Below are 144,179 nucleotides of genomic sequence, written 5' to 3' on the forward strand. Positions count from 1 at the left end.
ACAGATCTCAAGTCAGAGCTGAAGAGCTGTAGCTTTATGGATCATATCAACCAGTAGGTATCTGATCCTATCTTCATGCATTAGTGTCATTCCTCTTATTAGACATATGCATCCTCACAGATCTGTTTAAACATTCACAGATTTCCTTCTGACAATGTGTCTTTGTCTTTTCCTCTTCACACTTGATTATAGAATTGGTGTTGATTAACATGCTCTGCACACTTTAGTTCCTGATACTTCAGTGTCTCTGTGATATCTGATGGATCATCTCTCTGTTAAACATCATATATACGTCCCTGCATTCTGCCGTCTGTACTGGGATCTGTTTAATGCTTCTCGGTTTAGAGTAAATAACACCCAGGCCCTGAGGAAGCACAAACCAGCGACAGCTTCGATGTGTTGCTTTGATTCACAGTTAGAACGATAATGAAATTCATCAACACAGACACGTCTCTTAAGCATCTGCTGTTCTTTTAGTTTGTAGGAGACACACGTTAAGATTTGTTCATTAGTGAGCTTTAGGGATTCTTGTAGGAAAAAGTCCATTTCCTCTGATTCATCTTCCACACACACTAAATATGTGTATTTCCCAAAGTGCCTAAATGCTACTGCTGCTAAAACTATCTGACATCTTACAGGAAGAAGTGAAATATAATCATGTAAAAATGCTGTGTTACAGTGAAAGCTTCTGTTTCCCTGCACGTCAGAGTTTAACAGCTCATTACAACAAGCTGCTGTTCTGTGATCAGATCAGAACTCTGATAAATCCTGCAGCTGCAACACGTGAACATTGTGAGGAAAGAAATCCAAGAAATGCCTCTGATCTGAGAACAGGTTAATCATCAACTCATCTTCCAAACTTCAAGTAGTTATTTACTCCACACACGAGAATCACTTTGAGTAGTTTCAGTATTTGGCTTCACGGGACATGGAGCACATTTTAATAGCTCATTAGGAGAAAAAAAAATGAAGAAAGAACCAAATATGACATTTCAACTCATTAGTTTTGTTTTTACAACGTGTTTAACCCACTGTGTGTTTCATTCTACACCCCCCCCCCCCCCCCCCCCCCCCCCCCGCTAACAGCAGCAGGGAGAACGGCTGATTAACCCGTTATCTGCTGCCTGGAGCCTGAAACTAAGGGAATAGCTTGCACCTACCTGACGCTGGTAATGGAGCATTTAGCAGATACATAGACAATTAGAGGGATGAATTTCATTTGATATATTCATTTCTTAAGGCTCATTGATGCTGCCTTTAAATGCAAAAAGAGAAAAACGTCCATTTCCAACGATTTAACCGTCACAAACTTGTCTGTAAAGTCTGTTTCCATAAATTTATGCAACCGGGAGCAAAATGAGCTTTTAGCCCCGTTAGATGTTTTTTAGTTTGAGTTCATAATTGAATTCAGCAAACTGCACTTTGGAGATATTTAATTCTTCCAGGGTCTCTGGCCTTGTCATCACATCTTGAAACAGAAACCACCGCAGCACATTCCCTCCATCTCCACACAATGGAAGAGCTGTATAATAGTGACCAGGCTCAGGTCACCACGCCGTGTTCCCTGACCCGACTTCACTCAGGGAGCCGGCCGCCCTTTGCTCGTTCCTCCATCAATAATTACTTTGCTTTAAAAGCTGCTTTTGGAAGGCAAAGAGTGAACTGCTGTTAATTCTCTCTCTCCTGCGTGAGAGGAGTGTCGGCGGGCGGCCGGTGGTGAGCTCCACCGCAATCAGCTGATTTCCAGACAAGACTAATACGGGGGGGGGGGGTCGGGCAGGTGAAGGTTCGGGAGAGGACTTCCATGACGCATCAGAAAGTGGATCAACTTTTCTCCCTGTGTGTGTGTGTGTGTGTGTGTGTGTGTGTGTGTGTGTGTGTGTGTGTGTGTGGATGCTGGACAGAGTCTGACTAAGCGGGGCCTCGGTCTAAGTAGCCAACAAAAGAGAAGGATAAGAACTTTCAAAGGTTGTCAGTGGAGTGAGGGGATCCCGTCTTCACGTCTGAATTTCACTGAGGCTCGGCTTTGTTGCTCCGCCAGTGAATCCACTCCCCCCCCGCTCATCCACTCTCTGCAGCCCACAGAAACACAGTGTATATGGAGAGTGCCTCCACGGCGTCTCATTGTTTCGGAGCGGAACACTTCTCCTCTGCCTGTCTTGTCTCTGAAATAGGGCAGCATTAGCCCGAGCTGCTTTGAACACGCTGACATGATTTCAGGAGGCATCTTGAGGGAGCAGCAACACGAGGAGTGATCTCTCAGAGGCGTCGGGAACAAAGGCAGGAATGAAAAAAGTTGAGGGGCTGTCGAAAAAGTTTGTTGCTCTGCAGCTCGACTATTTTGAGCTGCACGTCGGTTTGTTGAGTGTTGTCGATGTTTAACTGAGATTTACAGAACTGCCCAAAAGCATAAGCACAACATCTCAATCAATGATGTTCGCTGCCTCTGAGAGAGTCTCCAGCAAATCCACTGACTTCTGTTCTCGACTCGGTGAAATGAAGAGTTTTGTAGAAACATGTTCAAACTTTTGTTGTCGATTCATCTGTTAATTTTCAGATTGTTCAAGGTTTGAATCCAAAATAGTGTTTTTCACCAGAAGCACAATTTGATGGAGAAATTGGGCAACAAGGTAGTTTTATGCAATGAGTTGTTTCTGCTCCATGATGGTGGATGTCAGTAATAATTACGATCATGTATCATGTATTATATTCAATTGTCTTGAATTTGATGACATAAGAATCCACTAATACGCTGAATATGGAAATAACTTAAAGATAAAACATGGAAACAGTCCAGAAAGAAACAGATATCCACACACGGCACTGGACTGAGGTTCAAATCCACTTTCCACCGACTCAATGCTCCTCTTGTGATTTCCCCTGTTTGACTGTGAAATTGTTTCCCAGCTGTTGTCGGAGGTAAATTCTCTGTTTCCCTGTATATCTGCTAATGACTTGGGAAACGGTAATGCGTGTTTAATTCTGCCATATGCACCACATTAGTTTGACCTTTTCATTTCAATGCGGCAAACACATTGGCAGCACGTGACTGGAGCCTCTGGCGCTCGTGACTTTGAAAAACATTCACCAGTGAAAACATTGCGGCTGTGAGACGGTGAATGTAAACATGTTCTAATCGTGTGTGCGTAGACGGGTCTTAAATAAACCTAATTCCTCACGTGCTTCTTTGCAAAAAAGCTTGTCTCACTGGGATTTAAACCATAATTATAATCCTAAATGAGTCTCTCTCTTCATTAGGCAAATTACCATCTGTGTATGAACAAAATGCCAAACATGTGGATGCAGCCTTTTCTTAAATCCGGCCTTTAGATTGGAATTGGAAAAAAACAGGCGCGTGTGCAGAGGAGGAGACTGGCGGTCATGGATGACCAGGCTGATCTCCATATCTACCAAGCACAGCCTCCTTCTCTGGGGTCACCTTGTCTTACTGCTGTGCTGCGAGGGGCTTCACGCATAATCTGACGTTTACTCCCGTGCTCGGGAAACACGGAGACACCCGGGTGGCAGCCCGAGCGCACGGGGCACACGTGCACTCCGATAACGCTGCAGTTGCTTGTTATCGCACAATGAGACGATTTGCATGAAGCTTTGGAGAAGAAAGAAACCAACTCTGTGGAATATAATGGAGCTTTGTTCATCCACTGGTTTACAAAGTGGTTTTTTTGCACAGACAGAAGCAAATCCATGCAGGAGGAGATTTACTGGTGCAACTTGTTCTGCAGGTAAAACACACTCAGTTCACTGGTAGACAGGAAGTAGGAGGTGACTGGCTCTCAAGCTATTTAATCTAAACGAAGACATTTTACTGGGAATCGGTTTAATGAGCACAGAGGGTTTTATTATATACAAACAATTACCACATTAGCTTTGTTGTAGGAATGTTTCTGTGAGACGGAGAAACCTTTTGCATCCATGATTATAACAGGATATTTCTGTCGGTGCCCGGAGAGGACGTGGTGATTAGAAACTATTCTCAGGACCTCGTGTAACTCGTCGCTTGAAAGGAACAAACACGGAGATTAATTCTGTTTGGGTTCCCTGATACAAATTCATCTGTTTGTAATTAACATACAATATCTCCCCATGTCGGATGGGGTTCGACTCTACATATACAAACACTTATTTTTTAACCAAACCTTTAAACTAAGTGATTTCTGGTAAAAAGTTAGTAGCTTGGAGTTAAAGGGGGTTTTCTGACTGGTGTACTTCACATGAGAAATCATAGAATTCAAGCTGGTTGGTGATTTGAAAGCAGGTATTTTACTAAATATTTTCCAACTCAAGAAGGAAACCACAGTTATTTCCAGTCTGATTCTCTGTGATGACAGATTGTCTCAGGCAGTTTGACCCAGTCTGACCCTTCACAACAACCCACCAGTGCTTCACTGCGAGCGCCCCACTTTCCACAAAGTGTTTACAGACTTATGACAAAGTATTATAGAGGATGAAACCCATTTGGGGAATTAATAACAAACACTGTGGAAAGTAGAGCGTCCCTGTTCTTGTTTGCTTCTCCCTGGCTTCTCTGTGAAACGGGAGAATTCACCAAAGTGGAGCTGGCAGAATGAAAAATGGTGAACTCCTGATATAAAGGATTTATAGCTCACGCAGACAATACACACACCTGTGTGCAGCCAGACGGCGTCTAATGCAGGATCAAACATCACAGGGAGGTTTTTATCTCTCCCCGTCCGTCTTGGTGGAGTCGACGCTGGTTCACATCTCAACCAGGAAGGAGAAAGTCATGAAATCATAGGTTTCCTCTTCGCTGACTTTATATACGTGGCTGTCACTGCCTCAGTGGGGGGGGGGGGGGGGGGGGGGGTCCAAGGGGACGTGATGGCCGTGGCCGAGCTCCACTTCTCTAACAGTCTCTAATGTGAGAGTTAATTAATCTGAACGGTATCAGGACAGTAAGTGAGATTTAACAACCGAATGTAACATTAACCTGACACATCACAGAGCTTCAGATTAGATCCTGACGACTCTGCACACACTCTCAGGTTGAACTGGTCGACAGTGACTCAGTCCGTTTTATAACCACATGAACTGGTTGCACTGGGACGGAGGATCCAGTCAGTGCTCGTCTGGCTTCTTCTCCTCAGCAGAGGGACATCATTTCATATTTCATATTTAGTGTATATTTTCCGCCTCTATATTCTTTTTCTCAGAAGGGGAACTTCTCTACCACGACCGGCCATTTGACAAAACCGCTTCACGCAGCCACGCAGGAAACATCAGGTCATATTGCACCGAGTCAGAGTCGTAATACAACGCTCAATAAAGCTTTAATCACAGCTTCCTCCAGTTCCAGTGCGACTGCATGACGTCTTCACCACCAATTAGATCCCTCGATTTATCACAAGTTCACATTGTTGTGACCTTGCTCATTACTGCTCTCCCCCCCCCCTCCTCCCCCCTCCTCCTCCTCCTCCTCAGAATCACCGGGTCCAGACACCCAGTGTAATTTTAGTTGCTTGGAAACAGGGCTTGGCTGAATCTTACCTCCCGGCCTAACAACCCTCTTCTCCCCGAACAACCTTGGTCACATCAAAGAGAAGATCTGATTCTGAAATTGACGTTCAGGGGGTGGGGGGGGGGGGGCGGTGAAGCACTGAACAGATTTATGCACGTCGGTTCGTCTCCATCTTCTCTTTCAAAGGCACCTGGTTGTTCTCCTGCACATTACGAAGGAGTCAGGCGGCTTGTTTCCTCAGGAGTCTCCTCTGTGACGTGAAGGAGAGAAGGGAAGCTGTAAATCAGCTGTTTGCTGTGTGTTTTAATATCGTGGAGGTCGAGCTGTGCTCAGGTTATTCTGTGCACAACTGCTGGCAATTAAAACAGATGTTACAAATGTAGATGTGTACACACAAAGTACAGAATAACTAATTGTTTGATTCTAGAAGCAAACGTTTAAAAAAACCCACTTTAAAGTAAGGGAGTGCTGGTTTTAGTGGGATAAGTCACTTCCCTTCCCAGCACAAACATTTAGCTTTTCCCCTCCAGTGTCTCCAATGAGGTGGATTTGCAGAGGACGCTCTGTTTGCTCCTGGTTTTTAAAACCATCTTGGTTTCAGCATCAGGAATTAGTTTCCTCCCTATTAGCCGGAGCGCTAAGGAGAGTTTCCTGGTGCAGAACAGAATCACACTGTAAACCTCTGGATTAACACCTGAATGAAGAGGCCAGTTTTATGGTTACTAAATCATTTCTCCCATTACCTCCTCTTCTTCCTCTCTCCACCCCCCTGGCGGCTGTTGAGTGAGTGCAGGGAGCTTCTCATCAGTGAAGGAAACTGACACGGGTCATGAGTTTCCTCATTTTCTCTCAGCGAGTTTTTCTATTCCAGCGACGAAGCTGCTTTTGGCAAAGTCATTAGAGTTGATCTTCTGTCTGCTGCTGGTTTCTCACACAGTTTAAGGGAAAGTCTCTAAATTTCTTTCACCCCGACCTAAATACAAGATACATGTAAAACCAATGAGTTATAAAACCTGATTTTATAATGTGTCATAGATTCAGGTTCACAGCTTCCTCCTGCAGAATCTCATTTACTTTAACACACGAGGTTTAAACAAGATACTAATTAAGAGTGTGACACAGGAAACCAGAGACTTCAGGTGAACTGGGGAAGGAGGCAGGAAGGAATCAGGATGTGTGAGATGACACCTGAGTATCACAGTCAAGTTTGAAGAACTGATTAATGAGACAAATGATTTAAACTCGTAGAAAACAGAGGCATAACATTGCATCTGGGATTAAATTGATTTATTAACTTGTTTTATGTCGCCTGACAAATATCTTCACATCTGGTTCTAACATCTGAAGGTGGATGTGAAAGGGCCTTGAGGTTAAATCTTGTGACTTAATGGTGTCAAACTGATATTAAAAACCACCGACATAACTGGACCTCCATCAAGTTATTACAATAATTGACCTATAATAACTCTACTCTACACATCACTGAGTTAATCCACTGTCTCATGGGATCACTGGTTTCAGCTCCTGTGTGTGTGCTGGTGGAGTGGACGGATGAAATGTGAACCCAACACGTTGATCCTGTTTTAATGGGAACCAACCAGAGGAGCAGCCCAATCCACTGAAGCGGACACGTGGACCAGTGGAGCGCTCGGGGTTCGATACCTCTCATCCCCCCCCAGACGTTATCAGAGCATCGGCTCCGGTGCGGTCATCCATCACGAGGCCGGCTGCTTAGTTTCACCCGAGCGATCTAACCAGCTAACTTCGATTTCTCCCATCCAGTCCAGTGTGACACTAATACGCTGTGAGCCAAAATCAAAAGGGTTTTTCTTTCACTTCAGTTTGTTTAAAGGTCTGAAACGCCTTTTTAAAAATGAGATATGTTTAATTATGAGATGATCCAAGAGGGTGTTGGTGAAATTTCCATATAAATTTCAACTGTGATCGATTTCTCTGCTGACACGGACGAGAGGGAAAAGACAAAGGCGTCAGTCGCAGCTTTGAGGAGACGGGGGGGGGGGGGGGGGGAGCTCATCATAACCAGGATGTCATTTCATTAAGTGGCTTCACTGGTCCTGTTATCACTTGGATCACCTGAACTGGGAGGGAAGATATCACCTCCCTCTCTGCTCTCAGATTATTCATCTACAAACCACATGTGGTTATAGAAGAGACGGAGCTGTTAATAGAACCGAAGGTGACGCCTGCAGCTACATTTCATTAAGGTGATAATCAATTAGGTGAAATATAAACAATACAATCACACGCTTGAAATAATTAACAGTTGTTAATTCAAAAAGCTAAAAATAAAGTTTGGATAATTACACGAGTTCTGATTAAGTTTCTTACCGAGTGAGTATTTATACTTGTTCATGTGATGGAGAACAAACTCATGTGTGATGAGGTCAACACGACTGAAATGTTAATTTATAATCATATATATATATTTAAGAGCGTGTGTATGAATGTTTTATTAAAAGACATTTTATTTCCATCTGCTCGTGTTACTCTGAGCTGCAGCGATGGAACAACCGAGTGAGAACGGCGACGCTGTCAGGAGTCAAAGAGTCTTTAGTTCAATTAAAGTCAAAATAATTACTGTGCATTTATTTATTATTTATTGATTTGTTAGCACGAATCAGAGCCGACGCTGGAAGCTTGGAACAGTTCGACGGATCCGTGAGAGAAAAATCTATTATCTTTAGTATCGATGTGTTGATTGTGAACTCTTCTGTTCCTGTTTGGATCACACAGGGATTCCTACTGTGGTTATCCAGCGATCTGATTGGTCGTTAGTGGGGCTGTTAACGAGCTTGAGCTGATTGTACCACGGAAAAATGTGAAAATCCACAGGTTCCTCAAACGCACCTTAATCCAACACTGATAACAATAATAACAGTTATAAGAACAATTGCTAATATTATATTTAAATAAAAACACAAAAAATAAGACCAAGAGTAAAACCAAAGATTAAAAATCAAGAAGATGTTAATTGATAATAAATAAATAAGTTTAGTCACAGAGAAGTTGCCTCTGATTCTTACTTTGTTTGTGTTTAAATCAAACGTTTGTGTTCAGCGAAGAGTCGAGACAAAGATTCTTGTCACTGCTTCAGTCCCAGAAATGAAAAATGAAAACATAATTACTGTTATCAAATTGTCGGTGGACGTCACATGTCACATCTCCACTGTGAAAACAAACCTGTCACGTCTCTGGATGAGTCCTGGAGAAGTCTGCATCACAACACGTTCGTGAATTTACTTATTTTCAATTTCAGTCTGTATAAGTGCTATTTATCATGTATTGATGTTTATGATTACAGTGATATATATATGTGCGTAAAATTGATATTATTTTATAAAAACACCAGATCCTGTAGTCAGAGAGCACTTAACTCTTATTTGCAGCAATACATATAAAGACTGATCTAAGTTTTGACTTTATTATTTATTACTTTATCTACACATCATTCTTTTCTACACAATTTAACCATTCAGTCCATTTTCACATCATTTAGATTTTTGTTAATAACTGTCAAATATGATTTATCATAGATGAGGACGAATAAGATACATTTCAAGAGTCTAGTAACAAAATATTGCAGCTGCATTTATTTTCGGTGTCTAATTATGATCATGAATTTACTTTATACCAAAAGTTTTATTCTCAGTTCTTCTCACCCTGATTTAACTTTATTAACAAAGAACTTTAAACACAAAAACAACCGACTTTAGCTCCTTTATAATGAAGGAAAACATTTAATCAAAACCAACCACACAAACGTAATCTTTAATTTTGATTTGACACTTGAAAGTTTCCGTGAAAGTTAAATAAATGTGAAGCAGGAGGAAGAGAAATTCCAGAGAATTGAAGCAGCGGCTGAAGAAAGTTCCTCTTCACCTGGTCTGGGATCAGGGGGCAGACAACAGCCTCCGGCCAAACGACCCCGGGTCTCTCACCGTGGAATACGGAGCCGGGAGGTCAGAGATCTGAGAAGTGACTGAGACATTCCACATTTTGAAGACAAATAGGAATCTGGACGTGTTTGGACTCATGTTTAAAGGATTGTGAAGCAGAAGAAGAATAAATAAGTGGAATATTTATCACCCCTTGTTTGTTTATTCCTGCTGTATGACACGAGTCCCCTGGGGGAAGCCTTCCCTGCCTGTTTATATTCCCAGACTGGGCTGGAGCGTCCATTAGCTCGGGGCGTCTGAACGTTTCACCCGGAGCTGGATGGAGGTGTGCAAGGTGCCACTTCACAGGGATAATCACAGGCGTCATTACACACTATCATAATAGAAATGTTATTTTGGGTTGTTTGTCTATAGAGCTTGTGTTTGTTCAGTGGACGTGGACATCAGCAAATTCACAGCATGTTATTATTTGTATCTTTACACAAAGAATCGTGTATTATCACTTTCAAAACATCATTAGCATGATGATTATGATTGTGGTTCTTCATCCAGCCTTTAAAGAGACTGTATTTCAATAAATACAATCTGCCTCCGTTATGTTTTATTTCATCATCTCCATCATATTACATCAAATCTTCATTTCAATCTCTTGCAATTTTGAATATTGACGTGAACCAATATCACGTCTGCCTGGAGCAGGAGATGAAATTAAAACGTCCAGAAGACATGAAAATATGAACCTGCAGGAAACAAACAGAAGAGAATACACTTCTCTACCGAAGCAGGTGAATTCACTGTGAGAGCCGCACACGAGTTCTTCCTTCACCGGGGAGGTTTGTGTTCGCTCCTTTCAACTGGTTTGTTTGTTGTTCAGCAGAATGAGGCAACACTTACTTCACAGATTTACACAAAACCTGGTGGAAGGATTGAGACAAGGGCCCAGAGAGATCCAGACGAGGCAGCTTGAGTGAGTTCAAGGTTTGTTCTCTGCCAGGGGCCATTCCAGTTATTATTATTATTATTAGATGATCAGTTATTATAAAGACTCTGTGTCCACTTGAAACAAACTTTCAGGTGCAGGAAGTCAAAGTGAGGAGCAGAGGAGGATCGGAGAGATAAAGAAAAATGATGCATATGGAAAATAAATAATCTCAAGGCATGAAGCAAGAGAGGAGTTTCACATAATGAGATTTGATTGAGATCCTCTGCCTCACAGTGATCACAGGAATATGTTTTTTTCATTTGCAGAATGTGGTGAACAGGAAGTGATATTTTTTCCTCTCTAAGATACTTTATGTTTTTTCTTCTGATCCAGATTTCTATTTGGATCCTTCTCTTGAAGTTTAGTGTAAATGTTTGGTTAGATTTAGTTTCTGGTGTCTCGGCGAGGAGAAGATCTTTGTTTTGGTTCAAAATAATTACTCAGTTAAGATTAGAGAGTAATAATGTTGATGGTTTAAAGATAGTAACATTTAATGGAGGCTGGTCCCGTCGGTGTTTCGACTGGAATCAACAAATTCCAATATTCCCAGACAGCGTTATTAAAACAGCAGCGTTAAAGGCTCATGCAGCTTCAGCAGAGAAACCTTCTGTGTGTGGGAGCTTTTCCAGTGTTCATCAGAAATCTGCTCAATTTCACAGATCTGTGGTCAGATCTTTTTCGAGGGATCTGACTCGTCCACGCTGAATCATTCACTGTCTCAGGGCATCTGAGAGACGCTCTGCTGAATTCACTCAGCTCTCAGCAGATCCACGTCCGAACTGGGTTCCCACACAAACCTCCAGCACAGATAATGAGGCCGACTGGTGTTCACAGCAGTTGACGCTGTGGTTTGGCCTCGGTTAATTGTTCACACATGAGTAAGTTGTTTTACTGGATCTGAGCATCTGCCTCCTCGGAGCCACAGAACCTTCATTCTGGGTTTGTTTGCTGTGGTTTCTGCAGATTACTTTTTTCACTGATATGTCCATAAGCAGCGGTGCAGATGTTAGAGAGCTGCCCTGTGAATCCTCTTGGAGCTGAACGTGTTGGAATGAACCGATTCAGGCGTGTTGGATGTAGATCCTGAGCTCGATCCGGTTCTTTATCAGGACTTTTTAGGGTTTTACAGCAAGTCAACACATCGGAGTCACTCCAAACAGATAAATAAAAGAGGGGAAAAATGAGATGATGACTGCAGACAGAGAATCACATCTTCTTTATCTTATTTTTATATTAATTTAATTTGTATCTCACCAGACTTGACCCCAAAAGTTAATAATTCTTTCATCTGTGTGATAAAAACTACCTGAAATATCAGTTTTGTCCCGTCATCGCACATGGAGGTGGTGTTTTTCGACACAATGTTGTGGCCAGCCACCAGGGGGCGATGCAGAGAGTTTTTGGGGGAGAAAATATCATCAATTAACTCTTTAAGTCTGAGGAATAATAAGTAGATTCTCTTGAATTAATGGCAAATCATTATTTGAGGCTTTTCCTGTGTTACAGTCACATTTCCTCAATCGTTTCATGAACACATTAACAGAGTGGAAACCTTTCATTCCCCCGGTGGAAGTAAAGTGAACAACGAGCAAAGTGGCATCAATTTTCCCTTTTTGCTGTTGATGAGGAGAAACTGTTCTGTAATCACATCGAGTGGAAACCCGTCAAACTCACTTCTCCCCCTCGTCAGCAACACTTTTTAAACCCGAGGAGGCTCACAGGTTTCAGATCTGTGATTTATTCAGGTAAACAGGAGCAGACCTGTGAGGTAATTGTTTCCGAGCTGAGGTAAGAGGCAGATGTTACTGGAGGAATTCTGCTGATTCTGTTTTCACTTCATATTGTCGTCTTGTGTGTGAACGACTGGTGCAGAGAACCGAGCTGCTGAGGTGTTTAATGTTTAATCTGTTTCCAGTCCTGTTTGTCACCTGCGGGAGGCGGGGCTCACACTCTGACACACAACACTGTGTGTGTCTGTTCCTTAGTAAATCACAAAATATCGCTAAAGCAAACTTTTTTATCTGAGACGTTTTGTTTTGAGATCTTATTTACCTCTGTTTTGTTTTATTTTCCTCTGTCTCCACATTTCTTCATCCTGGCGAAAAAGCCACTTGTCTTGTCTTTGTGTTTGAAAGGTGCAAAACAAATAAACCTTCCTTGTCTTGTTTTGTCTGTGTAAATATTTGTTTCCCCCAGATATTGAAATAATAACTCATTGTGTACGTTTCAAGGAAAGAAAGCAATAAGTGCTGCGAGGGGAGGTGATACATTTTAAAATGACATAATCTGTCTTGTGTTCAGTTCTTTGACTCTGGAAGAAGCTTGTGAAGGTTGTGGAACAGCTTGTTTGGGTTTAAGCTTTAAAACTGTAACTTGAGGAATAAGTTATTGATGATTTAAAGTCTATGAATTAGTCATTATAAGAACTATATGTTTTTACAGGAGGATCTCTCTAAATGTCCTAAATGTCTTCTCAGCCATTGGATGAGCAGAAAATATAAGAATTTAAGAATCAATCATTTTCCATCACTGACGAGCAGCAACAAGCTGGAAAACAAAGACAAAACATCGGAGCAGATCGATAAATACAAGTTTCCAAACGTGAGCTTTAAAAAGTTTAAGGATGGATTTAAAGCTGAAGTTTGATGTAATTCCTTCAAAGGGAAAAACACGATGCTTCTTCTCCGCTCGCTGCCTCTTTCCCCCGGTTCCCTTCAGCCACAGATATCACTGTGTTCACGAGCTGCCACTTCTTAAAGTGATTTCCAAGTGAATGAGCTGCTCCTGTACCTCGGCTGAGAAGTGTCATCGCTGGGTTATGAATCACAAAGGGAATAAAGGGGGCCCTAAATCCCCCCCCACCCCCCCGGTCTTCACAAAAACAACAATGCATCAGGAAACACATTCAGCACCAACAATTTCCTTTCACATCACACGACACAAACACAAACAAAAACACAATTTCAAGCGCCATAAAAATTAGATTGACACCATCTACGTGTACCTGATAAACTGTCATCTGAGTGCAAACTGCTCATTATCATCACTGTACTTCTGTTACTCAGTAAACAAGTTCCTGGAGAGCTGCAGTGTCTCCTGGGAAGTCACCGCTGCTCCTGCATAATTAACGGGGTTAACAAAGGTCAGTGGCCACGAGATGTTTGCAGCTTTGCACCCGGAGATCAGCTCGCCGCCTCAGAGCGAGGCTGTCAGCTTAGAGAGCAGGCGGCAGCAGCGGTGACAGCTTTATTTTCACATGCATAAACACTGTGAGAAAAGAACCTTAGAAGCAGCGTAATACAAAGTGACTGGTTTTAATTAAAGCGCCCATATGTATCAGCGGCGTAATCCCTAACCGCGCTGCAGCACCGGGTTGCATCAGGCATGGAGGCACAGTTTCCTGAGAACCAATAACAAAGAGTTGTCTTTCTATGTTGTGTATTTGTTCATTTCCCTCTGAACAGATTGTGAAGTGAACAATAGGACGTTTGATTCCGAAGCTGCGGTGACAACTCGTCTTTGTCGGATTGTGACAGCGATTGTCGCTCAGACTCGTGTCAGTCAGACAAAAAAAAAAAAAAAAAACACACAATTCACAACCGGAAAACAATGACTCTTTGAAATCCTGACGTTACTGTGGATGGATACTGGAAGAAAAAAGCAGATTTCACTGGGAGTGTTTAGTTTTAGTGGAGCGGTAAACAGGCTGGAGAGCAAAGTGAACAATAAGAGTGGACAGGGCTGCTCACTGGAGCACGACGGGTTGAACCTGATCCAACACAAACAGCGGCTCTGCCACCACTTCTCTGCTTTAGCCCTGGTGTGTAGTAACGGTGGCTCCTCCCGCACACGCTGCCAGTTCACTCATGTTTATGCATTGGACGACTGCCCCCCCCACCCCCCACCCACCTCTTCCCCCCCTGTTGGTGCCCATGTCTCTGTTTTGTCTGTCGATGCAGCCAAGTGCCACTAGACTGGGTAAATCATAAAGTGCAGTGGAAACAGCAGTGTGGGGGGGGGGGGGGGGGGGATAGTGATCACATCCTCTTGTAAAAAGTGAAAGAATGTTTCCATCAAAATGAACCCTAACGACCACAAAGTGCAGCAAAGCATGATGGGACGTTGGTGAAATAAATTTGAAACAAAATGTAAATCAGGCATTTTCACATGTTCAAACATAATCTGTTTCCAATTCAACTTGTAGATGTTTGATTTATTTAATTTATTTGATTTAATGACTGTATGTTTGTCATTGTTGCTTTTTTTAGGATTGTCTGTTTGTCTGTCTTTCCACTTATAGTATGTTAGACTATAAGATTCTGCTCTTAACCTAACCCTCTCTCAAGGTAAACAACAGAATATGGTCTTAAAAGACTGAACAAGGTCATTGGACCTGTGGACAAGCGGCAGACACCAACTGCTTGAGGACCACTGCCAGGGGTTCAAGTGGAGAAGAACATTATGTTGATGAGAAGCTATAAGTATAAGTCAATCTTCAGGTTTTTGTGTAGTAAAAGTCTGTTTACTCGTTTATTTTATGGTTAAAATAAACATCATCCCCAAGAACTTGTTTTGTTGCACTGTCACATAATTCAGCTCCATTATTCTGTCATGTTTACGTCCTGTGCATCATCTGTTCGGTCCATATTTCTGCCGCCTCTCTGTCTCCAGGTCTGGACTCAGCTGCAGACTGAAGGTGTGGAGGTAAACTTATGTCACTTTTTTCCTGCTGCTGCACTGCAAGGGTCATAAATTACCTAATGTCCATTCCAACAGATCAGCGCACATTTACTGAAGCTCAGCCATGAGGTCCGCCTGTAAAAGGTGATAGAGAGAGACAGAGGGGGGGGGGGGGGGGGGGTCTCTGCTTTGTGTGTCTCTGGCTTCCATCCAGACCTTCCATTACGCTGTCAGCAGACCGGGGCCAGAGAGGTTTCAGCCACTCTATTCAACGACTGTGGAAATTGGGCACATTCCGGTTCCTTACCGGAGCCTCACTGCGACTCGGCAGAAACAATTTTGGCAAAATCTGGAAACACTTTCTCTCCGAGCCTTTTATTCACTGATTTGCTGAGGATTGACTCCACGTCCGGTGACTCGCACAGAGCATTTGGTCGGAAAGTGAGGTAAACAGTGTGGGATTGAATGGGAGAGAGTTTTATATGAATTCTTCTTCTTCTGCTTATTAACTTTTGTTGGTGTGGAGCTGTATGACCCAAATTAAAGCTGTAAAACTTTGAAGAAGACGATAATCGCACTCAGTAGATGGTTTAACTATGCCAAGGCCACAGGCTGCACCGAATTTCACAAACGTATAAACATCAGTCCTCTAAATACGCCTGGTTTTATTCAGTTTTTATCAAGAGTCATGATAAATAAGTAAATATGATTATGTAGAAAAATCGCTGAAACCAACCGACTTCTTCTTTGACTCATTCTGCATCCCTCCCTGATGTTTTGTGGAAATCCCCCGGTGCCTTTGTGTATTTGTGTTTAAATACAAACAAACAAACCAACAATTAAACGGGTGGGGCTGAAAACGAGGGAAGAAGTGTTAAAACTCAGAGGCTGCGTCCTTTAAAGATGACAAATGCTTTTTTCCATTCCAAGGATCCCACAGGTGGAATCTTCTCATACCAACATATCTCAGGGTTTATTGTTCACAGGTGACGAAGCATGAAACATGCTGGAGCTACAGAAAGTTAATGATGCAACAGTAAAGAAGAGCCAGTGACACAACTGGGACAATCCTCCAGAATCGTCAAAGTGAATCACGTGAATCCAGAACCGCATTTTGTCGTAGTGTTGTTTATTTAAGAAAACAGTGTTTTATTACACGACCGAACTGCAGTATTTAGCCCTAATTAGTCTTTTTACATCTCTAGTACAAGTCTATTCACATGACCCACCTATAACAGAAACATACACTTTCATGTGGGCCTTGATTAATTACAAAAATTACTCGAGTGTCTCCAAAAATAAAAAAAATTACAGATTGATGACTGAGAGATAAATAGATAAATATACACACGAAAAAGAAAAAAATCTAATCAAACTCAATCGGCCAATAAATAAATAGAACAATAAATAACATTCAAAACATCTTTGGCCAAACTTAGGCCACTTCATCGCCCCCCCACCCCCACAGGGTTGACATTGGTATTGGTCGATGCCCGGGCCAATCACAGCACAGAACTGTCTGCTGAGTCAATCAGCTTCATCACCTATGGGGTTCTAAGGAGCAACACTGGATATGTGGCATGAAATAGCAAGTGACAGAACAATTATATCGAGGCACTTATAAGGATGTTGTGTGTATGCGTCCCCCCCGCCCCCCCCCCCCCCCAAACAGGAAACCAGGTGTGAGACGAGACACAGCGAGAGAGAGAGAGAGAGAGAGATGATGGAGCGTTTGTTTTGCTCGTCCACATGTTCCCTCGTTTTTTTTGTTTTTTACAATTTTGGGACTGAGCATGTTAAATAAAAACAGAAATCAGTGAGCTGGAGAAAATATGAAAACAGATAACATGGGAGGAAAACAATGCTGAAACCTCTGTGTGTGTGTGGGGGTCTGTGTGTGTGTCTGTGTGTGTGATGTGTGTGTGTGTTCAACCAAAAGAACCGTCGTTACATATTTGCTCAAGTCAAGTCTGTGGATCACATCAGTGCGTGTTCTCTGTGGTCGTTGAGTCCGACTGAGTTTCCGACTGTTCCCCGAATATCCCCGCCAATGTCTTGAAGCGGGGCCCCCAGTCGTTGAGGTAGTCGTAGTCCTCCTCCAGGTCCACGGCCAGGGACTCGATGGAGCTGAGCGACTCGGCCACGGAGCCGCCGCCCTCGTAGGCGTACGTGGCCAGCGAGTCGTAGGGGGGGGGCCGAGCTGTCCCTGTCGTGCTCCGTGAGGCGCTGGTGGATGAAGTCCCGGATGTCGGCGCTGTCCTTGGAGGCTGGCGGCCGGGGGCCTCTCTTCAGCTCGGGCTTGACGTCCCTGCGGAACAGGTTCTCTTTGACCACCTTGGGGTTGCGGAGCGTCCCCATGTCGAAGGCGTGCGTGTCCTCCTCGCCGCCGCCCTCGTCGTCGTAGTGGATGACGTTGTCCCGGATGTCCTCTTTGGACGACATGAGAGTCTCCTTCTTCTTCTGCCGCCTCAGGCCCACGTACAGGACCACGATCACTGGGGGGGACACATCGAGAGAATTACACGTTAGACCAGTGAAACTCGATCCAGATGTTCCCGTCTCCCTCGGGCTGATGTGGAAACGCTCTGGTCATCCCTCAACATTTAATCACTGGGTCAGAATAAATTACCTTTCCAGTACGTTAGCGTCCAACGGCATAAACTAATCACATTCCCATCAGCCTCAGCTGCACCTTGTTAAAACCCAATTAGCTAACGTTAGCGACGATGTGTTGAATATCAGCTTGTTTACATTTTCAATGTGGTTGTTGGTAAGTGAGTTAGCACGCTGCTATTAGCAATTAGCTCAAAGCAACAACTGTGTCTGTACCTAAAGCCTCATATAGAACCTCCTCTTGACCACGACCTGATGAGGTCTGATACTGAGACACATTCAGGATGAGGTTGTGTGTTCAGCGCTCATCTGATCACTCAGGACAGATGTTGATACAAGGTCTGAGTCCTGTGTCCACCTCTAGGTTACATCCCACCTATGATTTAACACTAACACACAACTCAGTGACATAGAGCTTCTCTTTGATAAACACGGTCAAATAAAGTCCGTTGAAACAAAAGCTCTGCAGTTTGCAACCTAGATACCTGAAATAGAAAAGAAAAAAAACTGTGGGTTTAATTGCTTTGATGGCACAATGCAAATAATTCTGCAGTGGCAGCAATACACACACACACAGACACACACACACACACACAAACACACACAGCACAGGAGCTGTAACCACCGCTGGGGGGGTGAGTTCTTACCACTGAGAATATACCCAAAGCAACAGTTTACTGCTTTAGCACGCAGCCCTTCAGGGGTTGCGTGAGGTTCTGCATGTTTTTCGGGCACCGCGGCTCCACTGTGAGAAATCCAACACAACACGTAACAATAAATTTCCTCCTCTCCCTTTCTCCTGTCAGTGCAATCTGTCTCCCTCCGTCTATCTCCCCTGCGCCTCTCTCTCCCTGTCTCCTCGGTGAAGAATGCAGTAAAATATGTGTTTTCCCCCCTCTGGGTTTTTAATATACGGTTACACGGAGGAGGAAGAGCAATGGCCGAGGTAAAACTGGAGTCATTCAAATGAAAGAGTCCAATAAATACATTCAGACGGAGAAAAATAACTCTTGAGCAGGTCCCTCACTTTCATCCTCCCTTCTTCCCGTCACTCCATCCTTCACTGGGATGGTATCTACCTGTGTGGGGGGGATAGTGTGTGAGCTCCCCCCAGTGGCTTCCAGGCAGACTTCACCAGCACCGACTGGAGGTCACAGTGGCTGAGCAGCTCGTCAGCACCCAGGACACATCGGGATGAAAGGAACCCGCCGAGCAGATGAAAGTCTCGGTGACGCTCTGTTTCATTTACCTCAGCGTTTGTGTGTGTGTGCGCACAGGAGAACGACGACAACTGGGTCATCCTGACAAATCCTGCACAGGAGCTAAGTGGCTCTATGCAAATGTTCCCGGTGTGGGGCCCTGCTGCTCGGCGCCGCTCTCCTTCCCGGGGACGGTGTGTCGGCCTCGCCCTCGGGTGAGAGCCGACTCTGAGCTTTGAAAACATCTCTGTGTTTCTCAGATGAAGTGAGAACACAGATTGTGTGTTTTTCTGTCCCAGCTCGTGAAACACACAATGAAACCGAAGCTGATATTTCACATGAATGTGAACAGAAAGAGGATTAATGCTGAAGCCCAGTCTCATTGCATGGATGAGTCTTTTTGAGCCATATATTAGCGGCAGAGAGCAAAATAATTACAGCTCAATTCAAAGGTCACGGCCACCCTTGACTTCCACTGTAAAATGAGAACTTCTTTAACAACCCACCATCCCACATTCATAATTTAGGAAATGATGCCATAAACCTACATTTACTTCTTCCTCGCTATATGCAGATGAGCTTGGACATTAATGGCGGGGAGTTAAAGAGGAGTTTTACGACTATGACCTTGTGGGAAAGGCCCAGTAAAAGCCCGGGAAGTGGCCACAGAGCAGAAAAATTGGATTTAGTTTATGGAGCCAAGCGACCCTCCCTCCAATTTCAAATGTCTCACTGAATGACCAAAATCATATGGACTCAGTAATTAATTGTGGTCACTCCCAGGGAGAGGCCGGCCAACTCTGCTACTGAGCTCAGTGTGTGTGGATTCAGGTTCTGCCAGGAAGGGCAACACATTTGAAGCGTGACTAAATGAAAATACATCTGCAATTTAAATACTAACAGCTTTTGGAGGGAATTTGAGCTCAATAATTTTACAATAAAATTTAAATTTAACATTTTAAGCTAATCAACATTTAAAAGCTGCACCAAGGACTAATCTACTATTTCCAGAAATCTCTGTTAGTATATGGCTCTGATCATTTTATCAGCTTGACACTTGACATGTGTCTCAAATGTGGTGCGATTTGGGAACATGATAATATATAACAATATATACCTGGAAATTCAAAGATATGCTTTAAAGCCAGGAGCTGCAGGGTTCCCTGTGTGCTGTGATACTGAAAGGAGGATTGTTTAGAAGCCAGGAGGCGACAGCTCTCACCTAACAGGATGATGATACAAAGAAGGATGGCAATCAGAGCGCCGGTGCTGAGACCCACGGGCAGGAAGATGGCCTCCGCGCTGCAGGTCAACAGGGATCCATCGGACTCGCACCCACACACGCGGATGGTCAGGGTGCCTGTGCTGCTCTTGGGTGGGTAGCCATTATCTTCTATCACCACGGGAAGGACAAAGATCTCCTGTAAACGCCGTCTGAAGCCGTTCCGCTTCGTTACGATTCCAGCCGTGTTATCTGGAGGAAGGAAAAGGGGGGAGAAGGTTTTTTCTTAGAAACGAATGCAGTGTTAGATTAAAAGACTTTTGCAGATTTGTGAGCGGAGGCCTAAAGTGCTGCAGCGAGCGCTTAGTCCTTGATCTGTGCAGGTTAGAGGCTGATCGGACCAAAGCCTCAGAAACGTCTCCGCCCTGCTTCACCTCACATCAGTCGGAGAATCCCCTGAGCTACACTACAAGTCCGACGGTCCAAGAGCGAGAAGAGATACAACTTTTAAAATGTCTGATGACTCTTTATGTTTGATACCAGACGAGCTGCAACATATCAAAGCCTCGGCTTATCAAAGCTCTCTCCACTTTTACACTCATTCCAAACGCTGATGGAGCCGAATCACACGCAGAACATTATTCTCTGAAACACTGCAAAGCCCTTTTCCATCTGCGTGCACGGTGAGAACTACTTATGTTGTTATTCCGCTATCTGCTGGTGCAGGCGGCATCGCTCCGGAGAAACAGCAGTTTAGCAATGATAGATAAAAGATAAACACACACACAGACACACACACAGAGGGAGGAACTTGGGGAGACAGCCTCAGGTGAGTGGATGGCGAGTGGAATAGAGGTCGACAGTGCGTACGAGGGAGAGAGGGAACGTGTCGGGTTGAACCTGCCGGGTTCTGCCGGGTTACAGCGAGCCTGTCTGACCCTTGTCCAGCCGAGTTTGTTCCGCTGATGAAACCTGGCACATTTTCCTGACAGGAGGTCAGGCGTGTTGGCACACCTTGCATGTTGTGCACAACTGTGATTTTTTTTTTTGTGTGCTCGTGCTTCCCGCTCCCTCTCTTGCAGAAACCTGTCCACTGTGCCCGTGGAGTTTGTATTTCCTGTCCCTGCCGATCACATCTCGCTCTGTATCTGCAGAGTGTACTCACAGTCCCAGCCCCCCCCCCTCCCCCCGGCAGTCAGGGAACCGCAAGACACCGTGTCCAAGAGGGAAAAGTGGATCAGAGGGTCGGGCCGCGGCCTGTCAGGGGAGGTGAACGCATTCGATTCCCGAGCCTCATTCTGCCACGTCTCACTTTTCATTACCAATCTCCCTGGTTAGACTTCAAAGGGTTTGGCTGGTGCTCACCGCAGAGTTTAATAAAAACCATAAAAACCATAAAAAACGCTTCATGTGGTAAAGATATTTTTAGAAGTGAAGCGGTAACGTGCCACTCCTGCTGCTCAGGTAAGAAGTTGTTGATCATCATTACTGTCGGCTGATAGATAGTGAACACGTTTCACATATATATAATGAGCTCTAGCAAGAAACTTTTTATATAGTGATATTTCAATTTATGATAAATTATTTAAAAAATACACATCATAATCACACATTACACAAATTTTTCGACTTTTTCATGACATCACTTATCATTTTACATCATATGATGAGGAACAATTCCCTGATAAAGGACATCTGTATATTACACATTGATATTTGTGAACATATCTTGGAAAATGTGTTTTTTGGACCACATCCCTCTCGCCCTCGACCTTTTGAATCAGCTCCAACAGCTACAATGTTTGATTTCCCAGAATGCACTGCTCCACCAGCGTGCAGGTCCTGATTTATAATGATGACAGTCACCTTGTTTAAATTGTTTAAGTGATGAAGCTACATAAACTGTCAGAAGCTAAATCTTCAACTCTCTACTTCACTGTGTCACTCTTCACTGATTCTCCAACTCAGCTGTTGTCAGATTGAGAGAAAAACTTACTTCCAAAGTCTCGGATGGTGAAATTCTTGTTGCTTTTGAAATCTTCCTTTGGCGATTTGAAGGAGAAATGTTGTCCAGACATCGGGAGGTCCTGGTCTTTTGCACCAAAGGTTTGAATCACCTGTGGCAATAAGAATGAGACAAAAATGTGATATTATATTATTAATTTGCAGGTCAGTTTGTTCCTGAAGAAGAAGTGAAAACATTTTAACACGGACGTGGAGTTATAAGCTAGTCCTGACCCGACTGCCTGTCAGAGCTGTCGGAGTGGAAACGAGGCAGTGACCTGTTCTCTCTCAGTATCTCTGGATACAGTCTCTTGATTGATAACTCCTTGAAATCTCTGGATGAACCCGACTCCCTGTGTGATGGATTAAACTCATCTCGAGCTGATGGAGCTTGTTCAGGAGTCGAGAACAGAAAACAGTTGTTTCTATTTGACGTCTGCTCTGAGCCACAGAACGACCCACAATAACAGAAGAGAGCAGATTTGATTAATCCGACAACAAACTGGATCTCTGTGTGAAAATGGGTTTATTGAAACAACACCCGACTTCAGACCGACTTCCCTGCGCTCGGCACAGACTGCTGATTCAGCCGCCTCTGCACCAGACTGCTGACGGCCTTTTACACTTCCTTCCATTTCCCCAAAAGGTTCTTTGAGCTTTTTCTGGATCTGTCTCTCCGGCCCAGCTGTGACGCCCGTCTGCTCTTCACCTCTCGCTGGGCTTGACCTCCTGCAGACCTGATCCCCCTGCCCGCCCCCCCCCCCCCCCCCCCCCCCGCCCCCGGATCCCCCAGGTACAAGAGGGCAACTCATCAGCCCTCCTGCCCGGTTCCATTAACCCCACGATGTCGCTCCGTGCCTCGCTCACCTCTCTGTATTTGAATAAGATTCCCTGAAGGGGAGTGAACGTGACACCAGGTGAGATGAGTGTTTGTTGTTCCCCCCCCCCGGCGGCAGATGTACACTTCACACTATTGATTCCCTGCAACCAGATTAGCTTTGTGATGAATAAATCTAGAGCAACAATTAAACTTCCGTGTAATCTGTCAAACTTGTTTTTTTAGTGAATCAATTCTGTCAGAAATAAATAACTAAAGCCCGTCAGACTTCACAGCAGCCCATATATCCAAATTACATGTTTGCTGTGTGTCCCAATGGAAGAGCAGTTAAGTTGCATCCAATAAAACTGCAGAGTCTCAGTCGTCATAATCCTGTTTACCAACCCACATTCCATGTTTAATATATTCTACAATAAACACTGAACCGGTGAACATATCAAATCTCTATGTATGACACTGGCTCATATTGTAAAACATATTTGGCAGCTATTAAAACAACAATAATTTCTATATTAATTATCATCATCTTTTATGTTGAAATGTGTATTTTCCTTCCCTCTTAACGTGTTTCCCATCTCCTCCCATCACAAGTGGAGCTGCGCCGGCTGCAGCTGCTTATTATCTTCTTGCTATTGTGCACGTGAAACGGTTCGAAGCTTCTTCTTCTCTTGCACATTGTAAGTCAAGCCAGATAAGAGCGCCGGCTAAAAGGCCTCAATGTAAAATGCAATTATTCCAGCATAACAAGCTGACTCAGCTGGTTAGCATTCAAATGTGGCATTTTGAAAAAGGCAAAGGAAACACATTAAAGAGTGAAGAGCACATGATAGCACTGCTGCTCCTCAGTGTAGAACTCCACTGTGCTAAGTGCTGGGTTTTCTTTGTGGGACTTTTTTCTCATTTCACACTTGACTGGTTGACCTGCCGGGTCGCTAAATACAAAATAAAGTAAAATAAATTACAAAATAAGGAAATATTCTACTGTATCTCTGGCACGTTTTAAAAATCTTGCTTTTTATAAAAAAGTTTTTTCGTAGATCAGTTGAAATGACTTGAAAAACCAGATCTTATCTCCAATATTCAGAAAACATGAAGAATTCTGAACAGAGTTTGGTGGATTTGTTTCAGCTGCAGCTCTTCTGGTTCAGGAAGCAGAGGATCATGGGTATTCTCCATGTGTCACTGCAGAGGGCGCTGTTGCTCAGTAAAAGTTAGACCCACACTCTTTCCACAACAACAGTGAGTTCCATCTCAGTTCGTCCATGAGCTTGTGTCGCAGCGTGAGTCTCAGAAACTCTGTGGTTTGTGTGTTTTTCTGCAGCGGCAGTGCAGGAAACCATTACGGGGGAAAAGGTGAAGGATTTTTACAGGAGAGGATCTGCAATTCTTCAACATCCACCAGCTGTGCACAACACCTGGAGGCATCACGCTGTGGAAACACCACAGGAAAGTGTACACTCAGCACCGGAGGGCAAGAGAGGAGGGAGGAGATAGAAAGCTGGAGATTAGAGTGAGGGAGAAGGAAATAGGACAGAGGAGAGAGGAGGGAAGGCGGTGACTTATAAACACCAGACACATATTGTGTGTTAATGCAGCTGAACTCGATGTAGGGTGGTTGTTGTCTGTCAGTGTTTCTCCCTTGGTCTTTGTGTACTTTGTGTACTGCTGAGTGGATTCAAGACTTCAGCAGCTCATCGATGGAAAACTTATCTTTGTCCTTCAGCATCAATTAGCTTCTTCCCTTTCTTCTAAGAGTCGACCTTGACGGTGGGAAATACGGCAAATTCACAGGAAGACAGTGACGCCTTCAGACAGGAGGGCGCCGCCGTCACAGGCCGAGTGTGATGAGGACTCAACAGCGATATGATTGACTGCCAAAGGAGCTGTTCCCTCGAAACGCTAAGTGCATATAGATGCTAGTTTATGGGCTAATTTACAGGCACAGGTGGTTTACAATGCACACGGGCACATTCTCCGCTGCATCTCGAATACATCATGGGCAATGTGCTCCAGGTTGCTGATATGCAAAGTGCCGCGGCGCTGTGTGATTGCCTCTCCTGCAGAATCTGAGTATATGACACAATCAGTGGGAGATGTAGATTCGTGGCGAGTTGAACGGTTCTCAGCGGAAAAAACCCTTGAAAAACAAAAAAGGTTTTATTCAAGCGACCTCGTGTTAGAACGATGAGAACCGACCCTCTGTGAGGTGTCGATATCAAAACCTAATGGTTTGTGTTAACGTAGAAGAATCAGCTGTTTCCTGCCCAGGTGTAAACAACGGCTCTTTGCCAGCGTTTACATGAATCAACACCTCACAGATTCAATTTAACACCTTCCCGTGGTTTTCAACAGGCACCTTGAAGCCACATCAGCTCCACGAGAGGACAAACAACACTCCGTCAACTCGCTGAACACATCAACACGTGTAAATGAAAACGTTACCTGTCCCATTTTAGCATTTTCACACACGAAGGTCTCGTAAGGACTGGAGAGTTCAGGCGGGAACTCGTTGATGTCCAGGACGTGGACGGTGACGGCCACTCGACTGGTCAGGACGGGGCTGTCTGGAGGAGACACACAAAACAGATTCAGGTAATCATATTTTTACATATGGGGGCTGGACAGAGTTTTGTTTTCACAGCACTGACATCATGTGGATTTCTTAAGTACTAACGTCTCATGAGCCAAAGTATAAAGGGTTATGACAGACTGGTTAAAGCGGCCCTTGTGTCCTGGTGTCCAATCAGAGCGTCTCTCGGCCGTCCGGTGAGACACTCTGGTCAAACACCAGATCTGGATCCTGTTGCTCTGTACACTGCACCTGGACTCTGCTGTTTTTACGACGCTTTCGATTAATGATGAAAAGGAGAATTAAATAAAAACAAACACAAATGCATCCCATGTGTTGCCTACAAATAAAGCAAACCCCCCCACACCCACGTTATGGAATATGGCTCCACGGAGAGAATCACTTCTTTTTTAGTTTTTTTCTTTCTTCCTCTGCTTCTGTTATGGGTTTGAGCCATAAGATGTGCAGCCCATATTAATTATAGCGTGAAGGCCCCCTTGAGAGGGACTAGCTTGAATCCAGGGTTATTTTTTACAGTGTTTCCTCACTGCAGGGGCACAGTGGGGAAATGTTCTTTTTATGTGGGAAGCCCGAGTAAAGGTAAACTTTATGGATTCGATGTGGGAATAGGCTTTTCTCTGCAGCAGGGGGCTTTATGTGCACTTATTTGTGTGAGTGCACATGTGCGTGGGTGAGAAGGTTTGTGTGTAGTTGGCTGTTTGAATAGAATGCAGGGGTGGAGAGCCAGGGGGGGGCAGGTGGATCTTTGGAGTCGTCTCAAGGGGATTGGAGACGCAGCTCAGTTAGTAACCTGTCTCTGACCTTGATGGAGCAGGCAATCTTCCCACAGAGGTAAAAAATGACACTGAGCATGGGATTTGCTGCTTTGCACAGACTGAACCACTAACACCGATGCTTCGCCAGCGGAAAAACAGATATTTTCTGTCAGCGAGGTCCTGACGTCTTTTGCCCTTTAAAAAAAAAACCTGCAGCCACTTCAAATCTTCCAAATTAATGAAATCTGTAAAAAAATAAAGTCCAAGAAGTCCTTGAAACAGACATTCGTCATCTCCTCCTCGTCTCATCACTATCAACTGTTTCCTGACTCCCAGTGCATCATGGGTGATATGTGTTTCAGCCCACTAGAGGGAGCAATGGCATCGTGGTTGTATTCAGCTGTGGTGAGCGTCTCAGCCCAGGAACACATGCTCTGTTTATTTCACTAAAGCAGAATCCTGCATTGCTTACTCAAGCTGTCGGCCATAAAGTTCTCTAGCTTATACTGCTTTAATGCTGGATATACATGTTTTTTTTTGATTAAGATGATTTTTAATTAAAAAACCTCACTCCACTTTAAAGTCTGCTGCAAAACAGAGATAGACAGATTCCTCCTGGAAGATAATCCAGTGAAAATGCAGCTGCGGCCGCACTAAGTAAGAAATAAAAAACTCCCACAACGTAAATGTTAACTGTGAAATTAAATCAGCTGCTGCAAATAGATGTAAAGTGTGTTTCCTCATCGCCTCCTGCCAAGGTTATTATTGCATTAAATAGATCTTCCTCTTTCTTTGACTCCTAAAAAACTGCCGGTGGGTTTAAATGCCCCCCCCCCCCCCCCCCAAAAGGCTCTTATTTAACAAGCCTTCTGCTGTGCACCGCGTCCCAGGGGAGCAACACACACACACTGCTCTCATTTTGCTGCATGACTGCGGTGTCTAGCGATGACCGCACAAATCTCCGAAGGCTTTGTGTCGGTGAAGAGTCTCCAACTCAGGTGTTGTGCTAATCACGGCCGGGGGGGGGGGGGGCGTCATTCAAGGGAGAATGTCATCAGACGTCTGGTATTGTTGGATGTTTCCTTTCCCGGGTCTTTGTGACGGGGAATAAAAGGTGCGGGAGGATAAATGTTAAAACAGAAAAAAAGCATCAAGGACAAACAGCAGATGCAGACACAGGTCAAACACTGAGGTCTGCAGTAATTTGTTGTGTTTTGAAAACTGCTGCCAACTGAGGCTGCTCCAGACGACTGTGTGTGTGAGTGTGTGTGAGTGTGTGTGTGCATTATTTGTACGGGTATCTTTGTTTTTTAGCATATATTGATGTTCTTCATGGTTCAAAACCCGAATAACAGTCAGCGACGATAACACAATGTATCACAGAGGAGCCGTAACAACAATCCAATACTCGCAACACAAACTTCTGCCAAATCTCACTCAAGGTCACCAACACATTTTGAACTGAGTAGTTGCGACTCAAACCCTGGAGTCGGTTTTATCTGCACCAGTGCAACCATTACTTTTATTAAACACTGGCTATATGGATGGGACTTTTCTTTTCTTTTCTGTCGTGGAGGGGGGGGGGGGGTTGTTGTCTCTAGACAAACATCAGTCCTTGGTGAGGAGAAGCAGAAAGGTGGGTGTAGAGTCTGACTTTGGGAAAAGAAAGGCGATAGGAATGCGGTGAGGCGGAGGTGTAGGTGAGATTCCTGCGTGGGATGCCCTTGTGACACAACCTCCTTCTTCCTTTCAGTTTATCTCCTCCTCACATTCCATGACACTCGTACACATGAGGCACACAACAAAACAACACACACTAACACAGACACACACATTGAAAACAAAATTAGCATGTCACAGCCATGACCTTGAGGGGAAGTGAGTAACATCAGTTTCCAAGGCGACAATGACTGGAGTTTTAACGGGCTGTATTTCACAGTCGATCCTAATGAATATACAGCGTGGGTAATTTTGATTGAGCACCCGCCTGCCTCTGGGATAATGACTTTGACGGTTCTTAGCAGATTTGATGACTTGATGACGATGGATTTGCTTATTTATCCGGAAATTTGCTCCACTTCCTTCATAAAAACGTAATTAGCTTGATGGCATGTCTTAGAGCCACGGCTCCACATTAGCTCGCTCTGCTCACGACACGCTGCGACTCCATCGCGGCTGCATCTGCCGGCTGTAAAAACTCTGAAAGGTTCCCGTCTTTACTGCAGTGTAAGTAAAAGTTGACTCTGGCAAGGGGGGGAAGCTCCCATCCCGATGCCAATGTCATCAAACGTGTTGGAAAAAGGGGGCAGTTAAAAACGAAAACAGAGTTGGCGAGTGTGCTCGAGGAGAAAATGTCCTGAAGATACATTTCCTCCGGGGGAGTCATCATGGTTTATAGGCACCTATAAACCTTTCTGGAAAAAAATGGGATTGAGTATTGACTTGAGTAAAAGTGTGTTAAATCCTTCACACAGATTATGGCCGGGGACGGACACTGACACCTGCATGAATCACGATCCATCCCGATGTCATACTCACTGAGTTTGGTGGCCACGATGGAGATGTTGTGCTGGGCGATGGTCTCTCTGTCCAGTTGCTCGTTGGTGGAAATGGTCCCCTCCACTGGGTCGATGTCAAAGTAGCTGTCCATGTCGCTCTTCCAGTCGATGGAATACCTGGGGGAAAAGAAACCTGTTTGTTTAATGTCATTCATATCCAACGTAAACCAGTGGATTTAACCACCGTGATCCCCCCCCCTCACCCCCATCCCTCCCTGGGCTCATGAATTAGATGTAATATAATGTTGGCACAGCCTCCATTACTCATTCTGAATGGTCATTTCTAGAAAAATGTGCTGAGGATCGCATATACATTCCAATCTAGTAATGGGGGACACGTACTTTGGTCGATGCTGAGCAAACGCTTTTTTCTTGGGAGCATAAATGAATTTTAGGCACTTTTTGAAACCATATCAATCTCTCATGGACCCGACGCAGAACCAAAAGGCTTGAGATGCTCGGCTCGGTGTCTGAGAACAGAGGGGGAGACGTCCTCCTCTGTGAAAGACGTCTCTGGTCTTGTCCACAGTGGCTCTGAATGCAAACTGAGACACAGAAGAGATCTGAAACCAAGCGGCGTGCCACTGACAGCACCATTCATCACGCCATGCTATTTGAACTTAAAAGGCGATTTTTCATTAATAATTTTGTTGTCATCATCGGCGGCGTTTCCCGGAGGGGACAAGAATATGTTGTTGTCTTTTATGGATCTTCACAGGGACGGTCAGGGGTTGAGGGTTCGGTGCCTTGCTCCTGGACGGTACTTCATTTCTCATGGGCTTGAGGCTCGAGCCTTTCAAATCAAGAACAGACACCATTCTGCCATTTTTTGTTCTTTCACAAGGGCAAAGCTGTTTGATCTTAAAAAGGCTATTTCTGGTTAATATTTATCAAGCTTGTTTTTGAGCACTGTAGAATCTGGACTCGGGCGTCGGGAGGAAGATGCTCCTGGTATGTTCAGACTCCACTTCAGGAGGAAATACTTTACCAGCTTTCGTTCCGTCAAATTTTCTGTTTCAATTCAGATTTGTCCACGTCCGCTCTTTACCGCCGTGCAGCCTTCAAGCGAACATGATCGTGTCCAAAGAGTTTAGTGAGAGTCTCTTTGATAAATAGCACAGCCAAACTCCCCATCAAGAGTTCAAGAGATCAATGGCTTGCAATTTTACCTCGGGGCAAAACTCTTGCTTTTTTTTTGTTGTGTTATTTGAGTCAAGTTGCTTCTGATGTATACGTTCACAGTCGGTGTGGCCCGGCCTCTTAACCGGGATATTAAAGGCTGAGTCACAAACACTGTGTGGGTGAACGTTTTTGAAATTTCCCTCTAACAAGACAACAAACCCCAGCGGCTCACTCTGCTCTCAAGCTAAATGTCAAAGTGTTTTTACATCTACCGAATGATTCCACAAATGTCTGCATGTGTGTCTGTGTGGAATAAATATCTAACAAGCCAGTTATGTTGTCAGCTTCACACTCAATACCTTCAATTTAAATATTTCTACTAAACTGCAGCAATGGTCGACAAATCAACTCCAGGTCATTTTGATAATTTGATGTTTTTGTTGTTTTTGCTTTTTGTTTTGTTGGTGCTGATCTCATCCAAAGAATCACTTCCTCTATAGCACGTTGTCTTCAAAGTAAAAGCTCAGCGTTTGTTTGTTTCTATAATGCTTCATACCGAGCAGGACTACAAACCTTTTATTTGGAAATGTTTGAAGACTGTACCGGTTGTTAATCAGACCTGAAATACTTGAATGCAATGTTTGAAAAATATATAAACCACACAAATAAAGTATCATTTCATAAAAACATTGCGTTCAGTGCAGATAAACCAGGTAGGATGAACACAACATATTCTAACTTCACTCTGCACACAGACAATAGAAAGCGACTCTGTATTGTACAAGTGTCTGAGATCGACTCACTAATGACAAAGAGTAATTCTGCAGCAGCACAGGACAAGAGGACAGAACATTACAACCAGGTTTACAAAGGGACACTGCACTAGTTCAACTTTCCATTAAAGAGACCAGTGCTCACCAGCAGCCGTGAGAGAGACGTCACACATCTATAGGCTCTGGACTAAAGGCTGCACACATGTTAATTAGTGTTATCTCCTGCTCTGGACTACATTGATGTTAATTCAGTCCAGTGAGCCTAACGCACAATGCACGAGGTCATTTCAGAGAAAGAGACGACACATGTGAGTTTATTTGCCACAGTTATTGATTTTTCAGAGTTCAGGGTTCTGTCGCGGATCCTTCACGGCCCCGGGACATTGTGGCTCTTCAGGGTTTTTTTCCTTCTTCGCGTGATTTGTGATATTACCATTTTAGACAGAGGCCAAAAGTGCAGTGTTTAAAACTCATTCAAACTCGAGGAAGCTCTTTAGAAACGTCCAACAATGCAGTATTCATGATGCCCTTTTGTCTCCCCGGAGATAACTCCGGCACTATACCGCTAAATAGCAGAATCAGTAGAGTCTAAAGTCTAAAAGCATAATTCCCTATGCATGATGGGTCATTGGGTCTATTGTTCTGCAGTGAAGAATGCACGGCTGCTCTCTGAAGGCACACAAAATGAACAATGTCAGCTGTGATATTGATGAATATTTAAAGTGCTGGAGACAAAGTGGGGATCCGCAGAGTGGAGGGCTATAAGCTTTTTGTTGAACGAATATCTGCCTTTTTCCATTCTTTTGTTGTCTCCGGAATAAAATATTCATAATAAAACAACTGCGTGCAACAGGTATCTTTGCCATTTGCGTGGCGCTCCGGCGATACATCTTCCAGGAGCCATTAGCACAAAGCAATCTGCCCGAGCAACAGCAGCTAATAGATTTTAAAAACAAAAGGCTCCTCATTCATTTTTTAATGCACTTCCTTTGTCTTTTGGAAAGACAGTCTATTGTTATCTCAGGTTCTATGTCGGGATAGCATGCATGTGTGTGTTTGTGAGGTGCACAGTAACACACAGAGATTGGAAATGACTCGGCCTCAGTATAAATCAGGTGTTGATCAAGGCGTGTCAGATCTATAACATGAAGTAATGATGTTTGAATGTCTCACTGGATAAATACCAACTACAGACCGGGGATCAGCCAAGTGTGATAGTCTGATGTTAAACATGTATGTTATACATCAAGGAAGGAGACGTTGAGCGAGAGAAAACCCAAAGACCCCCCAGCCGAGCCGTGATTCAAACCAAGAACCTTCTTCTTGATTTTTATTTTCATGTGCAACATACAAATTAAGAAGAAGTGAAAGAGCGTTTCACTTAATGTTTACCTCCTTTGCTTCTGTGTGGCAACAAATCCACTGCTTCACTTCTTATCAGCTCTCACGCTCTATTTAGATCATATCTCTACCAAACGATATGGTTTTAATGAGTGTGTGCAATATTAAGGACATTGGGAAAAACGAAAGCATGGGAACAACTTCCTGTTCTTAATTTAGTCAATTTCAACAAGAAACTAGGAGAACAGAACTCTGACAAGATCGTGTTAGATCCATCTCACTTCTCTGCAAAGCCAAACAACACCACAGCCCCTGAGCACAGTGCTGTATAGTTCTTAATCTAAATAAGAAGTGGAACTAAAGAATATTTAATTATCATCCCAATAAAAGACTGTGTATTCGAACACAATGTAGAAAATAAAACTTAAAAAAGCTTCAAAGACTGAAGCCAAATGCAAGACAAGCAACCATTTGGTAAAATAATTAAAAGAATGTGTCAAATTTAAGATAGGTTGCAGAAATTGAAGTGACTGGAAGTTTTTAACTCTATAAAGTTGCTGTTTTAAGGACATCGGCTGAAATAGTAAAAGCTACGTGAGTTCCCATTGCACCACATATAACACAGAGATGTCACATTGAAAGTGAACATAAGTTACATCAGCTGCAGCTAAAATACAGTTTGAATGAATTTGAAATGCAGCTTTAATACAGTTTGTATCAGTCATTGTCAAACTGAAGCTAGATAACATCTGCACTCTCATGCAGATTCTCATTTTCACAGTGAATACATCAGGTGCAGATATGTAAATACAGGTCCACTAATAACGTTGGTAATATTCTCTGATGCTCGATGTCACCAGCGGCTCCTGACCTGCGAAGACATGACGCCAGCAGGATTCTACATGACAATGTCAAATGTTCTACATAGATTGATTAGTCCTCGAGCTGATGAGTAAAACTGGCAATACTCTCCAGATTAAAGCCACGATGACATTGATGAATGGAGACGGGAGACGTTGATGAATGGATTAGAGTTCTCGAACTTTCAATCACTGGTTTCATTATCGCAGTGCTTTGCTCTTAAGCTCTTTTGTCCTCGCGGGAGTAACGAGGGAGATTTGGTTGAACGGTAAAGCCTCTCGAGATGAAGATGTGCTCTCGGGTTCCAGGCCCGCTTCATTCTCCAGAAGTTTTTATTAGCCACTGTGGATTATATGAAAATGATTTACATAACCCCAGCTTAAATAAACTTGGTTTGGCCAACTTTGGATCACACGGACCTGCAGTTTGTCTCTTTATTCTGATGCTGATCCCTGTGAACTGGACAGGATTCAAGCAGCAACAAGCCCACAACACAGTCAGACATTAAAAACCCAGTTGGTTCAGTTGGTATAAGGCTTTAGCAGAAGATATACAACAAATAATTAAATGATTTTACTTTGATTTCCATGTTTGACTCGTCTGTGAAAGTCCATAATGAGGACGGACTTGGAAAATCCACTGAAACTGCAGATGAATCTTTGAAGATTGAAAATGAATGAAATATGTTTTCCAGCCAAAAGAGATGTGTCTCTGCTTCTCGTCAAGCTTTTTTTTAAATGTCAACAGTTTCAAAACTTTAAAAAGGAGATTTAGTTTTCTGCTGAATATAATCTTAATGTTAAAAATCCAACGTTTGCTCCTATGGTTTAATAAAACCAACGTAACCTAAGCAATTTCCTATTCAACAAAAAGATTTATGATTATTCTTCTCATGAATAAGATGAAGAAAACCTGACTGAATGCTTTTACAACAGGTGTGTGTCTGTGTGTGTGTGTGTGTGTGTGTGTATGCAGTGATTATTTCAGAGAGTAGAGTTTAACTTTACCTGACTGGACTGCTGCTGGCATCTAAGTCCTGTGCCGTCACCGCTCCGATGATGGTGCCTGCGGGTGTGTCCTCGTGCACATCCATCACATACGAAGGCTTATTGAACACCGGGGGCTCATCCACATCCAGAACGTTAATCTTCACGGTGGCTGTGTCTTTGAAGGCCCCGAAGCTCTGGAATCGTGGATCCAGATGAGCATTGGTGGCATCTACTTTAAAGGTGTACGCCTTCTTGCTTTCATAGTCCAGGGGCTGCGGAGGAACAACAGACGAGAGGGGTTAGGGTTAGAGTTACAGTTAAAGTTTGTTTCACGCCGACAGTTTACTCCTCGAATCATAATCGTGTCACAGCCGCGAACGTGTCAGCACTCCCCCTGTAATTCACTTCTCTCTCTGAAGTGCTCGTCCAGTACCAGAGAAGAGCTCTTGAGGAAACACTGTAACTGAATAAGAGCATCGGTGTTGACAGCAGCTTGCCCTGGGTTCACTTCTGTTATTCCAGCTTTTGCAGGGATGAGTAACTGCGATCAGATGTCAGCCGCGGCGTATCCGATAGAAATTCCAGGATTTGGGTGATTTCCAATGTTTACGTTCTTGCACAAATCACATTGTTCTCAGCTGAGTGAAGAGCAGAAACAAAGAGGAGGAGACGACACGTGGCAGAACAACCGGAAATGTGACATCACTGCTGATTGTTATTGTGTAAATGGAGGTTAACAGCAGAGCGGGGCCTGTTACATGAGAGACTCCCGGTAGGTCCTGACCAGGTTAATGTGGTAACCCCGACACAGTGAGGAAGTCAAGCCGGTGCTTATGTGGTTCAGCAGAACCTCACCTCCGTACAAGAGGTCTTCAGACAACAGCTCGGGAAGGGGGGAGGGGGGGGAGAGAGGGGTTGTGTACGCTCTACCCCTTCAAGCGCCTGACATATCAGCTCAGGGTCAATTAGTCAGAAAGCACGGGGAGGCCTTGGCATCCTCGGCGTGTCGGGCGCTGAGGTATAAACATCCGACAGCAGTGACACCTGTGCTCGTGCTGCTGCCCGTCTCCTGCCCTCTCATGTGTGACCGAGCCCACTTGGCGAGCTCGCGGTCGGCCACGCTCCACCGGCCCCCCGAGTCACATGAGAGACATTCCTTTCGGTGTATTTCAAATTGACTAACATGTTAGCGCTACGGCAGCAATGCTATCTTTCTGCCCCAGGACTCTGGCTCGCCTGGCACGCTGTTCCAAAAAGACTCAAAGTGCAAACAGCTGGTGATAGAGCCGCGAAATGAGCTCGAGCTAAAAAGAGACGGCGAATGTGAGATGAGAGAGAAAAAAGCCGTTTTCTGTGCTGCAAGATAAATACAAGCAATCATCTGTCCAAATTAAATGCACATGAATTAGCGGCGTAATTAGAGTCCAACTACTAGAAGTGATCAGAGACGGTGCAGTCAGGATTTCACAGGGACAGCAGATGCTTCTCAAGCCCTCTGTCTCTCATCCAGCGCCATGGTTCCTCACAGTGTCTCCGCAGCAGCAGGTGTCCGTTAAAAGAAAAAAAAGGGAAAGACGAGTGCTGTGTGAAGGCGAGCCAATCTGAAACCAATCACTGACCATCAACCGCCGTGATTGGTTTGATTACAGTGCGCCAGATGCAACTGGCCGAGCACGGCTCTGAGATCCTTCAACAGGAAACACACTCTGTCCCTTTCAATCTCTCCCAAGAAGTGACAACGCTGAGAGAAGACTGAGGCTACGGTTACAGATACTGACTCTAGTGTGGGTACCATTCAAATTGATGATCCCTACATTAGAACCTAAACTCTTCCCGCCAAGCGACACCTACAAAGTGGATGAAAAAAACGCACGGCAGTCATTATTTCTGTTTTTTTCCGGACTCCCTGCTGGTTCCTGTGAAGTGCTGGAACTCGGCATCAAAAGAAATCCAATATCGTTTGTGTCACAAAGTTTTAGAGACTCCAACGAACGCATCAATCGTGCAATGAGGACACTCTCGCTATTTGGAGTTTTCAAAACCACTTTGGAAAGTGAGGAAGGTAAATAAATGCCTGAATAGCAGGAAGGCTTGTGCTGCAGGCTACATCACGCCATGCTCAGATTAGTACCTATAGACAGACGTGCATGGCTCAGCTGGAACACACGCACAGGTGGAGAAGGAGGAGGGAAGGCGATGGCGGGGGGGGCGGACAGCAGGAGGTGTACACCAAGCTTCATTAGCTATGAGTGTCACCGGGGACGAGGCGAGGCCCTGCTCTCCATCTCAACATGCTGCATCACCACAATTAGGAACAAGGCCCAAACTCGCACCCTCTGTAACTGTCTAATTTCCATGTAGTCCTCGGCTTTCTGAAGACTTGAGGAGTGTGCGGCTGTTTTCCACACACAGCACAACACAGCTCTGACATAAGTGCCCCTCAGCAAGAAAAGCAGGAGTCCCGGAGTTCCAGCTGACAAATAATTATGTGCGAGAAAAGCAAATGCCTTTATTTGAAATAATTGGGCTTGATAAATAATGTTGAGGTGAAAGCAGGTTCAGCAACATTAAAGTTTGTAAGCTTGAAAATATTTTTAGCTTTAATGCGGCATACTAATTTAAAATAATTGATCACAGGCCCAGGAAGCGAAAGGTATCATCTCTTTTTACCTAATCAGCTATGACATGAATATTAATTAAAATAAAATAACAGATGTGGTCAAAATCAAGACGTCAACTACGCATCGAGCTGTTTCCACTGCAAACAACAATCTGGTGATTCAAGTTGTTGTTCAACTTAGTTTGACATTAAAAAGAGAAAGTGCTGCTGAAGGAAACTAATTTACAACAAGAGGGAGTTCGCAAAACAAAGAAACGTTTGATCCAAGTGAACTGTGGATTGGAAAAAGCTGCAAATGGGTCAATTTCCTTAATCACGCTGGTTATCTTAGGATAATTAATTTAATTGGTGGATATGTAAATGCCTCCACGAGGAGATAATGATGTCTTTGTCTGCGTTTGTTTGTTTGTTAGCAGTATTAAGCAGTTGCTACTCAACCGGGTGGAGCGTGACCTAAGGAAGTACTTTGGTGCTGTTCGAGGATTTTTTTAAAATTTTAATTCCACTAAAGAAAACACCACAAAAACATGAATGTTGACTTCTCAGTGTTGGTTCAACACCATCAGCAAACCCAGGACAGACTCTTCTTTCTTTAGCTCCTCCAATGTGGCCACCAGGGGGCCGGAGAAGCATCTGTGTTAAATGATCGTCCACACTTTGAGGGTCTCCAGATCTTTGTCAGGTGAATTCCCACATGAATTCATCACTACACGGCCGTTCATTATAATATTTACTTGGCTCTTTTGATTTATTTATCCAGTCTCATACAGGCTACAGTATTTCATCAGGACTGAAAGGATGTGTTAAACAGGTGATCATTAATTTACGGCAGAGAAAGGAGGTGACATCGCAGGAACAAATTGGAGCTCATTTTCCCAGCAGACGGAGGAGGGAGCGGCCGCCCTGACACCGGAGGAGCGCTGCGTGGACCACCACATGATTAAACGTCCTGCAAATCCCTCAGATTAATTCACATACTCCGATTTGGGGCTGCAAAAAAAAAAAACTAAACTGTGGCGTGCCTGGCTGCCTTTCCAATATGTCTGAGACGCAGGACGGCCCAAGTGGGTCTGGGCTACGTGTTGTTAAATAGGAATGAAATGAGGCCAGGAGGGGGTAATGAGAAACTCCCAGTTAATGAGAAGACGTGCTAATGTGTCAACACTTGACTTGAGGATCAAATCCGATCTGGGGGCCATAGGGGAAATTTCCTGGAAGGGAGAAACTGGTCATTCGTTCTCAGACTGCATGGATCATTTCTCATTTCTCTCCCCCCCGTCACTGAAGATGGCCTAGTTACACACACAGCATCACTCTCTCCTCGTATGCACACATACAGTGCCTTGCATAAGTATTCACCCCCCTTGGACTTTTTCCCATTATGTACTGTTACTAACTGGAATTCAAATAGACTTAAATAAACTTTTTCCCGTTTGATCAACAAAACATGCATAGTACTTTGGAGGTGCAAAATACATTTTATTGTGACACAAACAATAATGAGAACAAAAAAGTTGACATCTGTTGGGTGCATAAGTATTCACCCCCCTGTGTCAATACTTGGTAGAACCCCCTTTCGCTGCAATTACAGCTGCAAGTCTTTTGGGGTATGTCTCTACCAGCTTTGCACTTCTAGAGATGGAAAGGTTTGTCCATTCTTCTTGGCAAAAAAGATGAAGCTCAGTCAGATTGGATGGAGACCGTCTGTGAACCGCAATCTTCAAGTCTTGCCATAGATTCTCTATTGGATTGAGGTCTGGGCTTTGACTGGGCCATTTTAAGACATTAACATTCTTTAATCCAAACCATTCCTTTGTAGCTTTGGCTGTATGTTTAGGGTCATTGTCCTGCTGGAAGATGAACCTCCGCCCCAGTCTCAAGTCTTTTGCAGACTGCATCAGATTTTCTTCAAGGATTTCCCTGTATTTGGCTCCATCCATCTTTCCCTCTATTCTGACCAGTTTCCCTGTACCTGCTGAAGAGAAGCATCCCCACAGCATGATGCTACCACCACCATGTTTCACTGTTGGGATGGTGTGCTCAGGGTGATGGGCAGTGTTGGGTTTTCGCCACACATAGCGTTTTGCATTGAGGCCAAAAAGTTCAATTTTGGTCTCATCTGACCAGAGCACCTTCTTCCACATGTTTGCTGTGTCTCCCACATGGCTTCTGGCAAACTCCAAACGGGATTTTTTATGGATCCCTTTCAACAATGGCTTTCTTCTTGCCACTCTTCCATAGAGGCCAGATTTGTGGAGTAGACGACTAATAGTTGTCCTGTGGACAGATTCTCCCACCTCAGCTGTGGATCTCTGCAACTCCTCCAGAGTAACCATGGGCCTCCTGGTTGCTTCTCTGATTAATTTTCTCCTTGTCCGACTCTTCAGTTTGGGTGGACGGCCTCCTCTTGGTAGGTTTGCGGTTGGGCCATATTCTTTCCATTTTCTTATGATGGATTTTATGGTGCTCAGAGAGATGTTCAAAGCTCTGGATATTTTTTTATAACCTAACCCTGCTTCATATTTCTCCACAACTTTATCCCTGACCTGTTTGGTGAGCTCCTTGGTCTTCATGATGCTGTTTGTTCAGTAATGATCTCCAACAAACTCTGAGTCCGTCACAGAACAGGTGTATTTATACTGAGATTAAATTGCAGACAGGTGGACCCTATTTACTAATTATGTGACTTGCAAATGTGACTTGTGAATGCAATTGGTCGCACCAGATCTTTGTTAGGGGTTTCACAGTAAAGGGGGTGAATACATATGCACTCAACACTTTTCAGATTTTTATTTGTAAATAATTGTGAAATCCATGTAATATTTCCCCCCACTTCCAAATGATGCACTATTTTGTGTTGGTCCATTACATAAACTCACGATGGAATAAATTTTAATCTGTGGTTATACCATGACAAAATGTAGAAAAGTCCAAAGGGGGTGAATACTTATGCAAGGCACTGTATGTTCTCCTTAAACACGTCTCCGACACATGTGCACGTTCCAATCGCCCGTTTGAAGTGTCTCATTACGGCTCCGCTTGTCATGCACATTTTACAGGCTGCCGCGGACACAACAGGGAAGTGTATCAACTGTAGAATGTGTGAGGAGGACAGACCGGGTTCCTCTCATGTCAGTGCTGCTGCTCTTCAACATCACAACAGAACGCACTTGAAATTCTAGACATGGTGCAGCGCCCTTTGATATGTAAATGTGCACCTTCATTGCACTGCCAGTGATACTGAATGAAGGAACTTTTTTTTTTTTTTTCTGCCAATTGAACCTGTTATATTCCAAGGGAATTTGTTAATTTAGGACAGGGGGACGAATCAATGCATCGTGGTCTCACAGGTACAGTTTTACACTTCACACGTCCGGGGCGTGGTCTCGTGGCTGTGGAACAGGGGAGGAGCCTGTTGAGGATTTATAGTGAGATATAATAAGAGCAAATCCATGGAATACGTGTCTCACTTGAAACCTCCCAGTCCCTGCGTCACTGCCGTCTCTCTTCTCAGTCGAAAGTGTTTGTTGCATCTGTTTGTTTCTTTTCAGCGTGGTGGTTATTTTGGGGGACGGGGGGGGGGGGGAGCAGGCTGATATGCATATTTAATAAGTTCTCAGTGTGTTTGTGTTCACTTGAGTCGTACAACAGCAGAGTTCGATATTATCCTCAAACCACTGATATGGGGAACGGTCTTCTACCAACACCCACGGGCCAATCTCGACTCCCCCCCCCCCCCCCCCCCCCAATAATCGTTCTCTCAGCACAGTGAGTCATCAGCAGGCGGATTCCGTCTGTTTGTGCCGAGCGCAGGTATTACCTGAAGAGCCTGGTGATTAAAACGGGGGGGTTGCAAAAACACCGCAAATGTTGTTTAATCTGTGATGCGCAGGGCGGCCTTAAATCCATTTAACCACAGTATTATATATTTACAATACAACTTATGAATCATTAACACCCCCTCACACCATTTATCCCCTGAGAGCAAATCAAAGCTCAGCAGAAACATGCCTGGAATATATCGCACATTTCTAATTGCGGCCGCCTAAGCTCAACCTATTTCTCTCCGAGCAGAAGCTTCTGGACGTGTCTGGTCGCTTAATTCCGGGCGAGGGCGAAACCTCTTGATCCCACATGACAGCAGCCATCATCCGGGAGCTGAAGATTTGCCTGTTGGGTTGCAGCAAAGCTCTAATAGTCCTAACAATGCCCCGATAAGCTCAACTCATTATTTCTGGAATGCAAAGCTGCCAGACTGAGAGAATTTCTCTGAGATTCCGAGATAGGCAATTATAACTCGGTGGGTGTGAGTCCGGACTAGTATCAGTGTTGTGAATGAGGGACTTCTTTATAAGGTCACTGGAGTCGCTGACTGACAGTTTGAGCCTCCGCCATGCAGACGGGGGGATAAAGACCTTTGGCAGCCGAACTGACCACGGAGCACAATGAGCTTATCATGAGAAGAGAAAAGCTTACATGCCCCGGAGAGTCATTTGATGTCCCTCTTAATACCGGAGGGGGTCCTAGCACTGTGCAGACGAGACGCTCGCTTTATTGTGCTGCCATCAGTCACATCGGTTTGTGTCCTTGGCTGCCTCCGAGCATCTCCATCACGCCAGTGCTCACCACAGTGGAATGCCATCGGGGGGGCCTGGCCAGCAGCCCTGGCCACTCTGCAGCGGCGTTAGGCGACTGGGAGAGACTCACACTGCCACTCCTAATAGGACAGAGTTCACCGAGGGATGAGCCCCGAGACACCGGTTTAATCTATTACACCCTCGCCTCCTCGGGCCACCAGGGGGGAAGTCACTTCATCGGCTCCATGCACCACCCCCTCTTTTCAATCTCTCTCTCTTTTTGTACTCTTTGCACATCCCTGCTCGGGTTGCTTGGTGACGTGTTGTTCATCTGCGCCGGGCACCTGCAGCTCCTGCTGTTCCGAGGTATTGTTCCTGTCTCCCCTCTCCTCGTTTGACTCCTTTTCACACCGAGGCCTAAAATAACTAATTTCTTCTCCCACTGGAACGTTCGGCTCGATAATCAATAGATTAGTTTCAACTCCCGTCTGTGAGCAAGAACTCGAGAGTCGCTATGATGCCGCTGGATGAGCTCCGAGATAGAAGGGCTATCAGGTTTAAGATGTAATATCCTGCAATTACCCCGTGGCAATACGGAGATTACATATGAGTTCCAGAGACTTTCTCAAGGTAAGGACGTCTGGAGATCTCACAATGGCTCATGTATCAACACAACAGCCCTTTGTGTTCTTTAGTATTCAGCCAACATGCCTCAGTTTCCTGGCCTTCAGTCAAGTTCGCGGTTCGTTCATTACATTTGTCATTTGGCCATTACTTCTTTCTTTTTTTACTTCCTGGTAGTATCTCATCAGGACTGAAAAGCCCGTAACAGCCTCCATTCTCTGAAATGATTTACTGTTCAAACAGCCCAGTAATGACATTTCTGATAGAGAAATTAAACTGCAGTCACTGTCTGGTTTTAGTGAAATTAAGTCCTTAATTGATGGCAGGAAGGATGAAAAGCTTTCTCGCCTCGATACTGCAAATGGCTGTGACTTTGAGGGGAGAGGGGGGGGGGGGGGATTCTGAGGCAATCCAGACAATTAGTTGCATTTATTTTCCATGCAAACTGTTTATCAGTTTGTGTCCCTGTTGGTGACGAGCTCTTTTCTTAAATGTCACCCAGCGCCGCGGCATTAATCACCTGCTGTGCTGCTCCTGGAAAGTGGAAGAAATGTCACCTTATGCAAGACGGAGGATGAATCACTGGACAGTTATTTTAGACCCTTACCTCCAGTTAATATCAGTTTCCAGTGGTAAACCCAGTTACCTGCCTCGAAAAACATCGACCTGATCATGAGTCAGATATTCAACGACAGAATATGTTTTTGTAATATTAGATTTGCTCCTTAAATCTGATCTGAGCCCTTCAAACATCAATTCATCTGAAATACACAGTTTCAACGACATAAATACCACATCCAGTATAATGTATAAACTCATATTTTGTGTACGTGGACTAACAACACAGCAGCATGAGATCTCAGTTGGTCTTGTGTGCTTTCAGACCCGTACAACATTTGTTCACGTGTAAAGACCATTGTGTTCAAGTGCATGTGCACAGCTAGAGTCAGTTACCTCCTCCAATCAACATCGAGTATACGACTCCATAGCAACCGCTGTGATCACAGTGGTACTGTAACGCCTTAGCAACAAAGATGGAAATAACCTCATGACACCTTTTTTACAGTTTGACGCCTTCTTTTCGAACATTTTAGGTGTAAAAATCAAATTCTAATTTCCTTAATTGCATTCCACCTGCTTTACTCTGCACTTCTTTTTTTCCTATGTATCTATTTAATTTGTATAGAAATGTTCTTTTGTTGCTTTGTTTGTTGCTTTTGCATTTTGCCTTATAGATGTTGTGTAGAAGCAATTGCCTTGTTTTTTTAAATGAGCTGTATGCATAAAGTACTAGTACTCAGGCAATTAAAACTTTTCCTTCAAAGTAAATATTCAGATGTAGCTATGTCTGTGTCAGTTTGTAGAATACAAGTCACTCACACGTCTCTACATTGTTATCTGAATGCCTGTGACACTGTGGGCCAACGGTTCTGGAGGCAGAGCCAGAGGTCTGCAGCAAACGCTCTTTATTTAATGCACTGTGGGCCCCGGGTGCATCGTAAAGTGAGGGAGAGAGAGATAGTCATGTTTTAAAATGGGATTCCCTGAATGTGAGCCAGGCAGCGTTATGCCTTACATGCTGTCATCAAACAATGCTCCTCATTCAGGCTCGGGAGGAGCAAATTTCAATTACGCATATCTTTCATCTTTGACTCTCCCCAGAGGAGGTAAATAAACATGCAGAGGGGCAAACAGCATTTAATACGACAATTTCCTTCAACACAACCCAAGGTTAGCATTCCGGGCCCCCTCAAGGTGTGGGAGTTCTCTCGCTCGCCCCGCAGTGCATCCAAGGCGCCGTTTGAATCCAGCCGTGTGCGTCCACGTGCTCTTTCATGTACAGTATGTCGCTCTGTGTGTGCACTTTTGTCTGCACCATTTCCCGGGGAATTCATCGGTGGATTTACCTATTGTCTCGAATAATCTTGTGTTTTGCAGATGGGATGTGCAAACACCCTGCATGCCTCTGTGCCTCTCCTCTCTCCCCTCCTGTGTCGGCAGACTGGGAAACAGATGATCATCCTTTGAACCCATTACTCAGCCTGATCCTCTTATCATAACCAACCTTCCTGAGTCTCCAATTTGGGGTCTGCCAAATTCTGCTCTGTGCACAATGTGGCTTTCGTCTCTTTCCTCCTGTGTGTTGTATTTTTCTATCAACGCATGTGTGCGCGAGGGAGGCAAGTCAAAAGAGACAGAAACAGACGCAGAGAGAGGGAAAGAGAAAGAGAGGGGGAGAGCGGCGGAGAGAAAGACTGTCTGCACACATTTGCACACCTGTCTCTGGGGATATTCTACCAATCTGAAATAAGACAAGTCTGTGGGCGGGTCAGTATTCTGGGAACACGGTGAACAACTCATCTCCAGCTCCCGACTCCACGCACCTCCACCAGGCACGCCGCGTTCTTTCTCTCTCCTCTCTTCTCTGGTTTTCTCACAGCCGCCCGTGTCCTGCCAAACATCCCGAGCTCACATGTGTAGGATCACATGTTGTTTGGTAAGTCACACCGCAGGAGGGGGGGGGGCTTGGTCAGTTAAAGTGGCTTACAATGTCCCTCGCTAACAATGGCTTTGTGCAGCCATGTCCCACTGAGTGTGTGGGGGGGGGGGGGATATATCACACTGCCTCATTGTCGTTGTGGCAGAGCATCAAACACTGGAAGTAAAACAATTAGAGGAGAGATGCATCCTGGCCATCCATCCAGGGTATACATGACACGAACAAATAACTGTATTCATTTACATCATAATTGCTTTCTGTCTCGTTCTGTTATTCCATTAGTGCCAACTGAGAAGGTCGCTATACGGTGATATATGGCGACGACTATAAGCACCATTCATAAATTCAGGACGTGCGTTGTGTATACATGCACACATGCGTGATTTACACACAGAGGTGTTTGTAGGAGAGAACTGAGGGAGGTCTGACTCTGAGCTGGGAATCAATTACCCACTCAGCTGCATATTTTTGGGGGGGATCAAAGACTCACACACCTTTTTGTGCGCCTGTGTGCTGGGGCATGTTCTAAAAATGTACCAGTTAACAATTACCTGAGTCTGATAGATCAGAAAAACAAACGCTGATTTGCATTTTCCCTCAACACCAACACAAAAAAGAAAACACATTTGAGGCACTTGCATCAGAAGAAACCTGAAAGGCACAAAACCACACGGAAGTAGAAGCATATTCTTCTGTAGCATATTTCTTTTGCAATAATATGAAATTATGGTGTCTGTCTGAAATGACACAAGTGACAAAAACACATATATTAACCACCCTTTGACATTATTTTTAATTTGTACGGAAAAGGTCAGATTTAATGAGAAAAACATATTTTTTTAATCTTTCACAAGGGAATTTGTGTGAACAGCCTAAAAAGTTCTGAAGTTTGGTAATAATAAAACCTGTTGTTGTCTGCACTCAAATACAGTACAAGTTTCTTTTTATGATTAAAGATGATTATGATTAAACAAATCAAAAAGAGATATTTCCTTTCACAAACTTACTGCTGGTGTCAGGGTAAAGCAGAGTGAGTCGTTCATAAAGTGACAAATCAGTTGCCTTTTGTTGGAAACTATCTCAAGATATAATTTTTACCTAAACTTCAAACGGTATTTTGTGAAAATAAGCAGAACTCTCTCCAGGAGAGTGAATCCATGCGTTACAGGGTATCACTCCCCAAACAGCTTCACATCCTGACGCTTGTATTTTTCTCCTTCGTCATACCGACGTTCTGAGATTGTTGCGTTATGCAAACGTAGCATTACTCTGCACTTCTTTTCTGTCCTGCCATTGAACCTAAATAGCACTGACAACAAATGGCATTTAAACTCACCACGGGGGGGGGGGTCTACAGCATACTGCCAAAGGGAAGTGCACTGTAGAGAATGAAGGAATCAATGTGCGAGGGCTTGAGTGAGGTCGTCCGTCTGAGAACGTGGCACAAAGGCCGAGTGAAAGGTTCGATTTCCGCATGTTTCCCTTGCATGTGTGTGAGAGCCGAGCACACGAGGAGCTGTTCAGGTGCACTGGGGCAGTTTGGTTTCAAGACACTGAGGAAACGGCATTGAGATGTAAAAGCTTTTAAAACAGCCAAGATGCATCTGGCATTCAGATTAATTCCACCAGATGAAAAACAAGAAGCAGACGTGAGGATGATTTTTATAAAGACAAATTATTTAACCGATGCTCTTTTATTCTGTAGAAAGCAGGTGTGAGTTTTTGAGAGAATAAAACCTCCTGAAATCCTTGACGAGAACACACAGAGACTCTTTGGTTCTCTGCCCATGCAGCACTCATAAATGCACATTACCCACCCACTGTCATCGAGCTGAGAGCGTTGTGTGTCTAAAGAGACATAATATCCCACTCCTGCGTTGCACAGTCGAGCTCGTGGGTAGAACAATGATAATATTTCTATTTAGTGTGTCTGTGGCCATGATGGAGCTTCAAAGTCTTTAGCTGTGTGTCACAACAGAGCCGGCAATGTACACAACTGAAGGAATTCCTTTTAATGGGGATATTTTTCATTAAATAAACCAATAAATCATGAATACTCCATAAAAGACGACTGTCTGGCTTATTCATGGAGCAGTTCTGAAGCTTCAAAGTCCTCTTATCAAAAGTGGTGCAGTTATTATTGGCATTATTCAGATAAAACCTCCACTATTTGAGATGAAATGAAATATCTTCGGCCATTAATTCATTCCTAAGGTCCTGAGGACATTAAGGTCATGATATTATTTAATGAACTGGATTTTTTGGAACAGAGCTTTATAATTTTTTAATATATAGGCTAAAGTTAATAATTGATTTCATAAAAAATGGTATTAAAGCCGAGCTATTTAGTAGATTAGTGCTCGCTGCAGTGACTGGACCGCTCCATTCCGCCGTCTAATTTTAGTCCGTGGCTGTAACGTCCTTTTTCTTCACCTCTAACCGTCGCGGGTCCCCCCCCCCCCCCCTTTGAAAATGAGATGAAAGATCTCAAGGGGATTAACCGAGCAGTAATACATTTCTCCCTGATATCAACGATGCTTTCGTGCCACTTGCCACTTTGTGAAGTGATATCGTGCCTCTACAGATGCTGTGTGTGGTTGAAAAGTTGGTATTAAATGAGACACTTTTCTTTTGCTCCGTGCTTCAAAGAAAGTACAACCGCAGTCCAGGACCTCTTGCTGTGGGTCACTCCGGACTGGATGTATTAATCCACGCCGCGAAAAGGGGAACATGTGGCATGGTAAATGAGCCCTGAGACGCTGAGTGAGCGCTTCATGTGGCACAGTCGCTCACAGAGAGTGATGCCTTTGCTCTGAACTGTGCTTTAAGGTACGTTCGGCCAAGGAGACAAATAGTTGGAGCGCAACATCACACGACTGAGGGATCATACGCTCAGTCCTCCGATCGAAGTCTCCCGCTGAGACACTTTCTGCACTGTTATTCTAATTTAGTTTAGCTATATGTATAATTCTTACTATCTATATGTAAATTGTACAATGTGCCTGTTACTAAAATACTCAGCAAAGGAACCTTTCCACGGGGGCCCAGTGCAGTAGTAACACTGTGCAGTTTCAAGGTGTAAATATAACACATGGGATGACAAACCTGTTGGATGAAGGGGGGGCAGGGGTGCAGCAACACCCCCCCCCCCCCCCCCCCCCCAGGTGCAGAACACCAGCCTCCTCCAAGCTGCTGAGGTAGGCTGTGTATGCATGTAAAGTTTTATATATATATATATATATATATATGTGTGTGTGTGTGCCTTTTGTTGCAAGACTTTTCCTTCTGTCACCAGCAGTAATTATTCTTAATTTTTCCTTTGTTCTCAGGGAATATTCTATGATACGCCTTATTGTATTTTTAATTAAATTTTTCATATTGTCAGATTAGATAACATGATGGTAGGAAGTCTCGACCTCAATATGTAAAGCACCTTGAGATAATGTATATTATGATTTGCGGGATATTAATACAATTTAATTGAAATGAGAATCAAGATCTGATGGGATTTAGGTTTTTCTTCTATAACCTAAAACCATCTTTTTAACCATTCCATACCATGTGTCACACTTACAGCACATTTTTCACATTAAGAGCCTTCCATCCTCCCCATATGTGGGTGGGCTTTTAAAGTGAAAGTCAACAGGAAGCATCAGTCTTCATTGACAGCAGCTTAACATTAAATGGGAGGAAAAAAGAGGAAGCAATGGAGATTTTGTGAAAAATAGAAATGTTGAACAGATGAATTATTGTGAGCTCTAAATGAAATTGATCTTCTTATAGATTTTTTCCCGGCTCTAATTAACAACTTGCTGACTTCTCTTTATTTCCGACTCCGTACCTTTTTGAGAATGATGATCCCCTCCTGGTTGTGGCTGTTGGTGGTGATGTCGAACATGGCGCCTCCATCACCCGGCACGATGGTGTACTCCACCTCGGCGTTCCTCCCGACGTCCAGGTCGTGGGCCTTGATTCTCCCCACGGCCGACCCCAGCGCGGACGACTCGGGAACTCTCAGGTGGAAGAAACCTGTGAACGTTACACAAACAGAACATCAGAACCGGACGACTGGTTTTTCATTATCGTCTCTCCACATCGCGGGGAAGCACAGAGCTCCTCACATCCTCTGTCTTTTATGTAGTCTCTCTCCCACCAGAGGAAGTGTTATCTATCCACCCACGGGCCAGCAGCGGATATACGCTCGCTGTCTGAAGTCAGGCCTGTTGCTATAGGCACGACATTATTCCAATTTTTATGTGTCTGGACATCAAGGCTGCTCAGCTCCTCATAATTGGCTGGTTCAACCTGTAACATCAACAAGCACACGGGGCCCATGGGGCTCCGATATCCCCGATAAGAGAAATCACTGCTGAGGGCCGAGGGGAGAGAAATCTGCAAACCAACACATACTGGACGGCTTGATTATCACTTACACCTGACAATGGACAGGGTTTAATCTTCTTCCCTCTCGGCGATGGCCAGCTGTTCAAACAATGACGTCCGCCTCTGCCAGAGACATTACAACATCTGGCAGCTCTATGGATTCATAGAGCGGCTGTAGGCAGCAGCATACGACTCTACCGTCAGGACTCTAAATGCTTTTGGGCAAGACTCGACACAGGGAATCAGTGAGACTTTACTTTTCAACTTTAGTTTAAGTGGTGCGATGTCAGAGATCACACCGCACTGACTTGAAAATCAGTTATGACTAAATGAGACAGACTTCGAGAGTCTTTAAAGAGGGTCCTGGAGAAAAGGAATGAGCTGGTCTGTATTAATCTTTTCTCTTCTTGACACACAAAGGTGAGTTGGAGAAGGATGAATAAAAAATATGATGACAAAAATCCAGAGTGTCAGACATTTGGGAATAGACGATTGAAGAAAGAACGAGAGAGGATATTTCTCTGTTTCTCAGCCGAGGACTCAGCTATAGACACTGAATCAAAACCTAAATCCTCTTCTTATGGTCTTTGTCCAAATTGTCTTAATCCTTCATCCAATAAAAACTGTCACACATAGTAACACTGAGTTTGACGCATTTTGTTTTGTTTTTAAAATTCGCAATAAGAGATGATATGGAGTTGAGCCGTGAGGATGATTTTGGTTTGTCCTCTCACTCTCACAAAGAAATAGTAAATGGGTTTCATCCGATCCTGAGCAGCTGTGAGGAACAAGTAGAAGTTCTTCTTCTGACTGAGGAACCGCAAAATCATCCTGATCGTTCCCGCGTCTATTCCAGGACGTCAGTGGTCCAGTCTGATTCGCTACCAGCACATTAAAAAGGGGAAAACCAGTATATGTGATCCAGTTGATCCTGAATAGAATAAACAACATGCGTCAAAACTTAGCAAATAAAACCTGTTCCCTAAAAGGTGATTGATGAAAAGGTTTGACTCTGGAAAGACCTTTTACATATTTGAAAAATGTTGTATCAAATGTTGTTTAAACTCAAAACACTATACACAAGGTTGTGTTTCAACACAAGAGACTGGTATCGCTGTCATGCTCCACGCTCTGGGATATTTCTATTGCCCTATTGGATAGTGAAAGAGAAACAGGAAATGGGGTGAGTGAGAGAGAGAGAGGATGGTCGGACCAGTGACCTGCTGCTCCAGCCGGGGGGGCCCCCTGTCATGTACTGTTTATGTAATTGCGCTCCTCATTTGCCATTCAACCATTTTTCTGTGGATCTTAGGCTTTTCCTCCGTGTTGATCCTGGGATTTAGACCGGGGAGCCGAGGCATATGGATGAATTTGGGTGCTATCATTTCAATAAATAATCAAGTACATTCAAGGACATTCATTCATTTTTAAAAAGTCCTTTAAGGGCCATGTCCTTGTAACTTTTCTTTTCAACGGCTCCGGTGCCAAAGTGGAAAAAAGTCAACACACAGCTGCCTCGGTGGCATCAGTCAGTCAGTCAGTCAGTAAACAAGCTTCTAGGATAATCAGGCAAAGGCAGATTAAGGCACAACACACCACCATTACTCATGACCTCTGCAGGCAGCTGCAGGCCCCTCCGGTGCCATCACGGACGTTTAAGAGATTGACTGTTCTCAAATGCATAATCTATAACAACGACGGAGGAAAAGAGAGATGTGTGGTGGTTTCCTGCAACTATGAAATATGTAAACGGAAACATCGGAGGGGGGTCTGCAGACAGAGGAGAGGACAAAGAGAGGCTTTGGGACAGGGCAGAGGAGCCAGCACACTTGGCCCAGACCTCTGTGCTGTGACAGCATTATGGAAATATCATCTTTTACACACGGCCAAAAGGAGCCTGACCACCTGACGGCCTGAATTTACATTCAGAGGAAACCACCCGGTGTCACCTCACAATACCTGCAGGGGCCGAGTCAGTGCCGAGCTGTTTTTCTGCTTTTCCTGCTGCTTTTCAACAGAAGACACTTTGCACAGAGTTTAATATTTCTGCTTTTTTGAATATGTGTAGAAAGGCCTTTCACAGATCAATGCGTTTATCGCTGTGATTCCAGCTTGGCCTTTTAACGTGACTCCGCAGTGAACACTACAATCAAATTAATCTGCTTTAGCAGCTTATATAAAATACGGGATAAAATACAGTGTTTAAATACACCGACTTGATCCCCGGTGCAGCAGCATCACACTCAGACCTGATCTAAATATAGACAGAAGCCCCGAGAGTGAAATAACACCAATCCCTGACTCATTTGCCCGGAGTAGTAGCTGCAGATGCAATCACGCTAAATAAACAGACCTTTTGCTTACGATGAAGCATAATGACAAATAACGAAAACCAATTACAAAGAGTAGAAATGATGCAGACCCCCTGCCCTGCTGTAATTGCACAGTGTTTATCTCGTTATCATAAAAAGTGTCAAGCCAACCTGTGAGGTCATCAGATTTATTTCCGTTTTCCTAAAATTTGAATCTGATGCTGTCAAACAGTGGTAATATTTAAACATGCACTTACTTTTGGAGAAGCGGGGCGGGTTATCGTTGACATCGCTCAGGGTGATGTTGATGGTGGTGGTGCCGGCCAGCCCCCCCAGCTGCCCCCCCATGTCCTTGGCCTGGATTAGAACCTGGTACTGTTCCTTCACCTCTCTGTCCATGTTGGGCAAGGCCGTCTTTATAACCCCTGGTGTGCGGCAAGATTGATGAGGAACACAGATGACAAAAGAGGCAGAAATACAGGAGGGAGAAGAGTTAGCGAGAGACGGAGCCAAACATGAAGAAAGAAGCAGCACCAATATAAATCCCCCTGATATACCTTCAACGCCAAATGCTCAATTTACTTCAACGTGCACAATATATTTCCGATAAAGGAGTTTGCTCCTCGGTGAGAAACGTGCGCCTCCGACCAAGGCTGGAGTAGAGGTCATCTCACAAACCGGAGACACTTGACATTCAATAGGGAACTCTGCCGAAGCCATATAATGATTCACTTGAGGATCAGAAACCCTGAGATCACAGAGCGTTTGTACTGCAAATTAATGGCTAGGTCAGTGAGAGGCTGGCAGGGTAAGAGGAAGCAGGCAGCAGAGGTGGGTCGGAGCTTTTTCCTCCTCCGCTTATTCCATTTAATAAGACGGAAGCGTGAGGACGTCCCATTTGATCCACAGACATGTGCGATTCCAGAATGAGAGACTGGGGTTATTTTTTAAATGGCAGTCAGAGTTTGTGGTGTCTGTCACTGGCGGAGATAATAACCATGACACCCGCTGTGATTTAAGTATTTTGCTGTTCCCGCCGTCCCCCTCCCTCCCTCCAACTCACCTCTTTCCTCCCACTGTTTGTTGACGTGTGTTGGGAAATGGATGCCGGCCCAGCAGGGCAAACATTTGCTGTAACAGTTTGATTTTTTCTCACCCCCCCCTCCAGCATCAGTTTGAAATGCAGTCACCGGATGTGCTCCGTTAGCGGCATAATGAGCGACAGATTCCACAGGATCTGCCCGTGTGATATGCATGAACCTATTTTCATATGCTTTGAACTCTCCCAGATAGCGAGTCAACAGCAGCCAAACTGCCGGCAAGCACCGGTGCTGTGAAAAGGTGTTTCAGATTTAGAGCAGTCGTCTGCTACGCCCCCTCTCGCTGCCACTCCACAACCTTTTTACTGTCAGTTTTTATCCTATGACACCATCCAGCAGAGTGCAGGTATAAATAAAGTGAACACTAACACCGACACTGTTAATGTCTCAGCTTCCACTTTGCCTGTTTGCATAGTAAACTGTAAAACAGGAAGATGGACGACGCGTCTCCACCAGGGACTTTTCTATCTGGGCTCAAGAGAAAATATCCCCAAATACATTTTCTTTAATACTTTTCTCAAATTATTATAATATATCTTATATGTATCTTTCTGTGATTTCATTGTACGCTAAGGTTTCCTGACTGACTCTTTAAAAACACTGACTCCTCAGTATCTTTGCAGCAAACTGCAGCAACAGAACTCAGCCACTATACCAGAAACAAATTATAATGATTATATGGATTGATTGTTATTCATTTTATTATCTATATTTCTTTCACAAAGTGCATAATAGTGTACATTCATCCCAGTGATAATGGTGTATGCTCGATATCAGTGCTGCTTCATTTCCCTGCTACAAGTGACCCTTTATTTAATAGCTGTCAAATTAATAATTCACCGTCTTTTCTTGAGAGCATGTGTCCTTTTGTGTCCCAGGGGTCAATTCACCAGCCTGTTTTATTTTCCTGATGTATGGTTCTGCTAGTCCACATTATATTACACTCAGTGTTTAGAAGACACTCAATCATTCATATCTTTCCAGACTAATGGCCCAGATAACCTTATTTCACAGGTGCACATAAAACTGAAGAACATATTTTCTGTCGCGTCAGAATCGCATATCTTTAAACAAAATGGAAACATGTTTGTGAACCTTAGCGGCTTAATCACCATTTTATCTCATGAGCAGACAACAGGAAGAGGGATAAGTGGTTTACCTGTTTTGGGGTCGACAGAGAAGTAGGGCTGGCCGTGCAGGATGCTGTACACCACCCTCGCACTGTTTCCATACGTGGGGTCGTCTGCGTCTGTGGCTGTCACTTGTGTCACATACGTCCCTGTGGGAGGAGAGTGGGAGGACTTATTGACTTGGACTTAATTGGCTTCCTCGTGAGATTGAAATCCAAACTCTTTGAAGTTCATCAGTTTACCGAATGATCTCCGCTGACACTAATGATCGTTGAATCACAAGCGAGAAAGGTGCGGCCGACGCCGAGCAGTCAGAGTCCCTGACGGAGTGCACAGAGGAGGAGTGCGGAGGAGACAGGATGTGTCGAGGAGTTGTTTAATGTTCCTGTCGTGTGTGTGTGTGTGTTTCTTTTTTATTTGCACATTTGTAGCATCACTAAGAGGCTATTTGTTTAAAGGAAATAAATAAACAAACAAGAGTAAGAATGCTCTTTTGCAACCATTCATTAAACAACGCTACCATTAAGAAAATAAAGGATAGTGTTGAAATGGCCGTCTTCCAAACTCCCACACTAACGGGGAGAGAATAATTGCTTGCAGCAGGTTTGGCTCATCTCCTTTAACTAGCTGGTGTTGAAAACAACATTCCATTAACACACTGCTTATTACCTCCGCCATTGTTTTGTTTGTGTTTCCTTTTGTTTGTTAACAGGACAACACAGAATGGATTTCCACAAAACTCGGTGGAAGGATGGGACAGGAGCAGAGAAAGAACCAAGAGATGTTGGGTCTGGATCTGTAAATCCATCATTAATTTCCAAGGGAATAACTTGGAAGTATCTAATCTTTATTGACGTGCAGGTATGCATGACATGTGGGAAGAGAGTGGGGGAGTTAATATCAGCCATTTTTAGGGGACTGAAATCTACGAGTGCAATTTGATGTGCATCCTAATAAAGATCTGGATCAAGTAGAGTTGAATCTGTTTGAAATATGTCTAGAAACCTGTAACTAACACCGACGTGTAGCTGAGATGTGGATTCAGTCGGGAATCGACAGTTTATTTATGTCCAAATAAACCTGATGGATTTCCTGTAGAATTTAAAGGGACTGTTGGGCCTCGCTGGAGGTTTTTTGCTCCGCTGTGTCATTTTAGTTTGCCATGCATTTATATCCAATCACAAATATCCACTTGGTGTAAAATCCCTGACAGTTTTAATGAATTGGTGACTCAGACAGGCAGCCCCGTGTCACTGTGAGTTTTTTTGTAAAATTGCAGGATGGCCTCGTCATTTTTTAAATCCTGCTAAGCTCTTAGTTGCCAGCAAATAACTTGCTTACATTTAAAAGGCTTTGCCGTCTGAGCAGATGATAACAATGGCATTAAAACATTAGGTGACAGAGATTAGTGTCTCAATCCTCGCGTTGAGTATACAATGGATGAGATGGAACATTAACACTCTCTGAGTTCACCAAAGGCGTGAGAATCCACATAAGAGCGCAGATGCAGTGAAAGTTTAAAAGCCTTTCTGCACGGCTGACGCCAACGCTTTTCCTGGCCACAAAAGGTAACAGCCTTTCTTCGGGTGCGACACTATAAACAAGTCAAATAAAATCTATTTGCATAATTATGGAAATTCAGTTGTGTGAGTAAGGACTGGAAGAGATGCAGCTGCAGAGGTCACTGCTGGTAAACACAGGAGATGAATGCACAAAGGAGTTTTTAGCTAAATATAGATTGTCTATCTGGCTTCATTAAATATTCTTTGCAATACAGCATTTGGCATTTTATTGTAATATCACAGTGCAATCCAGGGGAAACAAATTAACCTGATGCATGCTCATTAATCGACTACATTTGAAGTATAAAGCACGTCTTAAATTCAAATCTATGGATAAAAGAATTGCAAAAGTGCAGAATCTGACCTCTGCAGAGGTACTAAGAATAAAATGAAAATGCAAAACTGTGGAGAAGGAGCTAAATCAACAAATTCATGAGGCTGCAGACAGCCTGCAGTAATTACACTGTCGTGTTCTGAAATCTCTGTTAAGTATTTTTTTTATTTGTCACTTCTCTAAATGAATCAGGGATAAGCTCATAGCTAACAACTCGAAAGGAGCCTCTGGATTATTGCCATTAACCAGTTTATAATGTTTGGCCATGGATTAGTCTTCATTAAATACCATTAATGCATATTTATGTTCGGCATCTCGCTCCGTTTAGTATTTGTTTTGCGCCGCTCACATAAAAAAACACATCCACTGAGACATTCCAGCAAAAGACAACAACAGTTAATGAACCCATTGATAACACTGGGTCTTGCTGGTATAAAATAGCATTAGAGACCTGCTTGGTTGGGCTGCATCTCTCCTGCAGTGTTGTTATTTTGCACAGGAAGTAAAGGTTAACTCTCACACAGTCTGCGAGGGGATGTTTAAAAACCCACAATTGAATCCAAAAGCAAAAAAACTGCTTCTACCAGGGGTGTCGCTCTGCATAATTCCACAGCAATTATCAGTGCTTTTTGTGGAAACAACTGTAATGTGTGACAGTGAAGGTTATTTCTAAATCCACAGCTTCATCAGTTAAGTTTTCTCATCAGAAACTCTTTGATTGCCGGGTGGTGTACGTGCACTCGGAGACTTTTCCAATTCCAGCCACGAGAGCACAGACAATTTTCTGCATTTTAACTGATTCGATATCAAAACAAAGATCTTGATGACATTTTCTCTTACGTAGAAAATTACATCTGGGAGTATTCTTTCATCGCTATTTGTTTTGGAGGTATAATTTAAAAATATATATATACTGTACATTAAAATTTGGCCTCCAATTAAAAAGTAATGAGTCATAATTTGGATGGAACAATTTACACGACTAATTGCCTTTATTAATCATACGTAATTAACTTTATCCCCAATTATGAAAAGGGATCAAAACGTGAAGTTATCTTTGCTCATCACAAGAAGTGCTGCAGTCTCCTAAAATCAGGTGAATGATGTTTTCTAATCAGAGTGTGGATTGGTGAATATTTATTATATGCAGTTGCATTATGGGAAATAAAGGATCCAGCGTTTGAGGTGCATGAATCATACTCTGCACTAAAGCCCTGACGTCTTACCATTCTTTAATAATCTGCCCCCCCCACATCTTTGTGAAATTGACAAATACAATTACAAGAGTGCCTCTTAAAAGTTTTAGAGATAACAATATGTTCCCTTTCATGGAAACTAAAGAGGAGATCTAAGATTAATTTAGCAGACTGCCCAGCATGAAATTAAACACAAATAAAAGATGAGGTATCTTAATCCACAGCAAGAGGACAATTTGAAGTATTTTCACTTGGAAAATTACAAATGATTATCTGAATCAAAACTAATTATTGTTTTGCCAATCATGTAATTGATCATCCGTGGGCGATGTGGCCACGCTGGATGTGTTTTTGATAAACCTAGAAGGTTCTGTGTGTGATTCGACAACAGTCTCTCAAAGGGTGCCTGGTTTCCAGGGCTCACTGGGGCTGTGCTGCTCCTGCTCTCTACACAGACTCCAGAGACTGCTGATTGTGGAGTTTTAAGGGCTTCATTGCCATTCAGATCAAGAGGAACCGTTCTCTCAGCGAATTAGCCTGATCAGTCCTCCCTGGAGAGGTGGAGGTGGGGAGAGGGGGAGGCAGGAAACACGGGGAGTGTATAAAGATGGAGCTGTGAGAGTTACTCTGGGCACAACAAGAATAATGTGTTCCCTGAACATGTTGAATGTTGTTGGTTTAACCCTCTGGTTGCACCTCTAATGTTCCCTGAGACTCAACAAAGCTTTCTCTGCACAGAACAAGTGGCTGCAGGTGGTCACTTGCCTACTGGTGACATCTCGGGGACGCTGGCCCTGTACGGTCCCTCCAGGAACTTTGGCTCGTTGTCGTTGATGTCTTGAACCTTGATTACAAATTCAGATTCCGGCTCGAGCGGCCGATTGGAGCTGAGGTCGACAACCTGGGCGCGCAGGGTGTAGTAAGGCTTCTCCTCCCTGTCAAGACTCCTTAAGGCATGGATGTCCCCTGTCGTCTGGTCAATTGTGAAAATGGAGCCGGCCCCGTCCCCAGAGAGAGTGTACTTCACCACACTGTCCCCCTTATCAAGGTCAGTGTGCAGCTGCAAGACAAAAGATGGGAAAGACAGGTTGAGTGCAAACATTGGCACAGATAATGATTCATTGAACGCGCTGGGGAAGAGCTGTCAAAGAACTGTATTTCACACAGACAGTCCTGGAAAGTGACTGCGCATCAAAGAGCAAATTCATGTTTCGGCAAAGATCTGCAAAACACTAAGTCATGAGGAAGAAACTTCCAGAACGTCCCTCAGATTAATGAGGCTAAATCTCTGATAAATAATATATCCTCTGTGAAGTGCAATTATGCTGCAGTGACATGTCTTCACCGTCGTGGACTCATTTCTATTCAAGCTATTATCTGAGAGAGGAGAGGGTAGCTCCTTTCTCAGGAGTGAGAGAGCTCAGAAAACTGGAGGTAAACATTCCCTCTCCACAGGAACAGTTTCTAATAGATTCACCTGACAGCCGAGGTCTGTGACCAGATGACTCTCAGCGCGGTTGCAAAAATATCACCACTGCAGTGAGAGAGCAGCTTTGTTAATATAGATCCAGGGCGGCTCTCTTAGTACAAGACAAACACATTCTGTGCTGTTGGCAGAAAGCCTATTGATATAGTTCTGTTTACGTCCCTGCAGAGATCAGTTATGCAATTCAAAGCATTTTAAATATTTAAGGGCTCTAATGTAAAGTGATCATCACCACAGTATGGATATGGATTTTTGCCCTCTTATCAATCTCGTGGACTTTCCAACGGCCCTGTTGAGCAGCAGTCGTATTACAGGATGCAAACTGAAGCAAGGGCAACATCTATTGAGTTTTCTCTTCCATAATTCAAAACTCCTCAAGCCAAATCGTCTCAATCACTAAAATATTAAGATGCACTTTGAATAAATCTTTGTAAAAGAGGGTTTCTGTCATTGTTCATAGTTCGGGGTGAAAGGAGGAGCAAGGAAAGATGGCTGAGCCCATATCCTGGATAATGTGGCTTATTTTCTGGAAGGACTGCACTTGTTTTGTTCCTCTTTATAGTCTCTGCTCTAATCCCTCACTTTGTAATTGAGTTTGGGTTCTGTTCAAGTGCTGCTATAACTAGATGGATATGGTGACAGTTTTAGCTTCTGTTGGATGAGAACTCTCCTTTTCCATCTGTTGTCATTTGACTGAATCCTAATTACTTTCCTGGAGCCATGATAACTGAACGGATCCACACCCTAACACTGATTTTGTATTTTTGCAATTGAGTCTCTCTCTCTCTCTCTAACCAACTAGTATGCAATAATCTGCACATCGCCAATTTCCCACCGAACCTCCGTCGAGGAGCTCCGGCCATGGAGAGAAGAGGAGAGACAATTTGAGATTCAGCGATAAATTCTCTGCAGGTTGTGGTTCGACGAGCAGATGCAAGCAGAAACACACTGGGAGTGATTGGTGATTCAGGGCAATTGCCTCCAACGAGCATAGCATGGGATTATCGTGTTGTGAATTCATTATTTTTTAGTACGTGACCTTTGTTGGTTCACAACTACAGCCCACAACATTTCCTGTAAATACCATAAACATTTCAAATTTAGATAACACATTGTCATTGTGTTATTAACATGAATAATAGCCCTCCTGTATAAACCAAAGGGACAGATTAAACACTGAAATCTTTATTCATCCTTTTCCTGTTTTAGATGTTCAGGCAGATGTTGTTATTGTTCAAACACATTTCAGGTGATGCTGAAGAATATTATGAATCAGACATAATGAAGGCCAGTACATGAAACACCATTCACCCCTATTTCAAATCTGTTTCCTCTAAAACTTGCTTTAGTTGGGCACCGGAGCTGGAGAGCCACAATTATTACCATAATTACTATTTTAAATGTTCCCCAGTGATGCCCAGGTTTAATGAGCTTTAATATGATGTGTCACTTATGATTAACAATGGGAAAGTAGGGCACCAGCTTATTAGTAAATATGTCCATAAAACAATTTTTATAGCAACATATTATTTACAGCACGTCCAGATTTCTAGCCAGAGAGAAAGAGAGGGATTTATCTCCTGTTATTTACCTGAGTGGCTATTTCATGGGTCTAGTTCATGTCATAAAGTGTTAACCTACCTTAATATTAATATACAAGTATCAACTAATTTAACATTAACGGATTTCTGAAATACCTACAGCTGCAAGAAATGTGCCTAGACTTGCATTGCTTAAATATATAGCCATATGCAGCTGGAGGAGTCTTTTCCATGGCTCAGACATTGATAGTCCATTACTTTAAAAATAAATGCAGACAGAAAAGGCAAAATAATTGTAACCCGAGCCTCGAAAAACCAGAATACAGCGAGAGCTTCTGTTTTACATCAACAGGAGATTTACTACACTGAAACTGCCAACACTGATTCAATAAAAAAACAAAACAAAAACCACTGCCATAACTTTGGGAGCAAGAAGCACTAGATCTTTTTCACAGAAGCCGTTTTGACATGAAATATTAGGTAAATGCAGGTGTAACTTATCACATTAAGTTATGTTTGGTACATAAATAGAAGCTCCATTATTGTTATTAATAAACCCTGCGTTCACCTACTATTTCTTGTTAAAATGGCTACTGTGAATAAAGGCCTGTACCAGTAATGCATTAAAGAAGCTCATGCTTGACCTGTTTCATTCTCTCCAGGACGCCTAAATGATAATTAATTAGGGCTTCTGGTTTCTTAACGTGTCCTTAATTAAAATAATTCAAAATATGCTCTGGGCCATTTTTCTTTTCATTACAGCCTGTCTACGGTGCCACTCCGTGAAGTAACACAGAGTAAAAGGTGATTTCAAAATGTAAATATATTTATGAATATGTAGGATTTACGTAGAACGTTAATCCTCCCATTTGTGTTAGGACCTGGGGTTAAAGTTATGGAACACTATGGAGGAACCGAGACTGTAGGAAAACTAATATAAGGACATAACATGCATTATCAAGGGAACAGAGGGTTTCACCAGCACCCTGACTTTTAGGCAAATCCCCTGCAATATTACAGATGCTACAAGGAGAAAAGATGAGGAAACAAGGGAACAAGGAAGTATTTACTAACTAGCTTACTACGTAACTACCAACCTACCTTCCTACCTAACTAGGTGACTACGTGACTAACTACATAATTAACTAACGAGCTATGGAACACAATGGGAGGCATTTTTCTATAGTTTCTTAGAAAGAAGACAAGATAGTAGAACTAGCTAACTAACTAACTAGCATACTACCTTGGCAGCCATCTTTGATTTTGTAAATCCGGGGTCCCACTAACTCACTACCTTGGTAGCCATCTTTGTTTGGGTCAATGAGGGGTCTCCCTGCTAGTTTCCAGGGACATGTTCAGAGTCCAGCCTGTCAGATACTGAAGCTAACTGATGCTAAAATTAGCATATGCTCACAACCTGCTGTTAGCAGGTGTGTGTGTGTGTGTGTGTGTGAGAGAGAGTTATGGAAATTGCATGTTGATATTCTGATTTAAATCTAGCTAAATTGAATTAAACTGAAAGAAAGTCTACATTTTAAGTTGTGTTAAGTTTTCATATTATTATATTTAATATATATAGGCAGGAAATTGGTATAGCAATTTATATTCTATTCTATTATCTTATGTGCTGTGCTGTGCTTCTCATTTGCCTCTGACACTTGTTTGGTATAAATATGAACTTTTTTTCTCTTGAGTTTGTTTTTCTGTTTCCATTGTTATTTCCCTCTCCTTGACAATTTCATAAACCAACTGTGCATTTTTTAAAAATCATGTTTTTCAAAATAAGGTACAGTGAATTGGAATTTCATGAAAACTCAAATTTGATTTCATGTCTAGTTTTAATTTCTTCTTGAAGCGTTTTCTATTCTATTCTCTTATGCACTGTGCTGTTTGGTTGTTGGCTGCTGTACTTCTAATTTGCCTCGGACACTTGTTTGGTATAGAACTGAACATTTCGTGTTTGAGTTTGTTTTTCTGTTATTTCCCTTTCCTCCACAAACAGCTAAATCATCATTTTCAAGCAAACGCAGGTACAGGTATTATGCACGATGACACGCTCAACATGAGAGGGACGTTTTCTGGGTTTTGCACACAGAAGGATACCAGATGGCAGATTTGACTTCGGGTGTTCCCAGACTACAAAAGGCGGGACGTTATTGCATTATGCGCCATTCTGCATGTGCCGCTGGTAGCTTTCATCGTGGTCGCCGCACAGCTCAGTTGCTTGTGAGCATGTGTGCCGTGGTGTTATTGTCTCACCTGTTGCCTGATCGTTGTTTTATTCATTTTCAAAAGGAATTTTTCATCTAAGCTATGAGTTCAAATTCGGGGAATACTCTGAGCTGGAATGGTTGTCGAACCTTTGAGGGGATGGCACAAAGGTTTTCTGTATTTGTTGATGTGTGACACGTGATGTTTTTTTGCTCTTCTTGCCTCCAACATGTCTTCTGTCTACATACAGATTCATTTCTTCTATTTACTAGTCCAATCTGTTCTTGTCTATGCTTCTTGGGTTGAGGCCATTGGGCACAGGTCTTTTGTTGACCTGTGCCCGTATTGTTGGCAATGGTTGTAAATTTTGGAATATTGTTTTGTCGAAAAAATGGTTCCACTGCCTCCTATTAACGTTCCTGCATCATGGAAGTTGTGAAGTGCGTCTTTGAGTAGAACTCATCATAGTGATACATCATCGTGTGATTGTGTGAGATAAAAAAATCACTGACTTGCTTTTAACTGAGGCTGCAGAGCAATAATTACTAATTGTGCGTCGGAGTGATGGTTCTCATAGGTCTCTAATGATTCTCTCATTAACTTTTTACTGTGACTCTAGGATATGGGTTTTCATAGTTTATAGCTTTATATTCTATAAACAAAACACAACAATTACATTATTCAGTCGAGCAAAATGAAAGGGGAACTATTTTTTTGCGGGGCTATTGCTGACAGCAGTTTGTTTTAAGAACCTCTCGCCCTCAGGTGCTCTCCCCACAAAGTTGTGTTTCCAGATTTGCCGTCTTTAATAAAACAAGATGTCTTCCAGTCCTTTATATTTTAGTGAGACAGTAGCTGGGACATCTGCTCCCAATCGCTGTTGTTCATCCATTATCCATCTTGTTTCCTATTGTTTCGTAATCCTGTAATCTTTTGCAATCCGGTATCTGGGACCTCATTATACGAGATTATCTCAAGATTTTTTTGTGTTTCAGATTTGCTCAAACTGTTACGTCCTATTAGACGGATGGGACGACACACACATCGCACAACAAGCTCATTCTCAGACACTGTGAAAGTAGTTGCTCTGCGCTCATGGCGTACGAGAGGGATCAGAGTGGCAGACGGAATGCTGCAACACTGTTGTCATATAACGGACTCACATTCTTCTAACTACACCCGGCCAACAAAAAAACACACATTGGGTGCACGCAACAACAGCATCATTAAAACACCTGTGTACATCTCATGCAATCCAGTACAAACTGCTAGCAATAATCAGTATTGTGATAATGGCATGTTTCATTTGTCTTGACATGTATTGGGAGTGTAACTGAATTATATCAGGAGATGTCCATCCTTGTCCTTCTGCTCACTCCTGTTGGACTAAATAATAAGCACCTAACAGTGAAGTTTACACCCCGTAGTGCTGAGTCTGCATGTTTGTGACTCGCTCTGTAATCTACTGCGGCCACTTGCTTTCATATACGAGGCTGCACAAAGAATTTGAGGCCAGCGGAGAGAAAATGACACAGATTATTGAAAAGATAGTAATTTTCATAGTACAGTGGTTTGTTGTTCACAGGCTCTTGAAGCAGCACAATGCGGGATTGGGCCTCGTTGTTCCTGCGCTGCCGGCGGATCATATTTTGTTGACTGAACAAATTATCACTTTGTATTCATGATTAAGCAGGAGTACACATTGGCCGTCCTTTTGACTGGCAATAACTAACAAACAAACAAAAACATGTTCCCAGGGGAGGTACCTGGACAAATTTAGGGTGAACACCAAATGCAAATATAAAAAAAGAATAGGCACAATGTGTCATTAATTAGAACTGCAGGTTGACTGATATTAATTAAAAATTCCATTACTCTAACAATGGCACAGCATTTTATAAACTGACTTGTTAATAGGGCAGCAGACGACAGCTTCTTTTAAACTGCAAAACACCCATTGGGCTCGTTAGACAAGAGGCAGCCTCCTACTTATTAAAGGTGTCAAAAGAAAGAAAGTGACTTCACGCCAGAGACGGAGAAACATGTCAGGTTCTTTTCCTGTTACAGTTGTTCCCAATTTATAAACCACGAATCAACAAAATGGAATGTATGTGTGCAGAGTCTGAATGATGGAGTCAGTGATAACAGTGTGCATATTCAAACAAGCACACCTACATCTGTTTAGCATAAAGCATAAAGCTTGCTCCTTCAGACGGGTGGGATCATATGCACATATATTACGGTGAAAATGTCTTAGCACTCCAATTTTTCATGATACGCATAATTAGCAAGATGTGCTGCTCACGGTACCAGTTGACGTGACGGCTATAAAAAGAAACAGGTAGCGCTAGGAACCGAAATAAGATTCCTGTTACCATCCGAAACTCGTGCCATCTGTTTGAGTAATTATATTTGCATTCATTAATGTATTTTTAGTTTTTCAACATGCCAAGAAGCACTGTCAGACATCGTAGGTTAACATTTCAGTTTGTAAGAACTTTTGTTACACGGATGTTTCAGTGATCTTGAAGTTGTTTGTAGTTTTCCATAACCTCATTTTGGGTTTTGTCCGTCCGTTTGTCCGTCTCATTGTGAACAAGATATCTCAAACACACCTTGAGAGATCTTCTTTACATTTGGTTCAAACATTCAATAGAGCTCATTGATGAACTGATCAGAATCTGCTGCACTGACTTAAAAAAAAACATTGTTTGCCTTTTGGATGTGATTTCTCAGGAACATATCCAGCGAGTCTTTGTTCACTTGGACTCATTGACCTCTTTAACACTTTGAATAGAAGATTAACTGATTCGATTTCAGTGGTCAAAAGCTATGGTGCCCTAAAATGAGTCTGAAAAAGAATGTATGCCGTACGTTCTTGCTGTCAATATGCCGTCTTTGCCTTGTCCTCAAAAGTTGAGGCAATGAAGATGGCCGGCCATTGCATCTGCAGCGTCATGGTGCAGTGCATCAGCGCCGTTGTCAGAGAAGATATCGGCAGGCCCATTATTCATTTCTTATTAATCATCAGTGCAATATACGTTTATTGACTGAATTGACTGATGCTACTCAGCTACTGGTTGGACTGGAGGAAAATGGAAGCTGCTCTCAGCGGCTGTTGAAAAGCCACAACTTTATGAGTAATGATCGTTCTCTACAGGGAATTCTCGACTCTGAGAGACGATGGTGTTCCCTTTTTTTTTTTTTAATACCTTCTGGATTTGCAGCACATGGTCCCTCGTCGACAATGACCGTGTAGTAAACTCGCATATTGATTAATTTGTGTGATTTTCAGCGGAGGATGTAACCAGCCTCTGTAGAAAAAGCTGTAATTGGATTTCTGCAAACCAGGATTATGTGGAGCTCGTCTCAGGAATGCATATGGAAAACGCAACTCTTTGCTGAAAGCCAGCCAACATTGGCCAAAGAACCGTGCACCAGTAAGTATATCAACCAATTTGTTTGGTACCTTTCATACAAGGCAGCCCTGAACTCTGACTGGTGTCATAAAGCTGTTTAATGTATTATCAGATTCATTCTGATGAGTCCTTGGTGGGTTACACTTTAAGAAAAAACTGGGGCACATACTATAGTGTACGGTTCCCGTCAGGATTCACGTTGTGTTAATCAGTCAATATCCATGTGTGAGCAGATCTATTTTCATACTGCTATTCATTAGCTCTGGAACTAGCCTTCAATCCTACAGCCCGCTGTCCTAGAAACCCAGTGCAGTGATGGCAGAGTGGCGGTATGTTGGCATATAGGCTGTATGTTATAGCTCGTTCACCGCATTGCCAGACCTCTCTCTGTGTGTGTGTGTGTCTGTGTGTGTGCTGTGTCATACCACATTATGACTACTGATTGAGTGGTAAGTTCTTGCAGGTAGTTGGTGTTCTGGTGAGCCGCTGATGGAAAGAAAACACTGTCAAATGCAGCAAGCTTATTATAGCTGATCGATATTGGCTCGCGAGCCATTTCTTAGGGTGCTGACAGCTCCGAGCTCGCTATCTGGGTTGTGTCATGCCTCAGTCAGGTAATAGGGATGGAGGTAAAAAAAAAAAAAAGAAGCCCACATATGCACTGGAGTGTAGGGATGTGTGTGTGAGAGAGAGAGAGTGGAGAGAGAGAGAGACAGGGAGGGAGGGAGAGAAATCTTGGGAAGATGGAGAAAGGACAAAATGGAATAGATTGACAGATAAGGCCCAGGGTGTGTGACAACAAATAGAAACCGTAGCTTATATTCACCTCTAAAGCTGTATTAGTGCAGGTCAGTGCTCTGAACACACTCACCTGCTGTTGTGAACAAGCGACTACATTCACTCTTTCTACATTCAGGGAGTTTGTAACCATGATTGTTGATAGAACCGTTATTTAAGTCACAAATCGTATGACCTCTGCTTTCAGATTAATTTGGGATATTTCTTTTGCATAACGAGGAACACGGTGCACGGCTGATTTTTGATATATCACATTAATGTACATGATTGTTATCGATTATCTCGGAGACTCGGGTTAAGGCTTGATTCCCTTTTTCTCATATCACACTTGATTAAACAATACAGTGATATTGATACGACGTACAGAATGCAATTTTCTACCCAGAATCACAACAATATTCCCTATCAATGTCAAGATTGAATGGAAATATGTTGACCACGCTGGTAAGTGATACAGATTGGGACATTAGCCAACCATTTGGAAATATGATCCCGGCAATTCAGGAGAAAAGTCCATTACCCACGAGGACAAAATATATGAAATGTATTACTTTGGCAGGACAGATGAATGGTATCATTAGCTTTTATTTCAGGTGTTCTTTCCTGAATTTCTCGCAATATTCATCATCAACATGCATAACAATTGTAAATGTCCTCGACCTCTTAATATGTTCTAACGAGCAGCTGAATCACTGGCACACCTCATGCATAATCTTCACGAGAGCCATCCTTTTAAATTACACTTCATTTGACATTGAATCACTCAGGCAACACATTTCCAGATGACTAAAATCATTTGTGAGGTATTTTAAAGGAAGAGCACTTCTACCAATTCTGCTCTGTTATTTCCTCACATCGATTTAAACTTGTATTCTATGTGTTACTTCCTTTGTGTCAGATCTTTAACAGGCTTTATGGATCACGGCTTAAGCAAGAATATTGTTATTTGGCATTTTGCTCAGGCGGTTCATGTCGCAGCCTGTTCTTTTGGACTTGATGTTTATTAGCTGCTGGCTTGCACTTTGTTTCACTGAAGTATTTAACAACAGTGGCTATCATCATCACGCCGTGTAAACGGGTTTGCTGCTTTCATAAGGGCCTCTTTAGGTTTCGAAGCATTTTACAGCTTAATTCTGGAGCATTTAAACCGAGCCACATTTAACTACGTGGAACCGCTATCACCAGTAAGGCTGGTAAATTTCATGTGGTCAGATGATGGAATCTTTCTTGGTCGGGCCCGGTGCGTAAGTCTTGTTGAAAGGGTTTTTATGTCCTTCTTATGGGTCCTTATTGAGAGATTAAATCGCCGACTTCACATCAGTGATAAATCTCCGCCAGGTGTGGGGAGGGGCTGGCGGGAAGAGCCATCAATAAAAAGAAGGACGGCCATTCCTTGTCAGGCAGGAAGCGATGGAATAAACAAGTTGTGGGAGAAACAGGGCTGCCCTTTCTAGCAAAAGTGGTTTATTGACTTTTATTTAAATGAGCGACCTTTTGTGCAGGTGTAAGGAATGAGGCGTTGGACCGTGCCCCTGCCTGCCATGCGCTGTATTGCAGTAAAAGGTATGGAGACACTTTTTCTTTCCCTCTTTCCGGGTCCCTTAGTGTGACCATCAAAAACTGATTTGGATTTCTCTTTAACCTTCAGTGATGTGATGCTACGGGTACGATATTTGCTCTCGGAACTTAATGGCTGGAGCGTTGGTGATTTCTATGGAACTGATTCCCTGGCTGAATTTTCTTGCCAAGTGTATAATTTGTTTAGTCCCCCTTTGAGAGAGGCTCGCTCATTTCCTTGCTATCACGTTTCCAATGTTGAAAGAATAATAAATACAATTATCTAGAGCCTGTGTTGCTCATATGTCGGTCCAATCGCCCATCAGCGAGATCGCAAAGGATACGAATGACAAATGGTCACAGGTGTCCCGTCCATTCTTTATCTATCTTTCTTTTTTCATAAACAAAGTGTACACAACTTATATTATTTCCTTTTTGCCGTGCTGTTCACTCATACATCACAGTGACACCCCGTTTTATAACATCCACTCTCAAAAGTCCCTGCATTGTTACTGATGGCAAGCCCGAGACATGCATTTCTTCTGATTACAGCTCCTCTGGTAGTAAGTGGTCGTTATAATATTTATAATGCATCGAAATGACAAGCAACGTTCATTTAAGTGGATTCTGAATTGCCACGTTGCTATAATTCCAGAGAAAATGTGTCAAACAGCAATTCATGACTCTGACATTATGTGAGAGTGCCACGATGCTGGAGAATAGCTGCTGAACTCGGAGCTGACTTTAAAAGAGTGAGAGGGAAGCAGCTGCCACGATAGGTAGATTTTTTTCTTGCAGATAATCACTACTCTGCAGAGGAAAGGACTCGGCATTATCTAATTGTGGGTGCAAAGGGTGATCCATTAACCCCCTTAAGCCCTCTCGGTTTTAATTGCTAATCTGCAATAATGTGGTTGTTGTCAACAGCAGATTGTCAGAAGTTTCACTACACGAAGGCTTAAACGTGAATAGTTGCAGCTCAACGTGTTCTTGTTGTTCCTGTGCATCTCGAATGAGAGAATGATTATTCATGATTTATTTTGTTCTTAGAGGAAAACACTGAATTCGTCACACAACTCGAATCTGGAATAAGTGCTGTAAAAACCTTTTCTAAATATTCTTGCCAAACCACTTTGTCTTTATTTAGTTCAGGTCCAGTGTGGTATCAATAACAAGTACATTTGATTCACTCTTAAGTAGCAGTTTCATCTTCCACAGAGAAATCTTAGTAGTGAACAGACTCTCGCAGACTCTTTTTTTTAAACCGCTGAAGTTCACTTGCCCTTGAGCTTGGCCCTGGAGCAGTTGCTCCACATTAATGACAGCAGTAGTAGAGCTGAGGACCATGTTGGATCGTGTCGTGACCTTATTTACACACCAGGGAGTAAAGAGGATAATTAAATAAGTAGTGTAAGTACAGCTGCGAGTTGTGACCGTATCATTCCCCTCACGTTCAGTGTCTTTCACCTTGGCTTCCTTGATAAAGAGGCTGTATAGGCACGGACATATAAATTCTACCATGAATATTGAGATGGAGTATTGTTTGTCTGTAAAAATCAATATGAATATATCAAGGCACTTCTTGTTTTTCACTGATAGACACTTTGAGGTTTGTTCTTAAATTGGGTCACAGGCATTTAATGGTATAAAAGGCTGAGTCTAAATTAAATCCCTTGCTTTATTTTGTAGTCATAGCACACAAGTGGAAATGCAGACCAGGCATATTTTCCCCTCGCTGTCACAGAAGGAACGAAATGTTGCTTTGCTTGCACTCATTAATCTAAAATAGACCAGACAGCATGTAAAGAAGGAGGTTTTTTTTTTTATCTGTTCTTGCTTCTTCTGCTTTTTTCTTGCCTATATTTACCGTACATTCATATTAATGCATCGCAGGAAGAGGTGTGCACATTGGTTCTGCTTTAAAATGCATGAATGAAGTATTTATACTTTAATAATGTTCACCTAGATCAGACATGTACTTGGTTGTTAGCCTGATATGTGGTTGTAAACTCTAGCTTTGAATAAATCGTACTTTTGTTCAAGTTGATGACTGAAAATCTGTGTGTATATTAAAATTCCAATGAATTTAATCAATCCATATCTACCAATTAAACAAATACAACTTTGATAATCCACAGAGACATGTTCAGTTGTAGATCGGTGCCTCAAGACTGTGCAAATCAGTTTGGTGGAGAAATGAATTGGTATCAAGTAGAATTGGATCATTATTTTTGTGGCAGGGTGATAATTGTGCCTCAACACTTCAGATGACGTAGGTTATGGTATCTATTTTAGAATTTAAAAGACAAAGAAAAACAGCGGGTCAATCAACAAGACGTTGTTCTCGAGCAGGTTTCACTATAGCGACCCCTGACACATTCAGGAGAATGTCACCTGTCAGTCGACAAACTTGTTGATCTTTAACACCGGCTCTCTGATTCCCCACTCCATCTTTAATCGATGAGCTGCTTCCTCTGCTCCACTCTCCCTCCTCCACCAGTCGTTGTCTCCTGTCTGCCAAAACTACCACATCTTGTTAGCAACATGAATTGTGTGTTTTTCAATGGCCCACGCTAATTAGTCGGTAATTGACTGTTGCAAGTGCACTTGGCAGAGATGCATTTAATTTGAACACTCTTGAAAGGGATGTTATTGTTTTTGACATGGAAAGAATTCACCGATGTAGAAATCAGCCCAAAAGAAACCAGCTCTATACCACAGATGGTAAAATATTATATTTTAGAGAAAGGAAGCTGCAGAGGGAAACCAGTGCATGTGCCCTTCCTCACCTCAGACTGTGAAGGAAACGCCGAAACCGGGTAATAACGCCAGGAACAATATTGATGAGCCGCATAACTCTGCAGGTCACTGAACGGAAATGGTGTTCACAAATTACCACAATTAGCATAACTGTATCGCAGCCCAACCCGTCAGAGCAGCAGGAGTCACGCTTCATTAGAGGTCATTTATTGCTCTCTGAGACGGTGCTTGATAACTCCGTCGATGACATGTCACTGGCAGCCTGCCCTCCCTGTCTCTAGGCGTTATTTACCCCTTTATCCCGTTTCAGCAAGCAAAAAGCCTTTCGCTGTGAGATAGTCCCGACAAAGACGCAGGATCGCATCTCCAAATGCTTTTCATATGGCACAGAATCAGTCAATTATTATGAAGCAGTGCAGCGGCCCAGGATTAAGTGACTTAGGAGGGCAGCAGACAGCAGCCTCCCTCCCCCTGCTTTCAGCCTCAGAGACTTCCACAAACAGCATGGCTTGTCAGGGCTGATTGCAGTGGCACTGGGGCAGATAAGTCAGTCTTACTATTATCCTGTATAAGCCAGGAGTGCCAAATTACAACTTTAGCCTCAAACCCCCACAGAGGTTACTTTACAATTGTTTTAAGCCAGAGGGGAGAATATATGTATAAAGCAAATCCTACACTAAAAACATAGATGTTTGAGCAGCTCACAAAAAGCAGAGTGTCTGATGGGATGCATGTATATCTCAGTGTGGATTCAGGTTATTGGCTCTCTCTGCTGCCCTTTTATTGCTGTCAGCATCTTCCCCGGCTCATAACTATGATGTTCTGACAGTTTTACAAGGACTGTAGCTTAAATTTATTTCTACCACACCATCGATTCTTTCACCCTTTCACTGTCACGTGTGTCTGGCTTGTTTAACATAGAGGTGCGGGCAGGGCTCCAATAAAACATATAGATTTTCTCCCTCCTCATGACGGAGACATTTATGTCTTGGAACACTAACAAGCACGGACAGTTTTACTATAAAATAACCTTATTAGATTAGAAGGTGCAGGCTCAAATGCAAAGGTATAATGAAAATGGGTAACCTGCAACAATTGCTTTGACAGTGGGCGGGTATGTTTGTGTGATTGGATAAGGACAGTCCTGCCTAAAAGATTACCCCTGTATACATTTACTTATCAATACAAATACATTGTTTTGTTTTTTGGGGGGATTTACTCAGAATAGCTTTAAACTTAATCAACATCAGTGTATTTTTCTATTCTTTCTCTACCGCTCTCTATTTACCACTAATCCAATTTCTCCCAAGCTCCTTACTATGTGATTGATGACCTCTCGACCACCATAAATAACAGGAGAAAACAAAGCTTTTTTACCTTTCCCACGTACTGTGGGTCTGACCCCATGTACTCCTCCAGTACGAAGAACTGGTTCCACACCCAGCCCCTTTTGACCCGCTGATATCCAGCCGGCCCATTCCTCATCGGGCCCACCAAGCCCCTGGCGTGCTCCCTCCCCGTCCGGCTCCGTCCCAGCGGCGGTGAGGGGGGACGCGAGGAAGAGACTGAGCCTGCGTTGACGAGGATCCACAGGAACAGCAGCAGGCAGTCCCTTGTTAGCATTGGCGATCTGTGAGGTGCCGGCCCCCGAGTCAAAGTCCAGTGATGAGAGCTGAGCCACGCTGAAACCACTTGTGAAGGTCGTTATGGGGAATGGGCGCGGTGAGGCGGAGGGGGCGGAGGGGGCGGGGGGGGGGGGGGGGGCTGGACCAGATGTGGCGAAACCCACAAGGCAGTTCTCCCGGCTCTGTCAGGACCCCACTCAGAGATTTATGGAGCTCATCACCTGAAGGAAACAAAACAAATGCATAATTTAAAAAGGTTTGCAGGATCTTGAATTACCTCATTCCGCATTAGCTCCATTATATATTTATCATGCAGTGTGATTTGTCTGATTAGAGACCGTCTTGCAGCACATGTGCTCATCATGCACCGTGACTATGAGGTGTTGGTAACAACTCTCAAGCTGTTTCTGGCCCATATTTAGATTTTACCTTCAATGATGGACAATTTGCTCATATTCCCAAACATAAAAACAAGCATTAGAATCGTTTAACCGCTGCATTAGACTCTTTTCCATGAAGCATGGTCTAACTGGCCAGATTACTTGTCTTGGTGAGAACAGTGACTCACTGACACAGACCTGTCAGGGTGGGAGCTCTTGTTTGATTGTCAGCAACGGGCACGTCATGTTTTATTTATGACACTTTAATGAAAGGACGAGCTTTTTAGCTTTTACTGCACTTGTCTAGAACCCTTTTAAAAATGTTGAAGTAACCGTACCATCGTTACATCACTTGCAAGCAACCATTTGACGGTATGGAGCGATGCATTGGCAGTTCATATATCAAAATGACACGTCGGCTGTATGAGATGTCAGAGCAAAGCACCATGCTCACACTGATTTCTTTGAGATCCTTTAGTTTCTCTCAGACATCACTCTGGTGTGGAGCACAACAGATTTGACAGCCGCGGCCACAGGAGATTGTTCCACTTGCTGCGGCATGTCAGCTGACAGACTCCCTTCTGTCAAACAGGGGGACTCATTCAGAAGATTACCAATATGTAATCCAGCTCACAGACCATGCAATTGAATATTTAATTCGTTCATTCTTTCAATATGCATTGTTTATGTCTGTACTTTGGTTCAGTGGTCGTAACAATGAGATGTTAACATGGGCCGGGCCACTGCGTTGTCATGTCTTGGAATTGTGTCTGATTTTGCATGCATGAGTAAAGCATGAGTAAAGCAGGAGGGCTGTCACGGAAAGAAGAAAGTCTGAAATCTGAATATTATGGAGTCTGATGTAGTTAAGCCTTGTTCTTTACTGAGCAGACATCTTTTTTACTGTTGTTGTTCACACTGTGTTTTCGATCCTGGCCGACCACAGCAACACTCAAGCATCCAGCTGAGGAATGGAGCTGCTGGTTTCCACACCTGGTTTATTGTTTCCTCTCTCGCTCTTAGTGCTCCTAAAGTCAAACAGTAAAGGAAGACAGCAAGCTTCTAATTTCATAACCGGAGCCCTCATCGACATCACATTCTCTGTGATTAATTGTACAGACTTGGAACATCGGCTTCGGAGGGAGACGGCTTCAACAAGGTCACGCTGTGCACCCGGATCCATTTATTCCCCGTCAGCGCAGTATCTTAGAAGTCAAAACTGATCTGCGAAGTTCTCCGTGCAAAATTGGCAGGAACTATCTGGACACGGGTCAGACAAGCCGCTCCGGCAGGTCACTCCTCATTTAACGTTGACATAATGGAAAATGACTGTTCCCATAATTCCTGCAAAACCCACGCGGCTGCCACTGTACGGCCCTGGGAGAGCTCGATGCATATTTTATGAGAAGTTCATTAGCATGTGTCGGGCCTTCGGTTGTGAGCCTTGACCCGCGTGTCTACTTCAGATAACACGACACAGCCGGCTGACAGCGTTCCCGCACACCACCTTCAAAAAAATCAAAGAACATATGGGAAGCCGATCTGCCGCCGCAGATTGCCGCCCACGAGAGACTCCCCCAGAAAGTTATTAGTCGTTCAGGCTGCCATAGACATGACAAACAAATAAGTAGGCATTGACTTCTGGATGGGAGGGGAGTAATGAGTCATCTGGAAAGATTTCTTATTTTGCATCATGACGTGTCATTCAGAGACTTAAACAAGTCATCGTGGTTTTAACAAGGTCACGCATCTGCCTACTCACGGTTAGAACGGGAATTATTCATTGAGGAATTTTCAAAGAAAGCTTTTGAAAGGTTAAAAATAGATGTGATTCTCAATATATACAGCGTAAGGTGTAAATCTGAAGGATGCCTGGGAATTTTATGAGTCATCACCATTGTGTGTCTGTTCAGTGATGGTTCTTTAAACAGAAGAGGCAAAATATCGTGGAAGGATTATCTAAGCAAAGCGTGCAGTCAAATGCAGCGGAGCACTTTAAATTAATATAGATGACTCAGTCATTCATCTTATTGCATCATTTTGCATAAGCAAGCTGGAACATTTGAGATGATGGATGTGACGATGGGAAGTGTTGAGGTGTCCTGGACTCTGATAGCCAGGGAGTGAGGAACAGACTCTGGACATTATCTACAATTCTGAGAAAAATGCAGCTAGAAATGATATCAATCTTTCTCACCTAAAGGCATCTATATCATTTGCTGTTTATCTACTTTTTAGAAACTTTGAGAAAACAGGGAACTCAACATTTTATTTGAGAAGCTGATTAAATATCCTCAAGTTTAACATAATCATCTAATGAAGCTATGACACAATTGTTGAATAAGTATTGATGAATTCATTGCAGTCCTTGAACTCGTCTTTAGGCATTGGGGGTTTCTTTAAACTTCATTTAGTCCAGAAGACAAAGATAAAGGATAATTTTTGCATTCACTTGTATTTTGTGCTCAATCTTTAAATCTTACGATTTCATAAACATTAAATGTGCTAACCCATCGATCCAAAATCTACAATTACAAGAAAGATGAACAAAAGACATGTACACACAAGGGTCAGTATCATACCAGTACAGATCATATGATTGTGAGCATCTGCCCATAGAAGCAGAAAAGTCTCCTCTCATAACAACAGATTTGTGGATGTTCTGCTCTGTCACCTCAATGATCACAGTGCTGACCTCTCCTGAACTGCAGCTCGGACTGATGAGAAAATATGTGCACCGAGCAGACGATGGAGAGAAAAAAGCGTTAGTCACTCGGGGAGATCACTGCCAAGATGTTTCTTTTGTTTGGCTAAGACGGAGAGACGACTGTAATATCAATGAAGTCCTACAGGGGACGAGTGGGAGGAGAGGAGATGGAGGCAAGTTAATGAAAATGGGAGTAACAACACAGCTGGCCAGTCGGGCTAAATTATCAGAGAGCACTTTGTGCGTAGGTTACAGCACAAGCACAGTAATGAATAGTGAACAAGGTGGCTTTGTTAATTACTTGTATGCATTCACTCATGTACTTCACAGTTTAGCTTCAGACAGTGTAACAACAATGTGCTTCGTCCACATCTCGGTGTAAAAACAATGACACTGAGATGCAAAGCGTTTTTTACAAAGGAGCAATGGCACCACGCTTAAATCCGATTTGTTTAATTCTCTCTATGGTTTTCACCGGATGGCTCCTTGCAGGGCCTGTGCACAAAACCTGCAGCCAATGAATTGTAGAGGCATTAAGATGATATGAGGAGACGCTGCCCTTCTTTTTCTTTCTTTTACATCCCACCGCGCATTATGTGTGGGGAGAGCCAGAGGATGCCTTCAACTCCCATTACATCCGGCCCTTTGTTAAACTTGGTGGTGGATATGAAATGCTGTGGGCACTCAAGCTAGGAATATGATGAGTTCCTACCTGGCCAAAGTCACCCTTCAGTGTGTCAGTGATGCCGCCCCATCTATAAATATAATAACATTGTTCCCTCCCACTGGGATTCCCACTCAGACCTTGAACACAGCGGTTGTGTGTATACTTCTGATTTAAAGTCCTAATGCAGTAATGACACGTTTTCTCTTCTTTTGTTTGTCCCACAGGGAGTTAGGAAGTTTATTTTCTTTTTATAAAAGTGTTTGTGTTAATGCTGCTATACCCCATCCACATAGAAGGGGGGGGGGGGGGGGGGCAGACCACCAGCACAGCATTTCACAATGAACTTTTCAGGCCATATATTAATCTCTGTGTCGGCTGAGAACAAAGAGATGACACCACCGTTGAATCCACGTTTTCTGGAGCCATAGATTTGTCCCGAGCAACACTTCTATCTTTCATTGATTTCATTAGGACTCTAAGACAGGAAGCCAAAACACATTCTTTTAATAGTGACAAATGGCGACGTCTCCTGTTGCCAGGGCTATTTTTGTGATAAATGTGCCTTGATGCTTACTTCACTTAAGTGCTATGTCAGCAGATCCGGGACTTTGCAGAGGGTTCGGGGTTGTGTTGGGGAAAGGCTGCTTCTGAAGTTTACTTTTTTACAGCGTGCCAATAATGGATAAAAGGAAATGTTGGACTCAAGAAATCAATTTTTGTATTAAAAAGTTTGTAGTTAAAGTCAAAAATGGTGATTTGAAATATATCACTGAACCATTTAATCGCAGCTTTTTGATAGGTTGTTAGAAATTATGATGTAAAATAGTATTTCATTCCAAGGCTGGGAATCAGGGGGATATATTGAAGGATCTGTCCAACGCCACCATATCAGTAAAACGCTGATTAATGCTAATTCTGTTGGTGAACTGGTAGCAGGCCGAAGTGAAACCTGTTTGTTGACCAGTTACAAGTGAGCTGGAGCTCCAGTTTGTAACTTTAACAACGTACAAACTTTCAATCAAGTAACTCTTGAAACTCGTCTAAATTTGACATTTCAGTGTCGGATTCATATTTATATGATAAATAAACACATTGTCTCACCCTAGGAATCAGCAGCTGTGTAAAGTCAGAGGATTTAGATCTGGGCCATAATGAGTTGATCCCGACTTCCTGAGTTTGGGCAACATGCACAGTGTTCGACATGCAAAGGGCTTTGACAAGTGACTTCCAGAGACACAGTCTGGCAATAAAAGCAAACGAGACAAGGTTAGGTTTGCTGCAGCGACGAATACAAGAGATGTCAACTCAGTTTTTTTATTCTTTTCTTCTGCTATATATGAAACGTCTGTCGCTCCCGTCACTCCTACGGTTTCCCTGTGACACCTTCCTGCCAGAGACAACAGGAATCACGGAGGATGGGAGAGAAACTGACTTTCCTTAACATGATATTAATAATATTCAAACGTCACGTCAACCCTTATGAATAGTTTACTCAGGCCTTATAATTTCTACTCAGTTAAACCAGAGATTACAGCTCATTGAAGACTCAACACTACAAATCTTTCTTCCCATCCTTTTGGTTTTACACTGATCATCCCGTGCTCGGCCGTCTTTTTATCACATCTTATCATATCTTATCATGACATTTGAAGTTTTGACAGAGACAAATATTCAGTCAGGAGACATGATCTTCTTCTGCAGCGGTGAAAGATGAAATGAAGCAGCCCTTCTCGCCCCGAGGCATCGAGCACCATTGGTTTATAGCAACTCATCCAGAAAGACGGTTCTCGAGCACGTATGGCTCCAGATCATTCCTGACCCGGTGACTTATGCTGCGTGAACAGTTTTGAGGTGGCTCCTCTCACAATGAGGGACTCTTCAGCTCCTTCCTGTGGCATTTGGTCCCTTCTTTGTTTTACATAGCTCCAGCCTTACGCAGTCTACGAGGACGGCAGATATTCACCGGTCTGTTACAGCTCGTTTTAAACCCAATGCAGCTTATTCAAAGCACGTCAGACCTGCGGCAGGGTCAGTTCTCTCTGTCTACACTGGATGCTTTCACTCAGTGTTCCTGTGTGTTCGAGGAGGAACACAATACATAATTGTTGTAGTTGCTCTGTGTGCAAGTCGGAAGCAAATAGATGGAATTAACGATTGTAGCTGGAAGTGAAACAATAATTTGTGATGATTAATGACTAAACAATAAATGGATCAGTGTAGACCTGCCCATCTATTCACACTTTGTGTAGCAGGAACATATTTGTTACACCACTATAAAAGGGTATGATTTGATCTTTAATCAAATGCCTATATATTTTAAATAAAGATGGACGACATGACATCTATAATAAAATCATCTTGACTCCAGCTGGTTGCTGGCTACAGTATAGGAAACCTAAAGATGCTTTTGTCGTTTTGGCTGAGTTGGCATCATACTGCTGTTTGTTCAAGTGTTTATTTCTCCATTAAAAGTAGTTTATATGTATATTGATATGAATATTATTTTTACCAACACATCCCTACAGTCTCAGGAAGAAGAACAGCTCAAGCAAGCATGGTTTCCTTTGTCTTCACAGACATGTCCAAAGCAAATGTTCATAGTCAGGAAGGATTGGAGAGGTTGTAATGTGATTTCAAGAGATGTAAGCTAGAATCCATAAATAGACGGGAACACATTTGACCTTGATTTTTTCTATTTCACATTCTCCCTCCTTCGCTCTCGCTGGACGGTTCATCAAACAAGGACAATTCTTTGAAGTCCCTTGCAAAGGTAAACGGACATGTCTCGATTCCCATGGGAAACTCAGACGTATACAGAGATTCTATCTTGTACCGGTAAGACTTAAAGGGATTGAAATTCTGCTTTTGCTGGTGTCAGATGTTCTGAAGGAGAGGTAATAGGAATAAGAAAGTAACTACAATACCAGAAATAAGTATTTACTCAATTATATATTTATTTTTTTACTTTTAAGACTCTTCAAGGTCGGGAGGTCTACCCCTGATGGACGTGGGTTTTAGGAAACAAGAGATTATTACTGAACCAGAATTGTTTAAGGCCACGACTTAATTTACCACTCAAGAAACTCTCCAGAGATTATTTTTCAGCCACAATCACTAAATGTCTGCCATGTCCCTACTCTCTTAAAATGTATTCCTGCAGGACAGAGGAGCTGCTGTTGCATCTGCAGATTATCAGATATCATTGTACTCGTTCAGAAAAAAAGAAACATCCCAGATCCTATTCTGAGAAGATACGGCTTCTTAAGTTCAATTTTCTCCAACAACATCTCATATCAGTGAGTGTACACACTCTGAGACGGTGAATCACCTTGAGTCTAATCCAGCGATGGTGATAAATAAATTAGCCGTGTATTCTACCGAACAAAGGAGGGCTCGCTGTTGAAAAATGAACTTTTCCCCCTGAAGATATGGAAGGCTTAGCTCGGGAGACAAAACCAGCCTGAGGCAATAAAGAAGCACCACACTGACTCAGCTCTCACCAGCGTGAACACATCTAAATCCCCTGCCAACAAAGTCTGTGATGCAACAGATATGGCTCTGTTGAAAGGTTATGATTAAGAAGGATATGTGCACCTTCAGCTAGGTGCTCGGGACCTGAATTAGAGATTTTTCTTCCTGTTATTTTCGATGCTATAAATAATCTGTGACACGTTGCACACTCACACGTATTCCATAACAAAAAACAAAAAAAAGATATCTCTGAATTGGAACAGCTGAAAACAGAAGCCTGGTTCCTTGAGTCGGAGCTGCCACTGCTCTTCTGATCTGAGCTGTGTGAGAGAACATTAAACTAAAAGGTGTGAACGCCGAGGCCTGTCACCGCACAGCTTGACTACGATCCCACAAGCCAAACTAGCGGGTGGGGGGAAATCTCGCTTTACCTGCAGCTGCAGGGTGTTGCAGTGTAAACTCAGATAGTGCTTCGACCCCTGCTGCTTCCGTTTGAACTAAGAGAAGACAGAATATAACGCTGAGTTCTGAACCCTGTTGGCATTGTACAGTGTGTGTCATTAAATGGTCCTGAAGGCAATGTCTTCTCTTTTCAGAGGAGGTAAAAGATGGCGAGTAAGATTATTACAAGAGCAGTAGCATTGGGCAGAAAGTCAAACACCGATATGTCTTTTTAAGGTAGAAAGGAAAGAAATATCTCTAAATCTTTTATCACGTAAATAATAAAAGGGTTTTTTAGGTCCTCAATGGGAAAATAAAGTCAAAAATAATCAGGAATATCCTTGTTTAATAGTTTGTTTTAATGTCACACAAAGGATGGATCTGCAGCGGAGTGATTGCACCTCATTTCCAGGAGAAAACGCACGATTGATTAACCGTCAGTGAATGTGAGTGTTGATTGGTGTTTTCTGACAATCTGCAAAATCACGTTATAATTGTATTTTATGCAACAAGTGACGCAGACGTGCGTTGGTGTCCCACAGTCCCACCAAACAAATGATTCACTCAGTCAATTAAACCACAAATCGTCTTGCTATCGTCGTGCAGCTAATTTAATGGTGTGAGACCCAAAATTCGGGAGACACCAAAGTTGACAAGGGAGTAACGCTCTTTCTGAAAAAGCCAGTTTCAAATGTCTTTATTTTCCCTAATGCACGATTAACTGAGAGGCCTTTAAATGACTACATTTAATGCATCGGTTATCCCCGCACTTTGTGAGGGAGAGGGGGGATTTAACGTCCCCTTAAATGTGGAACATTAAATGAAGTCATTGGTTAAACCCCTTAACGAAGGGATAAATTGAACTAAAGTATCATTGAGGGGTTAACTTTGAATTACTTTTCTTTATTGTAAAGTATATTGTATTACTAAGTGTGCAGAATATACATAATCCATAATAATCTAGAGACAATGACATAATTTTGTCCCCAACTGTCTTTAAGAGGTTTGACTTCTTTGGATAAATTGTGTTAATTATACAGAACTTCAAATTGTACACATCTCTGCAGTTACAGGCAGCAGAGCAGTGAAAGCTGTTCCAGATGAAGTTGCTTTACTTGCCACATGAACATGGTTACTACATATTCATTCATAAAACATACAGTAAATGTACTTTGCCTATTGAACCACCATGCAGTTTACAAAGATAATCTGGTGTTCAGCTGTTGTTGCTCCTTTCTGGTTGCTGGGGGGGGGTGTAATGTTTACTTACCACCCCTGCATTGAGCCAACTTAGCGTTGATTAAGTATCGTGGATCTGATCCAGCGCAGCTAATTAGTATTGTGTTTATCAGATTATCCAAAGGAGTATTTTTAGGTTTTTATCGAGCCCTCAGTGGGTTTTGGTGAATTGGGAAACATGTTTATAGGTATTTTGCATTCGGAACCTTCATCAATCATCTGCACAACTGGAATTTTATGAGAAAACAATTGATGTGCTGCAAGTTGGCCTCTTTAATCACGGATGAACAGCTTTCGCCTATTACAGCTGTTGTGTTCTTCTAATTACCTCTGATCTAATATGTGCATTCCCTGGCTGTGACAGACATATATGCCAAACTGTTATGACTGTCATTATTCGTCCGCAGCCTTTTTTTTCAGACAAATGCGTTTCAAATTTTTGCTTAATTAGACATTGCTAAATGTTAACAGATAAAGCTTGGGCGAGCAAGTCAGCCCGCGTTCGGATTTACACCCAGACTGAGCAGATGGCACTAAATTAGATATGAGACCGAGAGAGCGAGAGAGAGAGAGAGCGAGAGAGAGAGCGAGAACAAACGGGCAGCGTTCCATTCCAGTTTAATGTTAGAAAAAAGGAACTTGCCACGTTCACTTCTGCTGCATTTTGAAAGTGCCAGTCCGTGTTCTAATCAACAAGTGTGGGAACTTCCTCTCATCCCGAGGGGGATTTATTTAATTGTATTTTTTGAATTTGATTATTCTCCTCTTCCATTGTCTGCTATTGTACGTGGCAGCTTTGATATAGTGTCTTATATTCAACATTCAGATCAAAAGGTTCTCGCCCGGTAACAGTCCTCACATCAGCCGCAGCCTCTGTTACTTATCATGTTGATGCAGTGAACAGATAAGTCCCATTTTCCACAAAGTGATAAAACTATCTCCTGAGGTTAGTGAGGTAAAGAAAGAAAAAATAACTCTGCAATCACGGACTGAGTAGAATTGCTCCACTGTTCATTTTGAGTTCTCACAAATAGATATATAGATAAAAAGATGGTTATTCACTGAAGCTCAATCGGGCGGACATCTTCACCTCGGCTTTCAGCTGAATCCCAACCACATCTGACACTTCGGTGTTTGCCATTCATGTGACAAATTTGTCTTTGTCGGAGAAATTAAAACCCCCTGAAAGCACCATGTGTGTCAGCATCGGTTGGCTAATACAAACAGTGCCGAGTCGCAGCCAGCTTGTTGTTATGCAGCGCTGCAGCGTACAGCTCTGTCGCAGCTTGAAGAGTAACTGCAGAATAAGTTAACACCGAATACATTTTCTTTAGCTCCATTGTTTCCCCTCCTTTTGTTTGCATTTTTTTGCTTCCACAGTAATGAGTGTAGTTGATGGGGGAACTCTCACCTGATGAGCGCCTTTTCATTTGATTATCTCAGACAGCTCTAAAAAGTGTCTGTGCGTGCCGAGGCCTGCCGATGCTTAATTAAGTGGCTCTGATGCCGTGGAGCCGTCAGTTGGGCGAATGGAAGACGGGGAGAGCTGGAAACAAATGAAGTCCCTTTGGTATGCACCATCGACAGCTAGCGGCTCATGAATATGAAAATCACCACTTGGCAGGGTGTGTGTGGCAAATACTTTTTTTGGACTTAGAGATATAGGAAATGGTTAATCTGCTGTATTTCGGTTATACTGTATAGTCCCCTTCTTTTTTACAGTTAAGGTTGTAGATATACAGATTCTTATATTCCAAAGTACACAACCTATATAACTGTATTTTTACGGTCGTATGCTACCCTTAATGGAAGAGATGTTTACTATCATTGGTATTTGGCCTGACTCAGGTTAAACCCTTTGAAAAACAAAAACAAATGACATATTTACATTTTACTTGTGGGATTTCCAGCGTGAAGTAAAACATTGGAGTTTAGCTAGCTCTGGCTAATCAGAAACTTCTTCTTCGCATGTTTTGGAGCAGTTAAGCAGTGATTTCCAGTAAAGAAAACCTGCTTTGGTATTTGATGAGTACTTGTATTTTACTCGCCACAGTATTTCTGATCCTTGTATTCTATCAGAAATCTCTAGAAGTAATTTCAAACCTCAAACTTGAGGTGAGCAAGAGATTACTTCTAAGTATGACGCCCGTCTCAAACTACTTTACATGACACATGTTAGCCGATGTTGTTTAATAAAGACGGGTTGATTATGATTGTTTTATTACGCATCTTTTCATACAGACTCGCCCCCGGAGCGTTTAACTTTACCATTGTATTCCAAATACAACCACATTAGTCTCTTTCTCAGAAACAAGATTCATCGCCATGGTTTTTCTATTACCACAGTAATCTAAATGCAAATTTTAACTGTCCCGTTTTCCACCAGGATGATGCTTCTGGCACAGCATGTGCACTAGAATTGAGATGTGTTTTTTTTTTTGTGCCTCCTCTCCCTATTCCACCTCTGTTGCAGGGAAATTTGATCTGGGATGGAGACTCCTTATCATGTTGACATATTGTAAAAGAAAGGATGTTCCTAACTGAACAGATATAAAGTCTCAGATTCTAACGCTGCCTCTACGGGACGAGACAGTCATATGGGGTAAAACTGTGAGTTGAGTTATGGATTCACGGTGGAACTCTACGATTGATCCCGATCTTGATTTGGAATCCAATCAAATTGCTTTATTTTCCTACATCAAATTGTTGTAAATTCAATCCTCGTGGGATCTGCTGCGTTTAGCAGGAAGGAAGAAAATGCATCATACACACAGTCTGTACACGGTGTGATGCCACAGCCATCCTGGATGCACTGATATGGATTGGTGGCAGTGAAAGGCTTCATCATTCCTGCCTCCTTCTTGCACCTGCCATCAATTTTCTCTGCATGGCTCTAGTCCTGAGTGACACCTGGCGAGATGCTTTCTGCTATCTGCGCCCCCCCCTCCTCAGGACAGTGAATGCATCCACAAAGCCGAACGTGTCCGTCCTTGTGTCACTTTAAACCCACGTGTCGCTGGGTCTGATACCAATAATCTCCCGCTGCACATTGAGTCTTTGTCGTTGCCACTCGATTGTGCTCTTTCATCGAGGTCAGGGTCGCTCGCTGTGGCCCTTGTCCCCCTCTCCTGTTCATTACAGGAGTGAAGCGCCCACATCGTTAATTTCTGCAGTGTCTCTCAGAAGAAGCCAACGTTTATTCAAAGTAAAGCTGAACCGCCTCATGAGAGTCAGCGTTATGTGTAGTTTAAAACCCCTACAAATAATTACATCATCCCTTTATGTTTGCACAGATAAATTTAATGTGTCAAAAAATGCACCTGGAAGTACAGAAAGTGTCCAGAACAAAATGCTCAGTCATCAGCTGAACCAGAGGAAAGCAAGCTCTTGTATAAAGGCTGAACACACAGCAATGAAGATATCAGGTGAATACAAGCTCCATATTTTTCGGTTAAGGAAATTACTTTCAAGGACACATTTTATCTCCGGTAAAGTCTTCCTCGCTAATGGAGACCATCAACCCGAAAACAACTCTGTCCATTCCTTTTACTCCTCTACTAAACTCAGAGCTTTGTTCAAAATTGTTTTCCTGTTTTTTATGTAGCCGCAGCCGACAATAGGTTGAACGACCTGATTAAATCCACCTCCACAGGCTTTATTATTGTTGGTACCTGATGATAAAAGAACAGCAAAGAGGTCTAATTACACATTTCACAATCCCCGCTGACAAACTCTGCTGCCTGTATGTGTTGTTGAAACGTAAATATTGATTTCATATTTCAACATTTTGAAATGTAGTTGCAAACCTGAATTGCTTAGGAATATACTAACGCAGAGTAAACACTGATCAGAGAGCTGTGCAGTTCCAAGAGCAAACACACTTCTACATCGTGCACTGGATACTGACTCGAGCAGAATGCAGGACGGAGATCTGATAACTTGAGGATATGGATTTAATATACTCGCAGGAAAAGTGTAAATTGAATATTCCTGCACCACAGCAGTAGCCTGACATGCTTAAAAGGGGAAACTGGCGATTACATGAAGCAGCAGCTTAATGAAGCCAAGACTTTACAGAGGCAGAGGAGGAAGTGGCTGGACTCTGGCTGGTCTGTGTTATTGAATATGCACATAAATGTAATGTGATGATGGACTCAAAAATCAAAAAATATATATCTTATTGGTCTGGCAGTATCCTGATGAAATGTGTTTTTTAGTTATTCCTACTTTTTTGAATAAGATGAATAACTGAAAACATCACTTCCATTATGTTGCTCATCGGTCACTGTCCATGGTGCTGATTTTTTCTTTCTAGCAGAACTGGCATCATTGATGGAAGCAACAAATATTTTCTTTGTTTGTTTGTTGACATTGTTTTTGAATAGCCACTCAAACACTTACTTACTCAAACTACCAGGAAGAGTATTTATTTGCTCTCTAATATGAACAAAGTCCTTTAACTAATGTACTACGCTATTACCCTTTTATTTAATGATAAATTTCAAAGCAACATTTAGAATCATTGAATAGAAACAGAAACTCTGACACTGTTATCTTAGTTTCTGTAAACTCATGTTTGTCAATATTTGACAACATTGCAATAATCTTTATTGGCATAACCACGTTGAGCTTCCCTTTCCCGAAAGTAAAATAATTAGCGTATTCAAACATCTTAACAATTTCTCATGATAATTATGTTTGAGAGCAGATCTGCTGTAGTCCATTATGCATTTAAGATAAATCTTAACACAGAGAGGTCTGCTTAATTATTTAATGCCTCAAATGGATTCAGTCGTCTACATCAAATGGACGAACATCAAACGGAGGATAAGGAGTTGAACATTTTTGTGCCACAGAAGTTTTCATCCACTGTGAATGAAACGGCTGAATCTGCTGATTCTCTTTTCCCTTCAGTTGTCTCACATGGTAGAAATTTCTATTTTCTGTTTTTCAACATATGAACAACTGCTCATTCCTGGAATTATAAACAAATGGCAGTTTAAATGCATGTTGGGGAACTTTCCCATGTTGCTTTACTCTGCTGAGGATATTTGTTTTGCCTTGAGAAGCTTCACTGATTCAGGATGAGGTTAATTCCATAATACGATCATTGTATGAGCCCCGTCCCATGACGTGAATGTAGCATGATCTCATGTGCACCCTGAATGTCAAGCACACAGAGAGGGCTGGTCAAGATAATTGCCAGGACAATAAACACGTTAATACTTTCACGACGGCCCACCACCCCCAGTTCTGCTCTGCTGCTCCTAATAGCCAGTGGTGTTTGGCAACGTGTGGCATTCAATCTTAATATTATAGGTCACCGCAAATGAATTGATTTATGGGGCCATGCACTAGATGAACTGTAAATAACTTTTAAATAAGCCAGCTCCACAGGTAGCGTTGCTGTTGGACCACATCTGCTGCGGTAAATACTCACGAAGATGCATAGTAACTGCAGGGAGTCCATTCTAATCCTGACAGCGGGAGCAGCACATTACCATGTTAATTCAGTTTACACATTCATTAATCAGCGTGTATGTGGGTTCAATGTGTTTCTTAATTACTCCGTATGACAAGAGGCCAAAGTATTACATGTTGTATGGATCAACTGAGAAACCCCCGACACCTGCAGCATATTGAGAAGAGGCTTGACCCTGAACTACTGTACGACCCCATGTAAAGGTTTGATGGGATGGATTACTGTTGTTAAATGAGGGCATTCATCAACTTTTAGAAAAGTATATACATAGAATGAGTGTGCAGGTTTATAGAGCTGCAGCCAGGTAGAAATGTCCATTCAATCAGTGGTAGATGACACGCCTGGCTGATGAATGATAAAACACCAGTGTAACCCAGAAATATGCTGCTTCCCTGGTTTCTGCTCTAATTACGTGATTGAGAATCAAGCAGGTTTTTCTGCACTCTAAAGTTTGATCGATTTTAGAGTGTGTGTGCGATGAGGGTGGATAGTCAAACCGATGCCCACTGAGTCTGTGAATCGATATTCCTCCCAGCACAAAGTGTCAGAATGTCAGCACGGCCAATGTGTGTCTCAGAAGAATCAAATGAAATCACGAGGACCTGTGTGTTATGTCAATCTTGTTATTCGATGGAGTCTTTTGTAGGAAATTTCACGAGTGCTTTAACATCCACCCTTCTAAAAGGGCTATCGAGTTATTTTTTGAAACTTCGGTATGAAAGGCTCAAACACTGGAATGAGGCTTTTTCCAGGGTTAAATCTCAGCATCATTCATTATTGAACATATTTCTCCAATTAAACGCTGGGAGTCATAACACATTTAGCTTATTTATTTCTTTTTTAACATCATATAGATCTCGGTTGGATATCGAGGAACTGTTCCTACAAGTGCGTTTCTAATCGGGAAACCAACTGAGCAATTAAGTTTTTCAATTTTAAATGTTTGTGCAACTGATATAAAAGCAATGAAAACACGTTTAAATTGTGGAAGCCAAGTCTACAGTGCTTTCAGGAATTATTCAGATCTCTTCATATTTTTATGTTGCAGCCTTGTGCTGAAGTAAAAGATCCCCCCACAATGACAAATTAAAAAACAAACTTGAGATACCTTTGCTTTTGTAAAGTAAAACCTGATATTGACTAAGTATTCAGATCCTCTGCATCTACTTTCATGTTCGAGATGTTTTTACAAATCAACTTGAGTCTGCTTTGGTAAATTCAACAGGTTGGACACGATTTGGAAAAGCACACGCATCACACATCAGTGTTTCCAACAGGATTCAGCTCAATGTGTGGTGGCAGCTGGGAGTGTTGATTATTGAGATTGCCCAGTGAACACGCGGTATGCTCTCATGAACTCCTGACAGGTGCACTGGGAGGGGAGGTGTAATGCTGAGGTCTGCCTGCCCGCTGAGAACTACCCATCATGGGAATGCACTCAGCTACAGCTCTTCATACCAAACGATACGCACAGATCTTTCCCCCGATGGCCAGTCGGGGTTGATGTGTTTGAAGGAGAGCGACAGCTGGACAAAGAGGGCTGTAATCAAACTATGGCAGAATAAATTAGATGATGGCAATAACAACACAAGTTCAGGTTGGAGGAGCTGCCTGCAGAGCTCAGAGACAGGATTGTGTTCAAGCACGGGTCTGGGGAAGGCTACACAAAAAGTAAAGTACTCAGAAGTTTGTCGGGAAAAATAGCTGGATTTGTTTCTGAGGTTTTTTTAAGGAAAAAATGTAGAAGAAGTAAAATTAAACCAGTGATCATCTCTTATTATCTCACTTTTATGCTCTACTATCGATACACGCTGCCCAAAGACAGTAAACAATCTGCTGACAGCGTTTGACCGATCGACCAGTGGTCATCGTTTTATTCGGCTGCTGCAGTTTCTACAAAGGTTGTAGTACAGAAGACAGCTGACACGTTAACTAATACATAAACACTGTGTATTTGCAAAGCAGCTGTTCTATTTTAAAACGCAGGTAACCTAAGGAAAAATAATTCCCTCTTGCACGCGTGATCACATTTAACAAACTGCCAGGAGCCTGATTTGTTCTCTTTCTTCTGGAGTGAGGCGTCGCTTTGTGCATCTGCTCTAATGCTCTTTGTTTTTACCTTTTTCATTTCAGCTGTGTTTGCTGCTGTCTCTCAGCCCCACGCTCGCCCTTCTCTGAGACATCAACAGATAAAACGCAGCTGTGGTGTTTATGTGCTTTTTTTTAAATACTCTTCCTCGGGCCGTGATCATTTTTAACGTGTAGAACACATTTGATATTATATTGATTTGTCCATGAACTTACAGTTCTGTGCACTGATGTGTAAAATCCACCCGCAGGGAGTTTAACGTATTTCTTCTGGATGTGGAAATCCCTTTGACAGTTTGAGCATATTTTACCTTTTAATAATTCGAAAATTAATGCAAAAGAATTCGAAGTGGTTGCCTGAATATTAGATCAGCAGCACAACCAGGTTTATTTCTCCTTTATTGGAGTTATGTCCTTGAAATAAACCTCCAGACGAAGCGCTCTGGACCTAATTTCATTAAACGATTTTGCCAAGTCAGTGAACCTAAAATGATGCAGTTGACCTCTCTGACCTCTGTCAAGGGGAGGGGGGGGGGGGGGGGGGGGGAGTGAATCAACCTCTGAAAGGTCCTTGTGCCGCGGCCTCCAGTCAACCTCAACTCCTCCTGAACCTGCTCTTTTTTAACCTTGTGTTTAACTGGCTCCTACATGTTCGTCCATTTTCCGCTCAGCTGTGCTGCAAAACAAAACTATAGGGGAGAGACAAAAAAATGTTTTTGTTCCGGGTTATTAGGCACACAGTCACATTAAGCTGAGCCTCATTATCACAGCAAAGATAAACTCAAAAAGCATTAGGGTTCACTGATGTATAGCTATGATCATCACATTGGTTATGCTAATGGCTGTTGGTGTTTTTCCATGTGTATGTGATGCCCTAATGGCCATGTTCATCAGCGAGAGCATCCTAGTAAGTACGTGTACATGAATAAAGTCTCTTAGAGTTGGAGAGCTTCTGCAGTATCACTCTGCTGAAGGACAAACATTCTCCTCAAAGCCTTTCGACAGACTCTGCACGTGTTTTAAAAAACTGGAGCGGCCCGATCTCCTCACCTCAAACTAATGGGCCATTATGCACATCGCACACACTGGAAATTATAATAGTAATCTTATTAATTAATGCAGATTAAAGAATCGCGAGCTGCAGAGACTAGTGTTTAGGGTTTGGCCTGAGGCAGCCCTCGGTGACCAGAGCATTTGATATGAAGGACACACGCCTCATGGAATCTCATCTTTCTTCCCTTTAGCAATCAGCGCTGCGAGCTATTGATGTTTGCAGCGATGCACTCTGTGCTGCCGGGCGGTGTTACTCTCACTGCCCGCCAGGAAGGCCCACTCTAACCTGGGATACCTTTTGTGCAAATGGGAGAGGAGTCCTCTTTGAGAGCCAGACTTTGAGGTGGATGTTCTACCGGATTAACGCTTTGAAACGGTTGTGATCTCATTTATTTGCCACTTCCACTGCCTGCTGTCATCTGCCTCTGATTACTGGAAACAATATGTGGCACAGAGCGTTAGGAGAAGCGAGGGTGATGTGCTTTCAATTAGGAAGGAGGTATTTTTTATATTTAGCACGCTCCTCGCTCGGTGGAACTGCACGGCCCATAAGTCTGATGCTTGTCTTGAAGTGAAAGCGGGTTTCGTAAGTAAATAAGAAGCCACAAGTCGTCTTTGTTTATCATCTGATACCTCAACCCTCCGAGAGCATCTGGTCTCTGAGCAGAGCCGTGGCCGTCCTCTCTCCACGGGGTTCCTTTCTCTGGATGTCCTGCCCCCTCGTCTCAAATCACAACTAATCTAATGGACCCTCGACTGAGCCTCACTGTGACCTCCAAAGCATTCAGACAGCCACTCCAGCACTCGTGTTTTTCAGCACTTAATTAATGTGGCACTAGCTGTATTCCCAGAGCGTTTAATCAAAGCATTCTTGAAGGTATGACAGTCTCTTCATTTCACTGAAGTGCACCACTTCCCTTTTTTCCCCCCCGTGCCACACAGTCTAGTTTTCAGTGCAGACGACCGATACAACATGAAACGTGTTGTTCTGAAAAGGCAACCTCTCAAACCCACATCGCCGACTTTGGAATTAAACAAACAAAGAGTCTGTCTCAGTACTTGCTATTAAAAAATGAATTGGCAATGAGATCCAGCTTGTACTGTTTGGGAAATATTAATTTGCTTTGTTTATTGATTCAATATTTGAGAATTCTGAGGGCTACTCTGTCACAGAGGGCTCATCAGCATTCGAGATCGAGCATCGCAGTTCAACATTATTAGCCTCGAGCAGTGCTGGCATAATCAGTCAGCCAGGTAATATTAAAAGGTGAGCTCTTTCAGGCTCTCAAGTGACATAACTGCCTTAATCAAACAGTTATCACGCAAGAGGCCAGAGGGGGGGAGAGAATAATGAGAAAGCAATATCCTAGATTAAGAATTAGTCTTTTCAGTAATGGCTCTGTCTCACCGGGTCAGTGGTGCGTAATGGCACAGCATACAAATCTGGGGGTAAATAAGATTTGAGGCCGTGACTCACTATTTATTTGTCCCTTGGAGAAGTGGAGAGTTAATGTTTTGCCGGCTCATAATTGCAGCATCTTCTTTTCTGTGTGATTTCATGTCTGTGCCACTTTGTTGTTTCCTGTGCTAAAAGCTCTTATTTCATATCGCTTCAGTTTGCATGCGAGAGGAAGTGAGAGCCACTCTTTTAAAACTACCTGTGACAAGTGCGACTGTTGCAACTCTATATTTATTCGGTGAAGGAAATAAGTCTTTATCACAGTTTTGGAATGGAAGCAACGCTCTGGTTGAGGTTTAGAGAGGATTATTCTGTATTTCAGATAGTGTGCGATATCTTTGGTCTGTGTGGCAACAATACTGGTCCTAAAAGTCCCGCCGGGAGGAACTTTCTCACTCAGTCTCTTTCCATTTGTACTTTATTCTCTGCAAGCTGTATTGAAATATTGAATAGATGGAGTCTAATGCTGACAATGCCTATAAAAGGCTTATGAATAACTTCACATACTGCATTTTTTTTCTCGTCTACATTATTCAGTTCCAGTTAGCAAGTAAACTCCGAGAAGCTATCGCTGTGTATTTAAACTGGAGCAGGTTAGAAGAGAAATGCTGAAATCTTCCCCCAGAAAATTGAAGTTGTTTATCCATAATTGTGTGAGATGAAGTGAATATAAAAATCTGCTCGGGTGTTCAGAAACTAGGAGGCAATGGGGTAAACCATTTATCTTTTCTCACCTTTGTTTGAAGTTACGATATTTCATTATTCCTGACTTCCCTTCCCAATCTTTCAATATTAATTCCTATTTAATCTTCCAGGAAATTAATCAAATTCCTTTTAAATACCTGTGAAGAGGAGCATAAATACAGGGAACCCAACGTGTACACATTTATAAATTCCTCGAAAAAGGTGTTTATAAAAACAGGAAACCTAAGGCATGTATAACCGGCTGTCTTGGATCAGTGGCAGTCTGCTGTATAAGTGGATAAAAATGAATCTATATGCAGATTTCTTTATGCGCAAGGAAAAGAAATTGATTAAGGCCTGATGAGCAGCTTCCGTGAGACATCGCCGGTGTGACGTGACGAACCTCCACTGCTTTAAAGCCTAGAATCGTGATTTCCCCAAAGCAGCTGTTAATTATGTAATTCACGCTCATATGTTAAGATGTCAAATCGTCCAGGTGTTTTCTCCAACGAGTCACACGTCTGAGTTATGTGCCGTTTCACGCAGATATCATATCAAGCATGATGCTGTGATTTCCTCATGCAGTTCCATCTGTAGTGGCTTTTTAACTATATTTATATTTGGGTAAAATGTTAATGGTTTAATGCACGAGTGAAGTAAACAGTGTAAATCAATATTATGAATGTGAAATGCCTGTTAAAACAACAATTTACACATGTCTTGAATCTCATTTATTCAGTTTTTAATGGTTTTCTATGAACTTCCAGTGGATGCATGATGGATTAAGAGTCAAAGTGCCACCTGGTAGATTGTATTAGCGATTAGAAAATAAAACAGGAAGGATATTTTTCTTCATCTGCACTTCTGGAGCGAGGTCAAACCCTTATTTACTGAAAACAGAATCAGGAAATTGACTTTATATTTTGGTTTGGATAGAAATTGAAAAGAGTTTACTTAAAAATGCTAAATTGACCGTTTTGAATCACTGTAAAACATGGACAATCAGTTTTATATACACATCCAATCTGTTCTGAATTGACAATGTAACACATTACCTCTAAATTCTCTAAATTAAACTGTATCAAAACTAATCCATTCCAGTTAAGGCGTTTCCTGAGTATAACCTGAGTGATTAATGGCTCCATATAAGAGAGATGATAGATCTGTCAGTCGCGTTCACACAGGAGCGACCGGCCACGTTGTTGTTTATGCTGCTCACCCTGAAGTCGAAGGGACCCTCACTCATCAGAGGAACTCAGCAGACTAAGTCACAGCTGTCAAATTAAGAGCCCCAACCCCTTCGGGGGGGTTTGTCTTGAATTCTGCTTCCTCTGACTCATTGTTCTGCTCTGATGAAGAAAACTGAAACAGCCTGTGGAGGTTAAGTAAGAACAATGAGCTCTCCTGTGATTGTGTGTCTGTGTTCATCGTGCTCGTGGCGCTCTGCAGCAGCGCCCGGGCTTCTTAGCATGTGCATGAACACTTACAGACGCAGATGTTTACTCCGGTAAACGCAGCATCCTGCACTTTGTGCCAAAGCACATCAGCAGCCATCCGTCTTATAGCAGAGGTTGTAATCCCAGGTGCTGCTGGATTTAGGGCTTGATGTTTCCTACATGAGTTTTCACAAATTAAACTTGTTTTTCCTCTAATTATTTCTGCTTTATTTGATGGAGACAGTCGAGTGACAGAACATGCAGCCAAGGGTTTGAACCCTGGGCTTCTTCGTGTAGTGGTACATGCACTGCCACTGCCTCTCGACTGCAGTGCCCCTTCATAAATTAAACTTTGACCCGAGCAATGCGGGCTGATGACACAACACCGCGGTTGTTAATATTAGATGCAGGATACAAAGTGCTGTGCAGCACCTGTGAAAGCAGCACCATCTGCATGAGCTAATGCATTCAGGCTGGCGCCCCGAGTATGCAGACACAAAAGCACAAAAACCAACAGAGTCATCTAGTTTCACCCCTCAACCACAAGCCTTACATCTTACTCTCTGTGCTCGGCCAACGAAGAATAGGTCTGGAATAAAGAGAGCTTTTAGTTCTGTCCATTTTTTTGATTCAGTTCCCTGCCGGCTGCCGTGGCACCGGTGATACTCACCAGTTTGGTTGTTTTCTGTTGTGAGGGGACTGTCTCATGTTGCACTGACCAAAGCGTTTAAAAGTCCAGACTTCCCTCTTTGTCAAAGTCATTCTTCACCTTCTCATATTTTTGAAGCACACTAGAAACGTATTTCGAGCCCCACATAGTGAGCCCTGGCTTCCTGTGCCCTGGAACTCTTTGGTTATATTCGAAAATTGACCAGTGTTGGTACTCCACTGACTTTAAGGTGAGGGGAAATGCTCCCATGGTAAGTGGAAGACATGGACACAGATATAGCCAGAGCCACGGTGTCCTCTGGAGACGGTGATTCAAGATGAATAACATGTAAACATAACCTATGATATTTCCCCTGCTCAATTCACTGTGGTGTCTGATTCCTTTTCACACGCTCATATCTCACCAACCTCAGAACACAAACTCTGAGACTCTGTATGCACGTCATGGTGAAATGAGAAATGAAATCTCCCACTCGGGTTTACCTTGATCTTAAATACTGCAATCTGCACTTTTGAATATTCTCTTTAAATGTAATATCTTTCTTTAAATCTATGAAGTCTCAACCTCATGTACAGTAACAGTTATTAATTGATTCATGTTTTCTTTTGTCAACTGTTGTCAGGTTCATATCTCATTGATAGAGTCCTCAAACTTTGAAGTAATTAAAATCTATTCAAGGCCACAGCAATAGCTGAGAGTTTCAGGTCCTATGATGGACGCTACATTCATCTGTTTCCCCACTGCAATATTATGTTAATGCTCCCAGCATGTCCAACTTCATATGCAGCAGTTGACATTAATTAAAATGCACAAAATGAAGGTCCTTGTTTGAGGCGAAGAGTACAAACAATTGAGCAAGCCTGACCAACTTAGTTTCTGGAGAGAACCCTTCCACTGGTTCTTCTTCTCTTGTTGAACGCCACCTCTACTTCCTGCAATAACATTTTCCTCCGGACCTTTAAATTAAAGAACCGATTCATTTGTTATTTCGGTTCCGACAAATATCAAAAGTCGGAAGAACCACAGCAAACAAATAGGAAGTGGGGCGCCTCTAAATCTTGTGACATTAACAATTGAAAAGCCACTCGCCTCTTGTTGCCTCTTTAATCTTAGTAACAACTGAGAAACACTCTGTGTGGCCTCTATTTACAGGTAAACACAATACATTAACCCCAACTGGATCTCCAACCCCCCCCCCCCCCCCCCCCAATCTCCCGTTACACCTCGTCCTATTCATCACAGCCCCTGCACACACTGAGCAAAGTGCGATCATGCGCTGACCTTGAGGAAGTCTCGCTCAAGAGAAGAAGACTCACCCAGGCCAAGATCTAGGGTCTGTCAAGATGATTTCTTATTCTATTTAATCGAAGAAGTGCTATGCTTTATCACTCCCAGGGTTCATGGTTTATATAAGGCGTGAGGGGCCGGCCCCGTTTGAAATGGTAAGCTGTTAAGTCAAAAACCCCTGTACACAAAACAGATGTCCTTAAGAGTCAGTGTGATTTAGGTGTGAGGGGGAGTGAATGGGTGATTTTATGTTAAATGGGCACTCTTCTGAATAGTAAACTAAGAAATAGATGACAATGTCCCCCCTATCTCCCCAATGACATTTTCCACTAAGGCATTTGTTGGAAGATAAGCATGAATGAATACAGAGGGAAGTGTTTCTTTGTCCTTATGCTTTCATCAAACAAAACACTTTCACAGTTTGATTCTCTTCCTCCAACAAAACTTTTTGACTGGAGTCACAGTTAGTTTTTTTACCTTACAGGAGTTGTGTAACTTTACTGTTTTCTCATGTTTCCAAAAATGTATTGTAAAAATCATAATGGCCTTTAGACACTAAGAGAAAACCACCATCAGCTGAGCCAAGATGGCGCCCAGGCTTATAGGAAGCTATCATATCTTTTATTTGAGTTGTGTGAAGTCTTAAAATTCGTATATAATCCCAAATCAATAAACACAAGCCAACAATTGGTGTCATTACAGCAACACTGGTGCTTAAAAGTCCACTCGAGCTAAGTCTCACTCACATAATCGGGTTTGTGCCACTTTTTATTTCTCAAATAAGCAGTTAAATAAATTGCATTGCAAAACAAAAAAGGAAAAAACATTCCAGTGTTATTAAACGAGTCGGTACAAAGAGCAGAGCCAGTGAAGCTAATGTAACTCTGGCTCATATCAGCAGCGGGTGACATGACTGGCAGCCTGACCCCGGCACAGACTCCCAGCCTGATGATGATAATAAAAATGAAACTGATATTTCACGGGTAAGAGCAACAGAGTTCTGTGGTGCCATCCTCCCATATCAAACGATTGCCTGCTGTTGTGCTAGCTCAGCCTCTGTTCTCCTCCGGTAAGTTATGATGTAATTTTCCCTCTGTGCCATGATAACGATAAGAGGAGGAGATACCAGGAGGAGCGACTTCCTTTGGTAAATATTTCAAATTAAACTCCGGCACCTCCACGCACCGTTCTCTGCACACACTCGGAATTACACCTCACATATTGTAAATCAAACGGAGCAGTTCTGTAATGTGTATATCCTCCTTTTTGTCAGTTGTAGTAACAACTGTGTTTATGTTTTTTTTTGTTTTCTTTCCTTCTACTTAAATAATAAAATAGATTTGCTTCTACAAAATACATCTTCACGACCGAAATGAAGCGTAGATGAAACACTTTGATTGCCTAACTGAACACATGGGCTTTAGACTATATCATAAACAAACATTAATGCTGCACTGGCTGCATTTAAACTACTCTATATGCCAGGGAGGGCAACTTGCTCAAGTGTGTTAAGCAAAATATGAAATGTTGCATTTGGTGAGAGGTGCTTCACAGGACGCTGGTGTCTGGCGCACTGGGAAATGATGTGATTTAAGGAGCACAATTTTTCCTTTAATGAAATGAAGATGGGTTTTGACGTGGATGAATAAAAGTGGAAATTTTATGTGGCATACAGCGGAGGACAGAATTAATTGCAAAGGCATCTTGGAGAAGTGGTAAAGGGAAACTGTCACTTCTATAGAGCGGTAAGCAAACTGAAATTGTTTTTTATTTACTTGAGGCGTTTGTCTATGGAAGTTTATTCTTAGCAGAAATTAGATTATACTTTCCCACTGACAAATTTTGTACATTTCATACATGAGATTGAGTTTGTGAAAAAAGCTATTGAAGTGTTTATTTTAATTAACGATTTAACTATTGTTTAAGACATTTATGAAACAAAAATGCAATTTTATTTCACTATACATGTTGTCACTTGATGAACTTGACTTTTGGGCTGTTTGTCATAAAGCTTGCGTCATCTTTATCAAATTACTAGTCACTATTTAGAGACTCACAACGTTATCGTTTATTCAAATAATAATCACATCATCTAATCAGTAATAATTAATTGCATCCCTAATACCAACCCCCATAATTAGTTCTGTATCACCGTGGTCATCTCATAAATAACCCCAACTCGTTTAAACATCTATGAATTTTTATCGATCCCTCGAAGCAATTATCCCTCATAAAAAAAAAGTCATGTTAATGGTCCTGGAGTCTCCTGCAAGATTTAATCAATCCCCCCGAAATGGAGTATTCCATATCTATTTCTAACTCGCACTTTCCTGCCAGAGAGCTCCAGTGCTGCTCAGCCCCATAATGAAAGGCCCCCCAGCAGCCTCTCAAGAAATCATTACAATCTCCCTCTACCTCTAGGGTCCGTAAACTAATAGTCATTCACCTGTGTGACAGGAAATCTTTCCCAAGTTGCCATTGGGCACCGGCGAGGTTGTGTTTAAGGTTATGGAGTCCAGCCCGAGATGACGGTTTATTGTTTGGATGAGTCCCAAAGATTAAATGTGTGTCACGTGGAAAGTGTTTCATCCCAAATGCAAAGGATCGGGGATTAAGTAAATAACCTGCTTAATTGGCCGTCTTCCTCAAACTGGCGAAGCTACGGAGACCTGCTAGTCAGCGCCCGGGCAAAATATGGAGACACAACAAAGAATAACTTAATAAATAGTAGAGTAAACACATTGGCAAGGAAACACCCTCCATCATCCTCTTGTACTAGTGCCTGTACATGGCCTCCGGTGATTTCGGGTTTTTATGACCACAGCCATTCCTGCCCACTGTTGGCTGAGAATGTGTGCTGGATTTCTCACAGAGCTGGCACGAATGAATTCAAAAGGCACAAAGGCCCCAAGGTCTCTTTGGGGTATTTTAAGACTTTGCTCTGCAGTGTTGAAAACAGTTACGGTGGAAAATTCATTAATAAAGTCCTTTTAGAAGAGAAGCAACAAGGAGCTGACCTCCCTTTGGAGTTTTTCTGAAAATATAGCTGTGAATGTGATTTGTAAATAGTTTAATACGTACAGATATATTCAAGTCAAGTCTCTTATTCACATGGCTCTTCAGGTAACTGTATTCTTCCTTCTTTCCACTGCTACTTCAAACAACAGACATTTGCCACAGGGAAGGTGATGTTTGTTTGCTTTCCAGAGGAAGCTTCAGCATCAGTAGGCTACAGAAACTGAGGTTTAATCTCTACGGGGTATTTCTTCAACTGGGAGGAAGAAACAGTGTCCAAAAAACTGACAAACGAACAGAGACAAACCTATATAAATAATTGCTGAGAGGAGTGAGGAGGAGTTGCCCATCATTCAGAGGGGAAGCCTGTGCAATATCTCCTGGAGATTGAGAGTCATCCATCACTGTAAGACTTTAATTTGGGATGTTTAGGACTTGCTGGTGATTGTCTGAGAGCAGCGGAGAGGCCTTGTCTTAGAGGTCTGCAGGGGTCTTTGCTGAATGTGGGAGAATCCTAACACAAGTGCAATAGTTCCAGCTTAGATTGGCCTTGAAACCACACGGAACAAAATCCAGATCCACCGCCTGATTAGCATTTTTTCAAAATTGATGGTGGTGCTGCAGAATTACAGAGACACACTTTTTATGCACACAGACACACACACTGTGAGACACACGTGTGGGCGCTGCAGGACAAACCTCATTTAGAGCGGAATGAAGTCAAGTCCATCGAGTGGGGGAGGAGATTGAAGAGCCCACGGTAAAGAGAGTCTGGAGACTCCAAATAATCTCAGGTATTGATTCTGTTTAAGCCCGAGGCTCTTGATGGACACTTGCTTCGGAAAGCGATGATAGCTGGCACATCTCTATGACTGATCGCCGGAGCTCTGCCTACGATAAAGGCTGCGGACCGTCCATAAATAACAGCTCACCCTAATCAAAGAGACGGAGGGATGAGTTGACAGCCGGGCGGACGTGAGCTTTAATTCAGACGCAAAGCTCCCGGTCCTGTCACTCAAAACACACGCACACAGTTTGTGGCTCGACTTTACAACCGCATGACAAGTGTTCAAGATTTATGGATGTCAGAGGATGAGGTCTAACATCGTGTTTTACTTTGTCCCCAGGTTTTGGAATAGAAAATGGACCAAATATGAGTTGAATCTCATTCGTCACAGACTGAATCGTAAACATTGGCTTAATAAAAAAGTAATTTATGAGCTTGTGACAAGAATCCAGCTTATTTTTTTGACACGATGTTAAATTAAAGCCTGAAAACTAATGAAACCTGATTGCACAGTTGGATAATTAAATACCGGCTGTTAAAAAACGGCACGTTCTCAAAATCCCTCCATCCTTCTTGATTTAACCTGAATGCAGTGTGGTACAGTGTGAAAGGCAGTCTGCTGTGACACTGCTCAGGATAATGCAGTACAACAGGCGGCTGCTGCCTGTCCTGGTAGAGAAGCTTTCCCCTGAGAGATGCTGACTGACCACACCACTCGACCCATCACAGAAACTTGTAGTATCACTAAAAAAAGTTAGTCAACAAGTGAAACCAACCAAGATGTTTTCTCCCACTTGGTTCTGTCCTCCGATAAATTGAATTCCCTGAGCCAGGCTCCCACACCAGCCGTCATGGAGCAGAGCACATGCATGTCTCTTCATTTATCCCCCCGTCTAATGCAGTTATAATACCTGGCTGGTCGGCGGCCGCCTTCTCTGAATGCTCATTTTCTGCACAGTAGCCTCTGTGTGCTCGGGGGAGCGTCCAGCTCCTCTTCTCCTCTGGAAGTGGACTCCTCGCAGCGTAATTTGATTATTCCAAAAGCAGGTGTTTTCAGCGGCGTGCCGATAAGAGGACTCGCTGCCTCTGACACTGAAGTGAGTTACATTAGATGTGCTTAAAGCAAGGGGCAGGCAAGAGAGCTTTTTTTTATCTAATCTATAAGGGAGGACGGGATTGACTTTGAAAGGCGGCGCTAGCATTCACAAGGTATCTCCTCAGTCAGAGGGAAATAATGTTCCACACAATCACGTTACTGAGAATGGGAAGTGAGTAATCTGCAGCGTGCCAGGTATAAGAATAGTAATGCACGCCGGTTTAAAAGTCTTCAAAGTGGCAGCAGTCATCGGCTTGTGTTGCATTCGATGCATCACAGCACTTGATGTACAACAAGAGATGCAAATGTGATGTTGTAATAACTTGCAGTGGGTTTTGCTGATGTAACAATCAGGTGTATAAGTTAATAGCAGATGTAGCTCAGCAGCGCTCAGGGGTACATCTCTACATTCTGTGCCCTCACAGCTCCTCTCATCTGAATAAGCATCTGCTACTGCGGATCGGGGGCAAGGTTGCATCTGTGATCCCACGTTTCTCTGCAAATCTGATTCCTGTCAGCCTGCTCTGATATCCCTCCCTCTAATCCCTTTCCAAACCACAAGGATGGCCTCTCCCACTAATACAATTGCTCATATACAGTGTGTGCAAACAAGGGGAATAATCTCCAGGCTGTGATTGAGCCGTCAGACCCTCTGTGCCCTGACTCTCCTCTGAACACACTGTTTCATTCCTGCTACCGGGTAAACAGACTCTGCTCTATGTGACACATGCAGAGTGAACGCATCCTGTCGTCCTTGAAGCTGCTCTTTCCATGTGGACCAGACTGTTAATGATTAACGTCCCCGTTTTCAGTATCAATGTTTGGAGAGAGAATGGAAATGTTTGTGTCATCTTATCCACGCACAGCTTAGCTCAACAAGCCAACACCACTTGACGTGCCGTGGAGTGATAATCAGCTCCGAACACTCTCCAGCACAGAGTTCAGAAGCCACATCTCCTTTTCATATGCAGATGGACTCACAGAACTCCACGGATGGGGTCAGCACCTTCAGAGAGTGTTGCTTGACATGTGAACCGATCTGCTTTAATTGACACTTAGTGAATTCTCACTTGAGTCGACAACCCACGACAAGAGAGCACACGAGAGAGAGAGAGACACACACCACCACTCGAGCATCTTGTTCCTCACAACTCCTTTACATGAAACATGTTCAAGGACACGTCCCCCCCCCCTTTCATCACTCTTAACCAGCTGTTTGAAGCAAGTGTCTACAACTGTGTTTGCAAAGAGAATCACACACACACCAGTCACACAAAGTGAATAGAGCTCCCTTCTGTGCGGTGGAATCAGTTGAACGTCTCTCTGAAGGTGAAGAGCAGGGTGCATGTGAGACGCCTGCAGGCTGAGGAAGAACAGGTTAGAGGAGGATGCACGGGCTTACCTTCAGTGGGACACAAGAGAGCAGAGACGCAGCCAGTTTAAATCCAAATATTCACTGAATCAAACTGTCCTCCCACCGCTTCTACGCAAGAGGAGAAGGAGACTCTTTTCCTTTTCGCTGCTTTTACTCCTCTTTCAGTTCCCTCTCTCACCCTTGCTTTCCTCCTTGATGCCTCTCTTTCATTATCCCGCTCTCTGTGTACAGTTTGAGCCCCACGCTGAAACGGAACAGACGCCGGTCGGTGGTGCAAGCCCTGCGCGAGGTGCAAGGAGACGACAGCTTCGGGGGAATAGCCGGAGAATACACACCAAAGTGTGGAGTGTGTCCGTGCGGCAACAGAATGACGACTGAGAGAGAGAGAGAGAGAGAGAGAGAGGGAGGGAGAGCGAGGGAGTGAGCAGTGAAGTGAGAGCAGGGAAGCTGCATGTATTAGAGAGTGAGCGAGTAAGTGAGAGAGCAAGTGTGTGAGAGGGAGAGAGAGAGAGAGGGAGAGGGAGGGAGGGAGGGAGAGGAGCTGCAGGCTCAGTGGCAACACTGGCAAACGACAGTCGTGATTGCATTAGCGTAAGGCAGGAGCCGCAAATCCCCCCCCCCTCCTCCAGCTCATCAGGTCCCCTGAGCACTGGGCGAGCCCCCCGACCCCCAAATCACACACACACACACACACACACACACACACACACACACACACACACACACAGAACCAGTGGTGCATGCTGTGGTCACTGGGGATATTCTAATGGGACGGACGCTTGGAGAGGTTTCTTTTGTCCAGAGCTCGTGTGCATGTGGATCCTTTTGAGGTCCAACTGAAATTAGAGAACTTCTCCCCCTGTGCAAGTTGAAAGTGAGTTAATTAATCTTTCCTTGGAAAGGATGAAGGAAGAAGAAATGTGCTTATTTTTGGACTTCATCCAGGAAAGTTCCGGGGGAAGGCTGTGCGTCAGAGGGAAGGGTCTGGTGGTGTGGTTATGCTAATTGGTTCTCCAATCTCAGTAGGTAGATACCCAGTGGCAAACCTACTGGAAGACGCACACAGGGGGTTCCCCTTTTTCCGTGGAATACATTTTTTAATTTAAGGTTATTTAATAATTTATTGCTGTTGAGAACCAGATTTATTTCATGTTTGGTCCCTGAAGCGAAACGTAGAGACCTTGTCCTTAACGCAGCATTTAGAAACCAACAAACAAACAATCTATTGCAATTATAACTCATCTTAAAAGCTAGAGTTAAAGCTGTGGGATACTCCTAATGATGTATTGATGCATTTCTTTGTTAACGTGAGAGGCTCTCCAGGAAAAACATTAGTGGCGAGGAGATATAGTTATGTTTAGTAATGTTCTCACGAATCTAAAAAATCATTGACAATTTAGATCCTTATCAGAAATATGAACATCCGTATCAGTTGGGCTCTCGCTGACAGGATGTGGACTTTAACTGGAGACTCGGTTATGGTTTAAATTAAGTATCTGGTTTAGAATTAGATTCAGAACATGGCTAACGTTAGAAGGTGGTTAACATTGGAGAGAAGTAATGGGACCCCCGAGTGCACTTAGCGTGAATGTGTCCCTGTACATTATATATGTTGAGGTGGTGAAATGTGACTTTTCATGTGTGCTGCCTGGGAAAGACGTGATAAAGCACACAGGCCTGGGGGGGGGGGGGGGCTGTCTGGGGGGTGGAGGGGGAATCCAGGTGGATGAGGAGGAGGCCTCAGCTGGTTCCTGCTAATACCATAACCTCTCAAAGCGAGAGAGCTAATAAAGAATCCCATCAGCCCTCAGCCCCCCCCCCTGTCTATTCCCAGCAGATATTACCACAGAGAGAGAATTACATCATCTAAACATCAAAACTTCACGGGTTCCTCTGAAGTCTGGCAGTTGTTGCTGACTGTGACCTAAATTCTCTTATTCTCATGTCTTGCATGATTTAATGCTCTGCTTCTCCCCTCACTTGGTCATGCAGAGCACAGATGTCATCTCGGCTCTCCTCGGCGTATCGAGGTTCAACCACCAGCTTTAACCTTTAGAAATTGGACCTTGATATGGTGGGGGGGAATCAAAGGTGGCACACATCACTCTCTGGAAAAGGTTATTGCGGCATTACCATTTAGTCATCTCTATATTTCATTTTGACCATTTTTGAAGTCGGACATGGCTCGGAGGAAAAACACAGATTCCCTTTCTTTCTTAAAAAACCCTTTTGTTCCTTTTCAGGACAGATTCACACATTTTCTGGAACGGATTGTAAACATACATTATTCCTTTTCTCTCTTTTCCATTTACTATGAAAAAAAAAATCAAAATGCATATTAAGAGCGCTTGACACAGTAACAAAAAAGTACAAATCTGAAATCACGGAGACGTCCCCCTTCACACCCACTGCCCCACTTGTCTTCTCACATGGCAGCAGACTGAAGAAATATAATTAATCAAATGAAAACAAATCATCTCTTTTCGCTCCTCAGAGAAAAACATATGAAGAGAAAAGCAACGTGTGAAAGCCGTGCACTAAATCATATGAAAATTATCTTTTTTTTTTGTGTGTGTGGGACAAAAAAAAACATGTAATTCTCTAAAGCTGCATTTGAATGTAGTTATGCAGCATTTTATACACTCAGCAGTCCTGGCTGACAACCCTGCTCCCAGATCAACCCTGTCCAGATGGCATGCCACGGCCCTAGAGGACTCCATTTTTAATCCTCTTGGCACAGGCTCCGCTAAGCAAGAGGTGGAACGGATGCTCGGAGTCAGGCGTCAATCAGGGCATTGCAGAGTGGCCCGCCCGCCACTGCACGGGACACGAACATGTCCTGCACAAGTATAAACACAAGAGAGGGGGAGAAAGAAAACACAGGGGGAGGGAGGGATGCTTCTGGCCGTTGTCCACACAAAGAGACTGGCTGACATTTGAATGAAGGTCATGACACATGCTGGCCACACATGCTGGTGCAGCAAATCTCATTCTAATAAATGGTCAGATGCATTGTAGCGTGGATCCACAGCCCGATACACATGTACGCTTCGTGAGTTCAGAGCACAGAGTCTGAGGTGAAGATGGACGACATGGTAGCTCCCTCAAAGCGAAGCCACAGCATCCTAATTGCCCCCTGGTGGCTGGTTGTGGTCTTTGCCTCCTCCATGTTAGCAGATGGGACATGCACCAAACCAACACAAGCAGGCAAAATACACTTAAATTGTTTTTTTATTCTCAATAAGGGTTTCTGTCATTTTAAGAAGTTTTTATAAATTAATTTTTTCCATTTGGTTAAACGTATATCAGCCAGTCCTCGCCTAAATGTCACCATCGATGGAAGTGTTCGTATCACGGTTGTTTCGGTTTCATTTCAGGAGAAAGGGGGGAAATTGGGATATGTATTCCCTCTTTATTTACAGTCAGTGGTTCAAATGAATTGGAAAGTTAACACATGCATTTATAAAGACCGAATATTCAACGTGGACATTTTGAAGTAGAAGTAGAAGGAATTCAATCGACATAACTGAGATTTTAGAAAAAATTCCATTCTTTGGGGGCATGAAATCTGGGAAATATATGGGTTTCAATAAAGTTAAAATAAAAGCTATGAAAATACCTACTTCCTAGAAAGGGTTAAAAACGACGTAGGCCTACTTACTGGTTTGAATAAATAATATTGCTGCATATTAGATCAGGAAGTGTGTAACTGATTTAAAGGCTCCAGACCGGCTTGATTTCCTCAGTACATCCACAGGACAAAGCCGTCCCCCCCCCTTCATTTGATTTGTTATTCGTAAGCAATATTTCAGTATTTTAATCAAAACACACTGTGTGGTGAATTATGCCTGTGAATTGTTAATAAGCTCAGGGAGCTTTTACACTGTCAAACTAATGCACAGTAATAATTCTGAATTAATTGCATCTGGTTTATCTGTTAAATTTAATTGGCCACCAGAGGAGTGCGATGGCTCATTCTTCTTTTGTTTTAAAATGTTTATTGAGTGACTCCAGTAGCTGCTGGAATACAAACTTAATTTCCCTGTTAAATCAAATATGAACGGAGAAGGGAGCAGAGATGCCCGTCCTGAGTAGATATGGATCTCCAGTGCCGTATATAAAGATATAGGTCATAATATACAGGGCAATGCAGATTCAATATAATGATGAAAGATCCAATTATTTGTTTTTCATCTTCCTGGAGCCTGACTGGAATGAGGGGGGGGCTGCATATGAGCTGCTGGACGACACGGACCCAGGTGTAGCTCTTGTTAGCGGCTAAGCTAATGCAATCAGTCTCTGTGTCTGGATCACGCAGCGGCTCGAGACAGGACCAGGCTGTCCTGAGGGAGGTCTGGCCCAGAAGAGGGCATCTGGAGCTCCGGTCTGCCGCCTCCTGTCTGACTCACTGCAATTACCAGCGGGAGAGAGACCAGGCTTTATCCTGTAACAAATACACCAGATCGGTGGCTTGTGATCTCTGCTTGTGGTTCCATTTGGGTCGAGAGAAGCTCGGCCCCTGCAGGTTTCACACATATATCCTTTGTGACACAATGGTGAGAAGATTCAGTCTCGCAAATATCCAGTGCACGTTACCTCAAATGACCATAGTTAGTGACTTAAAAATAATATTCATCACTTATTCACAAGATATTTAATTGCTTATATTAACATCGTCAGACTCATAGAAGAGATAGCCTTTATTATCATTTTATTAAACCAAGGCAAAGTAGAAGAGTGCTTTTCCTTGTTGGTGCAGAGCTCAATAGAACATATTTCATACATTATATTACACAGTTAACCCATTGAAAGCTGCAATAAAAATTGCTGCTCGTGCCTGCATTGGTATTAATGCTGCATTTCTTGGAGAATCTTCAAATGCCTCATATCTCTTAACTCTGTACAACCTAAACTTAAAGGATATAGAAATGAAATCCTAATAAATGATAAAATAAATGATATTTTGCAACAGTAAACACGTATAAAAGTACAAAAAGAATGAATGCTCCAATCGAGATGTTGGTTTTTTTGTTATTTCGACTGTTGGCGTCCACAAATTGTAAATCCACAATCAGAGGGTTAAATCAACCTAACTCATCCACATTTATATTTCAACAGTTCTGCTATTGCTGGTTGATACAGTTTTATTAGGTTCAGGTGTTGATTCGGAGCAGAAGCAGCCTGCTAAGATAAACAAGTGCTTTTCAAAAATCAACGTGAAGAGCATTTTTCCACGGAAAACTCAAATCCTGGAATACTGATCACAGGACCGACGCAGCATCGATCTGAAAGGAGAGGTAATTACAGCAGCCATGTGTTCCAGAGAGTTGCATGAACAGAGTGAGCCAAACACTCAGTCTGACAATGCCCCTGCAATACAGGTTTCCATTAACAACAATCAGTGCAGGCTCCAGGAGTGAGACATCTAATCAGTTACTCGGAGCTGTAATGCCGACCTAATGAAAGAGATTAAAAACGTTTATTTGAGAGAGGCCTGGGCTTGTTTTCCTGATGATATTTCTCTCCTCCATCTGAGGCAAAAACAAACTAATAATGCGAGAGGGATTATTCCCGACCACTATTTAAAATATTGAACGTGGATTCATCAATATTGGGTCGTACAAAAGGATAAACCCACAGGTAGATGGATTCTGAGCTGCATCAGGTTCTTGTCACACAACTGAAATGGGGTCACATATCTTTTTTTTGTCGGTCGGAATGAAAACTGTCTCAAAGTTTGGACGGTTTGGACAATTTGATCAGCAATCTCTGCAGGTAATCAGTTCTGGCAGACACAAGCCCACTCCTGTCAGAGCCACGGGCGGCTGCAAAATGAGCCCTTATTACTTGTCCGCCGCAAAAAAAGGCTGAGGGATGTGTTGTCGGGCTTGAATTTTGGCAAAGGTTTGAAGTGGGAGTGGGAACAGGACGGAAGAAACACATTAAATAGTGTGGAGATATGAAGCGGCCAGTATATGGGCTTCCAGCCTGCAGAGGTGGAGCTATATTGTGTGAACGAGGAAGGGCTGAAGAGCCAGCAGGGCTGTGGTGCAGAAACTGCCTCCACTCACCGCAGGCTCTGAATTGTGCTCTGCAGCTACAGTATATTACCTTTTCATGCTGTCCACCTGAATGCAGCCCACAGCTTTACACTCGAAGCTACGGGTGTATTTTAGTAGATCACTCAGGCGGCATCACTTCACCTGCAGCAGTGGATTGTGCAAAAAGGCTTGTGTTGTTTTGCTTATTTGTAAAGATGTAATAAAGCTAAACATCCGGCTGCATGCTCGTTCTGCAGGGTTGCATGTTGTGCATTTGCAGAGACCCAGTGGTGTGGGGGTGAAACAGTTGCCCCGCTGTGGTCTGTCCCTTTTTTTAGTTTTTTTCTGGCCGTGGCGATGCGATGGGGTAAGTACTGAGGTCTGTCCTATTAATGGTGGCAAGCCAACTTGGATGTTGTGATGAAAATGGGAGACGTGTAATCTCTGAGGGAGGAGCGGTGCCAGGGAAACGGCTTTCCTCCGTGTCCACAGCACAGATTTAGATCCCTTCATCCCATCTCTCTCCCACTGCCTTCACAGGGTTATTATTCTCTGAATTCCCATGGTGTGGCCAATCAACAGATGTATTTAAACTGAATTTATCTCCCCCTCCCCGACAAGCCTGCTCCCCATAAACCAGGGGATAGTCTCACGTGTAGCTGAACATGGACAATCCGTGGTGAGTGCCAAGGTATTGTTTGCAGGTGAGGTTTTCATGGGACCCGGCACTGAGCAGAGGCTTTGTCCTCAAATATCAAACAGACACCTTTTTCCTCATGTTGGCTAAAGCTGGGATTTGTAATAACAATCAAACGCCCCCACCTTGCAGGCAGCGTCATCGTGGTGGCAGTGTCTGCACAGTTAAAACAGAATGAGGATTTTTAAATGTCAACACAGAGTTCCTACATGGGCCTGGAAAGAAGTGGAAAGCATTTAAAAGGGTAAATAATTCATCATTGTGTATTTTGTGGGGGATTTTGTTTTTTTAAGTGGGTGTTTGCACATAGGTTAGAGAGCCACGTTGCATTATGACTAAAACATTATATGTAACAGGAAAAACTATTAAAAACCAGGTAGTCAAGTCTGAGAGTTGAGTCGACCAAACTAATATCAACAAACCAAACAGTATTTGTTCTCTCACTCTGGAGCTGCTGTAAAATTCTTCATGCAGCAGTAGAGTTGTTGTTTCACGGAGAAACTACATCCTCAATGTCACAGAGAGCAACAACATGAACACAATGTTTGTGGGTTGTATATATGAGCCGATCCATATCAACACTGGAAACAACTATAAGATTCCATCTAACCAGGGATTATTGATTCTGGTTGGTACCCATTTTTACCAAAATGTCCCAACATGTTTTTGCTAGGAGCTCCATACTTGTTTTGTTATGTCCCAAAAGTTGTTGTGATTTAAAGTAGCAAAACAACACCATTGTGTACTTTTTAGATTGAGTTTATTTCTCTGCTGGTAAACACAGAAGCACCTTTGATTTGTTTAGCACATTTCAAAAGAAGCCAATTCAAAGTACTTTACATCAGACACAAAAGGCATTATGGGTAAATGTAAAACAGCAACTTAAGACTGAACAAAAAGGGTTTAGATATAAAAAAGTAATTGAATAAACAAGCGTTTAACAAATAAAATAAGAATAAAGGGGGAGAGTGCTGTAATTATAAAAAGATATGATATATAAAAAGTGTTTCAGTAGACCTGCAGTTCTCTGGGAACAGACGTAAAACACAAATGAGTCACAGTCCCCTAAGAGACATCATTTAACATTTCAATAGCTCTATAATATTTGTACTTTTTGATCATACACAACATTGGGAGGGAGAGTTCCCACTCACACTGTGTGGGGCCTCCGCCTGTGATTTCACAATCTTCAGGAGCATCTCGGATATTACAAACATTTAAGATAGCTCCGCAGCGTCTCCCGACCCAAAGCCTAATTTTCTTGCTAAAGATGATTCCAGTAATTCATAAAAAACTGGGTCAATAAATAGCAGTCGGTCGAATTAATTTGGCAGTGTGTCATTAAATCCAGAATGATGCTGTTGTAGTGCTGCTGCGTTCGCCATCCTTGGCAAGCGCGGCTTAAATTAATATTCAGCTGAATTGGTTTGCATGAGTGCGTGCACATAAGCACACACAAAAGAAAAATTGAGTGTGGGACACAAATTATGTAAAGACTTATGGTTCCAATACAAGCAAATTACAGCCTTCACCTTCAGGAAACTTCAGCGTGAATAAAAAAGGGACTTTGAAGTATCGGGGATACACAGTGAGCTTCATAAACTTGAATCACCTGCTGTAATTCATTAGTGCAACTCATAAACACATCAGAGCGAGTGCACTGGCTGGATCTGCCAGCTGTGTGTTGTGTTTTATTTAGAGCGACATCTTAAAACCATGAGGTTGTCACGTCCCAGAACACACTTTCCCCACATACTCATCCAAAAGCATGTGCTGCTCCTTCCACACCATATGTGTCATTTAGGCGATTCTCTGAATGACTGGTCCAAATCCAGTTAGGCATACATGGTTTATCAGTGGTCAACATGTGTGGTAAATTAAATAAAGTGATATTACACCATCGGATAATTTCTTCAGGGAAATCTAGAAATTGAACGGCCACAAAAGGGGGTAAATTCCTGCTAAAAATACCAACCGATTTCATTCTGTAATCTCCACCAGGGTCCACTGGGACTTGCTGTTGCCTCTGCATGTGTAAGCTAATAGTGGAATATCATTCGACATGGTCCTTGGCTGTGGACATAATTCATAAGACTTTTTTTTTCCTCTCCCCCGCCACATATTTGTGCATCATAGTCGGAAGGAAACAAGCTTTGGATATTGAGAATCGGGCTCTTACAGTCTGTGATCTTCTTACATGCAAGGGCATTTTCAATTTTCTCGTTTTTGCCAACAGGGAATCGAGTTTTTTAGATGTCCTGTGTGTGTGTTTTTTTTGTGTGGCTGGCAAGAGAAATTACAGACGTGCTTCATTAACATCAGTCGGCTTTCACACGACAAACAATGCAGCTCCCGCCTGAACGCTCAAAGCGACTTAAAGATTTGAATCTGAACTTGTTTTCCCGTTTAGACAAACCTGAAGAACACACAACATACAAACACACTTCATCGAAGGTAGACCACACAAATTGGTTGTGCTGTGAAGCCTCGCTGCCTCTGCCGGAGGGCTGATTATGCGCCGCACTGCACAACACCTAAGACCGGGCGGTTTGAAGAGTGATTGTCATTTTACAGCATCTCAACACACACTTTTCTATGACCCGTCATAAAAGGTCCAGCCGGCTCGGGGAGAGGTCCCGTCATTATTGGACTTGGCTTATGGTGATTCTGAGAGTGGAATCATTATCAAAAGGTTTCTTCCAACAGGCTCTAAAAAGTAGCGTTGGCAGCCCGAGGCCTCAAGCTGTTCAACCTTACGCTCACTAATTGCTCTCTGTCAGGAAGGCCAGGATGTGTCAGTTAGTGTTGGAGGCTCAGGGAGGAGCTCGGGTAATGGGACAGCGTTAAGAAGGGGGGGGGGGGGGGGGGAAATGAGGGGATTTGCATGAGGAGGAGAGAAAAGAAGCAATGTCACGAGTGAATAAATGCGATACGGAATATTAATGACGTCTGTGTGTGGCAGCAAAGGTTGTTTCTATAAAAAAAGACTCCGCGGCTGCAAAGTGAAGCCAAGAGGGAAGTGCCCCAAAACCTGTGTTCTCTGGGACGACCAGCAGAGGGCGACTCTAGCGGAAGTGAACATTTCCCTAAGAAGTTTACAATCTCAATCTTTAGTTTCAAGACTTCTCCGATAGAGTTTAACGATCATATTGTAAATGTACGATTCTCTTGCAACCCGAGTCCAAGATGGCGCTGGAGAAATTTGGCAGCTCCCAGACCAGTGGGTCACGCCAGGTTGGCAACACCAAACCATATTTACCTGATAACTCACCAGGAAGAATTTCCACTGCAACGAGGAAGTCTATCATCAATTCATCTACATTTCCTCGCCCCAGCAAATAACTTATTATTCTATAAAACCTGATTTTTTTTGCCTGAAGGTTTTGCTTAAAAGGTTACGTTAAATGATGAATTGATTGTTTAATTTTCTATGTTGGTCGCTTAACAACAATTTCTGCTCCAATGATCAGATTTGGAAAAAAGCTTGAGTTGATAAATCTGTTTGGAGGGAATAACATTTTTCTATTTACCCAACAAAACCGCCTCGAAGGTCCTCGTACAGAGAGTTAGTATAAAGTTTTCTTCAACTTAAATCTGAGACTAAAGTTTTAGGGTTGACAAAAATAACACAAAAGTAGAAGTTCACCCAGAAAAACAACGGAAATGCCAATCAGCCGCAATTTATTGAGTTTACTGTAATAATGCCCTAAAATATCAAACTTCTAACGTGTTCAAGCGCAACACAGACACACAGACACACACACACTGAAACACACACACTCACTCTTGATGTGTAGTATTTCTTCCCTCTAACGATGTTCCCAGACCCTCTGACTGAACTTCAGAGCACTTCACTTCTGCTGGAACTCGCTCCGCTCCACTAACCCTGGAACTCGTGGGTAAGAATGAGTTTATTCGCCGACTTCTGATCATGACTTATGTGCTTCTGTTTTTCTTTGCTGATTGTGTTGTCGAGATCAGGAGCGAGAGAGCGAGAACACAAACACACCTGGTTAATATCTGTGGCGTTTCTCTGTGGAAGCTGCAAAGCGGGCAATCAACACTTTCCTCAGGCACAAGGAAGGGAGTAAATAATCAGATAAACATAAATCAATAATGCAAGAGTCCAAGGGAAAAGAGGAACAACAAAATTGAGAATTTGCCTTTGGTGAACATTCATGCACCAGAATGTAAATGTTCTCTTTCTCTGTATTTCTTTTAACAAGGGAGCTATAGGCCAAACAGAACATCAATCCATCAGCTGCACCGCTCCTTCTCTCAGGGTCACTGGGGGACTGGAGCCAATCCCAGCCGACACTGGGTGACTCACAGAAGAGAACAAACTGGGGTTTGAACCCAGAATCTATTTGCACTGAATCCTTAATAACTGTTTCTCATCCAAGCCCATTAAACAAAGTATTAACGTAGTTTGACAATCGATAGTTTTGTGATAGTGAAGGTAACAATAGATAAATAATAAAGATGTGGTTTTAAATAGTTATAGCTATTTACAGACTGTGTGTGCCAAAACACACGAGAGCCCTCATTCTCCTTTACAAGAATCCACTCCTTCTTTACAACAAGGTACACAAGCCCATTAAAATATGCAAATATTAAGTATATATGACACCAAACGCCACCAAATTTGGGCTTTTATGGTCAACATTTTTCTCCCGGCGTAATATCCCTCGACCCCCCCCCCCTCTAGCTGCCTGATTTTCCCCTCTCTCTGGCTGCTGTGTAAATCCCTGCACTATAACCAGAGCTGCATCCCCTTCACCATGTATTAAAATCTTTTAGAGTCTTTTTAATCTTACAGAGAAAGGCTGCGTTGTGTCCACACAGGTCTTTGATATTATGAATGCTCTTTTTTCAGGCGTGCTCTGTTTTGCATAACGTTGCAGCGATTCGCTCCTCGGGCGGTCCGGCTCCTCGCACCTGGTTCCACTGATGACCGCTCATCAGTTACCTGCAAACAACAGGGAACAGCTCGCCCCCCCGCTCAGCGGAACACGGCCTGTTGCAGGTGATTGCTTCTCTGAAGAGGACTAAGATGGACGGAGGGTTGTAACAGTAACATGGAAAGAAGCAGTAGCTCACAGTAGCTGTTGGGCTTTGATTTGAGAACAGCTCAACGGTGGACCACCCACTTTTATATGTGCATAGTGAATGAGGGGCTTCTCATGAGACGACCAATACTGCCCCTTTGATCACCTTCCCCTTTCATGGCAGTGGAAGCAAACGCATTGCATTTCCCAAAGCATAAAACAGAGGAGGGCTTAGAAATAATCTAATAAAAGTATGAAATACAGAAGAACAGTTTGTGCAGTTATGACAATTTCCCCCTTTTCACACCCCGTGTTTCCTTTTGGGTTTCCACCCGCTTGCACATGAAGGGGATGAAGAGGGAAACGGTCCTGGAAGAAAAGACATCCATTCATTTTTTAAATAATAAAAATCACACAATCTTTTATTTATTGCGCCAAATGTCCAGCTTGAGATATCAGATGCACTTTTGAAGTCTGGAAGGGTATATCTCTTTTTTCACCTTGTTTGAAGCTCGTCCCAACAATATGAAAGGAGGTGGGCGTGCACAGGCCGAGAATATAAAGCTGAGTGTGTGTTTACTTATTTATCTGTTTCATGCATTTAGTCTTTCAGGGCTCAGTTCAGGGGAAGTGCAGGGTGGACATCTGAGCCTTTTGGGTGAAGGTATTTCATAAACTGCAGTAAGTGTTGTGTGCCAGCGGAAACAGCTTCCTCTTTGAAGACGATCCAGAATTCCTGAAGGAGGTGGGTATTACTTTTTCTACTGGAGCTGGAGTGACAGCTGATTTCAAGCATGGACTCAAGTGACACACTTCCACACAGAAGTTGATATTTGGTGGTATTAGTATAGAGATTCTCCAAAAGTTGCCTTGAGACATTATCATTGTTTTATTGGGTTTTGTCCCTTGACCTTTGTTTTGATTGAAGAGATTTGATCTCTAAACCTTCATCCACCACAAACAAGCAAAGAAGTAGCTGATGTTTTCCTGCATGATACTGGTCACTAAGCTCTTTCCCTTATTAAACAGTTGATATTAAACTTAATTGCATCTCCTGTGTATTTACACGTCACAGGTCATGTTATACTATACCTTCATTTATTTAATTTCCACTCACCTTCATTTTATTGTATTATTTTGCAAATATACAGCGATTTCATAACAACAAATTTCGTCTGCAACTAAAAACCTGCCAGATCTGTTGTTCTTGTCTCACTGACGCTAAGAGAAATAAAATACACACTTCCTTTGTGACAGTAGTATTAACATTAGCTGTGGAAATGGCAATGCAATATGATGAATGTTAAATAAACATGAATCTGACATGTCTTTAAGTAGGAAATGAATAATGTTTACTGCCTTAAATCTGATTTAATGCAACGTTAAACATGTTGTTTCTCCTGCACATTGTGTTTGTTCTACATAAAACAATGTGGCCATATACTGAATATGTTTCCAGGACAAATGAGACATTTTCTCATGTGGAATCATAAAAAAGATAAAACTTTCTTTTATCCAGGGTTGTTTTTTTTGTTCATTTTATTATGCAATTGTGTGATTCACAAACCACAGAGGTTGTTGATAGTTCATTAATTACCTGAGGTCCCCACATAACGAAGGCCCCACGAGAGCCGGGCTTAAGGCTCACTTCTGTTGATATATTTATCTGGCACACTTACGCTTACACACACACACAGACACACATTGAGAATACAAAAACATGTTAACAGTGGGAATCTGTGTCTTGTTCATGCCAACCTTAAAAAAAGAGATGTATTTCTGGAGGTCTCAAGACAAACAGTTGGTTTACAGTATGTTCCATCAGCTCACTTGCTTTTTCCTCTTCCACATATTCCCCTGATCTGATGAGACATAAATCCTGTTTTGCTTGAGTGTCATCAAAGGGAGAAACAGACCCATTTGCTGTCCATCTGTTGTGGAGTGAAAACATGCAGCCAGTGTAATCGCCGGTTTACCCCAAATAAGTCTCTGAGTTTGTAGGCGTGGCCCGAAAAAAGAGCATGACAGTAATGTTTCATAATAGTCCTACTTGGGCTAAGCTGTGACAATTTTGGTAAATCTAAGTTTGAGGCTCGATCCCAAAAGCGCAGATTTAAAAAAATGTGTGCGAGACCCATGCTGTGAGTTAGTGGGTCCGGAGGAGGGAGCTCAAAATGAACACAAACACCTTTTTCTACATAAAGTGATACTTCTCTGGCATCAAGGGGTCTCACATAAGAGGACATACATTCTTAGTGGCTTTAAAATGTAGGGAATATTTCCACACACAACCCATGGGATTCCACTAATATGACGAGGCGTGTCGACCTTCACTAACAATAAAGTGCTGTGATTTGAATTCCAGGCTCCCTTCAGCTGTTGCTTTAGCATTTCGAAAGCAGGCATTACCTTACACATTATTACACCGTGTCTCCGGTGATAAATCCCAATATCGACACCTATTACTCACGCCCGGGTGGGTGTGTGTTCTTCACCGTAAAGGGAATCAATCGACTGTGCTTCCAGGGTGAACCAGTAATGCGGAAACGAAAATAAAAAGGCGAGAAAATGTTGCAAATTAAAGTCGGTGCTTCCTCCGGTTGGTTCTTTTCGATGGGGGGGGGGGGCTGCTGTCAGGGGCCGGGCCGCGGAGTTGACTTCACTCAAGAAAATGATAATTAAATAATGGAGGCCCACGTCTCGCAAACTCCACAGTATGGATTCAGGGATTTCTCAGCACTCTCACCTTCCCCACTGTGCCACACAATCAATATTTGATCAAGGTCCCAGTCATGAGAGCCTAAGCATCCCCTGTTTTAACTTCAAATCCCCCCCCTCAGATGTGTAATTCCCTTAAACTGGGATGGCGGCTTTTGCCAATATTTGACTTTCTAGGTGTGCAGCCACGATCGGTGCCCCCGTGAACTGTATAATTTCAGGCGTGAGTGGCTTCCATGTTCCTCGAATTGACCAGAGATTGTGGTCTGTGAATGCATCCGAGGCATCTGCCCACACATCTGACATATTACAGTGGGGGGGAAGAACATTCAGCGCAGGCGATGCTTGAAATCTCATTGTGGCTGCGTGGAAACATGTCAAATCGATTCATGCAAAACTGCAACAAGACACAAAAACTCCTCGTAAGCATTAAGCAAACACAAATGTGAGTCGACGGGAATATGACAGAAAGCGTCTTTTCATATTTTGTACAAGCTAAATGTTTTTATTGTGTTTGTAAACAGCAAAATATTGAATTAAATAAAGTCACCGCATTTCATGACACGATATATTCAAACACATAGAGTGAATCATATGTTCGAGAAAATAAAAGTGAATAAATAAACAATGAACGAGGCAAAATGGATGCGTGTCTCTGAGGTTCACTGAGCCAGTGGGTGTTAAAGTGACTTAAAGCTGTTCTCAGTCGATGAGACAGTTATAAGTGAGCGGAAGTTTCTGCAGTAGTGATGAACTGGAACTAATTAATTCCTTTATTTTTTTAAGTTCTGCTGTTTTATGGGAGGGAATGCGGCCGCGGGAAATCACAGCGGATTGCTGAAGGCGTTCTGTTCTGTTCTCTTTTAGACAAGCGCTCGGGCGACACTTGAAATGGGCAATAATTTAAATCTTATTTGCATAATGTTCCTCAAAAACTATACGGACAGCAAATTTAATTAAACCACCCGACTTAGGCACCATGACCTGGTGGTAACTTAGAGAAAAACCAGATTGCTGTTTTCCCTGCGTTCACAGGTTTGCTAGTTATATCATTTGAAAGCATTTTTTTCAACCCCACTCGCTTCTAGAACTCAAAGATGTCCTTACGTAAAGAATCAATATGGTTTGAAGTGGTAAGAGGGACAATTAGCAACCTCTCAGCGGTAAATATCAAGTGGATACTGTGCGTTTGACTAAAAAACGAGGGATTAACTACTTAAAATGTTCTGCTTGATCCCCTGACTGGACTTCAAAGTGGAGACATATTGGACGGGGAGTTTTTAAGAGGACAGGGCATTATCTGTGGCCCTGTCGTGTTAGTGACACTCGGAAGTCACGGAGTGCAGCGGAGAAAGTTTCAAAAGTCCACTGTGATCACAATGAACCAGTGCAAGTGGTTCATTAGCTGCACGACTCATTTAAAAACCTGTCATTTTGTTTTGGGTTGAAATGTCCCCAAAAAATCTCTGCTGCCAGATGAAAGTACTTTCTAAATGTTGTGCGTTTGCTTTTGTAAATATTCCGTCTTCTGTTGCAATGTGAGGATTTGGGTAGTTAGTATTATAAGTAGAAGGCTGCATATAACGAAAGTAAAAACTACTGTTGTCTAATAGTACTTTTATTTCTGTTTGCTGCAGAATAACAAATTCAAAAACAACAACACCAAAAACACGGTGTTTCTGTCGACTGGGTTTTACCTCCTGCATTCTGCTGGACACCCGGTGTCAGCAGCACTCACGCTCTCTCTGCAACACAACAAAAATAACGAGTGCTTCGGTCTGAAAAAAGTTAATATCACTCAGTCACATATGGGCAATAAATACATAGCAACACATACTGTTTTTCTTGGCTAAAGCCGGGTTCTCAACAAACTGTCACTTTGCCTGCTGGGTTTTCCTCTCGCAGCCTGTTTGCTGTCGGGGGTTTGAGGCAATCACGCTCGTTAGGTAGAAAGCTCGCTGCCCCACATGGGCCCTGTGATGGCTTCTTTCTTGGTTGGGCACAAGTCAAATGGTGGCGATGCAGTTCTCTGTTGGTTCTCACTGACTGACCGACTCATGGTGAACCAAATGTCCTTCACCGGTTGGTTTATTTCCAATAAAACTGAAAAGAATCAATTCTGAAGCTGCAGAGACACAAGAGAGCAACAGGGTTTATTGTCTCCTGTCAATTAATTCTGAGAGCACAAAACTTAATAAATCCTGATTAAACGCTTGAACGCCAACCGTTGCCAGATGTGCTTCTGTTGTACAGAATTAATCATATTTAGTATTTGACAACATACTTTCAAAATAATTAACTTGCATTCAAACAGCCAGTTCATGGAGACTCTTGTCTTTTAATGGCAGAGGTAAAATAAATAATGTGCACATGGTGTGGAACTTTATAATAATTACACTTTAATCTTTTGCGTTTGAATTAATGCACCAAAAGCTGCTGCTATTAGAGAGCTATTTTTATATTGTATTCATATATATTTCATTCACAAGGTTCATAACGGTCATATTTGAGATTTCTGCTTTTCTAATTGCATTTTACTTACTTATTACTTCTTTTAGAGATTATTCTTTTCCTACGCCTTTTACTTTGGGACTAGTGGGGACCTTCTCTGACTCTCTGTTCTTTCTTTGTCACTCTGTTGACAGGTTTACTTATTTTTGTCTTCTGTCTTCAGCCACTCCCTCAACTCGTTCTAACAGATCCATCCCTCTGGTCTCTTGATGAAAGCAAAATAATCACAAGACTTTAGATTTGGTTCAACTGTTTTTGCCTCAAGGATTGAAACCCAAAAGTTTGACTCTACCAAGATTCACATGCGTTTTGGGTCATTTTTTGTAAAAAATAGAATTGCTCGAGATGGTGACATAAACAGACTTCCTGAATAATATTCTCAATAAATGTTTAATTAAGTGTCTGAGTATGATGTAGCGCAGGTACAGAACCACAGTGGAAAACTAAGGGCATATGTTCTTTTGAACAAGTCAACAGCAGCACTCAGACAAATTATATAAAAATCTCTGCCCTGTGTCAACCAACAGCTTTCACCAACACATCTGGGAAACCGTGGGGGGTCCCAGATGTGGATCATGTTGGCAAACAGAGCTGAAGCGACGTCCCAGCACCGAGACATGTTTAAGCTCCATTTGGACCAAGAGCCGTGTTGTTACCTGTGATACCTCTTCACCAGGAACACTTATTATTTCATACCCACAGTGTTTGTTCAGGAGAGAATAGAATCGACTCAGTACCGGAGGGAAGGGGAAAAAGTAGTCTAATATTGATACCATCAATTTTCAGAATTGTTTCACTGTGGAAGACATTATTGCTTTCCAGAGTGGTAAGTCAGCTGTGGTAAATATACATCAATGACACTTTTTTATTGCAAATATGCTACAGCATAGCCGTGAATAGATAAATAAATAAATCTTGTACTCGGTTGTTATTTTCTCTCTTAACAAATTGTCCCCTGAAGGCTGCAGTTGAAAACCCCCCCCCCCACGTGATTGATTTGAATATTCTCAATGCACACACGTACATCTCCTCGCTCCTCAGTGCCGGCTCCTCCACATTCTGTGATGGTGTTTTAATTTCATTATGTATACAACCCCAATAAAAAAATCCTAAATGTTGGTTTACTTAATTTTACGGCCGTTATTAACTGTCATTACTCCTTAGGTTAATTTACGCCAGCCGCCTCCTTGGCCCCTCGTAAACTGTTTAATCGTGTCCTTTTGGAGGACGACCAAGAATCCTGTACAGGTGTCTCAGTGGGTTTATAGGCTGCAGCCGACTCTTCACTCCCATTGTTTTTACCTTCCAACAGAAACCAAAGTAATAAAGAAAACCATCTATAGTTGAAACAAACTCTTCTCAGGCTCCGAACATGCCTTTTAAATTATAGAATTAAATCTGTGTTGAGTCTATTTTACTGACTCCCATTGGAGCATCGCCACAGCTGATTCTACTGTGTCTGTGAATAATGACTCTGGATAGTCGCTTGGAGAAATCTGTGAACTGTAGAAAGCAGCTTTTAATCAATTATCACGTAATGAAATAGTTTTCTTTCTTCGGCCTGGTTTTTGGAAGAAAGTTTAAAAAAAATGTATCTGCGTTTAAGATGAACTCAGAATCGATATCTATTTAAAGGGATAGTCTGTATTATTTGAGGTAAAGGCCATGGGGACCAAAGGGAGCCTGAATGGATGAGTGAGGAGAGCTCAGGTGACTTGTTGGCCCAGATGTTGAACCGTGAGCCCGAGGACTCGATTACACAACAACAGGATGTGTACTGAGTCAGAGGATGCCATCCATCCCCCCCCCCCACACACACACATCTGCACCATCAACCCCCTGGAGTTCCCAGCCTTTCTGGATGTTGGACTTTCTTCTATTTTACACAGAAAACATTAACCGCAGATTTACAGCATCTGATGTCGGTGCGGCTGCGTTTTAACAGTGAGAGGAGAACTGTAGGTTTGCTTGTGCATAAGAAAGTCTTTAATAAATTAACGTGCTGGTGCTGACGGCAGAGCTGGGAGCTGTGTTCTCAAGTGCCTGCGGTGCTTTACATTTGAAATTCCAATAAAGGAACAAATAACCCTTGAATCAGCTCCAGCTAAATGAGCTGGACTCATTGTGGACTTTTTCAAAACTGAAAGTGAAACTGTGGTTTCTCATCTCAACCCTCAGAATATTATAAAACCAAAAATAGTAACTAATAAACTGCTGAAATGTTGAAATACATTTAACTGTACTCTTCACCTCCAGCGAGGCCCAACAGTCTCCTTAAACTCAGTCAAGCTGCATCACAATGTTCATATATATCAGTCTGCTAAATATTGTCATGGCCCCTGCCTCACCTGCCTTCTAGTTTCTCTCTTTCTCTCTCTCTCTCTCTCTCTTTCTCCCTCTCTCTCGCTTGTGTGTGCAGGTGGCGTCAGTAATTACTGATGAGGGCCTGGTGTGCTGGAGGTGGGGCCTTGATTGACCAGCTGACTTTAAAAGCTCCACTCCTGCTCTCAGTCGGTGCCGGACTATAGACCAAGTTACAGTCAGTTGTCGCAGCCAATATTTAAGATTTCCGAAAAGGTCCTGTTCATTCCCTGTCTGACTTCCTCTGTCTCCCTGCCCAGGACCAGCAGCTGGACTATTGCCTCGACTCCAGCCCCTGCCTACCTGTGTTATTGGACTTCCAATAAATTATACTTAAACTTTACTTCTGCCTCAGCCTCTGTCTCTGTGTCCGAAGCTTGGCCTTAACAAATATGTAAGATTCCTCAATCACTGGATTATTACCAAGAAAAGGTCAATGATAATATCAAAAAATGTTAAAAATGGTGAAAATACATTTCATGGATCGAGCAGTTTCTTGTCAGCTCAACACCTCTTATAAGCAAATTATGATGATGACCATGCAGGAGTTTGTGCAAAAATAATACTCACAAAAAAATAAACCAACCAACAAACAGACAGGTTTAAAAACATTACCTGTTTGGCAGAAGTAATAAAATCCTGGGCTGAAATGTTCCGTCAGTCTTAAAAATAAACCAGCCAGGGAGCAAGACCCTGATTGGCCCTCTGAGTATCTTATTAAAATGTTAAACCTCCAAGGACGAACCTGTTCTGAAGCAGGAGTTTTTTAGATTTTAATTATGTATGTACTCGATAACGAGAGCCCATGATTAAGCTTATGGCAAGGTTCTGCTACCTGGGGTCAAGGACTACTACAGCCGTTCACTACCAAGTATCAGACCCTTCCCTTTATTATTCATATTTAAAAGTGGGGCCAGTTAGGAGCTAAAGGGAAGCTGCAGAAAGAGAGCAGTGATAGAATTTTAAAAAGGAAAAAGATGCATTATTTTAACATCATTCGACATATTGTATTACGACCGAGGCTCCGTCTTAGAAACCGTACGTCTGAGGAACTGGGCGCATTCCAAAAGAGGCGAGGAACAAAAAGAGACTTGGCTCCGGCTACAGAGATGAAGCGCCTTCCTGCTGCAGCTCCATACAGTAGACCTCTCTGCTGGAGATGTAATTTCAGTAATTAGAGCCATAAAGGAAGTGAAATCTCATCACAGTTAGAAGATCAGATCAGACACATCTAAGGCTGCTTTAGATCTTCTATTGAGCTGCTTTAGACAAAGAGAGCCTGAGTAATTAAGTCTGGGAACCCCAATGGCTTTGGCTGATTCTCTGTTATTAGTTAGGCCTGCAAGAGGACAATGACTGGAATGATAAGTCTGCCCTGATTATTTAGCCATACATTAAGGCATCAAAAGGAAAAATGAACCAGAGGGGCAGTGCATACCATAATGCATCTGCTTTTAAATGCGTTATCAGTCGCCCCCTCTGGCAGAGCAGCTCTTCATGGTATTCTTGCATACAATCCCTGAGCAGCGTTAAATGAATAACAGGAGATAACGTGGAGGAGTGTGATTTGTATTTGCCCTGAATGGGACCATCTTTCAGAGATGAGAAAGTGTTTCATTTCAAACTCGACTTCCCAAAGAATCCATTCTGCGTTTTTTCCCCAATAGCGGGATGACTTGCTCCGGCTTTGTGAGCCCAGCTCCTTCCTTCCCTTTATCCCCTGCAAATATATTACTGCGGCACGTTCAAGTTTTCAGACATTCATAATTGAGTAGCGCATGATGAATAGCACGAGGGTGTTCCATTTGAGGCTGACTGGGAAACAGTGGCGAGAGCTGCAGCGAGCCTCTGCTCTCTTCCAGCTACCGAGCCCCATGCATCTCAATGGTGGAGACGATCTGCAGCAGCCGGTGCATGAGAAAAAGAAATTTACAGTAACGTGACACTTTCACTTCTTGCACATCAGTGTCACACAGACACAGGAATCACTTCTCAAGCCTCCTCTGTGGTTATTTCTGTGTGTGAACAGTTATATTTGGATAAAATGGCTTTAGAATTAATCACATTATTGCCGTTTATTTAATAAATTCTCATTCACGACTCTCGGGAACTATATTGACATCTTTAAAGTTTGGGGCTTTGTATTATAAAAAACGTTTTATATTAACGGTTCTTTTGTTGAGTTCCTCTTCTAATCCGCCCACCGCGTTCTGCTGGAGACGACGAGTCGGTCGCCTCATTGATCGTCAGCGTTTTATTTCAGATCCAGTTTGTGAGAACTCCTCTCTGCATATTTTAAAGCTTTTATCCGCTCTCTCTTTGCTTTGCTGCCACTCGACACTTTGAACCTTCTCACGGACGATTTGCTCCCAAATAGAAGCTAATACTCGATTCAGATTCAGTGTTGTGTCATCAGCTGGGTGGGCGGCGAGGCACTCCACACAGGAATGCTGGCAATATTCAACGTGGGTGTGAAACTGACAGAAGCCTCTTTTTACAGTGTGTTCCTGAACCTGTCACAGCTGACCCCGACTGGCTTCCTGTCGTTCAACTTAGCTTAGACGTATTTTTACACCTTTTGGATTTGACCTTTTGAAAAGGAGATGGTGCCGAAGGGAAGCAGGAGGATGGTGACAGGTTATCAGCTCAGTGTTATTTTGGTGATTCAAGCAAAAGGGACTAAGATCATTGAACTACTTCATGGTCTAAAAATGTAAATTCACATTCAGAAAATACAAAGTTTACTGTGTCACTCGTGTTTTAGCAGCGAGCTGTGAATTTTAGAAAGTACTCTGATTATTCATACGTGGTATTTGGGAGTAGAACTTTCTCATGACTTTTGAATTATCACCATAAATCAAATATAACTTTTTGGAATACTGCCTCAGGGAATATTCAGGTTTGTGCTCCTGACATTAGCTGCAAGTTGTCTCCACTCGTGACATTTGCCGAAGTAATGGCGGCTTATCTTGTTTTTCCCTTTTAAGCACTTTAGGCCAAACATCCAAAGTGTCATTGCACATTCCTGATACCCAAGTATTTAGTATAGCCAATTTATGGCAAACTATTGATTTATGATCAGTCATGCAGTGTCTGCCTTGGGGGAGTCTTAATAGCCCTATTGATGCATCCCTCTTAATCCACTAGTCATTAAACGATGGGGTATTTTATATGGTTTTGTTCCTCAAGCTCATAAAGTCTTCCCTTCCCGCTGTCAGGTGACAGTTAAGTCTTTTCAACATGACTGCCTCCAAAGTTTAACCTAGGATTTATCGGGGCGTGATCATGAGATAGCTGCATAAATAAAAGCACCGGCGGACACATCGACACCCGAGGGTCTCACACAGTCTCGCACCTCTCAGCACAAGTGTTTATTAGAGAGCGCACTCACTTGATTAAAAAATGATTTAGTCTGGGATCTGGGACGAGGCACATTTAGCCAGGTTCATTATTTCTATACAACATAATGGGAGGTGTTAAAACATTAAGGTCCTATAGGAGGTGAGCGGATTCGTTATGAACGGCTGGATGTGCTGCGGTGACATAAATTAACTCCATGGCTCGAACCCTCATTCTGACTCGTGAATCACTCGTTTTAATTGGGGCAGAATCTTTAGGACACGACGGGTCAAAGTATACGATCTGCTTGTGGATGCATATTTCATATCACAATAAGACGTGCGATATACTGATGTGCACTGAAGTGGAAAGAGGGTTTTTACTTGATTCACATGCTTTGTTTTCTTTTTTTACATTAAATCAACATGAAGCTTTTCTCCCAGTGGTCTCACACTTGATCCGAGAACATCTCTCCCAAGTTTAAAGTCCCCGCAGGTCGAAACTGAAGTTTATAACGCGACCGACTGTTTTGTTCTACACAGACTCCCTAAATGCAGACGGATTAGACACTAGAAGGTGAAAGAGAGAGAGAGGACTCTTCAGGGCGCTTTGATCATCGGTTCAAAATCTATTTCTACTCGGAGGAGACGAGCAGATTCCAGCTGTATAAATTAACATCAAAGCCACATCAGCTAATGGGGAAATCCATAGTCCTGGCTCCCGACTCGTGGAAAGTAAAATGACTGCATCGGTATCTTACCTGTTCTAATTATTCCACGAGAATCAGGAGCATGCCTTAAAGCTGCCGTTAAAATTCAGTAAATGTAATTTTTTCCATTCTTTTCAATAATTAAGTCTCGGTCTGATTTTTTTAATTATTATTTAAACAGGAAATCGAGCACATACTTTGACTTTCCTTTTGAACATGTAGCATGAAGACCAGCGAGGGACTCAGATCTACACTCGGTGCCAATGCAGCATCAAAAAATGAATTAAAAATGAGAAAAATCTTTATTTGTCTTTCAAGCTCCAGTATGTAATTTGCGAGCATATATCTGAGAATATATTACAGTTTGATTATCATAAGTAGGACATGGCTACTTACTGTATGGTCCTCATTTAATGAAACCTTTCCAGAGTTCCCTGTAAGAACCAAGATGTTAGCTTTCAGGGAAATGTAAATATGACTTCATTACCATACCATTAACATAGCTCATTTTATTGTTTGTTTATAGCAGCGCCTCAACAGAATTACATATCTCAACAACGGAGGTGACCCAGTGTGGGGAAAAAATAACAAACTTAAGCTATTATGGATACAGGAGGATATAGAGATAATGGAGTTGAACTTATAGTAAAAGTTTCTCCTCTTCAGTCACTGCTCTTAGAAACAGTTTCACACTTTTTGGGGAAAATGGTTAAAATGTGAAACCAAACCATTAAGGTTTTTGTTCCACCTTTATGTTTGAGTGTGAAAGTTCCAGAAGTATTTGGAAAATCTCCGGGGGGGGGGGGGGGATTCTAACCATATAATACTTCTTTGAGCTTAATGTGTTTGCGTTTCTTTCTTTATCCAATTAAAGCTAGGAGCTGATTCCATGCCGTGAGTGTGACACAGGACAGATTTATTATTGAGAAAAAAGTGTTGTAAATGTATTTTAGGTTCCAGGTCTTCGAGAAAATACACACAGGTACATTTTATGGGAGTTTTTTTTTATGTTCAACATCAGGGATAGTAATCTCAAATGATTTTTCCTTCCTCTTTTGCTTTTATAGATCAATCCATAATGGTGAATTCCCTCAGTATTCCTCTGAAATCAAGACACACGAGCCGCAGCTTCCGTTTGGATTTGACTTTCCCCCTCGCAGGGCTGTGATTGGCTCAGTGAACGTGAGGATAGATCCATTCCCCACATGACAGGAACTCTAATTAACCGTCTTTTGTCATTTAGCCGGAGCAGCCAAAAATCAAGATGGCATGCGAGGGGAAACCCAAACTATAGCCTCCATTAGCCGTTACAATGCCTTATTCATGCAATGGAGAGTGTTAAAAAACAAATGGGAGCAGGAGGAAGAGAGAACACAGAGCCTCCTAATGTCATGCATATTAAACCGCCCAGCCCTCTCTCTCCTGTCCTCTCTTTTCACTCAGAACTAATGAGTTACCCTTGGAAGTAATTGTCGTATCAGTCTCATTAACACCGAGGCTATTTCTTTCAAGTGCTTCTGCTCAGTGAGTTGTGTTCGAGGCTCCAAAGCAGGTAAGAGGGCTTCATTTATAATATTATCAATTTACTCATGGCATCTATAGTATTTCACCAAATACAAAAATGTATACAAATTGGTTTTGCAAAATTGGTTGTAATCGGAAATATGCAAACAATCATACTGGTAACATATGCACATATAGTATCTACCGCCCTACTTCTTAACACTAACCAGTTCAAAAGCTCACAGATCTTCTGTTGTATGTTCCAAAACAACAGTATGTGTTTAACTGGATGTGACACAGTGCTATCGGACAGAGTGGAAACTCTCAGGTTGATTCCCCCTCCATCACTTGTGGTTTTACCATCGCACACTTGGGTCCAAGTCTCCACCGCTACCTACTGTGTCACGCTCAAAAAAAAAATTGGTAATGAACGCAAACAGGAGGGGACAGGGAGGGAGGGGGGGGGGGCTCAAAGGGTGAAATCATGTTCCGGTGGTTTCATGTCAGCGCGAGCATCTTCCTGGCTCTGACAGATCGGCCAATTAACCTTATTTACTGCGTCTCCCCTCGTCCTCTAACGAGCTCCACTGGGCCTCTTTCTAATGAGCTGCTGAGGCCGGGGACCGGTGGTGTGTTGGTACCAGTCGCGCTCGTCCTGCAATTATTAAGGTGACAGGAAAGTGGCGCCTGCTCTCCTGAGCCGCCGGAGTCAGAGCGGCCACGCTGTTGTTCCCGTTGTTTTCCTGTGATTGGTTTGCCACAAGTGGAGCTGGTTGGACTTCAATTAGTGAAGCATAGTGTGATGCTCATTCACTCAATTGTCAAATGGTTTTGTTTCACAGGGAGGGCTCTAACACCAGTATAATGGGATTATCTTCCATACACAAATAATGAACATGATGGGAGTTCTTTACGTGGTGTTTACAAGCTTGACTAAGCGTGTGGTAAACTGCTAAGTGCAGTGTCTACACAATGGCACTGATTGAGGTGTTTTAATTGATGTATATTTTCATTTAATGCAATATGTACACGCAGATCTATGCTAACAATTATCACAAACTGTGGCTCCTAAGAGTTATGACTTTAAATGTACTATTTAAAAGAGAATGAGCATTAGCCTCCTCTTCCACTGAAGCATAGCTCACCCACGTAAGGTTTCTCTCACACAGTTAAAGTACTTGTTGGTTGCACCAGTCAAGGTCGGGCTCTACATCCACAAACGTCAAAGGTTGAGTAAGTTCATTGTCAAGCGAGACCGTTCTTCTGCTGAGAGCTTCGTCATTGACTGAAGTGGATTCATTGCTCGGCTAGCTGAGAGTTGTGTTTACCCATCGCTCTTAGAACATGCTATGAAGGGTAACAGTTTATATGATTGTATAAACAACCTGGTGACAAATGTAGGTAATTCTTTTGACCGACCTTCCGCAGGAGCTGGTCACCAATCGTCCCCCCCCCCCCCCCCCCGCTGGTGGGAGACACGCCTCCTCTCTGGAGCCACTCTGTCCTGAGCGGCACGGAGGCCGAGCGGTAGTTTGTTACGAACCAGGCGGAGGCTCTCCTCTTTGTGACAGACAGACAGCTTTCAGATATCTACTGCAGCCCTGAACTTCTCCAGACATTACCCAGAGGAGCTGTGTGTGAGACACAAATGTCCGAATCAATTAAATCAATCAAACTGGACATTAAACAGATTTCACCCTGTCAGCTCCCTCGTACAGAATCAGAGTTATTTCCATTTGAGCTGCAAACAGACACAACATGAAACAATGGTTTGGTCTGTTTCTTTATGTATAGCATGCTATGTGCACATTGTTTATGAACCTTATTATGCAGGATAACTGAAATCATCATTGTGAACTTTTATTTCTTTGTCCTTTTTTTGCAAAATAGACGTAAATATAACCCGACTTTGTATTTGGGATTCATCTATTCAAGGTAGCCTGCCTCTCGAGCTCAAACCCTCTCCGCTCCATGACCTTCTCTGGACAAGCAGGGGTTTCAGGCCTGTGATTTCCAGGTCCCCACTGTGTTCTGTGTGGGTGCCTGTGGAGAAACGAACACAACCACATAGTGCAGAGTTTTAATACGATACTGGAGCTAAGAATCCTCTTCTATTCAACCTTCAGCCCTTTCAGAGGCACTTCAACTATCTCCGAGTCGCAATCTGTAGCAAGCGAAGGGAACTGTTGTAAAAACTGAAGACACAAACATTGAGAGCACTTAAGTAAAAGAAGATACCACCATCGTTGTGTGAACGTGTGCAAGTGCATTATTTATCTTCATACCTTTCGTCCAGTTTATTACACTAACTGCCTCTCGGGCCTTTTCACTCACTTATAAACAGTCGTTAACCAAGTCAATATTCCCAGTTAATGTTCAGTCACAAAAAGCCAATACATGTCCGTGTTCCCCACAAAGACATGTGCTTAAGGACCTTGTATCGCTTCCAGGTTGCTGCCGCAGCAGAACTGTCACAAGATGTGATTTAAAAAAAACAAAACAGAAAGAGGCTCGTGTTTACCTCGTGTCCGTAAAGCCTCATTCATCTCACTCCTGTGTTTGGAATACGTTATTTTTAAGTAGGTAAAAGGTTATAAAGATTTACTTCAGAGTGTAGAAGAAAGAAAATAGAATCTCATACATGTGCTGCTCCTTCTTAACGTGTGTTTGTACATCATCATCAGAACGTGACAATTAAAAGACCTGAAGTAATGAGTCTGTTAATCAAAAAGTGAAGTGGAAGAAAACTATTTCAATGCAGGGACAAAATTAATTAAAGTGCTGATACAACATTTTGCAGCCAATTTGGCATATAACATAACATAATTTACTTTGAATAATTACATTATGTGTTGAACACGACATTTTGAGCACTAAGCAAAAGGGTTGATAGTTATTTGGATTTTAATTTGCTCTTAAATGTCCAGAACTACACATAAAAGAAAGATTCACGAGCGACTGTCAAACACTGGAAGCACTTGAACCAGAAGACCAAAAGCACTTCAGCTCCAATCAGGAGCCTATGGAAAAGTGAGCCTCGGCTTCTAGTTAATAGTAAATATATATTTGCCGGCCGTGACACAGAGTGCACTTTAATCCCATCTTCAAAAGACCAGTGGTTCCCAGGCAGAGCGGAGACATCAGAGGAAAATATAGCATGTCATCTTCTCTAATGCAGCGGGAGCCATCTGATAATCAAGCTGGCAAGCCGCACACACTTTTATTTGAACTGTAAAAAGTTGATGAATCAGACTTGGCTGCACAATTACAACCCCTCCAGCTTTCTCTCCTTTGTCTGAAGCTCGGCCAGGATCCTCCCGCCTCGTCCATCCCATTAGGGCTCCGTGCCCTCCAATATGCTGCCCTGCAAAATCCACACAGGGGGATCAATTCTACCCGTTTGACTCACGAAGAATGGAAATTGCATTGTGTTTGCATATCGCCTTTATTCGCCTAATATTTGTCCCGAATGGCAAAAAAAAATGTGCATGTGTAAGCTGATGTTAACACCATGCGCTTGTGCTTTGTTGCCGTTTGGCTCCAACTTGGATTAGTGAATTAGTTTTTACGATATAACAAAAGTAGGGCTGCAAGTAATGATTACTTTCAATATCACTTCATCGCCAATTATTTTTCAATCATCCGAGCAGTTAATCTTGGTCCGTCTGACAAAATCACAACAACAGCAGCAGCAGTGGGAGGGGCAGAGCTCGGTCCAGTCCAGTCGATCAATGACCCGGCTCGGCATAAGAAACTCAAATGGGTCACTTACTGTACCTGGATCGTCAAGTAGGTCTGATTTACTGTTGATCAACTAGTTAATTGTTATATTGATCAATTAACAATCAATTAACACTTTCTCCTATGATAATGCTTTTCATGTGCGACACACGGGATATACAATAAAACACCTTAATGTGTACAACTGTCTCGGGATGAAAGCGAGTTGTCTTAGAAAATGGCAACAAAAGACGACAACTGAGAAACACAAAAAGATCGAATAGCTTGTGGTGATAAAGGCTGTATACAAACACACCTTCTGCTCTACCCGGGCTCCAGTCCTTGTGTAAATGTTACTTTTCCCTGTTGTTGTGAACGAAAAATCTCCTGCTTCTTCGTCATATGTGAAAAGCCAAGTCCCGAAAAAGGTCTGGAAGTGTGAAAACAGCTCTACACATTTGTGAAGTCGTCATTGTCGTAGTACTTCTCAGTTCCGTGCAGTTCTATTACATCGTTCACCTCCTCCACACTGAATGATGAGCCGAGCAAAGTATCCACAAAGGAGAATTTACTGCACCTCTCAAAAGCTGTAGAATTAACATTGAAATTTAGGAGGAGCAGAGACACCAAATTCAATAAAGTTGCTTTTCAGAATTGCATATGAAAGAAACCATTGGAGGCAAATGACTGTGTTGGGATTCCTCAAGGCTTCGTGGGCCTTTGACAACACAACTCCTGGAAGGTGTAAGACTAATCACACAGAAACCTGTCCAGCCCCACAGAGTCTATAAGCGTATTTAAGACTGTGGCTCATTTCCAGCCCCGGTTATTGTCGTGCACCTGGTCTGAAGACAACAACATCCTAATATTATTAACCATTGTACTGTACTGCCTCCCTGTCATTGTGCCGGCTTGTCATTTCAAAGGGAGAACAGCACAACAAGCGAGCGCACACAAAAGGCTGATACAGCAAAGTCTCCTGAAGCCGAGACAGCGTCTTCACAAAGCAGAATTATTATTACAGCACTTTGCATCAGGATGCGACTCGATGTCCTTCCACGTTTTCTCGTATCTTGTGTCTAATTAGTTTTTTTCTCAACCGTGCTGTTCATGGGGGGTGAAAATAAAAGTGTTTTTTTTTGTGTCAACTCCAGGCTGCCATACCTCCAGGGGACGGGATCGGAGGAGGAGGAGGAGGAGGCTGCAGCTCGGAGACACATTTTCTGCTGATGTTGTTGCAATTAGTGCAATTATTAGTTTAACGGATATTGCGGTGTTCTTCACACCTCTCACCTGAAACTTTCCAATAAGCTTCAAAGCCCCAGAAATGTCAGGTAGCATAAAGCTACACCACCGATTTATTATTTCAGAAAAAATGTCTAGATGCACCTTTTAATACACATTTCACTGTAAAACCATCCGGCCCTTGAGTCTATCATTTAAATTTAAAACGCTTCCCTGACAGTTTGAAAGTGGCCTGGTTGTTCGTGGCTGCTCCTCCACCCACTTCCCCCTTTATTGCCGGCAGAAATTGCATGTGTGTGCAATGTTGAACCCCCCCCCCCACCCTCCCCCTCCACCAGCAGCGGCTAGAAAACATCACTTTAACAGTCGGTTCATTTTCCTTACACAAGGCTTGAAATGTGAATTTAAGTCGCCCCTGTGCAGAATCTATAACAATGTTGGACAACGCACAGTATTACCATTAAGTCCAGTGTGTGATGTGCCAGATTCAACCATCGGGAGCTGGAGCAGAGCGTCCATTAAGGCCGGTGGTTCAATCCCCGATACTGAAACGAGAGGAGACCTTTCTGCCAACATACTGTGGACGCCAGGCTGCTGAACCCCAAATTGCTCCGGGCGGCTGAGCTGATAGAAAAAAAGCAAGTGGATGAATGTGTGTGTGTGTGAGTGTAAAAGAAGGTTGGTGGTTAAAAACATATAAATAACATACAGATACACACATGTACATACAGTACACAGAGACTCAATGTTTGACATATGATGACAAATAGACAAACGCAATACTGATAAATACAGTACAGTATATAAAGGTGATATTTACAACCACACCAGACAGAGTGTGAGAGGAGGAACATCTACTTGATACTGTCACAGGATCAGTAACCTTCTCTGTTCTCTGAATCACAACACTGTTTTAATATCTGACGCAGTGTATGCCATCTTTACAGCCGTGGCTTATGGGAAACCACAGATGGCCTTCTGTGGGCCGCCCTCGTTCCTTTTGTTTCCTTTTAGTTTTTCTATTTCTGTCCTCCAGACATGATCCTCATTGTCTGTCCTCGGCCTCAGCGATTGAATGGCCTCATCAGGCGTCCCCAGAGTCCCCTTCTCCGCAGCAGTCTTGGCAAAGAGAGGGACAGCCGAGGTTGCCCCGTCTCTGCCTTTTCTCTCAGAAACACTGTCGCCGCTGCCATCTGGTATGACGACAGATTTCCCAGTACACGGTTTGATTTGTCGGAGCACTTACTGGGTTCAGGACGGTTAAGTCACTGTTGCAGCATCGACGTCCCTGTCATGTCCTTGGAAGATGAAGCAATGTTTTGTGTTGGAAAGTTTGATGTGGAGAGTTGTCCGTCTCTCTCCGCCCTGTGCTGTGGTGCATGCCACTGAAATAAGGTGCAACTGTAATGTGGAATAAGTGTCAGCGTGTGCCCCCCCCCCCCCCTCCCCCCCTTGCAGAATCTTTAACAAAGCTGAAATCTAAAGAAGACAAATATCTTCTTTCCATTAGATTAGTCTTTTATATTGAGATTAAAGTCTTTCTAGGACAGTCTCACTGCTAGTTTCATCACCTCAGGCATTCAAGCTCTGCCATTGTGTTTTAATCTCCAAGAAGACTTTCTTCATTTTGTCTTTTGCTCTGATTTCCTCACTGTGAATATTCGTCTGGCATACGTACAAGGGACTCAATAAAAAATCCTTATATCTACTGTCAAGACTCTCTGGCTTCTACCCTTTTTCCATCAATCATTCACCCACACAATAACCGAAGCGCGTGTGTGTCTGTGTGTGTGTGTGTGTGTGTGTGTGTGTGTGTGTGTGCAGGAAGACATTCAAACAAGTGCAGAGCAGTCACTGCTGTGGTCAGATGTTTATACGTGCCGCTGGCAGATCTCTTGTGGAGCTCAGCACTCTTATAGAACATGAACCCCTCTTTGCCTGTCACTGGTGTCTACTCGTGTAAGTGCAGAGGTGGACAGATTGTGACTGGCCTTGCGTGCCCGTGCCCTTTTGTTTTCTGTCCCTGTGGACCTTCCCTTTCGTGACAGGGCCTGTGTTCAGGTGGAAGCCCCGCCGAGCGCCCTGCTGGCAGGTTAAGTGCTCTTGCACATCACCGAGGGGACTGAAGACAGACAAGAAAAGGTGTTCCTCTATTCTTGTCTTAATGGTTTCTGGTGCTGCAGACCTTTGTGTATTGCTAATATCCAATTCTATGTTTTGATATATATTTATTTATTTTCCGTTGGATATAGGAAGCGTTATATAATCCCACAGGTTCCGGGGGACATTTTAAAATCTCACCAGATGTTAAACATCTTTAATGTCGGAGTGTCTTATTGTCCCTCATGTTTATGTTTTATAATAACAAATTAAAACTGAACGTTCTGGACAAATGGACTCTTGAAAATACATCAGTGTGATAACAACTTCCTACAATGACAGAATCAAATACTTTTTGATGTTGGTCCATGTCCCATCCACCCACATGGAGGAGGCAGGGTTTATGACCTGCACTGCAGCCAGCACCAGGGGACGATCAGGATGATTTGTCTTCACTTTTAGGAAGCTATCATGTCGTCCATCTTTATGTACTGTCTCTGGTACATGCCATAAAACATAGCTTGGAGTCCCGATGCTTCCCCATCAGATGAGCTCAGGACCTTTTTGGATCTAAGGACCCCTCTGGAAAACTGAGAGTAGCTGAGGACGAGTTGTAAATCATGAACCCACTCTGCCGGGTTCCTCCTCTTCCTCCTCTCCCTCCTCTTCCTCCTCTGTTGTTTGCCGTGTTCTCTTCTTTTGCTTCCTCTCTGCCAACTTTTCACGAGATAATTCCCAGAGAGCAGAGGTTCAATTAAGTGTGCTCGGTGTATTACCCGAATCTTGTGTTCATCAGCGTGGAGCAAATCAGAGAACTAACCCGATGTTCTCGAACCATTTATTTAAATCCACTTGAACAGGCTCTGTCCAACCGTTGTTTGACGGATGTCATCAGAGTTTGCTGAGGGATTTCTTCCTCTAGGATTTCAGGTGCTTGACTTTGCAGAGGGCGAAGCTTGAACTGCTGCTTTACATGAAACAGTGACAGCTGAAATAACATGATGACAATATCCTGAGTTATTAAGAATATCATTTAGTAATGTGCATACATGACAGTGAGAGCCAGTGGACACCACATCCCCCTTGAAGTCATTTCTTCAAACTGTCTCTTGGACTCAAGTTAAATTAACACATATTATATTAAAGATATTCTGTATTCTGGCTGTTTGTCTTTCCTGTTCCAAATGAGACCGGTGGTTACAGCTTGGGGGCCGCCGGCAAATCCACAACGGACCAGCTAACACCCTTCAAATGATCCTCTCCGTGTCACCATGGCAAGTTTAAACACGAGCCTCCAGTTCGGCGTGTCCCTGCTGTCAGATGAGCTCACGTCAACGTGTTCAAGCACGGGGAAACTTTCCCATCTGGAAACTGTTCCAGCCTCTGTCCTGCACTCGTCTCTCAGAGGTGACACTACATGTAGAGAGTCAGAATTCATAACAGTAACTGGAAATAAACACAAATTAAAGATTCTGCCATTAGTTTGACTTATTTGTTTATTCTAATTTTCCTTATTCTGATGCTTTCCTCTCAACTTATCTTTTAAAGTTTGATACAGATTCATCCTTTTTGATTCCTTTTGCCTTTTTCAGTCTTTCATGTTTCAAATGGTGCTTTCAGATTTTTAATTGATTTATTCTAATCTTGTCTCTGTGATGTTTTTAATGTGCCTGTGCAGCTTCTTGAATCTACCTCTGTGTACGAAAAGTGGCTTTATGAATAAAACTGCCTTATGCATTATAATATTATCATGTTTACTTTCCCTACACTTTGAAACACATTCAGTGATAATGGACACAAAACAGAATCCCCAAGTTAAAAACACATTAACATTGTAATAGCTCTTTTTATTTCCCCCTTGTTGATGCATTGTCGACGTCTCCAGCTTAATGCACCAGTTTTACACGGTTCTTTAAAAAAAAAAACACGTCAGCGACATGTTTTTGGAGTGAGAAGGATGAAATGCATTAGCTGTATTAGGTGTGTGTGCGTTTAAATACATGCAGCCTTTTCAGCGGGGGAAACTTACAATCATTTATTATTAATTCTTCTTTGAGAGCACAGAAGTGTTTTTTTGTGACAGGGGCCAATATCTAAATGGGTTCTTTGTGTGCATCTAACCCCGGTTCCCCCCCCCCCGCACACTTCAGGGCCTCCTGTCACAGTAGATTTGCTCAAAGAGGCATATCGGTCCCTTTGTGACAGCTACGCTTTCTCCATTTACTCTTTGCTAGGCTATTAGGGATCATAGACCACATTACTAATCCAACCTTAACAGTTCCCCCTCATATTCCTTTGATTCCTGAATAACATATTGACGGTTTCAATGTGAGGAACAACCACAGTTTTATTAAACACTGCGTGTGCATTATACATTAATCTACACACAAGGTTCATACTATAACCAACCAAACAAAGATATTTGCAATTATTATTTCTATATTAATAGATCTAGATCTGATGCCTTTGTCTAATGTGAAGGATGTTCTAAACATTTCATATAGAATATCACCCAAATCCTACTAATTTCAAGGGTTTGTTGTAGAATCTGATTATTGGTTTTAGTAAAGTTTGTTTATTTTCAGTATACCTTAAAAAAACTGGTATAAAAAAAAGTGTGTGCTGTGAGTTAAAAAAAACAACACACAAATTGAAGCAAAATGAGGCAACAAGATATAAATTGTGTGGCACAACAAATTACCTCTAAGCCTGAATTGAAAGTTTGTTTGACAGGAGCGTTTGACAGGCAGCTGTGCTCCAGTGAATCCAGTGAGTCAAGACAAATTTGGTGGAACATGTAAATGATGTGCAGATCTTGTATTATTTGTGTGGGATAATGAATTTGAGATCCAACTTAGGCTGCTACACCAATTCCTCAATAAAAACACAGGTGAAATATTGGTTTATATTGGAAAAGGAAAATTCAAGCTGGTGTTCAGTCCGACAAATCTTTCTTTTGTTAGGAATATCGCACAATATGGTTTATGGATGAAGAAGCTGCCCATAAGCTCAACTATAATTAATTGGGTGAATATAAATCTTTTTGAGAGAGATAGATATTTACAACAACCAGCAGCCGGTGGATGTTTGTTGCAGAAACAGGCTTTAAAAAACCTCCTGTGTACAAATACAGATCTTGAGCCTCAATATTAATACTTGATGGTTGGTTGTCACTGTTGTTCAGACCTTTATTACAGATTTATTTATTCTCCTAGAGACAAGATAAAGAACACAATTATAAAGCAGTTGTCACAATTTGAAAACAATAAAAATAGCCTAATTTATACATCATTTCATCTTCTATCATTGAGGACATGGTGCTTCCTGTTTGAGCCTCGTCCAGATGCACACATCGTCCACAGGCTCCTCCCTCTCCGCGTGACAAATGGCAGAAATTACCCTGATGAAGTCCAAGGAATGACACCATTATGATGATGTAATAATGAGTCCAGCCCACCTGACAGGCTCTAATAGGAAAGTGCCGATGGACATTTGGGTGATGAATGAGAACCCCCCCCTTGTGCATCGCCCTGTCAGATTCAACTATAACCAGGATCTAAATAAACCTTCCCTCTGGGCTTTGAAAGTCCAAGACGCTCACGTCTGGAAATGGAAGAAAAACCTGCTCCATGAAAAACTTAATATCCTGTTAGCAGATACTCAGATTAGATTGTTAGGGCCTATCTGTTAAATTGGATTTGAACCCAACTCTTAAAAAACTGACCTCTGATGGCTGAATAGATGTCGTCAGATTGAGTCAGAAACACATGGATTTAATTAAGAAACATAATTTAGGAATTTATCTAACGAAAGTCCTTGTAGGATATATTGCTGCTCGACAATCCACTCACTGCATCTTTGCTTTGACCTGTACACACACACATAATAATATTTTTAACATTCAGTTTTCTCTCTTTTTTTCATTTCCCCAGATATTTAATATTATAGTGCAAAGTCCATTTCAAAAACGCCTCAGCAGCGTTTCCCATGCAGCTGTGTAACCTCCACAGTGTTCACCTTTACCGAGTTGCACTAACAATTGCAACGATATCTCAAGTCCATTAGCGATGGAGGTTTGCTTCAATTATATCAGCCGCACTTGAGAGCCCCCCCCCTGCTGTGCCGGGGCCTGCAGGAAGGGGCTGGGAGCGTGGGCCAGGCAGCTGGTGGCCAACCTCCAGACCCCTCACCGCTCCTCTAATGGCCCCGTCGGCCGCCTCGCCGTCACAGCCTGGAAAACAATCTCTCGGGGGAGAGGTGGCCTCGGCGAGACGACACAAATGTGTATAAGTAATCACCCCCCCCACCCAAAAAAAGGGGAGAAAGCCACTGACATCAAATATGAATGGTCCACTAATGTCTTTGTTCATAAGTGAGCACATTAAGATGGTGAGAGCTGCCTGAAGGATTTTTTCCGTTTTCTTTGAGTGACTAATGAACGGTCATTGAATAGATTTTAATGCCATGTTGCATTTGCGAGTCAATCTGGACTCGAACACTCTCCACTTTAAAACCCTCTGTGCTTTTCGCCTCTAGCATGTTGTGTTTTTATATTTTTTCATTCATCAGCTCGAGGGTAAAACTGCTATGATTTAATTAGATTTAGCCTTAGAGTGAATTTAAAACTTATTTTTTTGCAACTTTCATACTTGGTCCTGTAATTATATTAATGTGCTGGTGTAGGGGGGGGGGGGGGGGGTGTGGAATGGACATACCCGTACGTCGCTGCAGATTTAAGATCTTCCAGCCAGCACTTGAATGCATTACAACAAAACACTAGTCAAAACAATCGATACCTCCAACTGCAGGACCGCACAAGGATAATGTATCTAATGGGAGCTATTCATCACTGTGGAAATGTGGTGTTGTGTGATAGAGGAAAAGTGGGTGAAGCCAGGAAAAAAATCTAAATACATAAATATCCCCAACGTTTCACAAGAAAATGTAAAGCCGGTCGGATTAGCATATTAATGCATTTGTTGATTGGCAGGAAAAATCATCCCTCAACTATTCGGACAGTCACAATTTCAAAAAGGAAAAATCATAGAATTTTGCTGCTTATCTTTGTGTTTTGAACAGAACTGAATGAACTTTGATGCAGACCCAATGCACAAACTCCTGTAAAGATAATATCCATATTAGTGATATTGCAATTTCCATCTTTAGAGTCTCAAACAGAAGAATGTTCATTAGCAACTCTCCTCATGAGCTGTTAGCTTTTGGCTGTAGAACATTTTCCAATCCTGCTGCTAACTATAAAGATAATCAAAATCCAAAACATCATAAAAAGTCCTATAAAGTCATTTTCCAGAGGACGTCTACCTGTTTACTTTTTGAATTGCATGCAGCATTACTCCGCTGCCACCTTCGTGCCTGAAGACAATTGTGTTGTCAGCAGAAATTCTTCTTACACCTCATTGCTTCCATCTGCACCGAGTCTGCGGCAGTTTGCTCGACACAGAGACGCCAGATGCAGCCATTACTGCTGGACGGCCATTCCACCTGTTCCACCAATTTATCTGGGAAATTTCTCCCCTTCAGATACAAGTTCTGTCTGTGAAAGTAGAACACACACGTAAAAATGTAATTAGCATGTTTCCCAATGTGCTAGGTGAAGATTTTGTTTTTCAAATAATGCGAATAAACATGGGAAAGCGATTCAGACTAAAATAAAACAAGATATATAAATGATAAATCTCCAAACTTCCCTGATTCAGAGAGTAAAAGTATTGGAATAAAGACGTCCATCACATTAAACTCTATAATTCGAAAGCTTCCTACGCAGCCTTGTTAGTGCAGCAACTGTAATTGTCTGATAATCCACAGTCTCGTGAATCGTCACCTGAGCTTTTGTGTCATTTGTCAAACTGTGTACTTTAAACAAATCGGAGCAGAATGAGAACATGTGCATTAGACCTTTGCTGGTTATCTTCTAAAGCCTTTGTGTCAACACTGGGAGGAATAAGAAGAAACCCTGAGTGAGCGCGGCTCCTCTGTGGTTTTTCTCTTCTTCATAACGAGAGGGATTTTTATCTGCGAGTGTGATATTCATCAACTGCTCAGACATGATAAACCTCGTGTGTATTTATTATGCAACAGTGTCTCTTGTTTTTCTTTGTTGAGCGGTTGTTGAATTAAAGTCGGCTGTTTTGGGCGGATTATCCACTGATCGATCACCGGGGGGGGGGGGGGTTCTCGGTTCAGTCTTCACGTCACATGTCGACATGTTCAAGAATTCAGCTCGGCTTAAAACTGTCCCAGACATGGGGGTGGGAGGGGGGGGGGGCAGCTTTTATCAAAAACACCCCGTTAGTTGGATTCGGTAAGTCGTGAATATTAATGATATGATAAAACAGAACCCAAAGCCTGACAGGTAGTACATCTCCTCTAATTGGAGGCATTTGAAGATGTGACTCTTTATCTCCTACCAGTGATTACAAGCATGCTCTGCCCTAATCCATTGACTTTAGAATATCGCTATGCACAGGGCGAGAAGATGAATGTTTATTGCCACTAATCCCTGACTGTGATATATGATTGCTGTGCCGCTGCCTTCATCTCCCTCAAAAGAACCTTGCATGCAAACCAGTACTCCGGGGGGGGGGGGGGGCTGGTCGGATCACACCGTCCCATTTGAAATGAATCTTCTTTTTTTTTTTTATCCATCCAGTCGCTGTCAGATAATGTTTTCACCTTCATAAAGTATTTGGTATGGGGACATTGACACCTTCTTAAAGGAGCATCAAGGCTGTGTCCGGGTTAGCTGTCACCCACGAGTAAAGGATGTCATTGTAATCTCTTTATAGCCACGGGAGCCACACGGCTGTGTTACGCAGAATGGCCGAGTGTACTGTACGTATTTCACTCCTGTACAAATTAAATGTCTTGATTTATTGAGGCCCCTCCGAGAAGAAACGTTGTATAAATCACCGCGGTTCACATCTTACTCCAACGTAGAGATAGCGGGGAATTCTCAACTCCCTGGCTCGGTGTTAAAAACCATAAATCATCCTGCTGCTCGGTACCAGCCCGGGTTGGAAGGTTATCTTCACACAGGAACTCCAACGGCTGTTTTAAGATAGCTATGTAAAATATTAACTTTGAGGAAATCTTTAAACAAGCAGTATTTCAATTTAGATTTGGCTGAGCAGGAGCCTCCCGAGTGCCCTGTTCTGTTTTGTCTCTCAGTTTTATCACCATGCAGTTTTCTTCACCTTGAGCAGGAGCTGCCTGGGAGCTTCTTTTTCTCTGGATGAGTACACGATGGACTCACTGTCACACCCTTAATGGCTGCTGCACATTGAACTTCTTCAGGAATAACACCCTCTGCTGAGCGAGTCAATAAGGAGCCAGTCGATGATCTGATCCATTCAGCTCTCTTCTAAAGGGGGGTGACTCATTCGCAGCACATCTCTATTTGTTTGGGCCGATACAATACGTGGGACTTTTTAATCACATCATGTTTTTATTCTCAATCCTTCACCTAACGAGGTGGATTCATGGACGTATTCATCAGGATTCTAAGGAAACCTTCATTATGAGACTAACAAACAAATAAAGAAAACTAAAATAACGTTTTCTAAATATATCATGCACACATTTCCGTTGAAGCTTTCCTGGAATGTGTCTTTAAATCATCCAACCCCAAGAAATGATTCATTTACCAAGGATGAAAATCAATGAAGTCATCCCTCCAAACTCAGAACACTTGAATCTAATTTTTCAGAGAAAGATTCAGTCGCTCAAAGACATATTGTCTCGGACATATTGTCAGGATGCTGACGCACAACTTTGTCTGCAGCTCGAGTTACACAAACCTCCCAGGGCGTCTGTGACACGCGTCTCTGTGTGTTACCCTCAATCCCAATACTGCAAACACACTTTGCAAGATACAAATCATGCATTTTTCTTATCAAGGCTGTGAAACAGGTGTTATCTAAATGCTGCAACAGTTAGTGAGGCGATGGTTTGTTTAGCAAACTGCCACGTTTAGTTGGTCTTTGCCAGGGTACACAGTGTGTTGTGATTATTTTCAAGGGCTTTTCCCTCGATGCTCCTTTAATAAAATCACGACTCACTTTGGGCTCTCGGTGTTCCTATGATACCTGAGAGAGTGTGTGGTGGTGATCACGGTGAAGCTTCTGAGAGCAACACGTTTAGCTGAGGTGATCATTCTGTGCTTCACCGTGGCAAATTCAAATTGTGTTCAACATTTGTGTTAACTTTCCATTCTGTGCCCAAACTTGTTTCTGACTCACCAGTAAGTCCTGTGTGTTTCTCGCCCGTTCTAAGTGGGCATGTTGGTGCCTGACAGAAAATAACCAGATGGGGGCAAAATGTGTTCTATTGACAAAGTCTCTCCCCCCCACCACCACCACCTCCACCACCCCATTCAAAGTGTGCCCGTCGGTCCGCGGCATTGTTGCCAAAAAAGCAGCCCGATGAAGGTAATGGGTTCTATTTACAAACTCACAAAGCAACATTCTGTGGTGCGACTGATGTTGTCACAGTGGTGCACAGAATGTGCCGTTTAAACTAAATTGAGGGGTGGGGGGGGGGGTGTTGGTTTGGGTTTGTAGAGAACCTCTAATCCAAAACACTTTGGTTGACACTGCACTAACCCTGGAGTCCCAAGAAATACACTCATGTCAGTCAGTCTGTCAAACGGACATTTCTGGATTTCTCAGTTGGACTAGAGCGATAAGCTGGAGCCAAAACAGTGAAAACATAAAACCAATGTTATCATGTTAACAACGAGTGATGAAACAGATGCATAACTGAGAGGCTATTTATTTATTATTTTTAATCCTTCCTTTATTGTTAAACATTTTCACCTATTTCCCAGGGATAATAATGAATGGATTTCAAATTCACTTCACAAATCAGGCAAATTCAGCAGAGCGATTTCTGTGAGGGCAATTTGGTGCAGTTTGCAGATAAGGGACAGTTACTCTCCGTGTTGTTCTACTTGTGGTTGTAGAGGATTAGCGACATAATCTCAGAGATCAGATGCACCTGCCGTCTGTTATTATATCCGTGGTAATCTGTCAAATACTTGCAAGATCTCCATCAGGATCAGGAGAGTTTTTGTTCTCCTCCAGTTCTCAAAAGAGTGAACACTATGAGCATATTTACTTAGCTTCCCTTTTAAGCTCGGACCACTTTCTGAATCAAATGTTGAATTATTAAAAAGCTAAATATCTCCAGTTTCTTGTTTCCTTAATGAAAAGATGAGTCGTTATTAAACAGGACGTCTGCACGCGTTTGCTCAAGGGTCACCGGGAATAATCGACTTTATTTTTTTGAAGTCCCCGTTCAAATTGACCAGGCCTGGAGCAGGGAGTTGCTCTAGCTGATCTGTGCCCCCCCCCCCACCTCGAGAGTCCAGAGCAGACATCATCCAGATTGCTGAAGGCATTTTAATTTAAAACCTCTAAAACTACACAAACACACACACACACACACAGAGAAATAGAAAAGAGACAAACAAACAGGACGTGCTTCTCTATTTTTTAAATAGTCCAATGCAAAGATGCAAATGAGACTCCCTGAATTCATTGTATTGCCGTCTGTCTGTTATTGAAGGGAGATAAATAATCTAAAAATAAGCAAAGAAGCTGAGGAGGGAAAAGTAAGATTTTAAATGTTATTGTCCGTTGTTGAAGGTGTTGCGTGTGAAATCAGATTATTATCAAGTGAGACACAGTAAAAACATATTTCCATCACTTGGAAACAATGGAATCGCTGACATGTGTTAACCCACTTAGCGAGATGCTAATGCCGGCACCTTTATTTGGATTTCAACCAATTTGATTTTGACATGAGATAAGGATAAACAAGGCTCATTAGCATCACTCTAATGAGATCTCTGCCACGACTCTGTAATTAGCTCAAAAACACTTCTCACATCTCCCAAGTTACTTCAAAAGGGAATATTTCTCAATTAGAATTCAGAGTCCCATGCAATTCCCCCCCCTTTGTTTACCTTTTTACCCGAGTCTCCACAATATACTGCGGTTGACAGCTAGCCTCCGTGAGATTTCCATATTTTCCCTCCCCCCCCTAACCAGTTATTCTCTGGCTGTTTTTTCTTCCAACAGGCATGACACACTTTGGCAAGACTCCCTCAGCAGATCTCATAAAAGCGTAGCTAAGACCTGAATACAACAAAAAACGCTTGTTTCAACACACACAAAAGCAACCAAGTCCAAATACAAAGGTTTACCGGTATTCAGATTTTTTTAAATTTTTTGGCAGCTACAAAATCCAACAGAGCGACTGAGCTAAGGTGTTTGGATCATTGAAAACCAAAATCACCTTTCAGCTTCATAAGCTGGATCTGGTTCATGGTCGTCTGCCTCTGAAGCTGCTGATGGAATATCTAACAAATTAAGGGGTTTTCAATAGAAGTGGTGGAGCAGGGATCACCACAAACACTTCAATTTGTGTTGAACCACTTAGAATTTCAACATATTTATTGGTAATTAAGTCATTTTGTTTGAATTCCTTTGTCCTGGACCGAGCTGCCGGTCAAGAAGATACTTACTCACAGTTCTGCCAGAAAGAAAACCAGGGAAAACCAATCTCTGCCAATTTGTTTGGTCATATTTTTCATTTTTACCAACTTTACATGGTTTCATTACGGATCTTGATGACAGAAATCTGGTGTATTTAGGGGACCTAGGTCTTTTTCATGGTACATTCATGATAAACCTTTAGCTGCTTCCACAAAGTCATGAAAATGCCCCAAACTGATGACCTATAAGAGACAAGCCCGGTCTCCCCCGACCTCCGATCGTCCCCTTCATCATTTTATTGTTCTGTTTTGTATTTAACCGTCTCCACTGATTGTCGTGTGAAGCCTCGAGGGGGGGGGGAGCGGCTCTTTGAGTGACCCGCTCTATTAATAGAGAATTATTCTGTCACTCACGTCTTTGCGTTGCCATGGACGTGTCATTGGTTTTCAGACGTTTCTCTCAGGGCACACAGACTACACCTGTCACAGAAAATGATTTTCTTGAGAGAGGCCTTTTAAATATGAAGTGCCCGGCAATATTTGAGGGGAGTGGAGCACGTCATTCAATGACATATCGCCCCAAAGTGGAGGGTTGTGAGGCTTGACATTTGTCAGCAGGCTATTCTATTATTTCTCTCCCTTTGTCAGAGCGGTCGGA

General features: G+C 42.8%; 1 protein-coding gene across 1 annotated transcript; it reads right to left on the bottom strand.

Annotated features, from left to right (window-relative positions):
* Positions 1-17,058: 17,058 nt before the first annotated feature.
* Positions 17,059-77,691, bottom strand: LOC128425681 (cadherin-12-like). The gene is given in 13 exon segments (XM_053412410.1): positions 17,059-17,268; positions 17,270-17,571; positions 20,111-20,362; positions 22,107-22,227; positions 25,395-25,516; positions 28,836-28,972; positions 33,960-34,213; positions 48,104-48,291; positions 51,215-51,382; positions 53,217-53,336; positions 57,045-57,339; positions 71,429-71,681; positions 77,669-77,691. Coding segments are annotated over 13 exon segments (2,442 nt in total). The 5' UTR covers positions 77,689-77,691.
* Between the last annotated feature and the right edge of the window lie 66,488 nt (positions 77,692-144,179).

This window comes from Pleuronectes platessa, chromosome 20 (genome assembly GCF_947347685.1).
Source record: "Pleuronectes platessa chromosome 20, fPlePla1.1, whole genome shotgun sequence".
NCBI lineage: Eukaryota > Metazoa > Chordata > Actinopteri > Pleuronectiformes > Pleuronectidae > Pleuronectes > Pleuronectes platessa.